Source organism: Bombina bombina, chromosome 3 (assembly GCF_027579735.1).
Source record: "Bombina bombina isolate aBomBom1 chromosome 3, aBomBom1.pri, whole genome shotgun sequence".
Classification (NCBI taxonomy): domain Eukaryota; kingdom Metazoa; phylum Chordata; class Amphibia; order Anura; family Bombinatoridae; genus Bombina; species Bombina bombina.
Genome location: NC_069501.1, coordinates 1,099,246,909 through 1,099,391,087, shown reverse-complemented (window position 1 = coordinate 1,099,391,087; position 144,179 = coordinate 1,099,246,909). Strand labels below are relative to the sequence as shown.

At 39.7% G+C, this 144,179-nt stretch overlaps 1 protein-coding gene and 1 long non-coding RNA gene across 3 annotated transcripts; one reads left to right on the top strand and one right to left on the bottom strand.

Moving 5' to 3' along the window:
- Nucleotides 1-35,245: 35,245 nt before the first annotated feature.
- CCDC169 (coiled-coil domain containing 169) lies at nucleotides 35,246-102,042 on the bottom strand. 2 transcript variants are annotated; one of them, XM_053708442.1, is made up of 8 exons: nucleotides 101,907-102,042; nucleotides 90,118-90,200; nucleotides 87,198-87,308; nucleotides 78,414-78,454; nucleotides 77,076-77,174; nucleotides 71,869-71,922; nucleotides 36,284-36,360; nucleotides 35,246-35,861 (listed from the first exon to the last, which is right to left on the bottom strand). In XM_053708442.1, the coding sequence occupies exons 1-8, from the start codon at nucleotides 101,987-101,989 to the stop codon at nucleotides 35,762-35,764; spliced, it is 648 nt and encodes a 215-aa protein (XP_053564417.1). In that variant the 5' UTR covers nucleotides 101,990-102,042; the 3' UTR covers nucleotides 35,246-35,761. The 2 variants fall into 2 exon arrangements, with proteins under 2 accessions (XP_053564417.1, XP_053564418.1); XM_053708443.1 differs by lacking the exon at nucleotides 87,198-87,308.
- Nucleotides 102,043-102,567: 525 nt separating this feature from the next.
- Nucleotides 102,568-110,344, top strand: LOC128652093 (uncharacterized). The gene is made up of 3 exons (XR_008401264.1): nucleotides 102,568-102,677; nucleotides 105,402-105,499; nucleotides 110,147-110,344. It is a non-coding gene; the product is annotated as an uncharacterized LOC128652093 (long non-coding RNA).
- The last annotated feature ends 33,835 nt before the right edge of the window (nucleotides 110,345-144,179 follow it).

Sequence of the window (144,179 nt, the reverse complement as noted above, 5' to 3'; positions counted from 1 at the left end):
ATTGTAGCAAAGTGTCATTTCTTCAGTGTTGTCACATGAAAAGATATAATAAAATATTTAAAAAATGTGAGGGGTGTACTCACGTTTGTTAGATACTGTATGTATACATATGTATTTATGTGTTTATATGTGTATATAAGTCTGTAAATACATATATACACATATACATACATAAATATATATGTACAAATATATACATATTTACAGTATATATATATATATACAGGGAGTGCAGAATTATTAGGCAAATGAGTATTTTGACCACATCATCCTCTTTATGCATGTTGTGTTACTCCAAGCTGTATAGGCTCGAAAGCCTACTACCAATTAAGCATATTAGGTGATGTGCATCTCTGTAATGAGAAGGTGTGTGGTCTAATGACATCAACACCCTATATCAGGTGTGCATAATTATTAGGCAACTGCCTTATCTTTGGCAAAATGGGTCAAAAGAAGGACTTGACAGGCTCAGAAAAGTAAAAAATAGTGAGATATCTTGCAGAGGGATGCAGCACTCTTAAAATTGCAAAGCTTCTGAAGCGTGATCATCGAACAATCAAGCGTTTCATTCAAAATAGTCAACAGGGTCGCAAGAAGCATGTGGAAAAACCAAGGCGCAAAATAACTGCCCATGAACTGAGAAAAGTCAAGCGTGCAGCTGCCAAGATGCCACTTGCCACCAGTTTGGCCATATTTCAGAGCTGCAACATCACTGGAGTGCCCAAAAGCACAAGGTGTGCAATACTCAGAGACATGGCCAAGGTAAGAAAGGCTGAAAGACGACCACCACTGAACAAGACACACAAGCTGAAACGTCAAGACTGGGCCAAGAAATATCTCAAGACTGATTTTTCTAAGGTTTTATGGACTAATGAAATGAGAGTGAGTCTTGATGGGCCAGATGGATGGGCCCGTGGCTGGATTGGTAAAGGGCAGAGAGCTCCAGTCCGACTCAGAAGCCAGCAAGGTGGAGGTGGAGTACTGGTTTGGGCTGGTATCATCAAAGATGAGCTTGTGGGGCCTTTTCGGGTTGAGGATGGAGTCAAGCTCAACTCCCAGTCCTACTGCCAGTTTCTGGAAGACACCTTCTTCAAGCAGTGGTACAGGAAGAAGTCTGCATCCTTCAAGAAAAACATGATTTTCATGCAGGACAATGCTCCATCACACGCGTCCAAGTACTCCACAGCGTGGCTGGCAAGAAAGGGTATAAAAGAAGAAAATCTAATGACATGGCCTCCTTGTTCACCTGATCTGAACCCCATTGAGAACCTGTGGTCCATCATCAAATGTGAGATTTACAAGGAGGGAAAACAGTACACCTCTCTGAACAGTGTCTGGGAGGCTGTGGTTGCTGCTGCACGCAATGTTGATGGTGAACAGATCAAAACACTGACAGAATCCATGGATGGCAGGCTTTTGAGTGTCCTTGCAAAGAAAGGTGGCTATATTGGTCACTGATTTGTTTTTGTTTTGTTTTTGAATGTCAGAAATGTATATTTGTGAATGTTGAGATGTTATATTGGTTTCACTGGTAAAAATAAATAATTGAAATGGGTATATATTTGTTTTTTGTTAAGTTGCCTAATAATTATGCACAGTAATATTCGCCTGCACACACAGATATCCCCCTAAAATAGCTATAACTAAAAACAAACTAAAAACTACTTCCAAAACTATTCAGCTTTGATATTAATTAGTTTTTTGGGTTCATTGAGAACATGGTTGTTGTTCAATAATAAAATTAATCCTCAAAAATACAACTTGCCTAATAATTCTGCACTCCCTGTATATATATATATATATATATATATATATATATATATATATATATATATATATATATATATATATATATATATATATATATATATATATATATATATATATAATAGTAGACAAAGTGCACTCCAAACCTCTGTAATCCAGCCTTGGGTGCAGCAAAAGTAATATCCAATCCTGCAGAAGAAAGCGCACTCCAAAGGACTTGTACAATAATTCACCTTTATTCTGTGAACGTTTTCGAGCTTAACAAGCTCGTCCTCAGACAGACAAAATATGGATGATATTTTGTCTGTCTGAGGACGAGCTTGTTAAGCTCGAAAACGTTCACAGAATAAAGGTGAATTATTGTACAAGTCCTTTGGAGTGTGCTTTCTTCTGCAGGATTATATATATATATATATATATATATATATATATATATATATATATATATATATATATATATATATATATATATATATACACAGTTGTAAGCAAAAGTTTAGGCACCTCTGACAATTTCCATGATTTTCATTTATTAATAATTGGGTGTTTGGATCAGCAATTTCATTTTGATCTATCAAATAACTGAAGCATACAGTAATATTTCAGTAGTGAAATGAGGTTTATTGGATTAACAGAAAATGTGCAATATGCATCAAAACGAAATTAGACAGGTGCATACATTTGGGCACCCGTGCCATTTTGTTGATTTGAATACCTGTAACTACCTAGCACTGATTAATTGGGACACACAATTGGTTTGGTGAGCCCATTAAGCCTTGAACTTTATAGACAGGTGCACCCAATCATGAGAAAAGGTATTTAAGGTGGCCAATTGCAAGTTGTTGTTCTTTTAGACTCTCCTCTGAAGACATGGGGGCCTCAAAACAACTCTCAAATGACCTGAAAACAAAGATTGTTCAACATTATGGTTTAGGGGAAGGCTACAAAAAGCTATCACAGAGATTTAAGTTGTCAGTGTCCACTGTGAGGAACATAGTTAGGAAATGGAAGACCACAGGCACAGTTCTTGTTAAGGCCAGATGTGGCAGGCCAAGTAAAATATTGGAGAGGCAAAGGCAAAGGATGGTGAGAACGGCCAAAAACAGCCCACAGACCACCTCCAAAGACCTACAAAATCATCTTGCTGAAGATGGTGTCACTGTGCATCATTCAACAATTCAGCACACTTTGCACAAGGTGAAGCTGTATGGGAGAGTGATGCGGAAGAAGCCTTTTATGCACACACGCCACAAACAGAGTCACTTGAGGTATGCAAACGCACATTTGGACAAGCCAGCTTAATTTTGGAAGAAGGTGCTGTGGACTGATGAAACAAAGATTAAGTTATTTGGTCATAACAAGGGGCGTTATGCATGACGGCAAAAGAACACAGCGTGCCAAGACAAACACTTGCTACCCACAGTAAAATTTGGTGGATGTTCCATCATGCTGTGGGGCTGTGTGGCCAGTGCTGGTACTGGGAATCTTGTTAAAGTTGAGGGTCGCATGGATTTCACTCTATATCAGCAGATATTTGAGAATAATGTTGAGGAATCAGTCACAAAGTTGAAGTTACGCCGGGGCTGGATATTTCAACAAGACAACGACCCAAAACACTGCTCAAAATCTACTCTGGCATTTATGCAGAGGAACAAGTACAATGTTCTAGAATGGCCATCCCAGTCCCCAGACCATTGAAAATCTGTGAGGTGATTTGAAGCGGGCTGTCCATGCTCGGCAACCATCAAACCTAACTGAACTGGAGATGTTTTGCAAGGAGGAATGGTCCAAAATACCTTCATCCAAAATCCAGACACTCATTACAGGCTATAGGAAGCGTTTAGAGGCTGTTATTTCTGCTAAAGGAGGCTCTACTAAATATTGATGCAATATTTCTGTTGGGGTGCCCAAATTTATGCACCTGTCTAATTTCGTTTTGATGCATATTGCACATTTTCAATTAATCCAATAAACCTTATTTCACTACTGAAATATTACTGTGTCCTTCAGTTATTTGATAGATCAAAATGAAATTGCTGATCCAAACACCCAATTATTTATAAATGAAAATCATGGAAATTGTCAGGGGTGCCTAAACTTTTGCATACGATTGTGTGTATATACTTTCCGGCCACTTTATTAGGTACACCTTGCTAGTACCGGGTTGGACCCCCTTTGGCCTTCAGCACTACCTTAATTCTACGATGAGAGCTGCTTAAATCGTATTGGCTAATTTGAACAACTGCTTAAATCCTATTGGTTGATTTGAACAGCCAAAAAGATTTAAGTAGCTCTCATCCTTTTGGCTGATTTTAAATTTTCAGCCAATAGGAGTGCAAGGTACCCCAATATAAAATGGGTACCTTGCATTCAATCTTCAGTGTGCGGTGGACAATCGCATGAAGAGGACCTTCACGTTGATTGTTTGAACGACCACCGTTCCTGCTGTTTTTTAATGGACAGCAAAAGAGCTGATTGTCCTTTTAAGGGCAATGCCCCTTTAGGGGCAATAGGTAGATTCTATTTTTTTAGAGTTAGGTCTTTTTTATTTTGGGGGTTGGGTGCGTGGGGGGTTTTACTGTTAGGGGTTAATTTGTATTTTTTAATGGAAAAGAGCTGATTTCTTCAGGGCAATGCCCTACAAAAGGCCCTTTTAAGCGCTATTGGTAGTTTAGTGTTAGGGGACTTAGTGATTAGATGAATACTTTGCGTTGTGGGGGGATGGCGGTTTAGGGGTTAATAGGCTAATTAGGTAGAGTGCGTTGTGTGGGGTTGGCAGGTTAGGGGTTAATAGTTTTAATAGGTAGTTTGCAATGTGGGTGGTTGGCAGGTTAGGGGTTAATAGTGTTAATAGGTAGATTGCGCTGTGGGGGGTTGGCGGATTAGGGGTTAATAGTGTTAAAAGGTAGATTGCATTGTGGGGGTTGGCGGATTAGGCGTTAATAGTGTAATTAGATACTTTGCATTGTGGGTAGGTGGCGGATTAGGGGTTAATAACTTTATTAGATACTTTGCGATGTTGGGAGTTGGCGGATTAGGGGTAAATACATTTATTAGTTATTGCGGTGGGGGGATGGCGGTTGAGAGGTACATATTGCACATGCGTTAGGTGTTTGTTAAGACTTCCAGGGAGTTACAGTGCTCATATACTCAGCGCAAGGCTTGCTGCGCCTGCCTATGTGTGGCGAAGTAAATCTCGCTGCGTAAGTTCTTGCGCTGAATATGTAATACCAACTTGTGATGCCGGTTCTATGTTAGTTTATGGGAGTAAAAACAGCAGCCAACATGTAAAATATACATGCCACATGTATGCAGCGCCGTATATGTGATCGCTACATCCATCTAAAAATAGCGAACGCCGGCATTTGCGGGCAATGCTGCATATGTGATTGGGCCCTAGGTGCCTTGCTTATACCAGTTTATAGTATTGATGGATATAAATATTTTCATTTAAATCCCTAAGTAATTAACAATTGTTTTTCAAAGATTGGATTGGAGAGGTGTCTTAATCATGACCAGGATTAAGGTGACTGTTTTTTACAATAGGATCATACATAATATGTATGGTTATATGAATGAATAGTAAAGCATTTGCCAACAAACCTATACTATTCCCTCCACTTATTCCCATTTGCAAAACAGTTCCATCATTTGACCCATACATGTAGCTAATAGCTGAAGGTGGATTGTAGCTTAAAGGGATAGTAAACCCCAAAATGTTCTTTTAGGATTCAGATAGAATATACAATTTTAAACAACTTTCCAATTTACTTCTATTATCAAATTTGCTTCATTCTCTTGTTATCCATTGCTGAAGGGACAGCATTGCACTACTGACAGGAAACTGAAAACATCTAGTAAGCCAATCACAAGAGACAAATGTGTGCAGGCAGCAATTAGCAGCAGCTCCCACTAGTGTATGATATGTGCATATTCATTTTTTTACAAGGGATACTAAGAGAACGAAGCACATTTAAAGATAGAAGTGAATTTAAAAGTGTCTTAAAATGACCTGCTCTATCTGAATCATGCAAGTTTAATTTTGACTTTCCTATCCCTTTAATCCTCTTTTCTTTAGTGCTGCAATACTAGTTATATGATGTTTACTTTGCATTTTAATTTGTGGAATTTCTGAAATTGGTTCAGGGTAGATGAAACAAATTTTCCAAAAAATACACTCACCTTTGCTTCTCTCTGTCCACCGCTTCTCAGTGTGACACAGCACATGTGACGTCACCAGCCTATGGCTGCAGCTTCATAATAAGATCCAAAGCTCAGGTCATGGAGGAATATACAGTGCTGGCCCAGCCCCCAATAAAAGTGCCTCTTCCTGTGTCACTCACATGGACACCGCTTGTCTTAGGCTGTGCCGTGAACTGTCTGCAATACACTTTTTGGGGGCAAAGAGACAGAGCCCCAGGCCCACATCAGTGCGGTGCCAGTTGGTGTATGTGGTATGAGGATGGACTATGTGGATAATCAGTAGGCGGCCCGGTATGCAAAATGTTCAGTCGGGGCCTGGTATCTAACATATAAATGTTACATAAAATTCTGAATTCCGAGAGGGGTGGTTTATTAACCTATTTTGAAATGTTGTATGTTTCTATCCTTGTCCAAAATCACTCCGCATTGCAAAAAATATTTTAAAAACTAAACAAAACAAAAAAACTGTCATCCTGTACAGAATTTCACAAAATATCACCCATTTTTACAAATATTTTGATTCTTAATGATATTATTAGCTTAGACATACATTGCTCTATGAGCCCTAACATCAACAGTACACATACATGAGGCAACTAGTTACTGCCAGGTCATCAGTCTTACTATAATGATCACTTCATAGCTATAGGGAATCATCAAACCTCACTCTTTCAAATGTGTGGTATTATGATATATTATTATAGTGAGAGGTAATAAAGACCTCTAAAAAGCATCAGAACCCCCAAAATATAACCAAACATGAGAGGTATTTGTCATTGTGACAATCAGCCGGATCCGGTGGGCACAGGACCACTCATTTGAAAGACCAGGATTGTTGTTTTTAAATAAGTGGTCTCAAGTTTAGGTGTAACATAGGGGATTGTTATTTCTATGGCAATCTCCTGCTATTTAAAGGGGCATAAGACCACTCATTTTATTTTTGGATAATCTCCTCTTTCATGTGAGGGGTATTGGGTTTATGTGTGTTATATGCTATCTTTAGGTGATGGGGGCACCTTAGCGGCCAATATCATCCATAGAATAAATACATTAGGCAGGCGATATATCATCAAAATGGAAATCACCTACTAATGACAGGGGTGTGAGAGCCCATAATGGAAAGAGGGGTTCCCCTTTTTTAAACTGGGGTCTCATACACCTTTCTGTTTCTCAAGGGGGGGAGGTGAGGGCTCTAAAATTACCCCCTCCCCCTCATTAAAGGGACACTAAACCAAATGTTTTCTTTCGGAATTCAGATAGAGCATGTAATTTTAAGCAACTTTCTAATTTACTCCTTTCGTTCTCTTGCTATCTATTGAAAAAGAAGGCATCTAAGCTATTTTTTTGGTTAGACTATGGACAGCAGTTGTTTATTGATGGGTGAATTTATCCACCAATCAGCAAGAACAACCTTGTTCACCAAAAATGGGCCGGCATCTAAACTTACATTCTTGCATTTCAAATAAATATATCAAAGGAATGAAGAAAATTTGATAATAGGAATAAATTAGAAAGTTGCTTAAAATTGCATGCTCTATCTGAATCACGAAAGAAAAAAAATTGGGTTCAGTGTCCCTTTAAATACAATATTTCTGTTAATTGGGGCAGGTGATTGCAATTACCATGGTGATCCCCTGAAAATTAGAGGGGGTGTGACCCCCTCATTTGAAAGAGGGGAATTCCCTCTTTCACATGAGTGGTCTAGTTAAAAAAATACATGGAGATAGGGGGCTCTTTAGTAGCCCCCTTTCCTCACCACTAGAAAGCACTTTGTTTCTAGTGGGGAAGGTCACCACCATTTTTAATGGTGATCAGCTGCATCAAGTAACCCCTCATTTAAAAGTGGGGGGTATTAACTTTCAAATGGGGGTCTCTTGTACTTCCTACCAAAACAGGGAGAAAGACAGGGACCTCCCCATCAAGTTCAATTGCATTTTTAATACTCTTGCAGGTATTCACCATTTTTATGGTTATCACCTGCAACTTACTGGGGAATTTGATCCCTCATTTTAAAGGGCATTTTCCGCTCTTTCAAATGAGGGGGTCACTTTGTCCCTCTAACCCAAACAGGAGGTGAGATAGGAGCTCAATTAGAGCCCCCCTCTGGTATTTTAAATGCTGCAGCAGGTAATTGTAATTTGTACGGTGATCACCTGCAACTTACAGGGGCAAGCCTCTCCTCATTTGAAAGGGCAGACTAGCTTTTCCTTGTCAGTGACCTGGGGGTATATATACTGGCTTCCAAAGCCTTCTTCTTCTGCCCCCTGGCTAGCTCTCTCACTGCCAACTTTTCCAGTTAGTCCCGCCCCTTGTGATATCACCACGTGCACCAGTAGTGACATCACAGGGCATACAGGGAAGAGACATGGATGGAGAAAGAATCTGCAGTCTCCTTTCTCCATTTGCAGTATGGGGTCCAGATCAGAAGGGGAACCCCCTGGATAATGAACCTGTGTTCCTCATCCGCACTGCAGGAGAGATGTACATGATATGGGTCATGAAATCCATTTTCTCTTTCTTTCATAATTCAGATAAAGCATTCAATTAAAAAAAACTTTCCAATTTACTCCTGCTATCAATTATACTTGTTATCCTTTGTTGAAAAGCATACGTGGGTAGGCTCAGGTGCCTATACCTACTATTTGATTTGCAGCATTTGCACATTACAGAATTTTTTTGTCCTCTTTAGGAAATGTTGGGCAAGCACACTTCTTCACAAGAACAAGAGGCAACGGTAAAGTCAAAATTAAACTCATGATTCTTATTATTTTAAACAACTTTACAGTTTACTTCTATTATATATTTTGCTTTGTTTTCTTGGAAATCTTTGTTGAAAAGCTTAGGCTCAGGAGCAACAAAGCACTACAGGGAGCTAGCTTTCGGTTGGTGGGTGCACATATATGACCCTTGTCATTGGCTAACTAGATATGTTCAGCTATCTCCCAGTAGTGCATTGCTGCTCCTTCAACAAAAGATACAAAGAGAATGAAGAAAATCTTATAATATAAGTAAATTGGAAAATTCTTTAAAATGAAATGCTTATTCTGGATTGTGAAAGAAAGAGTCAAAATGAAACTGTCATGATTCAGATGAAGCACGCATCCTCCAATTTACTGTTATATTCAAATTTGCTTTGTTCTCTTCTTATTCTTTTCTGAATCATAAACCTAGGTAGGCTGATAGGAGCTTAGGAGCATTCATGGGTCTTTAGCAGTCTATTGCAGCAGTATTTGCAACATGGTATAATATTGCAATAAACAATGTTGCAAACACTGCACGCTCCTGAGCTCACCCAGAATTACTCTTTAACAAAGGGTACCAAGAGAGCTAAGCAAAATTTATAAAAGAAGTAAACTTCAAAGTTGTTTAAAATTTCATACTCTATCCAGTCAATTAAGTTTCATTTTGGCTTTACTGTCCCTTTACATATTGCAAGAGAAGTTTAAAATGTCACGGCTATTGAAATTTTCCCTTTTGAAATGGAGCAACACTGACCACTGGCAAATTCTTGATAACCTCTCAGGTTATATGTTGCCAGTTCTGTCAGACAAGGAATAATCCTAACATAACACTAATCAGTGACATTTCAGTTGTAGATATTTTAACTCAGACATTTTAAAATGTCACAATTTTAAATTCAGCATCGTGACAGCAAAGTCTCAGTAGAATCCATGAAAATACATTATTTAATGTGTCATGAACATGAGAAGGAAATGCAAAAGCACAAAATGGTTTGATACAGAATTTTACATATTTTTCAAGAACAATGCTAAAAAAATAATAATTTCATACTTTATTATATTGCTGAGTAACAGCTATGTTAAAGTCTGGATAGTAAATGCCCTCTAGTGGTAACGTATTTTCTGTAGAACAACAAATATTGCTGCAATTACAATTAATTTATCTCAATAATGGCCGCATTTACATAGTTGGCGATAATAAATTATTGACGGCCATTAAGCATTAATTTTGTTTTTTAACGCTTACCTTTATTTGGCAGTTTACATAGTTAAAATTTTCTATTTATTGGCCTTGGTTTACTATTATCAGCCCTGAATCAATGTAAAGCGATAAACGATAATTTGCATTGCGTTTACACTGCACAGATTATTGTTTTACCACTGTTGAATTTTGTCTCACAAAAGGAAACTTTAAGAAACAAAGATCAGGCAAAAACGTGTGAAGAAAACAAAAATGACAAATATTGTGGTGTTTTAATTAATCCCTTTGTATAGTGTCAATTGAAAATAATAAACGTGTAAAATGTACCTTTTGTAATCCAAAACCATCCCGATAAGTGTTAAATATTCTGAATGTAATTTGTATTTTGGCATGATGTGTATACTGCCATGTTTGCTATTTTTTTTAATTTTTTAACTTAAAGTTGTACAAACGCTAGGACTATTCAAACACATAAAGAGGACTTTCATTCATGAAGTATAAGATACTTCATGTAGAAAGCTCCTTTATTTGTTTCAACCGATCTCCCCATGGGCGCCAAGCCGGATTTACCGCACGGCTATTGGCTAAGTGGTGAAAACGTCACCGCTTAGCAAAAACATTTTTAGCCGTGGGCTGCTGTAGCAGCTAAACACGGCGATCGGTTGAAACAAATAAAGGAGCTTTCTACATGAAGTATCTTATACTTCATGAATGAAAGTCCCCTTTATTTGTTTCAATAGTCAATCTTAGCATTTGTACAACGCTAGGATTGACTTTAACTTTAATATTTTAAAAGTATTTTGTAATTTAATTACAAAATATAACAAAAAAGTGTCTGAAACTGATCTCATCTTCTACAACAGGATGTTAACAGTTCTTATACTGTTAATTGTAAAATCGCTGTTTTTCAAATATCGCCAAAAGTTTAAAATTTCACTATATAGCACAATTGTCTTTGCTGGATTTCTATTATTTTAATAATATGGTGACACAATGATTAAGGTATTTTAAATTGCGGTTGTTAAAAACACAATTTTTGGGAATTTTGAGATTTTTAAAAACATGTGCAAAAGATCTTGGTCACCAACAACCTAGGTGGGAGGAAAACGGTTAAATCTTATTTAAAAAGACAAAGTGTACGTTACAATTACAAATAATGTGTGTATGAAATAAATAGATATATTTTTAAGAAAGGGATTGCTAAACGCCATTTCTAGATGTTTTCTGTAATGTCCAATACCGCACAGGCTATACATTACAGATGAATAAATGCAAACATGTTGAAAGGGCTGTTTTGCACTTATCACCTGACAAGTTATTCTGAAGCTGAAAAAACGTAATGCAAAAAAGTGTAAAACTAAAGCCAATGCAGGATTTTGTGAAGCAATATGGTTACCATTTTAGAACAGCTGATTATTAACAACTATGTAAACACATGATTTCTGACTGATGAGTACGATTGTCAGTATGGTTTTTTTAGCAATCACATTCACAAAATGTATTTGCTGATAATAAACCTCATGCACAAAATCCTTATCTTACAAAAACAACAAACAGCCATTTATTTTGTTAATCTCCGGAAATTGTATTGAAAAAAAAAATGGTTTATCGATTACATCATCGGTTGAAGGGCCTGCATTTTCAATTTTCCATTTTAGTAGTGTTTAGTTATGCTTATAAGTGACGTGTGTGCTGTGATGAGAGCGGGTGTGATGTCACGGGAAGTGGGGATGTGGAGGTTGAGAATGTTATATTCAGTTGCACAGCAATCAAGTTATATGTATGGCGTAGCCTGTTAACGTTTAACTCTGCAATAAAATTGTGTTGTATCCAGCTTACCATGTCCTGCATCTCATGACATAGTGTCAGAAGTACGTACCTGCACATCTGTTTCCTGATTAGTGACAATGTCGAAATTCCACCAGAGCCATTTATTTTCTTCAAGCCTGCAGCATGGCCCACATGGCAACAGTGGTTTGCACTCTTCAGGATCACTTCTAAACTGTACAAGGAGAGTGGTGAAGTACAATAATTTGATTTTGATATAGTTGATTTTTTAGGCAGAATCCATGATGGCCATTTGGGCATTTCAAAGTTCAAGGAAAGAGCAGCCATGGCGGTGTGGTGGCCCTGGATTAGTACAGACATCGCAGGATACATTTCAATATGTACCTTTTGCCGGGAACGCCGGCCTACTCAGAGGAGAGAACCCCTAATGTCTACCCACTGCCTGCATACCCCTGGCAGAAGATTGCCCCAGATCTGTGTGAACCTTAATGGAAAGAAATATCTAGTTGCTGTCGACTACTATTCCAGGTACTTTGATATCGCACCACTAAGTGACGTAACTAGTCTGGCAGTGAGTGATAATGGGATGCAGTTTGCTTCCATGGAGTTCAGTTCTTTCTGCAGTGAATACAATTTCTGTCATTCTACTTCAAGTCTGCATAACCCACAGGCCAATATAATGGCTAAGAGGGCAGTTCAAACCACCAAGTTTATTTTGAGGCAATCAGAACCCTATTTAGCTCTCCTAGCTTATAGGGCGACTCCTATTCAAGCCACAGATATAGCCCAGCACAGCTGATGTTAGGGTGACAAATCCGTACCACGCTGCCTTCCATGGGTGAATTCCCCGTCCCCCAAGAGGAGGTTCTAAGGAGGTATGAAGAGGCAAAGCGGGGCTACCGATTATTTTACGGCAGAAGACACTCTGTGTGGCCTTTGCCGGAGCAGAACACGGGCCAGACTGTCAGAGTTAAAATGGATGATGAAAAGAGGTGGAAGACACCGGCCACAGTAATAGGGCGCTCCCCAGAGTCAAGGTCATATGTAGACCTCAAAGAGGGGGGGGGGGGGGGTTTGTTGCCTGCCATAATAGGAGACATCTTAAGCAAGTACCTGAGGGGTTAGGAACTGAAGTTTTGAGACCACAGTCGGTGGGATCCCTAGTCATAAGAGGTGTACCTTTCCCACAACAAGATTCCAGTGGGGATACCTTATTGGACTCTCAATTACCTACCACAGCATTGGAAGACGGCTCTTGCAAAATGACATCAAGTGGAAGAGTCGTGACCAGAAAAATGGGCAGAATAATCCTATGGTCACTGTGGACTAGGGTAGTCTACCCCGATGTCCAAGTAAGAACTGTATTTTCATTTCATATATGTATTCTTTCATATATATTGTTGTCTGTTATACTCAGAAAAAAAAATTGTTTTGTTCTTTGAAAAGGGGGGAGATGTGATGAGAGCGGGTGTGACGTCATAGGAAGTACGGTGTACGGTGTAGCCTGTTAACTATTAACTCTGCAATAAAATTGCGTTGTATCCAGCTTAGTGAGTCTTGCATCTCATGACATGTGCAATTAACCTGTTGTGTGTTTTGTCTCTCTAATGGATCTGAACAGCGGCATACATGTTTGTTGTGCTATTGATTTCGCTAATTTTTATAAATGGTATATGGCATACACATATATATACTGTATATATATATATATATATATATATATATATTTATTTATTTTTTAATTGATTGAACATGAAATATTGGTATCTTTTTGGTGACATCATCCAATATCATGGAGTTAAAGAGATATGAAACCCAAACATTTTCTTTTGTGACTCCTATTCAAATCAGCCAATAGAATTTCAGTAGCTCTCATCCTATGTTAGGGATATTTCCTTTGTGGTATACCCCTTTAAGACCTTTCCCATAAAGTCCCACAACCCTCCTTGCTACCTTGTCAATTATTTCAGATGTGTAGCAACATTGTCGACTGATACACTGTTTCCTATACGCTGCTGACACACTTTGTGTCTATCACATTGGATCCCATTCACTGGGCTCGCTGAGCTGAAACCTCTACTTGTTTAACCTCCAACTTTATCAGGAGTAAGCATCCGGCACTCTACCTACCATTTGATACAGGGAGGTTCTCTATTACGCAGCCGCTTTCACTCCTCTCTGATTACCTCGGCAGTACCTTTCCACAAGCAGCAGGTTCCTTTTTGCTTGTTCCAGCATTCAACAACCCGGTCTCCTAAGAACTTGCTTTAAACTACCTCCTTGTATTTGCGGCAACATCCGCTACAATCATAGAGCTCCTGGTATACTTCACCTTCGCACTCAAGCTTCCGAGTTTCCACGCACCTGATTGGTGCTCAGGCACACACCTCCAATTCGACGTCACCACAGAATACATGCAGCGCTCTCAGTCTCCTGCACCCGCTGCACTGAACAGTTGTGTAAACAATACGGACAGCTTATGATAAAATCTCTTTATCCTTGAAGGGAGGTTAACATCAGTTTATTCAGGCCATCCTAATTATTCTGCCAGTTTGAACAGTTGATCTGAACCTCTCCTGTAACCAACCTAAAAGGAATAACCAAATAAGGAACCAAATCCTGCAGTTTTTCCCTCATAATCCTAAATTAGGTATTAAATCTGCAGTTGCGATCCTACTCAAATTCATAAGCTGCAGAGTTTCTGGCTGCATTACACTGGCTGCATTACATAATAATTGACCTTATAAAAAATGGATCCAGCAGACATACCTACTGTTGTATATAATTTAAGCCAAAGGGTGGATCAACTCACACAGGGTGTCAGAGAACTCCAAATCCAAACTGATACTCTAAGGGCTATGGTCAGGGATAACACTCCAGAACCACAAGTTTCTCTTCCTGATATTTTCTCTGGAGAGAGATCAACATTCAGACAGTTCCGGAATGCATGTAAATTATTGTTTCAGATGAGACCAAAGACCTATCATACAGAAAGGATGAAAGTGATGACCGTCATCTCTTTCCTAAGGGGGGAACCAAGGAAATGGGCTGATGTATTTTTTGAGAATGAAGACCCAATTCACGGTTCCCTTTCAGATTTCTTCTCTCAAATGGGGACTTTATATGAAGACTCCCATAAACAGCTATCCACTGAAACCAGTATGCGCTCACTTAAACAGGGCCGAATGGAGTGATATCTCCCTCTGCAACCAATACAGGCTAGGTTTAAGTGATCAGCTTAAGGATGAGCTAGCACGTACCGAACTCCCTAGGACCATGGAAGGCTTAATTGAACTCTCCATACAGGTAGACAGATGTCTGAGAGAGAGAGAGACGAGCCGAACGCTCACACCCTGAATTACTCCACAAATACTACCCTGCTCCAACTGCTACCTCCAGCTCTAAAGACACCCCAGTCCCCATGGACCTAGGGTTCATGAAGGGTCCTCTACAACCAGAAGAAAAGCTGCGCAGGAAGAGAGCTAACCTCTGTATGTACTGCGCATTCCCTGCACATGGCGTGAGAGATTGTCTGTCTTATTCTGCTTCGTCAGAAGAACAGTAAGTCACCCACGTTTTATAACTGTTTCACCAGTAAAATCTCTAATTCTGCTTACTGTATGATACCTTTCTCTTTGCAGTGGGATCCGTACTGAAGCGATTGTCGATTCTGGGGCTTATTCCAACTTCTTAGATGCTGCATTAGCTAAGAAAAATAAAATTCCATTATGTTTGAAAACTAATCCTGCGTCCATACGAGTCATTGATGGGTCATTAGTTAACACCGGTCTTATTACACACCAGTCAATTCCCATAAAAATTACAACAGAGACAGGACATGTTGAATATATTTCTTTTGACATAATACCTTCTCCTATGTTTCCCATTGTTCTAGGGCTCTCTTGGCTGCAACTACACCAACCGAAGATACATTGGGTACCCTTCAGATTACATTTGACTCCCCCTTCTGTCAGAATACCTGTCATCCATGCCAGAAAATCCTACAGGTAACTGAATTCACTTTTCCAGATGCCTATCAGGATTTCCAAGATGTCTTCAACAAAAAAGAAGCAGAGTCCTTACCTCCTCATCGCATTTATGATTGCCCTATTGAGTTGCTACCTGGGGCAACAATTCCCTATGGGCACATCTACCCGTTGTCAAAGCCTGAACTAGAACACCTAAAATCTTATATCGAAGACAACCTCAAGAAAGGCTTCATCAGGCCTTCAACCTCCCCAGATGGTGCTGGCATCTTCTTTGTCAAGAACAAAGACGATTCACTGAGACCAATCATTGACTATTGAGAACTGAACAAAAGGACTGTGAAAAACAGGTATCCGTTACCCTTGACACCCGAATTGGTCGAGCGTCTTAGCAAAGCAAAAATATACTCTAAATTAGACTTGAGGGGAGCCTACAATCTGGTCAGGATCCGTGAAGGCGATGAGTGGCTCACTGCCTTCAGAACTCGTTACGGATTATACAAATACATGGTAATGTTATTTGGGCTATGCAATGCCCCAGCCACGTTCCAACATTTCATAAACGACATCTTCAGAGATTTGTTGGACGTGTGCATGGTGGTTTATCTGGATGATATCCTTATCTACTCCGACAACTTGGAAGACCATCAGAAACATGTACGCTGGGTCCTTGGTCATTTACGAACACACCAACTCTACGCTAAGCCTGAGAAGTGTTTGTTCCATGTCTCAGAGATATCCTTCCTAGGATATCATATCTCATCTGCAGGTCTTAAGATGGAGGATGAAAAGGTGGATGGGATACAAAATTGCCCGATACCCACTTCCACAAAAGAGGTTCAACGCTTCCTGGGATTCGCCAATTTTTATTGAAAGTTTATCAGGGGGTTCTCTACTATTGCTAAACCCCTCAGTAACCTTACTGGCTCTCACTCCCCTTTCCTTTGGAATCCAAAGGCACAAGAAGCATTCAATATACTGAAGACCTCTTTTACAACAGCTCCCATCCTGCAATTTCCTAATCCAGCAATGCAATTCATCCTTAAGGTAGATGCCTCCAACTTCGCCTTATGCGCCATACTCTCTCAACGGAAGTCACCTTCAGATCCTATACACCCTGTTGCTTTCTTCTCAAGATTAATGACACCTCCCGAATTAAACTATTCGATAGGAGACAAAGAACTTCTAGTCATAAGGAAAATTTCGAACATTGGCGCCATCTACTCGAAGGTACGAAGATACCTATACTCATATATACAGATCATGGTAATCTAGAGTATCTCCAATCAAGCAAAACCCTCTCAGCTTACCAACTCTGATGGAGTCTGTACTTTACAAGGTTTAACTTCCACATCACATATCGCCCAGGGTCAAAAAACGGAAAGGCGGACGCCCTGTCCCGAAGGATCAACCAAACTTCAACTGAAAACCACCTGAGAACTATTCTCACTCCAGAACATTTCTGTGCCACATTAACCCCTCACAGGTTCCTACAAAAAACCCAACAGGAAGACCTCACTTTTCCTAAAACAAAGCTACAACAAAAGGTTGATTCCCTTTATTATCACAAGGACAAACTTTTTATACCCCCTCCACTTAGAGAAAAGTTGCTGTACAACCATCATGATGCACCTCTTGCCGGACATCCTGGTGTCCAAAGAACCTCAGAACACTGGTGGCCTAATATGGACCGTTCTGAAAAAACTATGTCACCACATGTGAAAATTGTACTATTCTAAAACCAGAAAAGACTCATCCTTATGGACTATTAAAACCACTACACATTTCAGATCGGCCATGGCAAACCATTGGGATGGACTACATAGTTGATCTACCTCTTTCCCGTAATTGTAATACCATACTAGTGGTTGTTGATCTCCTCATGAAGATGGCTCATTTCATCCCCTATCGGAAATTAACCACCTCCGCAGAAACCGCTCAGTTGTTTCATAGTAACACATAGTAAGGCTACATGGTCTCCCCTCCATCATCATTACTGACAGGGGATCTAGGTTTACGTCCAAGTTTTGGAAAGCATTGTGCAAGGTCCAGCACATTGACCAACGTTACAGTACAGCATTTCACCCCCAGACAAACGGGCAAACCGAAAGAGTCAACCAATGGTTGGAACAGTATATCAGATGTTACTGTTCCTTCCATTAGGATCAATGGTGCGACAACATACCAACAGCAGAATACGCATACAACTTGTATAATGCCTCCACTAAGTCAACCCCATTCTTCTCCAACTATGGGTATCACCCTACCTTCCACCTGCATCCACAGCTGAACACTACATCACCACAGGTTGATGAAACAAGCAACACCATAGCTGACTCATTTACCTTCCTGAAAGAAAACATCAAAGAAGCACAATTGAGGCAGAAGAAGTACTATGATACCAAAAGAACACCACCCACCTACTCTGTGGGCGACAAAGTTTGGCTCTCCACAAGACACTTGAAACTGAAAACACCCTCTAAGAAATTCTTCTTTTCATGTTATTAAGGTAGTGAACGAAAACGTTGTATCTTTAGATCTCTCACCTGAATATCGGATACACCCGACATTCCATGAGTCCTTGTTAAAACCTTACACACCTACCAGAGCAAAAGCAGATGATTCCCTCCATCCTCCTACTCTCATCAATGATGATATATATGAGATCAGCTTTATCCGTGATTCTAGGCTCCTTAAAGGACAGCTCCAATATTTGATCCGTTGGAAAGGTTTTGATCCCGAGGAAGATTCCTGGGAGCCTGTTTCCAACATCCATGCTTCACGTTTGCTTTCCGCTTTCCATCGTGCTAATCCGGACAGGTCGGGTCCTTTTGCTGCGGTGCAGCCCCTTTGACAGGGGGACATGTCAGGGATATTTCCTCTGTGGTATACCCCTTTAAGACCTTTCCCATAAAGTCCCACAATCCTCCTTGCTACCTTGTCAATTATTTCAGATGTGTAGCAACATTGTCGACTGATACACTGTTTCCTATACGCTGCTGACACACTTTGTGTCTATCACATTGGATCCCATTCACTGGGCTCGCTGAGCTGAAACCTCTACTTGTTTAACCTCTAGCTTTATCATGAGTAAGCATCCGGCACTCTACCTACCATTTGATACCGGGAGGTTCTCTATTACGCTGCCGCTTTCACTCCTCTCTGATTACCTCGGCAGTACCTTTCCATAAGCAGCAGGTTCCTTTTTGCTTGTTCCAGCATTCAACGACCCGGTCTCCTAAGAACTTGCTTTAAACTACCTCCTTGTATTTGTGGCAACATCCGCTACAATCATAGAGCTCCGGGTATACTTCACCTTCGCACTCAAGCTTCCGAGTTTCCACGCACCTGATTGGTGCTCAGACACACACCTCCATTTCGACATCACCACAGAATACACGCAGAGATCTCAGTCTCCTGCACCCGCTGCACTGAACAGTTGTGTAAACAATACGGACAGCTTATGATAAAATCTCTTTATCCTTGAAGGGAGGTTAACATCAGTTTATTCAGGCCATCCTAATTATTCTGCCAGTTTGAACAGGAGATCTGAACCTCTCCTGTAACCAACCTAACAGGAATAACCAAATAAGGAACCAAATCCTGCAAATTTTTCACTCATACTCCTAAGTTAGGTATTAAATCTGCAGTTGTGATCCTACTCAAATTCATAAGCTGCAGAGTTTCTGGCTGCATTACACTGGCTGCATTACATCCTATTGGCTGATTTGAACAGCCAATAGGATTTCAGTAGCTCTCATCCTTGTGGCTGATTTGAATTTCAAAAATCAAAACAGCTAATAGGAATGCAAGGGACACTATTTTGAAAAAGGCTCCCTTGCATTGAAGATCCAGTGTACGGCGGTGACCGCATGAAGAGGACGCTGTCTTCAAGGATGGACCTGCTCTGCGCCGCCTGTATGAAGATAGAAGATGCCGCCAGGATGAAGATAGAAGATGCCGCCTGGATGAAGATAGAAGATGCAGCCTGGATGGATGAAGACGTCTCCGCCTGGATGAAGACTTCTCACCACCTGGATGTCTGGACTTCAAAAACTGTAAGTGAATCGTCAGGGGTTAGTGTTTTTTTTAATTTTGTTTGGGTGGGATTTTTTTTTAGATTAGGGTTTGGGCTTTCTTAAAAGAGCTAAATGCCTTTTTCAGGGCAATGGGTAAATTAGGTTTTTTTATTTTGGGGGGTTGGTTGGGTGGTGGGTTTTACTGTTGAGCGGTCTTTGTATTTTTTTACAGGTAAAAGAGCAATGCCCTACAAAAGGCTCTTTTAAGGGCTATTGGTAGTTTATAGTAGGCTAGGGGTTTTTATTATTTTTTGGGGGGGGGTTATTTTTATAGGGCTATTAGATTAGGTGTAATTGTTTTTATTTTGGATAATTTAATTTGTTATTTTTTGTAATTTAGTATTTTATTTTTTAAATTTTAAAATTAATTTTTTTTAGTAGTGTTAGGTTTTTTAAATGTACAATTTAGTTATTTAATTGATAGTTAATTTAATTTTATTAGAATAGTTATTTTAGGTTAATTGTTAGTTTAAACTTAGTTTTTTTTTAATTTCACAGGTAAGTTTTTATTTATTTTAAGATAGGGATATTGTAATTTTAATATAAAGTTAGGCAGTGTTAGGTTTGGGGTTAATAGTTTAATTTAGTTTAATTTAGTTTTAGTAGCGGAATAGGGGTTAATAACTATTATTAGTGGCGGCGATGTCAGCAGATTAGGGGTTAAGTTTTAAATGGAAAAAATAGGCAGGCACAACTCCAGACCGTGAATGCTTTAAAAACAGTGAAGCACTTTAAGTTTTAAATAGTGTTTGCAATGTAGGAGTGCGGCGGAACAGGGGTTAATAGGTAGTTTATGGGTGTTAGGGTACTTTGTAACATTTTAGTTATGAGTTTTGTTGCGCAAAAGCCATAACTACTGCTCTCAGATAGCGGAACGGATCGTGTCGGTATAGGCTGTAACACAAGCATTTTAGCCTCATCGCACAACCTGTAATACCGGCGCTATGGAAATCCCACACAAAAACATTTTTTTGAGTGTGGGATTGACATTGCATTACAGGCTAAAATGCTTGCGGTACAGCTATACCGACAAGATTCATAATGGCTACTTTACGGATTTACGCTTAAAAGGCCATTTTTTACGCGTTAAAACCGTAATGCAAAACTCTAATCTAGGTGATAGTTAATAATGAAGAGGTCCACAATGTTAATTCAACATTGTGCTTAAAAAATTCTATAATTCATCATTAAAGAGACTACTTACAAAAAAGTGAAATTGAATGACTGTGATTCAACTGCTCACATGCTTTCCACTGGAAAAAAGGTGGTTTATTCAGTACAGGAATATCAATTTTTCAAAAAACTAAAAAAATCTATTACATTTTTAATACTGTTTTCTAAATTAAGCAAAGAATACATTTAGCGCATCTTGTCCCTTTAAACTAGTAAATTTGATATATATATACTGCTATACATGGGTGATATTTTGAAAGTGTAGAAATCCATCCATGCATCCGATCATAAGAGATTTTGAAATTCTTTAAAACATTGTTAATACAATTGGTACATCACTTAGAATTATCCTTCTGTCCTATTTACTCCTGCGATTTAATAAATGTGAAGGGAAAGATAAGGCATAAACAGAGAGACGTGATTGGGTACTGAAATGAAATTCTGAGAGAGGATAAAGGGATAGAGGACAGGAGCGGGGGAGGATAATGTTGTGCTATGGTTCCTTATCACACAGTCACACATATATTAATCTTAAACATAAGACAAGAGTATGAGAGATCCTCAGTTTATGAAGAATTGAGACACCTGCAGAATATTTTGCTCAGAGTAAAAAAAGAAAATGGTTTATGAAAAACGTACAGATTGTAATAGTAATAAGAGGATTCTGAAGGACGCCACCAATACTCATTGAGAGAATATGATCCTAAATATAGTGCACTGCTTTATCTAGTACAGGTCATCTAGATATCAGTTACACTGTTAGGTGACCTTATATGTGACATCCCTTATCTAGAGGATTTTGTCCTCAAGCAATGTAAAAGAACATTTAGATTATTATATATTTTTTTTTTACAGTGCCGCCAAATTCTGTAACTCAGAACAAGAGTAAGAGTACATGTGACACTAACTGATGGTAAAATAATCATATATAGATACATAAAACAGACAAAGAAATTTGTACAGATGGAGTGAGATTTGCTCCAAAAAGCTTACAATCTAGAATTGATTAGTGTGGTCTGGGAGTAGTAGACATGAATAAAAACCCAGCAGAGTAGTTCAGCTTGTCATACACAGTTGACTAATAAAAAGTTAGAATAAACAAAAACTGAATCTAGAGATTAACTAGAAGTAGTTTCTACCTGAGTATACATTTTGATTGGTGCTCTAAGTGTGCCTTGCATGAACGATAGATCAAAATGTCATTCAGATCTCTGTTACAAAACATTACAATGTAAATTATAAGGATAAACAGGACAAGTGAGCCATCTTTAATGAAGTATCCTTCTAAGGATGCTTTCCAAGTATGTTGTTACTGAGATGTATGAGTCAAGGCCTCTGTGGATACTCTACGTGATTTGGAGGGTAAGACAAGATAAGGACAAATCTAAATCGATACATGGGGAAATATTATAATTTCTTTCATACAAGTGGTGAGAGTCCATGATCCATTACTCCAGGGAATTACTCTTCCCTACTAACAGGAGGAGGCTAAGATTCCCAGGAGCTTTATAAAACCCCTCCCACCTAACAGGTACCTCAGTCTTGTCTTTGCCTCTGCTGGAGGTGGTCGAGGAATGAAGATGTACATTTGATTCTACAGAGAGAGGAGTTTTTAGTCTATGTTGAGGACCATTTTCCTTTTAGAGTAAAGTGTTTGTCAGAGGGATGTATATGAGGTATGGTTAGTGGCTTTTTTTCACCTCATGGATAATTGGTCGCAGGGACTTGTCTTTTGCTTCCTTCTATGGGTCTACAATGTACTCCAATTCCATAACCTCTGCTGATATGTTTCAGCACTGGTTTAGCTTTCTATTGATTTACTGGTAGTTAAGTGTCTGTTGTTAAGTATCATATGTTTATCTATATAACACTCTATAGCCTTATGAGGGTATCTGTATATTTATATGTACAGCCCTTGGGACAAAATTTATATATTATTTCCCTTTGTTATATTTTTTGCGCACATCACATTTTTTTGGGACGCTTACGGCTAGATTACGAGTTTTGCGGTATGAGTGAAAAAGCATCGTTATGGCTCTTTTTCACTACCGCTGGTATTACGAGTCTTGAAGGTATATCTGTCCCGCACACTTTTTTGGCCGTAAAGCAACGTAACTACTGCAGCTTTTAAAAAGTCCTTTTTCAATAGGACTTCCACAGCGTCGGTATTACGAGTTTGCCTGTCCGGCCAAAAAGTGAGCAGTACAGCCTATACCGTCAAGATCCATACCGTAAACTGAAAGTCAGTAGTTATGGGTTTTATGTTACAGAGCTGTAGCATAAAACTCATAACTAAAGTGCTAAAAAGTACACTAACACCCATAAACTACCTATTAACCCCTAAACCGAGGCCCTACCACATCGCAAACACTAAAATAAAATTATTAACCCCTAATCTGCCACTCCTGACATCGCCACCATTATAATAAACCACCGCACTCCTGCATCGTAAACACTAATGAAATATTATTAGCCCCTAATCTTATGTCCCTAACATCGCCGCAACTTACATTACTGTTATTAACCCCTAATCTGCTGCCCCTAACATCGCCACCACTATACTAAAGTTATAAACCCCAAAACCTAACCTTAAGTCTAACCCTAACACCCATGACTTTAATATAATTAAAATAAATCTAAATAAATAGTACTATCATTAACTAAATAATTCCTATTTAAAACTAAATACTTACCTGTAAATTAAAACCTAAGATAGCTACAATATAACTAATAGTTACATTGTATCTAGTTTATGTTTTATTTTTATTTCACAGGTAAGTTTTTATTTATTTTAACTAGGTAGACTAGTTAGTAAATAGTTATTAACTATTTACTAACTACCTAGCTAAAATAAATACAAATTTACCTGTAAAATAAAACCTAACCTGTCTTACACTAACACCTAACCTTACACTACAATTAAATAAATTACATTAATTAAATACAATTAACTAAATTACAAAAAACAAAACGAACACTAAATTACACAAAATAAAAATGAAATTATCAAATATTTAAACTAAATACACCTAATCTAATAGCCCTATCAAAATAAAAAAGCCCCCCAAAATAAAAAAAACCCTAGCCTACAATAAACTACCAATGGCCCTTAAAAGGGCCTTTTGCGGGGCATTGCCCCAAAGAAATCAGCTCTTTCACCTGTAAAAAAAAAATACAAACAACCCCCCAACAGTAAAACCCACCACCCACACAACCAACCCCCCCAAATAAAATCCTATCTAAAAAAACTAAGCTCCCCATTGCCCTGAAAAGGGCATTTGGATGGGCATTTCCCTTAAAAGGGCATTTAGCTCTTTTCTGCCCAAACCCTAATCTAAAAATAACCCCTGAAGATCCACCGGACATCCATCCTCAGCGAAGCCGGCAGAAGTCCTCATCCAAGCGGGCCGAAGTTTTCATCCAAGCCGGCAGAAGTCTTCATCCAGACGGCATCTTCTATCTTCATCCATCCGGCGCGGAGCGGCTCCATCTTCAACACATCCGGCGCGGAGCATCCTCTTCTTTCCACGACTAACGAAGAATAAAGGTTCCAAGATGGCGTCAATTGAATTCCGATTGGTTGATAGAATTCTATCAGCCAATCGGAATTAAAGGTGAAAAAATCTTATTGGCTGATGCAATCAGCCAATAGGATTGAGCTTCAATCCTATTGGCTGATCCAATCAGCCAATAGGATTGAGCTTGCATTCTATTGGCTGTTTCAATCAGCCAATAGAATGCGAGCTCAATCCTATTGGCTGATTGCATCAGCCAATAGGATTTTTTCACCTTTAATTTCGATTGGCTGATAGAATTCTATCAGCCAATTGGAATTCAAGGGACGCCATCTTGGATGACGTCCCTTAAAGGAACCTTCGTTCTTCGTTAGCCGAGGAAAGAAGAGGATACTCCACGCCGGATGTCTGAAGATGGATGATGGATGAAGATAGAAGATGCCGTTTGGATGAAGACTTCTGCCGGCTTGTAGAAGACTTCGGCCCACTTGGATGAAGACTTCTGCCGGCTTCGCTGAGGACTTCTGCCGCTTCGTTGAGGATGGATGTCCATTCTTCAAAAACTGTAAGTGGATCTTCGGGGGTTAGTGTTAGTTTTTTTTTTAAGGGTTTATTGGAAGGGTTTTATTTTTAGATTAGGGTTTGGGCAGAAAAAGAGCTAAATGTCCTTTTAAGGGCAATGCCCATCCAAATGCCCTTTTCAGGGCAATGGGGAGCTTAGGTTTTTTTAGATAGGATTTTATTTGGGGGGTTGGTTGTGTGGGTGGTGGGTGTTACTGTTGGGGGGTTGTTTGTATTTTTTTTACAGGTAAAAGAGCTGATTTCTTTGGGGCAATGCCCCGCAAAAGACCCTTTTAAGGGCCATTGGTAGTTTATTGTAGGCTAGGTTTTTTTTTATTTTGGGGGGCTTTTTTTTATTTTAATAGGGCTATTAGATTAGGTGTAATTAGTTTAAATATTTGATAATTTCTTTTTTATTTTGTGTAATTTAGTGTGTGTTTGTTTTCTGCAATTTAGTTAATTGTATTTAATGTAATTTATTTAATTGTAGTGTAAGGTTAGGTGTTAGTGTAACTCAGGTTAGGTTTTATTTTACAGGTAAATTTGTATTTATTTTAACTAGATAGTACATAGTTAATAACTATTTAGTAACTAGTCTACCTAGTTAAAATAAATACAAACTTACCTGTAAAATAAAAATAAAACCTACGATAGATACAATGTAACTATTAGTTATATTGTAGCTAGCTTAGGTTTTATTTTATAGGTATTTAGTTTTAAATAGGAATTATTTAGTTAATGATAGGAATTTTTAATTAGATTTATTTTAATTATATTAAAGTTAGGGGTGTTAGGGTTAGACTTAGGGTTAGGTTTAGGGGTTAATAACTTTAGTATAGTGGCGGTGACGTTGGGGGCGGAAGATTAGGGGTTAATAAGTAATGTAGGTGTCGGCGATGTCGGGGGCGGCAGATTAGGGGTGTTTAGACTTGGGGGTTTATGTTAGGTGTAAACAGAAATTTTCTTTCCCAATAGGAATCAATGGGGCAGCGTTACGGAGCTTTACGCTCCATTATTGCAGGTGTTAGGCTTTTTTTAAGCTGGCTCTCCCCATTGATGCTTATGGGGAAAAAAAGCAGCACTGATATTTGAGTGCGGTATGGAGCTCAATTTTGCTCAATGCTCACATATTGCCTGCTAACGCCGGGTTTATGAAAACCTGTAATAGCAGCGCTATAGGGAGGTGAGCGGTGGAAATAACTTGCAAGTTAGTCCTGAGCTGCTCTTACCGCATAACTTGTAATCTAGCCGTTAGTTTGTTAGTGCCCATGAGCATTCAGGATTGCATATGTCGGGGCTGGAGCATTAGTTTTTTTCCCGTGCATCGGCTTTTGGGTTAACGCACATCGGGTTAGTGCACATATGCACTCAGGTAAGCACACAACGGGTTTGGCATGCTTATTTCTCTTATAACATTTGAGTTTTCATGTGCATCTTCCTATTCAGCTGCATGTTATCTAGGCTTCGGATGTGGAGTTTACTTGTCCACTGCATAATTTTTCATTTTGGCTTAGCGTGCTTCGAGTTTGAAACTTTTATATAGCTTCTTTAGAAAGGGGTAAGTTTTCCACTCCTCAAGAGTTTATTAAGGGGTTATATTTTATGCTATTGTAGTTTAATGCTATAATGGAGCTTTCTGATTCTGTCCGCAAATCTACCTTAGAAGCCGAGTCCCCTTAACACTTTCCAACAAATATTAGGTGTGTTTATTGTAAAAAAGCTGATGTGTCTCCTCCATCTTATTTATCTGGCTCATGTTTAATTATGGTAATGATTTCAGATTAACCTAATGCTCCTTCTATGGGTATTACTGCCCCTTCTGTTTGTTCTTTATAGGGAAGTTCTACAGATTTTGCTCTGGGTGTGAAAAATCTCATCAAATCTGCAGTTTCTGAAGTGTTGGCAGCTCTCCCACCTTCAAGTAAGCGTAAAAAGTCAGTTCAGAATGTACCTTCTACTAGCGAGATGTCTCCTGAGGCCAAAATACTGTTGCTTCTTCAGAGGGTAAGGTTTCCTCTGATGATGAAGACTCCTCCTCTGATGTTGAACCTGATACATCCTCTTTTTTATTTAAAGTTGAACATATCCATTCTCTTTTGAAAGAGGTTTTACTTACTTTAGTGATTAAAGACTAATGTTGAAATGTGGGAAACTTGTCCCTAAGGTAGATGAAGCCATTTCCACTCTGGCTAAGCTTACTGCTATCCCTCTGGAAGACAGCATTTCTTTTTAAGAAGTTAGAATCCTTTCTTAGAAGGGCCTTTCTGCAAGCAGGGTATTTGCTTAGGCCTGCTATCTGTATTGCTGATGTAGCTCCTACTTCTGAAAGACTAGACAGCCAGTAAGAAGAACAGTGTTTTAATGATTCTGCCAAAGAGGATCTTTTGGGTTCACTCAAGAGTGCTAATTCCTTTATTTGTGATGCTGTATTTGATATTAAAATTAATGTCAAAAGCATGTCCTTGGCAGTTCTTTTTAGAAGAGCTTTATGGCTTAAGTCCAGGTCTGCTGATATGGTATATAAATCCTTTTGTCTCTTTTCAGGGAAAGACATAGTTTGGTTCTGACTTGGATGCTATCATTTCTACTGTTACTGGAAGTAAAGGGGCTTTCCTTCCTCAAGACAAGAAGTCCAAGGGGGAATCTAACGCTTCCAATCATTTTTCGTTCCTTTTGTCAGAACAAGGAACAAAAAGTCGATTCCTCTCAGAAATTACTAAAATACCTCTGGCCCAGTCTAGAGGCCTAGTGCTAATTGGAACAGGCCCAAGCAATCCAAAAAATCCATTCCTACTTCAAAGTCTGCATTACGATGCGGCCCAGACCCAGCAGTTTGGCTTCAGACAGTTCCAGATCCTTGGGTTATGAATATAGTTTCCCAGGGTTATCGAATAGGATTCATAAGGCCTCCAAGGGGAAGGTTTTTTTTTTGTCTGATGTTCCAAGGAATCCCTTAAAGGCCCAAGCCTTTTTTTCAGTCTGTTTCAGATCTGGAAACTATGGGAGTGATTGTTCCAGTTCCTTTGAAGGAACAGGGGACGGGATTTTATTCAAATTTCTTTATTGTCCCAAAGAAGAAAGCTACTTTAGACCAGTTCTAGATCTAAAAGCTCTGAACAAGTTTGTCAGAATTTCTACTTTCAAAATGGAAACTATTAGACTATTATGCCTTTTGTTTAGCAATCTCAGTTTATGTCCTCAATAGAATTAAAGGATGCTTATTGTCATGTTCCAACACACAGGAAACATTACCAGTTTCTGAGGTTTGCCTTTTTAGACAAGCATTTTCAGTTTGTTGCTATACCATTTGGTCTGGCTACAGATCCAATAATTTTCACAAAGTTTCTGGTTTCCTTATTGTCTGTGATCAGATCTCATGGTATTGCAGTGTTTCCTTACCTGGTCAACATCTTGGTTTAAGCTCCATCTTTTCATTTAGCATAATCTCACATCAACAGACTGTTGTTTTTTCAATAACATGGATGTAAGATCACATTTCTAAAGCATTCTTGCTCTTGCCTCAGACAAGGGCTACTTTTCTGGGGTGTCAAATATATTTAGTCTCCATGAGTCTTTCTCTAACAAAGCAGTGAAGGCAAAAATTGGTGTTAGCCTGTCTGAACCTTCAGTCTCTCTCTTTTCCCTCTGTTGTTCTTTGTATGAAAGTACTGCAGGGATCATACTCAGCTATCTCAAAAGATTTTTCTTGATCACAGTACAAGTCAGTCTCTGACTTGGTGGCAAGATCTTCAGTTCATTTTTTTAGGGGGCTTCTTTTGCTTGCTCTACCTGGACTGATCTCTACAGATGCAAGTATTTAAGGTTGTGGAGCTGTTTGGGGGTCTCTGAGAGCACAAGGGGTCTGGGCTCCTCGGGAGGTGAAATTGCCAATAAATGTTCTAGAACTCTATTTTTAGAGCTCTTCAAACTTGGCCTCTGTTGAAAAGGGAGTCTTATCTCCATTTTTCAATCAGACAATATCACAGCAGTGGCGTATGTCAGTCATCAGAAGGGAAACACAGTTCCCTAGCCATGGGAGAAGTGTCTCAAATTCTCTCATGGGTAGAAGTCAATTCCTATCTAGTCTCTGAAGCTCATATTTCAGGAGTGAAAAACTAGGAAGCAGACTCACTCGTCAGTGAATGGTCTCTTCACCAGGATGTGTTTAATCAATTTGCTGATCTAGTAGCTCATTGATCATTTAAACTTGCTTATCTGTTTCCTCCTCTGGTACTCCTTCCCAGAGTGATTTCCAAGATAAGGCTAGAGAAATCAACAGTAATCCTTATTGCTTCATCTTGGTCTCGCAAATTTGGTTCAGATGTCCAGTTGCCCTTCTTGGCCACTTCATCCTTCTGTCTTCTGTGACTGTCCTTCGGTCTTCTGTGATTAGAAGGATTTATAATAAGGTCTAAAAGGCTTTTATTGCTTGGTGTATAGGTCATGGTTTTTCCTAGCATTCATTAAGAAATCCTAGAATTCTGCCTGTTCTTACAGGAGGATTTGGATAAGGGCATATCTGCCAGCTCTTTGAAGTAGTAGATTTCTGATCTTTCGGTATTGCTTCATAGGAAGATTGCTGATCTTACTGACATTCATGGATTTGTTCAGGCTTTGGCACAAATTAAACCTGTGATCAAGCCAATTTCTTCTCCCTGAAGTCTAAACTTTGTCTTAAAGTTTTGCAGGCACCTCCTTTTGAGCATATGCATAAAGTGGATATTAAGCTTCTTTCTTGGAAGGTTTTGTTCCTTTTGGCAATCTTTTCTGCTAGAAGAGTTTCTGAATTATCTGCTTTTTCTTTTGACCCTCCTTATCTTATCCTTCATCCGGAAAAGGCAGTCTTAAAGGGACACAAGTCGTGATTCAGATAGAGCAGCAATTTTAAACAACTTTCCAATTTACTACCATTAACAATATGCCAATAGTCTTTTTATATTTACACTTTTTGAGTCACCAGCTCCTACTGAGCATGTGCACAAATTCACAGCCTATACATATATGCATTTGTGATTGGCTGATGGCTGTCACATGATACAGGGGGAATGGAAATAGACATAACTTGTAAATGTGTCAGAAAAAAATGTGCTACTTACTTAAAGTTCAGACTAAGTGCTATTGCATTGTCTTTTTATCATGCATTTGTTGATTATGCAAATCTACTGTATTTACTGGTCATTTAAGAACTAAGTTTGATTTCTTGCCTAAGGTTGTGTCTTCATAAAATATCAGTAGGGAAATTGTTGTCCCTTCTTTGTGTCCTAATCCCAATAATGCTTCAGAGAGTTCTTTGCATTAGTTGGATGTTGTTGATTGGAACAGCCAATAGAATGCAAGCTCAATCCTATTGTCTGATTGGATCAGCCAATAGGATTTTTTCACCTTTAATTCCGATTGGCTGATAGAATTCTATCAGCCAATCGGAATTCAAGGGACGCCATCATTCTGCAAGAAGACGTTGATTGAAGAGGATGCTCCGCGCCGGATGTCTTGAAGATGGACCCACTCCACACCGGATGGATGAAGATAGAAGATGCCGTTTGGATGAAGACTTCTGCCCGTCTGGAGGACCACTTCTGCCGGCTTAAATGAAGACTTCTCCCGGCTTCGTTGAGCACTTCTTGCCTCTTGGATGAAGATTTCTCCCGGCTTCGCTGACGATGGATGTCCGGTCTTCAAAACTGTAAGTGGATCTTCAGGGGTTAGTGTTAGGATTTTATAAGGGTTTATTGGGTGGGTTTTATTTTCAGATTAGGGTTTGGGCACTTGAAAAAGAGCTAAATGCCCTTTTAAGGGCAATGCCCATCCATATGCCCTTTTCAGGGCAATGGGGAGCTTAGGTTTTTTTAGTTAGGATTTTATTTGGGGGGTTGGTTGTGTGGGTGGTGGGTTTTACTGTTGGGGGTTGTTTGTATTTTATTTTTTACAGGTAAAAGAGCTGATTTCTTTGGGGCAATGCCCCGCAAAAGGCCCTTTTAAGGGCTATTGGTAGTTTAGTTTAGGGGTTTTTTTTATTTTGGGGGGGGGGCTTTTTATTTTGATAGGGCTATTTGATTAGGTTTAATTAGTTTAAATATCTGATAATTTCTTTTTTTATTTTGTGTAATTTAGTGTTTGTTTGTTTTTGTAATTTAGGTAATTGTATTTAATTTAGGTAATTGGTTTAATTGTGCAGAAATGTGTGTAGCAAACAAAAAGATGTTAACAAAGAATATGCTCAACACAATGTACTAAAAACAATACTCTCCTTGTTAAATAAAGTGACCGCTGCCCTTCCTCAGTCTCTCCCCAAGGACTGTATAAGCAATAGACAAAACGAAATGGATGGCGCTGGTCTTGCAGAATGTTAAGTTTCTGATAATAGATAGAAATGGACTTGATGTGCAAGTTAAAATTTGTTGCAATAATGTGCAATATACTCACTCCTTAAGTAACGTGAGTCCTGCTTCTATGATATATCCCTCTGTAATATGTCCCTCTCCAAAGGCAACAACAGGGAGGTTTTCAACAAAGGGCTGGAAAAGGATTGGAACCTCATCAGCAGTAAAATGAAACTTTAAATTGAAGAAACAAATAGTAACTTACTTATCCAAAATAGCAAGTCCGGCTCGTCACAGCAAAATGATTGCCAAGTAGTAAGATAAAAAATGTTTTATTGTAGCTCTACGCGTTTCAACGCTTAAGCGTCTTTTTCAAGAGCAATAAAAGACAATAAAAACAAGTAACAGTACAAATACAAACTGTTACTTGTTTTTATTGTCTTTTATTGCTCTTGAAAAAGACGCTTAAGCGTTGAAACGCGTAGAGCTACAATAAAACATTTTTTATCTTACTACTTGGCAATCATTTTGCTGTGACGAGCCGGACTTGCTATTTTGGATAAGTAAGTTACTATTTGTTTCTTCAATTTAAAGTTTCATTTTACTGCTGATGAGGTTCCAATCCTTTTCCAGCCCTTTGTTGAAAACCTCCCTGTTGTTGCCTTTGGAGAGGGACATATTACAGAGGGATATATCATAGAAGCAGGACTCACGTTACTTAAGGAGTGAGTATATTGCACATTATTGCAACAAATTTTAACTTGCACATCAAGTCCATTTCTATCTATTATCAGAAACTTAACATTCTGCAAGACCAGCGCCATCCATTTCGTTTTGTCAATTGGTTTAATTGTAGTGTAATGTTAGGTGTTAGTGTAACTCAGGTTAGTTTTTATTTTAGCTAGGTAGTTAGTAAATAGTTAATAACTATTTAGTAACTAGTCTACCTAGTTAAAAGAAATACAAACTTACCTGTGAAATAAAAATAAAACCTAAGCTAGATACAATGTAACTATTAGTTATATTGTAGCTATCTTAGGGTTTATTTTACATGTAAGTATTTAGTTTTAAATAGGAATAATTTAGGTAATGATAGTAGGTTTTATTTAGATTTATATTTAAGTTAGGGGGTGTTAGGGTTAGACTTAGGTTTAGGGGTTAATACATTTAGTATAGTGGCAGCCACGTTGGGGGCGGCAGATTAGGGATTAATAAATGTAGGTAGGTGGTGGCGATGTTAGGGAAAGCAGATTAGGGGTTAATATTATTTAACTAGTGTTTGTGATGCGGGAGTGCGGCAGTTTAGGGGTTAATGTTTATTATAGTGGCAGTGATGTACGGAGCGGCAGATTAGGGGTTAATACATTTATTTTGGTGTTTTCTATGTGGGAGGGCCTCAGTTTAGGGGTTAATAGGTAGTTTATGGGTGTTAGTATACTATGTAACACTTTAGTTAAGAGTTTTATGTTACAGCTTTGTAGCGTAAAACTCATAACTACGGACTTTCAGTTTACGGTATCGATCTTGGCGGTATAGGGTGTACCGCTCACTTTTTGGCCTCCCAGGCAGACTCGTAATACCGGCGCTATGGAAGTCCCATTGAAAAAGGACTTTTTGAAAGCTGCGGTAATTACGTTGCGTTACGGACAAAAAAGTGTGCGGTGCCCCTAAACCTGCAAGACTCGTAATACCAGCGGTAGTGAAAAAGCAGCGTTATGAGCCTTAACGCTGCTTTTTCACCCATACCGCAAAACTCGTAATCTAGCCGTGTGTTTCTTGGTGAACTACAATGTTTAACTTTCATTTATTTTATTTAACCTTAATTTACTGTCAAAAAAGAGTGTTTGCATTTGAATTAAAGGACCATTAAACTAAACTAAACATTTCATCTCCCTTACACTTTTTAACATTACAATATACATTCATAATTTATTTTGCTTGCTTTTGTTACAAAATACCTCTGAAAGTTGCACTTTCATTGTCTGTATAGCATCAGTCTTGAGGAAGGTCCTGTTTAGGACCGAAACGCGTAGACAAAAACGCTGATATAACGGCTCAGGTTCATCCTATACTGATTAGCTTAATACTTATTTTCAATGAGATTAGTAGCGTTATTGCACTATGTATTTTATTTCTTATAGGAGACCATCATATACTGTTTAGAAGATCTACCATCATTTATTTGAGGATCAACACCAATAAGGATTTTGAGGATAATCGTAATCAGGATAATTACTAATTTAGGATAATCACATAAAATACTTTATCTTTCACCACTAAAGTTTGGATTACAAATACAATATATTTTTTCATACATCATTTTATTATTATTATATTATACTATTTTTTTTCACTTAGTTCTTTTTTCATTTTACTAGGTGTACACCTATTCCAATTTGCTCACAAATATCCCATACATTTATTTCTTGGGATATTTTGATTCATTCATATATACTTTTTATATTTTTATTTTTTATATATTTCTTATGAATTTTTATATATTCCACACATTGGACACTGACACATATGTTTGGATTTTTTCTTTCATCGCTTGGGTCTTTTCATTTGGATATTTGATCTGATATTGACTTTGTTTTTGACTTTTATCACCATTGACTTTTATCACCATTGACTTCCACTTAGTGATTTTATTTCAGGACACATGTATGTAACCATTTTGGTCTTATAAGGAGCCTGCGCTACTTCTCATCTCCCCCCAAAGGACCGTTATAGGATATATAGCCACAACCTGTACAGATACCACATTGCCCAGGAATAGGGTATACAGTTAAAGCCTGTATAGATTCGGTACATTCTATTGTATAGATATTGTTCATTCTATTGTATCTCCATCTGTATCTGATCTCCATTTTCTGTATTTTATTTTTGCATTTTTTAATCATTAATTATGATATAGAAGGTCAATTTCAACCTATTTTTTAACCTTTGCTTGCATATTAATAAAAACGTATTAATTCAATTTGGTTCAAAACCTTATAGATCCCATCTTTAGCTTACTAGCCCCCTCTTAGGAGCTATTATTAGCGCTCTTCCATAGCTTATACTTAGAGACAAATGTTACTCAGTCATACTTACAGAGTCATAATAGTTGAAAAATAACATGCTCTAAATTGTCAGAATATGTCATTTTAAGACTAGCGACCGTACACTACAATATTCTGTGGGATCCCCAATCAGCAGCGATAGTCACATAAGGTTCACTCAGCAGGCAACCAATGTGCATTATAAACATAGGAGAAAAGTGACTACATGCATTCATTGAAAATATCTTTTATTATAAAATAGTACCCATTTACTAGAACCTATTTAAAGGGACATAAAACAGGTTGAGATCTGTGCATATCCTAAAAGGGCTAATTAATTAAAAATAGTTTGCATTAAAAAATGTAAAAATTGCTGGCAAGTATTTTAAAATAATTTTCAAAAATAAGCAAAATGAATTACATAGCTAAGCTGCCTGGAGCAGCCAAACTCCACCCCTCTTATAAGTGTTTTGACACAGGCATTGTATTTCAACTGAGTTCACAGCTTCTATGCATGCTCCAGCAGATAATCCCTATGCACTTTTGCATTCTACCATGACAACAATAGATATAGATAGAGCCATAGAAGTAAATGTGTGGGGGGAGTTAGAGCTCTACAATTCAGAAACTAAAAAGTGTTAATGGCGAGGCAGTGCAGTATAAATTTGCAGGTAAAGTAACTAAAGTATATATTATATTTTGTCTCTTTCCCAACTTGTTTTATGTCCCTTTAAATAAGCAACTGGTCTGTACCTATTTGGTACTACACATGAGTATCCACATAAATAGCGTTTAAACTAGAAATGATAGAAAACTGTAGAAATATTCTCAAATGCAAGTAAAAATAAATTCCAAAACACCCACAAACATTATACAAAAAATATTATATTTATAAAATCCAAGTCAAACTGATATTGTAATATATATTTATGCCTCCAGAAAATAACAAAACAAATAATTGAGCCTATAGGTGATGAATCCAAAATGGTTTGATTAAAGAATCTAACCACAACAATCAGACAACTATCAAATGGCAAAAATATATATCTATTGGAGTGAAAAAATATTACTATAGTTTACTAATCAGGAAAGAGTTACTAGTTCATTCAACGTTAAAGATTCAATGTTAAAGCCACATATTGTACTTGCCCACTGCAATTTATTACTCATCTGGGGCTAGTGGACAGCTCCGTATAAAAATAAATAATATATAATTGGGGTGAAAAAATATCACAATAGTTTACTAATCAAGGGTTAAAAATTACAAGCCAAGTGGTAAAAGTTACTAGTCCACTCAATGTTAAAGACAGAAACAAGTCAAATGGATAGATAAATATTATATATAACTTCAGTGCTACATATTACTGTGATGTTCCATTTCATTTAATGCTTTATTTTTGGAAGATGATTATCTTTTGTTGATTTCTTCACAGGTTCTTTCTTTTTAGTTCCTTTTTTCTGGTTTGCAGCCGTGTAGAGCCCACTAAAAATGCAAATATGTTGATTAAAAAATATTATTAGAAATTTGTACATGATTTATACTTTATAGCCTTGAACGGCTTGGCAATTTGACATTTCAATTAAGTCTTTGTAACTCCACCCCCTTCCTTTACATATACCCGCCTTCCTGAGATAACATTAAATGGACTTCCAAGGACTTAAATAGAAATGTAAATGTGTTTAGTTAAGTTTGTAGGCAGTGACAGAACTAGGAAGAAGTGCAATGAAAAAAGTAATAGTTTAGCAATGGAGAGATGTGCGCTTAGAAGCACCAGAGTTGTAAATCTGTCAAATATTCCAATTCTAACATGAGGCTACAAAATAGCAGAGCTCTTGATCTGCCTTTCTTCTTGTGCTATAAATGAAACAACTTAAATAAAACTTGCAACATAAAAAACACCTTACTTAAGCACTTGCTTTTCCCTTGTGGCATTTGCTGGATCAATTTGCTGTTTCTTCCCAGCTTCTTGTGCGGCTGTAGTCTGCAATTAAAATTAAAACAGACAAGATTACTGTCGGCTCCACAGAGACCCAACACGCAAAAGCTCACTCAAAATATTTTATGATTAGGAAAGTTCAAAAAAAGAACAGCTATCTATCCAATAAATAATACTAATAATACTAAAAATAGAGGAAATGATACATTTCTTAATAGGAAATGACTAGACCTTGTTGATCTATCGTGATAGATAGACAGACTATATCGCCAAAAATCCCTTCTAATTATTTAATTCAGGCGTATTAGCCACACCTTTTGCTAACTGGTGCATAAAACCCAGCACACAGCCATGAAATCTCCATAGACAAACACTGGCAGAACAAAAGGCTCAGTGACTTTAAACATAGCACTGACACAGGATGCCACATGTTAGTTCCTGAAATGTGTGCCCTATTAGATCTGCTCTTTGTCTGCACACACACACTCACACACACTCACACACACACTCACACATATTTGATCCCTTCCCAGTGAAAAACCTTGTGATATAGCATATCATTTTAAAACACTGTTTAAATATTTATGTTAATATATATATTATGAGTATAATATGTTATTTGAATATGTTTTACATCTGTTTTGTTATAGTTTTCTTGTAACCTTAACACTGTACTTCAGGTCACCCAGTCGCACGCAACATTTAACTCACAACATGTAATACATGTGTTTGTTGGCATGCAGAGGAGAGCTCTAAAAGCAGATGTCACTTGGGCTCTTTAAAACCGAGAAAGGCCGAATTGTCCCAATAGGTAAGCTATGCACATATTTCAACATTCAAAAAACATGAATGATTAAATAGTTTACATTTATTAGAAACAGCTTATATTATAGAGGGAGTTCAGCTGAGCCCTCTATCAAAGGACACACAGCGGATATCTTGCCCAGAACTATGGGCTGCAGGTGGACGAGTCACAGGCGCCCTCTGATATGATGGATAGATGGGGAGGCAGTCTAACCATACTTCAGCCTGCGAGATCATTTTATATCTGCAATATGGCATATATTATATACTGGTGTAACTGCACGATATCCCTAAATTGAACTAATGTGAAAATGTATGTGTTGGTATCTGCATAACAAGAGGGCTGCTGCATCAAGAGTGATTCCCATTACTACGGGTTTAACCCCTTAATGACCAGACCATTTTTCAATTTTCTTACCCTTAATGACAAAGGCTATTTTTACATTTCTGCTGTGTTTGTGTTTAGCTGTAATTTTCCTCTTACACATTTACTGTACCCACACATATTATATACCGTTTTTCTCGCCATTAAATGGACTTTCTAAAGATACCATTATTTTCATCATATCTTATAATTTCCTATAAAAAAATATAAAATATGAGGAAAAAATTGAAAAAAAAACACACTTTTTCTAACTTTGACCCCCAAAATCTGTTACACATCTAAAACCACCAAAAAACACCTTCGCTAAATAGTTTCTAAATTTTGTCCTGAGTTTAGAAATACCCAATGTTTACATGTTCTTTGCTTTTTTTGCAATTTATAGGGCCATAAATACAAGTAGCACTTTGCTATTTCCAAACCCCTTTTTTTCAAAATTAGCGCTAGTTACATTGGAACCCTGAAATCTGTCAGGAAAACCTGAATATCCCTTGACATGTATATATTTTTTTTTAGAAGACAACCCAAAGTATTGATCTAGGCCCATTTTGGTATATTTCATGCCACCATTTCACCGCCAAATGTCATCAAATAAAAAAAAAAGTTCACTTTTTCACAAATTTTGTCACAAACTTTAGGTTTCCCACTGAAATTATTTACAAACAGCTTCTGCAATTAAGGCACAAATGGTTGTAAATGCTTCTTTGGGATCCCCTTTGTTCAGAAATAGCAGACTTATATGGCTTTGGGGTTGCTTTTTGGTAATTATAAGGCCGCTAAATGCTGCTGCGCACCACACGTAAATTATGCCCAGCAGTGAAGGGGTTAATTAGGTAGGTTGTAGGGAGCTTGCATGGTTAATTTTAGCTTAAGGGTAGTGTTAGTGTAGTAGACAACCCCAAGTATTGATCTAGGCCCATTTTGATATATTTTATGCCACTATTTCACCGCCAAATGCGAGCAAACAATTAAAAAAAAATTCATTTTTCACAATTTTAGGTTTCTCACTGAAAGTATTTACAAACAGCTTGTGCTATTATGGCACAAATTGTTGTAAAAGCTTCTTCAGATCCCCTTTGTTCAGAAATAGCAGACATATATGGCTTTGGCATTGCTTTTTGGTAATTAGAAGGCCGCTAAATGCTGCTGCGCACCACACGTAAATTATGCCCAGCAGTGAAGGGGTTAATTAGGTAGGTTGTAGGGAGCTTGCAGGGTTAATTTTAGCTTTAGGGTAGAGATCAGCCTCCCACCTGACACATCCCACCCCCTGATCCCTCCCAAACAGCTCTCTTCCCTCCCCCACCCCACAATTGTCCCCGCCATCTTAAGTACTGGCAGAAAGTCTGCCAGTACTAAATAAAAGGAGTTTTTCTTTTTTTTTAATAAAAAAAAATAAAATGTTTTAGCTGTGATGGACCCCTGCCTTAGCCCCAACCTCCATGATCCCCCCCCAGCTCTCTAACACTCTCCCCTACCTATTTGCCGCCATCTTGGGTACTGGCAGCTGTCTGCCAGTACCCAATTTGCCCCCAAAAACAAAAGTATCTTTTTCTCTTTTTGCAATTATTAATATTTTCTGTAGTGTAGCAGCCCCCCACAATACCCCAACCCCCTCCCCCTCCCAGATCCTTATATATTTATATTTTTAAAATCTTTTTCCCCCCCTCTTCCCTCCTCATTGGTGTCAGTGGCCAGCTAATCGCGCGCACGCGCGCCCCCGCACGCTCCCAGCACCCGGCGTGCACGTTGCACTTACAGGAACCGGATGCCGGGTAGCGATGGGCCGCCCACCCGCCTCCCTGTTATGCTCCCACCCACCAACGAACCGGCACCATCGCTACCGGTGCAGAGAGGGCCACAGAGTGGCTCTCTCTGCATCGGAGTCTTCTAAAAAGGTATTGCAGGATGCCTCACTGCAATACCCTGAGAGCTGCTGGAAGCGATTGCGATCGCTTCCAGCACTCTTAGACAACTGACGTACCAGGTACGTCTATTGTCATTAACTGGTTGTTAATGCATGACGTACCTGGTACGTCAGTTGTCATTAAGGGGTTAAGAAAACAACCGTAGCTGCATATAATATTAGCTAGGAGTTGAGATGGATAAGTTTGTTTTTTTTTTTACTGGATTACAATAATAAATCTATCTTGCAAGCATATGCTGCTACCAAGATTAAATGAGTGGGGTATCCGGAGTAATACGGTGGACTTTCATTAGAAGAGATTTTAAACTTGGTACTAGCAAATAATATTTTAACATTTTGTATTGTTCTTTTGCTAATATAATTGTTAATAGCTGTAGATGTACAGTATCTGTTTTCACTGTGAAGTAGTTAATTGAGATATTATTGGTTATGACTAGTGTGCTATATATGGGAAACTACTGATCCCTAGGGAGCATTTTTTTCTTCTTTATATATACTAGTTGATAAGCCTGCCCAGAGGGCAGTCAATGTGTTAAACATGCAACCACCCAAGCTGCAAAAAATAAAAAAGTAAAAATACAGAAAAAAATAAACAAAGCTATCCAAAATAATAAAATTAAACCAAAACTAATACCCCTATAAAATAAAAAATCCCCCCAAAATAAAAACACCCCCTAATCTAATACTAAACTACCAATAGCCCTTAAAAGGGCTTTTTGTAGGATATTGCCCTAAACAAATCAGCTCTTTTACATTAAAAATAAACAAAGTCCCCCTAACAGTAAACCCCCTAAAGGGGCATTTGTATGGGCATTGCCCTTAAAAGGGAATTTGGATCTTTTTAAAATTGCCCAATGAACCCTAATCTAAAAAAACCAAAAAAATGTTTTAAAAAAACTAACACTAAAGCCCTAAATAGATCCTCACGGTTTTAAAAGTCTGGCGGAGGTCTTCTTCCAGTCGGGTCCATCATCTTCATCCACAGCGAAGGTGGCGCGGAGCTGAGGTCCGGAGCGATTTTCCCAGATGTTGCGATCCTTGGCGGTGGTCATCTGTGGCGGCGGCGGCGGTGCTGCATCCAGGTGAATTATTTTGGCTGCGAGCACAGCCCACATTACTTTGAGGATGCGTGCGCAACTGCCGAGGGCGACGGACACTTACAAACACGATTATAGTATAGATATATATAATTTCTGTCAGATATTGATTAAGAGCTAAGCTGAGGGTACGCAAATAGTAATAGAGTTCTTCATGTAGTTCTGTTATACTATTAACAATAATTCTAACACCTAGCAGAATGAGCATGTGAAAGTGTAGGGCTAGTTAAAAACGTTTCAGGGGAAAACATTTGGATGCACATTATTGAGCACCCTGCACTATTGATTGAGCCCCAATTGTAATCTAGCCCATTATTTCTACTGAGCAAATCAAAGTTCAGTATAACAAAGAAAAAACAACAACAACAACAAACACAGCGGCCTCTCAGTATACATTTAATTCTACTAACAGATAAGGCCCCCCAAAAATGACAAAATATCCATGGGCACGCTGAAAAGTAGAATCTCACTAGACACCAAAGTAAAAGAGTAATTCTATAAACTCAAGATCCACTCAATATGAAGTCAGTATATGGCCATCTTTTACTGCTATGCGAAGTACAAATAAACAGAACACCGTATAACCAGCTGATGGAGATGCTAAAATGTATTTATAAAAAAAAATCTTAAAATATATATTTGGGCAAGCATGAATAAAGTGTTTAGCAATACGTAATGAAACAACTATAAAATGTATTGTCATGATTTATTTTACCCCCTATTCATAGAAATTGCTCAATTTTCAGAGCTAAATTATAATTCTCAAAACTTGAAATGCCCCAAGGCTGCCTTCTCAAGGCTAATTCTGCTACATATTTGTCCCTGGCAAGTAAAAGAAATGTATACAATACGGATAGGTACTTCCCTCTGTTCAGAACCGCAGCCTTCCAACAGTCTCTCTCAAGGCTGTAAAATCGATGTGTGGCAAATAGAGGCGCTTGTTCTTAGGGGTCTTCAAAGGATTCCTTTGTTTTTAATGATTCTCCCAAAAGAGTTGTGTCTGTATCTGTGTTCAAAGAATATCACATTGGCGTAGTTTTTCTAGGCACCTTGGTACATAAGTGCAGTATACTCACAGAATAATATCAGATAAACGGCTCCACAGGTGGTTTCACAACAACGGTCAGGAAAGAATAAAGCTGAATCTTTGAATAAAATATGGTTGTTTATTTGGCTCAACACATTTCAACGGCTTTACCGTCTTTTTCAAGAGCTGTTTTCATGACGCTTGCAAAAAGTCATATTGAAAAAGACGGTAAAGCCGTTGAAACGCATTGAGCCAAATAAACAACCATATTTTATTCAAAGATTCAGCTTTATTCTTTCCTGACCGTTGTTGTGAAATCACCTGTGGAGCCGTTTATCTGATATTATTCTGTGAGTATACTGCACTTATGTACCAATCTGCCTAGAAACACTACGCCAATGTGATATTCTTTGAACACAGATACAGACACAACTCTTTTGGGAGAATTGTGAAGCACAGAAAGGAATCCTTTGAAGACCCCTAAGAACCAGCGCCTCTATTTGCCATACACATAATTGTCCCTACTTGGCTTTAACAACCGCAAAACAGTGTACTTTATAGTACTAACTTGATGATTGTGACTAGAATGGTAAGGCAAATTGTGGGTGGAGTTTGGCAATTGAAAAAAATTGTAGTAAAAAGGATGTTAATTTGTTTTTAAAACGTTAAGACTTAGTTGATGTGTTTATTCTATAGCAACACACCAGGAATGTCTTGTAATTACAAGGTGGTTACTGTCCCTTTAACTTATGATAATAAAGCTGCAACACAGGAACAACTTATGGCCTCAGTAAATGACCAGATGTAAAGTTATATAGAATTCATACTTTACTTTAGCCCCAAAAAAAGGATTTAACTCCAGCCAGCGACCTGCACAAATATATAAACATCAACACTGACAAATCTGGGGGCAGTGCATGATTAGAGTAGACCAATAGATTAACTAGGAAACTAGTGTAGTGCTCCAGATGGCTACCTAGGTATATCTTCAACACGAAATGTCATGGGAACAAAGCAAATCTGATAATAGAAGGAAGTAAACTGATTTTTTTTTTAAATGTATGCTCTGTCTGGATTTCATATCCCTTTAAGAGGGTTACAGAGGGTCAACTCCAAGAGAGGCGTAGTACTTATATTCCCTCTAGCTCAGTTATAGTTAGTGGATTTTGTGAGGAAACTAATTAGCTGTTCATTTTATATTTTTGTACATCTCCATTCAACTGTTTTTTTTTTTTTTTTTTTTTTTGCCATAAATAGAACTAACTGAGCAAAAAGAATAGGAGTAAAACTAGTAAAATAATATTATAACTTAGTCTAGTAATGTAAAGCTAATATTAGTTATTGATTGATTTTACATCTGACTGAAATAATGACTGTAAATGTATCTTTAATATAACAAAAGCTTCACAACTGCATATTCAGCTGCTTTGTTTCAAAACATCCAATAACTCCTTAACAATTTCTAAATGGGTTCTTAATATTAACATGTCATTTATGGCTGACATTCTAACAACATTTTTGAAATAATGCTAAAATTATATTGAATTATCTTAAACATTTCAGTTTGCAAAATGCACTGTGAAAGTCAAAAGCGAAATGCTTAAAAGCAAACTGATTAGTGTAATTGTAAATCGGCGTATGCAAGCAACAGCAGAACATAATAATTAGCAAAATGACTTTTGCTATACAAATGGTCGCATTTTGTTTGTTTCTATTAAAAGGAAGCAGATAACTTATATTTACTAGGTTCAGTATTTTTAGGTTCAACCGCTATCAACTTTCTCCAATACTAAGAGATGAGATTTAGGTAGAATTTATCTTGAAATAATACAGTTTCCAGCCTACAATACATTTATTGACCAGTTTGATAGATTATGAGAAACTAAACATTTTCCTGGAGGGCAGCTTGGTAAAAAGGTAGTGTGAGTAGATAAGAAGGACAAAGGCAATTTCATGGGGGCAAGGGGCATAAAGGACTGTGGAAATGGACAGTCATAGTACTGAAGTATTAAAGGGATATAACATTATCTGCTTCAAAATACTTTTACTTTATATACTGACTAAATAATCTTATTCAAAAGTCTTGCATTCATCTTCTGGAAACTGCCAACAGACACTGCGGCATTCAGCATAATCCCATTGCCTGCACCCTTTCATGGGCTAAACTTGTGTCTCAAGACTGGATGCAGGCAAGCACCTTGCCAATCCATGACTTGTACCCAAGTACTGATACAGAAGACAATAGAAAAACATAATTTATGTAAGACCTTACCTGATAAATTCATTTCTTTCATTTTGGCAAGAGTCCATGAGCTAGTGACGTATGGGATATACAATCCTACCAGGAGGGGCAAAGTTTCCCAAACCTCAAAATGCCTATAAATATACCCCCACCACACCCACAATTCAGTTTAATGAATAGCCAAGAAGTGGGGTGATAAGAAAGGAGCAAAAAGCATCAACAAGTAATTGGAATAATTGTGCTTTATACAAAAAAAATGATAACCACCATAAAAAGGGTGGGTCTCATGGACTCTTATGAAAGAAATTAATTTATCAGGTAAATTCTTACATAAATTATGTTTTCTTTCATGTAAATGGCAAGAGTCCATGAGCTAGTGACGTATGGGATAGCAAATACCTAAGATGTGGAACTCCACGCAAGAGTCACTAGAGAGGGAGGGATAAAAAACATAATTTATACTTACCTGATAAATTTATTTCTCTTGTAGTGTATCCAGTCCACGGATCATCCATTACTTATGGGATATTCTCCTTCCCAACAGGAAGTTGCAAGAGATCACCCATAGCAGAGTTGCTATATAGCCCCTCCCCTAACTGCCATATCCAGTCATTCGACCGAAAACATGCAGAGAAAGGAAAAACCATAGGGTGCAGTGGTGACTGTAGTTTAAATGAAAAAATTACCTGCCTTAAAATGACAGGGCGGGCCGTGGACTGGATACACTACAAGAGAAATAAATTTATCAGGTAAGTATAAATTATGTTTTCTCTTGTTAAGTGTATCCAGTCCACGGATCATCCATTACTTATGGGATACCAATACCAAAGCTAAAGTACACGGATGATGGGAGGGACAAGGCAGGTACTTAAACGGAAGTTACCGCTGCCTATAAAAACCCTTTCTCCCAAAAATAGCCTCCGAAGAAGCAAAGAATCAAATTTGTTAAATTTGAAAAAGTATAAAATATACTGAGCCACAAAAGGGCGCGGATGGATGAAGAACACAACAGAAATTTAGAAACTCTATCAGAATCCCTAGGAGGGAAACCCTTGAGATTGGGGATAGAGAACTCTTCCTGTTCACTTTTCCACCCCTGCGATCTCAGAAATGCCAGTACTACGTCCGTATGAGACTTGGCAACTTGGATGTTTGACGCCTGTATCAGGATGTCGTCTAAATAAGGGGCCACTTCTATGCCCCGCGGCCTAAGAACCGCCAAAGCGACCCCAGAACCTCTATAAAGATTCTTGGGGCTGTAGTTAACCCTAAAGGAAAGAACTACAAAACTGGTAATGCCTGTTTAAAAGGGCAACCTGAAAAACCGATGCTAATCTTTCTGCATCGTAATGTGAGGATAAGCATCCTTCAAATCCATTGTAGCCCTCTAGTGACTCTCCTGGATCATAGTTAAGATGGTACGAATAGTTTCCAACTTAAATGATGGAATTCTGAGGAATTTGTTTAAGATCTTTAAATCGAAAATAGATTTGAAGGTTCCCTCTCCTTGGGAACCACAAACAGATTTGAGTAAAAACTCTATCCCTGTTCCTCCCCTGGAACTGGATGAGTCTCGTACACAGTGTAAGAATGCCTCTTTCTTTATCTGGTTTGCAGATAACTGTGAAAGGTGAAATCTCCCCTTCTTTGGGGGAAGTTTTGAAATCCAGAAGATATCTCTGGGATATAATTTCCAATGCCCAGGGATCCTGGGCCTCTCTCTCACGTCCACGCCTGAGCGAAAGATGAAAGTCTGCCCCCTACAGGGTCCGTTACCGGATAGGGAGTCGTTCTACCTGCTGTCTTAGAGGTAGCAGCAGGCTCCTTGGCATGCTTATCTTTGTTCCAGGTCTGGTTTACACCAGACCGTCCTGGAGTTTCGAAAATTAGACTTTTTTGTTCCTGAGGAAGGGCATTAACTTTTCCTCCAGTGATATTAGTAATAATCTCCTTCAAACCAGGCCCGAATAGGGTCTGCCCCTTGAAAGGGAGTTAAGTAGCTTATTTATTAAAGTCACGACAGCTGACCATAATATAAGCCCTAGCGCTGTGCGCGCCAGCATAGTAAAAACAGAATTCTTAGCCGTTAGTTTAGTCAAAAGAAAACAAGGCATCAGAAAAAAAAGGAATTGGCTAGCTTAAGTGCTCTAAGCTTGTCAAGTATTCATTCAATGGAGTTGCTACCTGTAAAGCCTCAACCAGAGACTCAAACCAGAACGCAGCAGCAGCAGTGACAAAAGCAATGCATGCAAGGGGCTACAGGATAAAACCTTGTTGAATAAACATTTTCTAAAAAAGCACAACTGTCCTCGACAGGGCTAGTGATACGCTTAGCTAGAGTAGAAACTCTTCTCTCCACCTTAGGGACCGTCTGCCATAAGTTCCCGTGTGGTGGCATCTGTTAGAAACAGTTTTCTAAAGATAGGAGGGGAAGAGAACGGCACACCTGGTCTATCCCATTCCTTATTAATAATTTCTGTAAACCTCTTTAGGTATTGAAAGAAACATCAGTACACACCGGCACTGTATAGTATCTATTCAGTCTACACAATTTCTAGCACTGTAATTGTAAACCAGTCATTCAGAGCTGCTAAAACCTCCCTGAGCAACAAGTGGAGGATCTTAAGCATAAATTTTAAATATAGAAATATCGGAATCAGGTTAAATCATCTCCCCTGAATCACAAATATGACCCACTGCATATAGTGAGGCAGTAACAGACATGGTTCTTGACGCATCTGTATGCTCTGTATCTATCCCCAGAGCTATCTCACTTTCCTTTAATTTCAGGTAGTCTGACTAATACCGCTTCCAGAGTATTATTCATAACCTTCGCCATGTCTTGTAAAGTAAACGCTATAAGCGCCCTTGATGTACTAGGCGCCATTTGAGCGTGAATCCCTGGAGCGGGAGTCGAAGAGTCTGACACGTGGGGAGAGTTAGACGGCATAACTTCCCCCTCGACAGAAACCTCTGATAAAATAAACGCTATGGGCGCCCTTGAACCACTTGGCGCCATTTGAGCGCGAGTCCCTAAAGCGGGAGTCAAAGGGTCTGACACGTGGGGAGAGTTAGTCGGAATAACTTCCTCCTCGACAGAATCCTCTGGTGATAATGTTATTAAAGACAAAAAAATGATCTTTATTGTTTAACATGAAATCAGTAAATCTGGTACACATTCTAAAATGGGGTTCCACCATGGCTTTTAAACATAATGAACACAGAGCTTCCTCTATGTCAGACATGTTAGAACAGACTAATAATGAGACTAGTAAGCTTGGAAAACACTTTAAATCAAGTTAACAAGCAAATATAAAAAACGTTACTGTGTCTTTAAGAGAAACAAATTTTGTCAGCATTTGAAAAACATTGTAAAAAGGCAGTAAATCAAACGAAATTTTTACAGTATATGTAATAAGTTCACAGAGCATTGCACCCACTTGCAAATGGATGATTAACCCCTTAATGCAAAAAAACAGATAAAAAAAAACGACATAGACGTTTTTTAACAGGTACAACAAAACTGACACAGCTGAGCTGTGGATTACCTTCCCTATAAACGATTTTGGAAGTCTTTTTAGCCCTTTAGAGATGTCCTGTAGTATTCAAAGGACTGCTGAGGGAATCTGGATGATTCATTTTGTAAATTTAACTGTGCAAAAAAGCTCTAAATTAGATCCCTCCCACTCATATTACAACAGTGGGAAACCTCAGTTAACTGTTGCTATGCAGAAATTAAGCCAGCCATGTGGAAAAATTATGCCCCAATAAACCTTATCACCAATGTACCTCAAAAAAACGATTAAACATGCCAGCAAACAACCTTCTTTTAAAGAGTATGTATCTCTATTAATAAGCCTGTCTTGCTTTCCCTGCATTAAGGCTTAAATTAGATTATTTCAGTATCAGCAGCATTTTCATAGTCAATTCCATTCCTTAGAAAATTACTTTACTGCACATACATTAATAAGCCTGCTAACAGTCGCTTTCACTGCATTAAGGCTTTACTTATATTAATTTGATAACAACAACATTTTCTTAGTCAATACCATTCCTTAGAAAATAGTTTTACTGCACATACATTAATAAGCCTGCTAACAGTCGCTTTCACTGCATTAAGGCTTTACTTACATTAACTTGGTAATAGCAGCATTTTCTTAGTCAATTCCATTCCTTAGAAAAGTATTTTACTGCACATACCTCATTTGCAGGAAAACCCGCACGCTGTCCCCCATCTGAAGTTTACCTCACTCCTCAGAATGTGTGAGAAAACAGCCAGTGGATCTTAGTTACTTCTGCTAAGATCATAGAAAAACGCAGGCAGATTCTTCTTCCAAATACTGCCTGAGAGAAAAACAGCACACTCCGGTGCCATTTAAAAATAACAAACTTTTGATTGAAGAAATAAATTAAGTATAAAACACCACTCCTCTCGCGGACCTCCTATGTTGAGACTTGCAAGAGAATGACTGGATATGGCAGTTAGGGGAGGGGCTATATAGCAACTCTGCTATGGGTGATCTCTTGCAACTTCCTGTTGGGAAGGAGAATATCCCATAAGTAATGGATGATCCGTGGACTGGATACACTTAACAAGAGAAATAAAGACAGCCAATTCCGCTGAAAAATTAATCCACAACCCAAATCAAAAAGTTTTAATCTTTACAATGAAAAAAACTGAAATTATAAGCAGAAGAATCCAACTGAAACAGCTGTCTGAAGTACTTTTCTACCAAAAACTGCTTCTGAAGAAGAAAAATCATCAAAATGGTAGAATTTAGTAAAAGTATGCAAAGAAGACCAAGTTGCTGCTTTGCAAATCTGATCAGCAGAAGCTTCATTCTTAAAAGCCCAGGAAGTGGAAACTGACCTAGTAGAATGAGCCATAATCCTCTGAGGCGGGGATTTACCCAACTCCAAATAAGCATGATGAATCAAAAGCTTTAACCAAGATGCCAAAGAAATGGCAGAAGCCTTCTGACCTTTCCTAGAACCAGAAAAGATAACAAATAGACTAGAAGTCTTCCTGAAATCTTTAGTAGCTTCAACATAATATTTCAAAGCTCTTACCACATCCAAAGAATGTAAAGATCTCTCCAGAGAATTCTTAGGATTAGGACACAAAGAAGGGACAACAATTTCTCTAATAATGTTGTTAGAGTTCACAACTTTAGGTAAAAATGTAAACGAAGACCGCAAAACCGCCTTATCCTGATGAAAAATCAGAAAAGGAGACTCACAAGAAAGAGCAGATAATTCAGAAACTCTTCTAGCAGAAGAGATGGCCAAAAGGAACAACACTTTCCAAGAAAGTAATTTAATGTCCAGAGAATGCATAGGCTCAAACAGAGGAGCCTGTTAAGCCTTCAAAACCAAATTAAGACTCCAAGGAGGAGAGATTGATTTAATGACAGGCCTGATACGAACCAAAGCCTGTACAAAACAATGAATATCAGGAAGATTAGCAATTTTTCTGTGGAACAGAACAGAAAGAGCAGAGATTTGTCCTTTCAGGGAACTTGCAGACAAATCCTTATCTAAACCATCCTGAAGAAACTGTAAATTTCTAGGAATTCTAAAAGAATGCCAAGAGAATTTATGAGAAGAGCACCATGAAATGTAAGTCTTCCAAACTCGATAATAAATCTTTCTAGAGAGAACTCACTCTTGGAAGAAGAACTAGAGGCGGAAAAATATAAGCAGGTTGATAACTCCAAGGAAGTGTCAACGCATCCACTGCTTCCGCCTGAGGATCCCTGGACCTGGACAGATACCTGGGAAGTTTCCTGTTTAGATGAGAAGCCATCAGATCTATTTCTGGAAGCCCCCACATCTGAACAATCTGAAAAAACACATCTGGGTGAAGAGACCACTCTCCCGGATTTAAAGTCTGACGACTGAGATAATCCGCTTCCCAATTGTCTATACCTGGGATATGGACCGGAGAAATTAGACAGGAGCTGGATTCCGCCCAAGCAAGTATCCGAGATACTTCTTTCATAGCTTGAGGACTGTGAGTCCCACCCTGATGACTGACATACGCCACGTTTGTGACATTGTCTGTCTGAAAACAAATAAACGGTTCTCTCTTCAGTAGAGGCCAAAACTGAAGAGCTCTGAGAATCACACAGAGTTCCAAAATATTGATTGGCAATCTCGCCTGTTGAGATTTCCAAACCCCCTGCGCTGTCAGAGATCCCCAGACAGCTCCCCAACCTGAAAGTCTCGCATCTGTTGTGATCACAGTCCAGGTTGGACGAACAAAAGAGGCCCCTTGAACTAAATGATGGTGATCTAACCACCAAGTCAGAGATAGTTGAACATTGGGATTTACGGATATTAATTGTGATATCTTCGTATAATCCCTGCACCATTGGTTCAGCATACAAAGTTGAAGAGGTCTCATGTGAAAACGAGCAAAGGGGATCGCGTCCAATGATGCAGTCATGAGACCTAAAACCTCCATGCACATAGCTACTGAAGGGAATGACTGAGACTGAAGGTGCCGACAGGCTGCAACCAATTTCAAACGTCTCTTGTCTGTTTGAGACAGAGTCATAGACACTGAATCTATCTGGAAACCTAAAAAGGTTACCCTTGTCTGAGGAATCAAAGAACTTTTTGGTAAATTGATCCTCCAACCATGTCTTTGAAGAAACAACACTAGTTGATTCGTGTGAGATTCTGCAGAACGTAAAGACTGAGCAAGTACCAAGATATCGTCCAAATAAGGAAACACCGCAATACCCCGCTCTCTGAGAGTAGGGCACCGAGAACCTTTGAAAAAAAGGAAGAGCAACAAATTGGTAATGCTTGTCTAGAAAAGAGAATCTCAGGAACTGATAGTGATCTGGATGAATCGGAAAAACATAATTTATGCTTACCTGATAAATTTATTTCTCTTGTGGTGTATCCAGTCCACGGATCATCCATTACTTGTGGGATATTCTCATTCCCAACAGGAAGTTGCAAGAGGATCACCCACAGCAGAGCTGTTATATAGCTCCTCCCCTAACTGCCATATCATTCGACCGAAAACAAGCAGAGAAAGGAGAAACCATAGGGTGCAGTGGTGACTGTAGTTTAAATTTAAAAATTACTTGCCTTAAAATGACAGGGCGGGCCATGGACTGGATACACCACAAGAGAAATAAATTTATAAGGTAAGCATAAATTATGTTTTCTCTTGTAAGGTGTATCCAGTCCACGGATCATCCATTACTTGTAGGATACCAATACCAAAGCTAAAGTACACGGATGAAGGGAGGGACAAGGCAGGTACCACTGCCTGTAAAACCTTTCTCCCAAAAATAGCCTCCGAAGAAGCAAAAGTATCAAATTTGTAGAATTTTGAAAAAGTATGAAGCGAAGACCAAGTCGCCGCCTTGCAAATCTGTTCAACAGAAGCCTCATTTTTAAAGGCCCATGTGGAAGCCACAGCTCTAGTAGAATGAACTGTAATCCTTTCAGGAGGCTGCTGGCCAGCAGTCTCATAAGATAAGTGGATTATGCTTCTTAGCCAAAAAGAAAGAGAGGTTGCCGAAGCCTTTTGGCCTCTCCTCTGTCCAGAGTAGACAACAAACAAAGCAGATGTTTGACGAAAATCTTTAGTAGCTTGTAAGTAAAACTTTAAAGCACGAACCACGTCCAGATTGTGTAATAGACGCTCCTTCTTTGAAGAAGGATTAGGACACAAAGCTGGAACAATAATCTCTTGACTGATATTCTTATTAGATACCACCTTAGGTAAAAACCCAGGTTTGGTACGCAGGACTACCTTATCCGCATGGAAGATCAGATAAGGAGAATCACATTGTAAAGCAGATAACTCGGAGACTCTACGAGCCGAGGAAATTGCTACCAAAAAAAGAACTTTCCAAGATAAGAGTTTGATATCTATGGAATGAAGAGGTTCAAACGGAACTCCTTGAAGAACTTTAAGAACCAGATTTAAGCTCCATGGCGGAGCAACAGGTTTAAACACAGGCTTGATTCTAACTAAAGCCTGACAAAATGCCTGAACGTCTGGAACATCTTCCAGACGCTTGTGCAAAAGAATAGACAGGGCAGAAATCTGTCCCTTTAAGGAACTAGCTGACAATCCTTTTTCCAAACCTTCTTGGAGAAAGGATAATATCCTGGGAATCCTGACCTTACTCCATGAGTAACCCTTGGATTCACACCAATAAAGATATTTACGCCATATCTTATGGTAGATTTTCCTGGTGACAGGCTTTCATGCCTGTATTAAGGTATAAATGACTGACTCGGAGAAGCCACGCTTTGATAAAATCAAGCGTTCAATCTCCAGGCAGTCAGTCTCAGAGAAATTAGATTTGGATGATTGAAAGGACCTTGTAGTAGAGGGTCCTGTCTTAATGGCAGAGTCCAAGGTGGAAAGGATGACATGTCCACCAGATCTGCATACCAGGTCCTGCATGGCCACGCAGGCGCAATCAAGATCACTGATGCTCTCTTCTGCTTGATCTTGGCAATCAGTCGAGGGAGCAGAGGAAACGGTGGAAACACATAAGCCAGGTTGAAAGACCAAGGTGCTGCTAGAGCATCAATCAGCGTTGCCTTGGGATCCCTGGACCTGGATCCGTAACAAGGAAGTTTGGCTTTCTGGCGAGACGCCATGAGATCCAGTTCTGGTTTGCCCCAACTATGAATCAATTGTGCAAACACCTCCGGATGGAGTTCCCACTCCCCCGGATGAAAAGTTTGACGACTTAGAAAATCCGCCTCCCAGTTCTCTACACCTGGGATATGGAGGCAAGAGTGAATCTCTGCCCAGCGAATTATCTTTGAGACTTCTAACATCGCTAGGGAACTCCTTGTTACCCCTTGATGGTTGATGTAAGCCACAGTCGTGATGTTGTCCGACTGAAATCTGATGAACCCCAGAGTTGCTAACTGAGGCCAAGCCTGAAGAGCATTGAATATCGCTCTCAGTTCCAGAATATTTATTGGAAGGAGTGTCTCCTCCTGAGTCCACGATCCCTGAGCCTTCAGGGAGTTCCAGACTGCACCCCAACCTAGAAGGCTGGCATCTGTCGTTACAATTGTCCAATCTGGCCTGCGAAAGGTCATACCTTTGGACAGATGGACCCGAGATAGCCACCAGAGAATAGAATCCCTGGTCTCTTGATCCAGATTTAGTAGAGGGGACAAATCTGTGTAATCCCCATTCCACTGACTGAGCATGCAGAGTTGCAGCGGTCTGAGATGTAGGCGTGCAAACGGCACTATGTCCATTGCCACTACCATTAAGCCACCGAAGGGCGAGGAATGGAATGAAGAACACGGCAGGAATTTAGAAGTTTTGATAACCTGGACTCCATCAGGTAAATTTTCATTTCTACAGAATCTATCAGAGTCCCTAGGAAGGAAACTCTTGTGAGGGGGGATAGAGAACTCTTTTCCTCGTTCACTTTCCACCCATGCCACCTCAGAAATGCCAGTACTATGTCCTTATGAGACTTGGCAATTTGGAAGTTTGACGCCTGTATCAGGATGCCGTCTAAATAAGGGGCCACTGCTATGCCCCGCGGCCTTAGGACCGCCAGAAGTGACCCCAGAACCTTCGTAAAAATTCTTGGGGCTGTAGCTAATCAAAAGGGAAGAGCTACAAACTGGTAATGCCTGTCTAGAAAGGTAAACCTGAGAAACCGATGATGATCTTTGTGAATCGGAATGTGAAGATAAGCATCCTTTAAATCCACTGTAGTCATATATTGACCCTCCTGGATCATAGGTAGGATGGTACGAATAGTTTCCATCTTGAATGATGGAACTCTGAGGAATTTGTTTAAGATCTTTAGATCCAAAATTGGTCTGAAGGTTCCCTCTTTTTTGGGAACCACAAACAGATTTGAGTAAAATCCCTGTCCCTGTTCCTCCTTTGGAACTGGATGGATCACTCCCATAACTAGGAGGTCTTGTACACAGTGTAAGAAACATAATTTATGCTTACCTGATAAATTCCTTTCTTCTGTAGTGTGATCAGTCCACGGGTCATCATTACTTCTGGGATATTAACTCCTCCCCAACAGGAAGTGCAAGAGGATTCACCCAGCAGAGCTGCATATAGCTCCTCCCCTCTACGTCACTCCCAGTCATTCGACCAAGGACCAACGAGAAAGGAAAAGCCAAGGGTGAAGTGGTGACTGGAGTATAAATTAAAAAATATTACCTGCCTTAGAACAGGGCGGGCCGTGGACTGATCACACTACAGAAGAAAGGAATTTATCAGGTAAGCATAAATTATGTTTTCTTCTGTTAAGTGTGATCAGTCCACGGGTCATCATTACTTCTGGGATACCTATACCAAAGCAAAAGTACACGGATGACGGGAGGGATAGGCAGGCTCTTTATACAGAAGGAACCACTGCCTGAAGAACCTTTCTCCCAAAAATAGCCTCCGATGAAGCAAAAGTGTCAAATTTGTAAAATTTGGAAAAAGTATGAAGCGAAGACCAAGTTGCAGCCTTGCAAATCTGTTCAACAGAGGCCTCATTCTTAAAGGCCCAAGTAGAAGCCACAGCTCTAGTGGAATGAGCTGTAATCCTTTCAGGAGGCTGCTGTCCAGCAGTCTCATAAGCTAAACGAATTATGCTACGAAGCCAAAAAGAAAGAGAGGTAGCAGAAGCTTTTTGACCTCTCCTCTGCCCAGAGTAAACGACCAACAGAGAAGACGTTTGTCGAAATTCCTTAGTTGCCTGTAAGTCAAATTTTAGAGCACGGACTACATCCAGGTTGTGCAGTAGACGTTCCTTCTTCGAAGAAGGATTTGGGCATAAAGAAGGAACAACAATCTCTTGATTGATATTCCTGTTAGTAACTACCTTAGGTAAGAACCCAGGTTTAGTACGCAGAACTACCTTATCCGAATGAAAAATCAAATAAGGAGAATCACAATGTAAGGCTGATAACTCAGAGACTCTTCGAGCCGAGGAAATAGCCATTAAAAATAGAACTTTCCAAGATAACAACTTTATATCAATGGAATGAAGGGGTTCAAATGGAACGCCCTGTAAAACATTAAGAACAAGGTTTAAACTCCATGGTGGAGCAACCGTTTTAAACACAGGCTTAATCTTGGCCAAAGCCTGACAAAAAGCCTGGACGTCAGGAATTTCTGACAGACGTTTGTGTAACAGAATGGACAGAGCTGAGATCTGTCCCTTTAATGAACTAGCGGATAAACCCTTTTCTAAACCTTCTTGTAGAAAAGATAATATCCTAGGAATCCTAACCTTACTCCAAGAGTAACCTTTGGATTCACACCAATATAGGTATTTACGCCATATCTTATGGTAAATCTTTCTGGTAACAGGTTTCCTAGCCTGTATTAAGGTATCAATAACTGACTCAGAAAACCCACGTCTTGATAAAATCAAGCGTTCAATTTCCAAGCAGTCAGCTTCAGAGAAGTTAGACTTTGATGTTTGAAGGGACCCTGAATCAGAAGGTCCTGTTTCAGAGGTAGAGACCAAGGTGGACAGGATGACATGTCCACCAGATCTGCATACCAAGTCCTGCGTGGCCACGCAGGTGCTATTAGAATCACTGATGCTCTCTCTTGTTTGATTCTGGCAATCAATCGAGGAAGCATCGGGAAGGGTGGAAACACGTAAGCCATCCTGAAGTCCCAAGGTGCTGTCAGGGCATCTATCAGGACTGCTTCTGGATCCCTGGATCTGGACCCGTAACGAGGAAGCTTGGCGCTCTGTCGAGACGCCATGAGATCTATCTCCGGTTTGCCCCAACGTCGAAGTATTTGGGCAAAGACCTCCGGATGAAGTTTCCACTCCCCTGGATGAAAAGTCTGACGACTTAAGAAATCCGCCTCCCAGTTCTCCACTCCCGGGATGTGGATTGCTGACAGGTGGCAAGAGTGAGACTCTGCCCAGCGAATTATCTTTGATACTTCCATCATAGCTAGGGAGCTTCGTGTCCCTCCCTGATGGTTGATGTAAGCTACAGTCGTGATGTTGTCCGACTGAAACCTGATGAAACCCCGCGTTGTCAACTGGGGCCAAGCCAGGAGGGCATTGAGAACTGCTCTCAATTCCAGAATGTTTATTGGTAGGAGACTCTCCTCCTGACTCCATTGTCCCTGAGCTTTCAGAGAATTCCAGACGGCACCCCAACCTAGAAGGCTGGCGTCTGTTGTTACAATTGTCCAGTCTGGTCTGCTGAATGGCATCCCCCTGGACAGATGTGGCCGAGAAAGCCACCAAAGAAGAGAATTTCTGGTCTCTTGATCCAGATTCAGAGAAGGGGATAAGTCTGAGTAATCCCCATTCCACTGACTTAGCATGCACAGTTGCAGTGGTCTGAGGTGTAGGCGAGCAAAGGGTACTATGTCCATTGCCGCTACCATTAAGCCAATTACCTCCATGCATTGAGCCACTGACGGGTGTTGAATGGAATGAAGGGTGCGGCAAGCACTTTGAAGTCTTGTTAACCTGTCCTCTGTCAGGTAAATCTTCATTTTTACAGAATCTATAAGAGTCCCCAGGAAGGGAACTCTTGTGAGTGGAACGAGTGAACTTTTCTTTTCGTTCACCTTCCATCCATGTGACCTTAGAAATGCCAGTACTAACTCTGTATGAGATTTGGCAGTTTGAAAGCTTGAAGCTTGTATCAGTATGTCGTCTAGGTACGGAGCTACTGAAATTCCTCGCGGTCTTAGTACCGCCAGAAGAGTGCCCAGAACCTTTGTGAAGATTCTTGGAGCCGTAGCCAATCCGAATGGAAGAGCTACAAATTGGTAATGCCTGTCTAGAAAGGCAAACCTTAGATACCGGTAATGATTTCTGTGAATCGGTATGTGAAGGTAAGCATCCTTTAAATCCACTGTGGTCATGTACTGACCCTCTTGGATCATGGGCAAAATTGTTCGAATAGTTTCCATCTTGAACGATGGAACTCTTAGAAATTTGTTTAGGATCTTTAAGTCCAGGATTGGTCTGAAAGTTCCCTCTTTTTTGGGAACCACAAACAGATTTGAGTAAAACCCCTGTCCCTGTTCCGATCGTGGAACTGGGTGGATTACTCCCATTAACAAGAGCTCTTGTACGCAGCGTAGAAACGCCTCTTTCTTTGTCTGGATTGTTGACAACCTTGACAGATGAAATCTCTCTCTTGGAGGAGAGGATTTGAAGTCCAGAAGGTATCCCTGAGATATTATTTCTAGCGCCCAGGGATCCTGGACATCTCTTGCCCAAGCCTGGGCGAAGAGAGAAAGCCTGCCCCCCACTAGATCCGATCCCGGATCGGGGGCCCTCAATTCATGACGTTTTAGGGGCAGCAGTAGGTTTCCTGGTCTGCTTGCCCTTGTTCCAGGACTGGTTAGGTTTCCAGCCTTGTCTGTAGCGAGCAACAGCTCCTTCCTGTTTTGGTGCAGAGGAAGTTGATGCTGCTCCTGCTTTGAAATTACGAAAGGAACGAAAATTAGACTGTCTAGTCTTAGTTTTGGCTTTGTCCTGAGGCAGGGCATGGCCTTTACCTCCTGTAATGTCAGCGATAATCTCTTTCAACCCGGGCCCGAATAAGGTCTGCCCTTTGAAAGGTATATTAAGCAATTTAGACTTAGAAGTAACATCAGCTGACCAGGATTTTAGCCACAGCGCCCTGCGTGCCTGAATGGCGAATCCTGAATTCTTCGCCGTAAGTTTAGTTAGATGTACTACGGCCTCCGAAATGAATGAATTAGCTAGTTTAAGGACTCTAAGCCTGTCCTTAATGTCGTCCAGAGTAGCTGAACTAATGTTCTCTTCCAGAGACTCAATCCAGAACGCCGCTGCAGCCGTGATCGGCGCAATGCATGCAAGGGGTTGCAATATAAAACCTTGTTGAACAAACATTTTCTTAAGGTAACCCTCTAATTTTTTATCCATTGGATCTGAAAAGGCACAGCTATCCTCCACCGGGATAGTGGTACGCTTAGCTAAAGTAGAAACTGCTCCCTCTACCTTAGGGACCGTTTGCCATAAGTCCCGTGTGGTGGCGTCTATTGGAAACATTTTTCTAAATATCGGAGGGGGTGAGAACGGCACACCGGGTCTATCCCACTCCTTAGAAACAATTTCAGTAATTCTCTTAGGTATAGGAAAAACCTCAGTACTCGTCGGTACCGCAAAATATTTATCCAACCTACACATTTTCTCTGGTATTGCAACTGTGTTACAATCATTCAGAGCCGCTAACACCTCCCCTAGTAATACACGGAGGTTTTCCAGTTTAAATTTAAAATTTGAAATATCTGAATCCAGTCTGTTTGGATCAGAACCGTCACCCACAGAATGAAGTTCTCCGTCCTCATGTTCTGCAACCTGTGACGCAGTATCTGACATGGCCCTAATATTATCAGCGCACTCTGTTCTCACCCCAGAGTGATCACGCTTACCCCTTAGTTCTGGTAATTTAGCCAAAACTTCAGTCATAACAGAAGCCATATCCTGTAATGTGATTTGTAATGGCCGGCCAGATGTACTCGGCGCTACAATATCACGCACCTCCCGAGCGGGAGATGCAGGTACTGGCACGTGAGGCGAGTTAGTCGGCATAACTCTCCCCTCGTTGTTTGGTGAAATTTGTTCAATTTGTACAGATTGACTTTTATTTAAAATAGCATCAATACAGTTAGTACATAAATTTCTATTGGGCTCCACTTTGGCATTGCAACAAATGACACAGATATCATCCTCTGAATCAGACATGTTTAACACACTAGCAAATAAACTTGCAACTTGGAATACAATTCAATTAAAAACGTACTGTGCCTTTAAGAAGCACAGAAAATCTATGACAGTTGAAAATTAATAAATTGAAACAGTTATAGCCTCAATCCTTGTAAACAACACAACTTTAGCAAAGGTTTAATCCCATTAACAAAGATAACAATTTCTGAAAGCAGGAAACAAATTACAGAATAAAAGTTTTTATTTCAGTCAAACTATAATTCTCACAGCTCTGCTGAGAGAAATTACCTCCCTCAAAATAAGTTTGAAGACCCCTGAGTTCTGTAGAGATGAACCGGATCATGCAGGAAATACAATGAGCTGCTGACTGAAATAACTGATGCATAGAAAAAGGCGCCAAAACCGCCCCTCCCCCTCACACACAGCAGTGAGGGAGAACAGAAACTGACAGAAAAAAACAGATTTAAGCAACTGCCAAGTGGAAAAATGGTGCCCAAACATTTATTCACTCAGTACCTCAGCAAATGAAAACGATTTTACATTCCAGCAAAAACGTTAAACATAATTTCTAGTTATTAAACAGCTTTATGTACTTCTTACAGTGTAATTCTCTGAAGTGTAAAGTATACATACATGACATTATATCGGTATGGCAGGATTTTCTCATCAATTCCATTGTCAGAAAATAAAAGCTGCTACATACCTCTATGCAGATTCATCTGCCCGCTGTCCCCTGATCTGAAGATTACCTCTCCTCAGATGGCCGAGAAACAGCAATATGATCTCAACTACTCCGGCTAAAATCATAGCAAAAACTCTGGTAGATTCTTCTTCAAACTCTGCCAGAGAGGTAATAACACACTCCGGTGCTATTTTAAAATAACAAACTTTTGATTGAAGATATAAAACTAAGTATAATCACCATAGCCCTCTCACACCTCCTATCTAGTCGTTGGGTGCAAGAGAATGACTGGGAGTGACGTAGAGGGGAGGAGCTATATGCAGCTCTGCTGGGTGAATCCTCTTGCACTTCCTGTTGGGGAGGAGTTAATATCCCAGAAGTAATGATGACCCGTGGACTGATCACACTTAACAGAAGAAATGCCTCTCTCTTTATCTGGTTTGCAGATAATTGTGAAAGGTGAAATCTCCCTTTTGGGGGGGAAGCTTTGAAGTCCAGAAGATATCCATGGGATATAATTTCCAACGTTACTAGATCCGTTACCGGATAGGGGGCCGTTCCTTCATGCTGTCTTAGAGGCAGCAGCAGGCTTTTTGGCCTGCCTACCTTTGTTCCAGGTCTGGTTAGGTCTCCAGACCGTCTTGGACTGAGCAAAAGTTCCCTCTTGTTTTGCATTAGAGGAAGTTGATGCCGCACTTGCCTTGAAGTTTCGAAAGGCACGAAAATTAGACTGTTTGGCCCTTGATTTGGACCTATCCTGAGGAAGGGCATGACCTTTTCCTCCAGTGATATCAGCAATAATCTCCTTCAAACCAGGCCCGAATAGGGTCTGCCCCTTGAAGGGAATGTTAAGCAGCTTAGACTTTGAAGTAACGTCAGCTGACCATGATTTAAGCCATAGCGCCCTGCGCGCCTGGATAGCAAAACCAGAATTCTTAGCCGTTAGTTTAGTCAAATGAACAATGGCATCAGAAACAAAAGAATTGGCTAGCTTAAGTGCTCTAAGCTTGTCAAGTATGTCATCCAATGGAGTCGCTACCTGTAAAGCCTCTTCCAGAGACTAAAACCAGAACGCCGCAGCAGCAGTGACAGGAGCAATGCATGCAAGGGGCTGTAGGATAAAACCTTGTTGAATAAACATTTTCTTAAGGTAACCCTCTAACTTTTTATCCATTGGATCTAAGAAAGCACAACTGTCCTCAACAGGGATAGTAGTACGCTTTGCTAGAGTAGAAACTGCTCCCTCCACCTTAGGGACTGTCTGCCATAAGTCCCGTGTGGTGACGTCTATTGGAAACATTTTCCTAAAAATAGGAGGGGGAGAGAACGGCACACCTGGTCTATCCCATTCCTAAGTAATAATTTCTGTAAACCTTTTAGGTATTGGAAAAACATCAGTGCACACCGGCACTGCATAGTATTTATCCAGTATACACAATTTCTCTGGTACTGCAATTGTATCACAGTCATTCAGAGCAGCTAAAACCTCCCTGAGCAACACACGGAGGTGTTCAAGCTTAAATTTAAATGTAGAAATATCAGAATCAGGTTGCATCATCTTCCCTGAGTCAGAAACATCACCCACAGAGAGAAGCTCTCCTTCCTCAGCTTCTGCATATTGTGAGGCAGTATCAGACATGGCTCTTGCTCTGTATTTCGTCTAACTCCAGAGCTATCTCGCTTTCCTCTAAATTCAGGTAGTCTGGCTAATACCGCTGACAGTAAAGTAAACGCTATGGGCGCCCTAGATGTACTTGGCACCATTTGAGCGTGAGTCCCTTGAGCGGGAGTCAAAGGATCTGACACGTGGGGAGAGTTAGTCGGCATAACTTCCCCCTCGTCAGATTCCTCTGGTGATAAATTTTTTAAAGACAGAATATGATCTTTATTGCTTAAAGTGAAATCAGTACATTTGGCACACATTCTAAGAGGGGGTTCCACCATGGCTTTTAAACATAATGAACAAGGAGTTTCCTCTATGTCAGACATGTTTACACAGACTAGCAATGAGACCAGCAAGCTTGGAAAACACTTTAAATCAAGTTAACAAGCAAATATAAAAACGGTACTGTGCCTTTAAGAGAAACACATTTTGTCAGAATTTGAAAAACAGTGAAAAAAGGCAGTAAATCAAACGAAATTTTTACAGTGTGTATAATAAGCTAACAGAGCATTGCACCCACTTGCAAATGGATGATTAACCCCTTAGTTCAAAAAACGGATCAAAAAAACGATATAGACGTTTTTTAACAGTCACAACAAACTGCCACAGCTCTGCTGTGGCCCTACCTTCCCCAATAAACGACTTTGGAAAGCCTATGAGTCCTTTAGAGAAGTCCTATAGCATTCAGGGCACTCCTGAGGGAAGCTGGATGTTTCAGTCTGTAATTTTAACTGCGCAATAAAGCGCTAAATTAGGCCCCTCCCACTCATGCTACAACAGTGGAAAGCCTCAGGAAACTGTTTCTAGGCAAATTAAACCAGCCATGTGGAAAAACTTAGGCCCCAATAAAGTTTTATCACCAAAGCATACATAAAAACGCTTAAACATACCAGCAAACGTTTTATATTGCAAATTTATAAGAGTATTACCTCTGAAAGTAAGCATGATACCAGTCGCTATTAAATCACTGTATCCAGGCTTACCTTACATAAATCCAGTATCGGCAGCATTTTCTAGCATTTACATCTCTAGAAAAAAAATTTAACTGCCCATACCTCATAGCAGGATAACCTGCACATCATTCTCCCGCTGAAGTTACCTCTCTCCTCAGTCATATGTGAGAACAGCAATGGATCTTAGTTACAACCTGCTAAGATCATAGAAAACACAGGCAGATTCTTCTGCTAATTACTGCCTGGGATAAAATAGTACAACTCCGGTACCATTTAAAAATAACAAACTTTTGATTGAAGAAAAAACTAACTATATTTCACCACTTCTCTCTTACTACCTCCATGCTTGTTGAGAGTTGCAAGAGAATGACTGGATATGGCAGTTAGGGGAGGAGCTATATAACAGCTCTGCTGTGGGTGATCCTCTTGCAACTTCCTGTTGGGAATGAGAATATCCCACAAGTAATGGATGATCCGTGGACTGGATACACCTTACAAGAGAAATGAAGATATGCATCCTGTAAGTCTATTGTGGACATATAATGCCCTTGCTGAACAAAAGGCAGAATAGTCCTTATAGTCACCATCTTGAATGTTGGTATTCTTACATAACGATTCAAAATTTTTATATCCTAACATCCTTGAAAAATCTCAGTCTGCCCCCTACCAGCTGAGCTGGAATGAGGGCCGCACCTTCATGCGGACTTGGGGGCTGATTTAGATCTTTTAAATGGCTTGGATTTATTCCAGACTGAAGAAGGCTTCCAATTGGAAACCGTTCCCTTAGGGGAAGGATCAGGTTTCTGTTCCTTATTTTGTCAAAAGGAACGAAAACGGTTAGCAGCCTTAAATTTACCCTTAGATTTTTTATCCTGAGGCAAAAAAGCTCCCTTCCCCCCAATGACAGTTGAAATAATCGAATCCAACTGAGAACGAAATAATTTATTACCATGGAAAGAGAGAGATAGCAACGTTGATTTAGAAGTCATATCAGCATTCCAAGATTTAAGCCATAAAGCTCTTCTAGCTAATATAGCTAAAGACATATATCTAACATCAATTCTAATTATATAAAAAATGGCATCACAAATGAAATTATTAGCATGTTGAATTAACTTAACAATGCTATACACATTATGGTCTGGTACTTGTTGCGCTAAGGTTTCCAACCAAAAAGTTGAAGCAGCTGCAACATCAGCCAAAGAAATAGCAGGCCTAAGAAGATGACCTGAACATAAATAAGCCTTCCTTAGATAAGATTCAAGTTTCCTATCTAAAAGATCTTTAAAAGAAGTACTATCTGGCGTAGGAATAGTAGTACGCTTTGCAAGAGTAGAGATGGCCCCATCAACTTTGGGGATCTTTTCCCAAAACTCCAATCTATCAGTTGGCAAAGGATACAGTTTCTTAAACCTTGAAGAAGGAGTAAAAGAAGTACCCAGTCTATTCCATTTCCTAGAAATCACATCTGAAATAGCATCAGGAACTGGAAAAACCTCAGGAATAACTACATGAGGTTTAAAAACCGAATTTAAACGTTTACTAGTTTTAATATCAAGAGGACTAGTCTCCTCCATATCTAATGCAATCAACACCTCTTTTAATAAGGAACGAATATACTCCATTTTAAATAAGTATTAAGATTTGTCAGTGTCAATATCTGAGGCAGAATCTTCTGAACCAGATAGATCCTCATCAGAGATAGATAAATCAGAATGTTGTCGGTCATTTAAAAATTCATAAATTTTAAGAGAAGTTTTAAAAGACCTTTTACGTTTATTAGAAGGCGGTATGACAGACAAAGCCTTCTGAATGGAATTAGAAACAAATTCTCTCATATTAACAGGAATATCCTGAGCATTAGATGTTGAAGGACCAGCAACAGGTAATGGACTACTACTAATGGAAATATTGTCTGCATGTAAAGGTTTGTGACAACTATCACAAACTACACCCGGAGGAACAGTTACCACAAGTTTACAACAAATGCACTTAGCTTTGGTAGAACCGACATCAGGCAGCAGGATTCCAGTAGTAGATTCTGAGACAGGGTCAGTTTGAGACACCTTGCAATATGTAAAAGAAAAAATAACATATAAAGCAAAATTATCAATTTCCTTATATGACAGTTTCAGGAATGGGATAGAAATGCAAACAAAATAAGCCTCTGGAAACCAGAAGCAAAAAGAAATGAAGTCTTAAATAATGTCAAAAATTTGGCGCCAAGTATGAAGCCCACAACTGACAAAATATTTTTTGGTGCCAAAAACGTCTGCAACAAACACGAGCGTCATAGATGACGCAACTATGTGAAAAAACTCGGCGCCAACTAAGACGTCCAGAAATGACAAAATAACGTCAACAAATGTAATTCTCGCTCCAAAAAAGTCTGACGCCAAGAATGACGCAATAAATTATAGCATTTTGCGCTCCCGCAAGCCTAACAGCCCGCAATTTAGAAAAGAGAGTCAATTTGAAAACTTCAGGTAAGAATATATATATATATATATATATATATATATATATATATATATATATATATATATATATATATATATATATATATATATATATGCATTTCCCAGATATGAAACTGACAGTCTGCAAAAAGGAAATATACTGATAAACCTGAATCATGGCAAATATAAGTATAAACATATATTTAGAACTTTAAATATAAAGTGCCAAACCATAGCTGAGAGTGTCTTAAATAAAAGAAACATACTTACCAAAAGATACTCATCTACATAAAGTAGATAGCCAAACCAGTACTGAAACGAGAATCAGCAGAGGTAATGGTATATAAGAGTATATCGTCGATCTGAAAAGGGAGGTAAGAGATGAATCTCTACGACCGATAACAGAGAACCTATGAAATAGATCCCCGTTAGGATGACCATTGTATTCAATAGGTAATACTCCGTTCACATCCCTCTGTCATTCACTGCACTCTGAGAGGAACCGGGCTTTAAAAAGCTGAGAAGCACATATCAACGTAGAAATCTAGCACAAACTTACTTCACTACCTCCATAGGAGGCAAAGTTTGTAAAACTGAATTGTGGGTGTGGTGGGGGGTGTATTTATAGGCATTTTGAGGTTTGGGAAACTTTGCCCCTCCTGGTAGGATTGTATATCCCATACGTCACTAGCTCATGGACTCTTGCCAATTATATGAAAGAAAGGACAAAATAAACTGTACCTTCTTCATTTTCCAGGAGAGCAAAACAGGAATAAATAAAGCAATTTTCCATTGGCTTAAAAAAGAAGAAACTTGTATGTTCTTTAGAGGTTGCTGCAGAGGACAAAGGGAGTATAAAAGAGAGCAGTGGACAGGGGGCATGAGGGGTATAGAAGGAGACAAACAGCCCTAAATGATGGTTGGGAGTAAATTAGACAGTGTGATGGGACATAAGGACACATTTACTGAGCTGTCCTTACAGATCATATCTGAGTATAAAAAGGACAATGTGCTTGTGTATGGTCAGTGAGCATGTCCTGCTTTTTTTATGAGGTGGGATGTTTTGTTTTAGGGAACTACTATATAAATCTATAAGTTGTCTTAAATAATGCTGTAAACAATCATTTAGTTTAAGGTAAATATACATAAACTGTACAGGCATTATCCTCTCTCTTCTCATACTTCTCAACTGGCTATCCCAATTTCTGTTTTTTAGCTCTCCCTCCTCTTATCTGAGTATCATAACCCTTTTCCCTTTTAGTGCACTCGGCACTTTGGCCTCTGTTTTTTTCATCCTTAGCAACAACAAATTAAAAAATAAAAATAAAAAAAACAATCAAGCAATTGCCTTAGCCTTGAGAAGTATAATATGTAAAGGTGCAATACTCATTTTTAAAATCACATTATGGTTTTATTTTGTAAGGAACGAATAGCTCACATATAGTGTCTCTTTACAATCTTTAACATTTCATGAAATCTAAGAGGCATACAAGTTACGTTATGGGCTACTGGTAGGTCACTTCTTTTTATTGCTGAACTCCAAGAAGGATCAATATTACAGCTGTTGAGCACCCTACAACATCATCCAAACTGCACACTCAGTCTACTTGACTTCCATTGTCTATATACAGAAACTAAAAAAGATAGAGCATGTAATTTTAAAGTGCCATAAAACATCTGTGCATTTACTAAAAGGGCCAATTAAGTAAAAAATAGTTTGGATAAAAACAAAATTTATGCTTAGCTGATAAATTTCTTTCTTTCCGGATATGGAGGGTCCACATCATTCAATTACTGGTGGGAATATCACTCCTGGCCAGCAGGAGGAGGCAAAGAACACCACAGCAAAGCTGTTAAGTGTCACTCCCCCTACCCATAATCCCCAGTCATTCGACAAAATGGAAATGGAAAAAGAATAACACAAAGTTGTATAGGTGCCTGAGGTTTAGTAAAAAATAACTGTCTTAATAAAAGGGTGGGGTAATGGACTCTCCATATCCGGAAAGAAAGAAATGTTATCATGTAAGCATAAATTTAGTTTTCTTTCCTAAGATATGGAGAGTCCACAACGTCATTCAATTACTAGTGGGAACCAATACCCAAGCTAGAGGACACAGAATGAACAGGGAGGGAGAACAAGACAGGCAGACCTAAACAGAAGGCACCATCGCTTGAAGAACCTTTCACCCAAAAGAGGCCTCAGCCGAGGCAAAAGTATCAAATTTGGAAAAAGTATGCAGAGAGGACCAAGTTGCAGCCTTGCAAAGCTGTTCCACAGAAGCTTCATCTTTGAAAGCCCTAGTGGAATGAGCTGAAATTCTCTCTGGAGGCTGCTGTCCAGCAGTCTCATAAGCAAAACAAATCATACTTCTCAACCAGAGGGAAAGAGAAGTAGAAGTACCTTTCTGACCCTTACGCTTTCCTGAGAAACAAACAAACAAACAAGACTGGCGAAAATCCTTAAGTCGCCTGTATGTAGAATTTTACAGCATGCACAACATCCAAGTTGTGCAACAGACGTTCTTTATGAGAAGAAGGATTGGGACAGAGAGAAGGAACAACAATTTCCTGATTAATATTTCTATCCAAAACCACTTTAGGAAGAAACCCCAATTTAGTACGAAGAACTGCCTTATCCACATGAGAGATAAGGTAAGGCGAATCACACTGCAAAGCCAAGAGTTCTGTAACTCTCAGAGCAGAAGAGATAGCAATAAGAAACAAAACCTTCCAAGATAGCAACTTAATATCTATGGAATGCATTGGCTCAAACGGAGCCTGCTGCAAAACTTTAAGAACAAGATTAAGGCTCCAAGGAGGAGCAACAGGTTTAAACACAGGCCTGATTCTGACCAGGGCCTGAGAAAAAGATTGAACATCTGGCATATCCACCAGACGCTTGTGTAACAAAATAGATAATGCAGAAATCTGACCTTTCAGACAACCCTTTCTCCAGACCTTCCTGGAGTAAAGACAAAATTCTAGGAATCCTGACCCTACTCCAAGAGTAGCCCTTAGATTCAAACCAATAAAGGTATTTTTCGCCATACCTTATGGTAAATTTTTCGAGTAACAGGCTTACGAGCCTGAATTATGGTCTAATAACAGGCAAGACTTTGTTAACGCAAATTTTTTTGGCGCAAAGACGCAAGAAATGACGTGACTCGTGTCACAACAAACACAACCTCCGCGCCAGAAATATTTGCGCCAAGAATGCATTTTGCGTCATCGCAAGACTAATTTGCCCATGAAAATTTGAAAAAACAAGTCCGAAGTTAAAACTAGCTGGAACTCGAGGTAAGAAAAAAATTACAAAATTTCTCCCAAAAACATAATTTCCATGCTGAAACTGTTAGACTGCAAAGGGAAATAAACACAGACCTGACTCATGGCAAATATATGCAATATATATTAAAACTTTAAAATATAAAGTGCCAAACATAGCTGAGAGTGTCTTCAAAAATAATATATACTTACCTGAAGACACCCATCCACATATAGCAGACAGGAAAACCAGTACTGAAACATATCAGCAGAGGTAATGGTAGAGGAGTATAATGTCGATCTATAAAGGGAGGTAGCAGATGAATCCCCACAACCGAATTTACAGAGAGCCTTAGAATAGATTTCCCATAGTTGAAAACAAGGCATCATCAGGCAATACTCCCTTCACATCCCTCAGACAAACACTGTACTTTGAGATGAATTGGGCTTCAAAATGCTTAGAAGCACCTTTCACAGAAGAAATCAAGCACAACTTGCTCCACCATCCTCCATTGAAGGCAAAGTTTGTAAACCTAAGATATGAGTGAGGTGGGAGGTGTATTTATAGGCATTTTGAGGTTTGGGAAACCTTGCCCCCTCCTAGTAGGAATGTATATCCCATACGTCATTAGCTCATGGACTCTTGCTACTTACATGAAAGAAAGGCGAATCTCAGGAATTTGTGATGATCCCTGTTGATGGGAACATGAAGATACACGTCCTTTAGGTCTATGATCATCATGAACTGACCCACTTGGACCCAAGTAAGAATGGAACGAATGGTTTCCATTTTGAAGAACGGTACCCTGAGAAACTTGTTGAGGTACTTTAGGTCTAAAATGGGTCGAAAAGTACCATCTTTTTTGGGAACCACAAACACATTTGAATCGAATCCTAGACCCTGTTCCCTTACTGGAACAATCACTCCCAGGGAGGAAAGGTCCTGAACGCAGTTCAAGAATGCCTCTCTTTTTACCTGGTCTGCAGATAATCTTGAGAGGTGGAATCTGCCCCTGAGAGGGAATGTTTTGAATTCTATTTTGTAACCCCGAGATACTATGTCCACAGCCCAAGGATCGGGGACATCTCATCTCCACGCTTGACAAAACAGGGAAAGTCTGCCCCCCACTTGATCCAATCCCGGACCGGGGGCCGACCCTTCATGCTGACTTAGACTCAGCGGAGGGTTTCTTTGATTGCTTCCCCTTATTCCAAGACTGATTGGGCTTCCAAGAAGACTTGGACTGGTCCTGCTTGGAAGAGGGAGGGGAAGATTTTTGACCTTTGAAGTTACAAAAGGAACGAAAATTACTTAGACGTCCTTTGAGTCTGTTCTTCTTGTATCGCGGTAGAAAAGACCCTTTTCCACACTTAATATCAGAAATGATTTGTGCCAGACCAGGTCCGAACAAGGTCTTCACCTTGTAAGGAAGCGCCAAAAGCTTGGACTTAGAGGTAACATCAGCTGACCAAGATTTTAGCCACAAAGCCCAGCGGGCTAGGACAGTAAAGTCAGACATCTTGGCTCCCAGTCTAATAACTTGCATGTTAGCATCAGAAATAAAGGAATTGGCTAGTTTGAGAGCCTTAATCCTATCTTGTATCTCCTCCAATGGAGTCTCTACTAAAATTGATTCAGACAAGGCATCGCACCAATAAGATGCCGCTCTTGCTACTGTGGCAATACAAACTGCAGGATGCTATTGAAGACTTTGATGAACATCTTCTTCAAATAAGCTTCCAGCTTTTTGTTCAAGGGATCCTTAAAGGAGCAGCTATCCTCTATAAGGATCGTAGTTCTCTTAGCCAGAGTAGAAATATCCTTCTACTTTAGGCACCATGCACCAAAAATCTTTAATGAAGTCAGCAACAGGAAACATCTTTTTAAATACGGGAGACGGGGAGAAAGGAATCCCTGGCTTCTCCCATTCCTGTGAAAAATTCTCCGTCACACGTTCTGGGACAGGAAAAACTTCCACAGAGGAAGGAACATCATAGAATTTTTTAAGTTTACTAGACTTCTTAGGGTTGACAACGACAGAAGTATGGGAGTGGTCCAAAGTAGCCAATACCTCATTTAGCAGTACACGAAGATGTTCAATCTTAAATCTGAAATGTACTTCTTCAGTATTAGATGAAGGAATAATACTGTCCGAATCTGAGATTTCACTCTCAGAGGCTACCGGTGTATCCTCCTCATCAGACTTATGAGGGAGGGCAACCTGGGTAGCAGTAGGTGGAACAGAAACCTTACTATCTGAATTTCTAATTTTCCTCTTGCTTTTTCCCAGCACAGGAAAAGCAGATAATACCGCAGAAGATACCTGTGCAGCAAAATCTGCAGGCAAATAAACTCCTCCAGGAGGCTGAGAGGAACTGCAGGGCACTGTATGTGACGCCATAGAGGCTTGGGACGTTTGAGGAGAAAGCTGTGGCATTGCCTGAACAGCATCATCCTGAGACACATTAGGCTCAGAGGGTAACAATGTATCTTTAAATTGAAGTGTTCTAGCTAAGCATGCAGCACAGAATTGCATAGGCAAAACAATGTGTGCCTCTAAGCATAACAAGCATTTGTCAAAAAACACAGTATTGGTCCATGTACATAATACTAAATAAAAAATTCCCCAAATTGTAGAAATTTTTTAAACACACTGTCACTTTAAGCATTTTTAATACTACAATTTGGCTGCCAGAAGTCTCTAAAACGATTGTATAGTAGATCGAACCCAAAGAGACTAAAAATATCCAACAGCAGAGAGGTCACATGTCCGGCAGAGAGAAGAAACTATGCAGCAAGTAAAAGGCGTGCATTTCCCTCTGCCTACAACATAAGACGCAAGTAGATGCAGCTGGTTTCAAACTTAAGCAGTCTGTCAGTTAGCCTGTTCTAGCTAAGCAAGCAAAGAAAACCAACTGCCAAATTTTAAGTTTATACATAAATCCCTGTATAAAACATAAGCCACACACATACTAATAAAGTATTTCAACAAAATTAGCCCAAAGAGGAAAAACGTCCCAATAAAGGCCTAGTCTCAACATACATAATGTACCTGCCCACTGCCAAAGAAAATCCTGTATAAAGGATTTAAAAATGTCCCCATCTACTGCATATGACATATTCTTCTGAAGTGCAAGTCTCCAAGACCAAGTAGACAAAAGCACTTACTTGCAGTCTAGCTGTCCGGCAGGAAGACAGCTCACAAGACGTGAAAGGACACATACTTCTTACAGAGAGCTGTAGAAAAAGAAAGAACAGAGTAACCAACTCTGGCTTTCTGTACCATGGGCAGCAATGTGTTAGGAAACAAACCAAGGACTACCTACAACTTCCTAACTGCTTAAAAGTCACCACTACTCTACTGAAGAGATTGACATGGACTTAGCTAAACCCAAATCCTTGCTTGCAGGAAAAAGTACCCGAAAAAGGAATGAATTTCTTCAGACATCAAACTTCACCTCCTCCATTGACAGAGGCAAAGAGAATGACTGGGGATTATGGGGAGTGACACTTAACAGCTTTGCTGTGGTGCTTGTTGCCTCCTCCTGCTGGCCAGGAGTGATATTCCCACTAGTAATTGAATGATGTTGTGGACTCTCCATATCTTAGGAAAGAAAATTGTTTAAAAATTGCTGGCAAGTATTTTAAAATAATTTTCAAAAATAAGCAAAATAAGTTACATAGACATGCTGGCGGGAGTAGTCTGATCCACCACCCCCTTTATCAGTGTTTAGCATCAGAAACACAGGCATTGTATATTAACTTAGTTCACAGCAGCTTATTTGCTTCTAGGCATGCTCCAGCAGATAATCACTGTGCACTTCTGCATTCTACCAAAGCAATGGTAGATACAGATACAGCCATAGAAGGAATTGTGTGGGGGAAGTTAGAGCTGTACAATTCATAAACTTAAAAGAAAGGGTTAATGGCGAGGCATTGCAGTATAAATTTGCAGGTAAAGTAATTAAAGTACATATTATATTTGGTCTCTATCCCAACTTGTTTTATGTCCCTTTAAGCATTTTAAATGTAGCCACCAATCAGCAAGCACTACCCAGGTGCTGAACGAAAAATGGGCAGGCTTCTAAGCTTACATTCCTGCTTTTTCAAATAAAGATAGCAAGAGAATGAAGAACATTTGATAAGAGGAGTAAATTAGAAAGTTGATTAAAATTGCATGCTCTATCTGAGCCATGAAAGAAAAAAAATTGGGTTTTGTGTCCCTTTAAGTTAGATTTGTCTTCATGACAAATAGTTTTGTAGCCACAATCACATAATAAAGACATATAGATTTTAAGTAAATATCACCATGTTATATAACATGTTATTTTATATACATACCTGAGCAATTTCAGTTACATATATTCTTCTTTCATCATTGACCTTATAGTATGCCTAAAATGCAAACCAGTTAGTTAGAGTTAAACAGTAGTAATTTATATGCACTTTAATTCTTATATGCTTTTGTATATGTTTCACAATACTATTAAGCATTTCAGAAAAATTTAAACTGGGGTACAGTTAAAATCCAGTCCAATTGCAGTTCACTAACATACATTTCATGGAATGGTTAATTAAAATAAATATATTTCAATAAATTATGTGAGACTACTGACACACTCTAAAATAAATGCTGAATTAGACTGGATGATTAGCCAGTACAGTCATTCCAAAGTTGCATCTACAGAGTTATAAAAAACTAAGGACTGATTTGATTAGTTAGCTGTTTCTAGTGACGACACCTGTGTATCTGTTTGGTATATTTATACAGACATTAGTACAGTGTGCTTGGAATATCCTTTAGTTTATCATGTTTTATATAAATATGCTATTTAGTTATAAAATACTAGGTATAGTAATGTGTCAATAAGACAAAATAAAAGTTCAAAGGTGATATACAAAATAGATACTTAGGGCTCCATGTACTAAGAGGCGGGCGGACAACTTCTCAACTTGCGAAGCTGTCCGCCCACCTTTGGTACATACGGGCAGCGGATCTGTTCATCCACTGGCCCGTATGTATCATTACACACTCAATCGCAGTGTGTAATGCATGCTCCTTCATTCGTGTGACCAATCGCACAACTGAAGAGGCTGTCAATAACCAAGAGCGAGCTCTCAGTGATTTTCCCTCGCCACCTCAGAGGTGGTGTAGGGTGTAAGAAGCAGCGGTCTAATGACTGCTGCTTCTTACATTGCGGGAAGCAGGCTCGCATATGCGAACCTGCCCCGCAAGGGTTTCGGAAGCAGCTCTCGCTGCTTCGTACATGGAGCTCTTAGTTTTCAAAAACTGTAAAAAAAGTCCCAGATGCTGTTCTGTGTGGCAAGTTCCCAAGTTCCTCAAAAAAAAAAAGAGAATAGAGAACATAATCTGATACTGTAATAAAAGAACTTTATTCCAAACAGGTAAGTTGTACTCACAAAATGGGAGCTACGATAGCTCCAAGATCAAAACATAAACCCCCGGGAAAAAGCAGGAGCTCTCCAGTAAAATGTATTGCATTCCAGATTATTCAATAAAACATCAATATAGAATACGCACTAATGTAACTAAGGGCTACATTTTGGAAGCAAGCATCATGGAAAAAGATCAATCCGGTAAGTAATGAACAGATTTAATTAACCCCACAATGTTACAACTACTCTTGTAGAAAGAGCTATGACTTAGGAGTTGAATTTCTTGCCACCAAGTAAGCATTGCAAATAATTTAAGACAAGAATCCAGTGCTACCTTAGTAGCCCTCTGTTCTTTACTATAACAGTTGTTCCTTAGATTTAGAAGGATTTGGACACAATGAAGGTATAACAATTTCTTGATTGATATTTTCTGTAGAAACTGCCTTAGGAAGGAAATCATATTTGATACAAAGTACAGCCTTATCCTTCTGAATAATTAAAAATGGAGAGTCACAAGACAGTGCTGACAATTTAGAAACTCTCCTTGCAAAAGAAGAGTTTGTTAACAGGAAAAAGTACTTTCCAAGACAACAGTTTGATGTCAATGGAATGCATTGGTTCAAATGGAGGACCTTGTAAAGTGGAAAAAATAGATTCAAATTCCATGGTGGAGAAATAGGTTTTACAACTGGCCTAAATCAAACTAATACCTGGATAAAAGTCTGAACATCAGAAAGTTTAGCCAACTTCCTATCAAAAAGAATATTTAAAGCAGAAAACTAGTGGACAAACCCTTGTCAAAGCCATCCTTTAAAAAGTGAAGGATTCTAGAAATTTTAAAGGAATACTAAGAAAACTGTTTAAAAGAGCACCACACAAAACAGGCCTTCCGAATCTGAGAAACCTCTATGTCTCAAAACTAGATGTTCAACCTCCACGCCATTAAATTTAGAGATTTGAGATCCTGATGGGAAAGAGGACCTTGCGACAACAGCTAGCCATAGCCATGGTGGCTATTATATTTATATGACCTTCTAAAAAATCTCATTCTTCAAAACTTTCATAATCTATTTATATATCTCTATCTATTTATCAATCCGTCTGTCTATATATTCGCAAAAGGTATACTGGAGATTAAATGTATATAAAAATATAACATAGTGTAGCCCTTATAATTATTATAAATAGTATAATGTGAAGCATTTTTTTAAAAGAATTAAAAGTTTGCATTTTGCTATTTATACTTACCTTTATAATGCTCATTGTCAAGGGGACAACATATGCTCATTGTCATTGGGGATGAATCTTGCATGTGCTGTAATCTTGGAATAGAGCAAAGCAGTGCATGATACTGTGCACTGCTTGGATCGGGTGTCATGTGGCTAGCAACGTCACGCATGACGTCACTGCCCATCAGCACGTATACGCTTGTGATTCCCCTTACAATGGAAAAATAAGAGGTTAATGGGGTTTCCACAGTTAAATCTTTATTGAATCTTATTAAGGATTTTATGTCTAGCTCACGTTGTTTTATGTCCCTTAGAGTACTTTTAGAAATGACTGCCCTATAATTTCCTGAACTTATTTACGTCTAAGTAACATCTCCTGAATGGAGAGGCTGAGGTGGGGGGCTACCACGGAAGAGAAGCCAGTTTACCTCAGAGAAAGCTTGAAAGCCATTTTGGAGTGTAATAAAATTAAATAATGTGCACCAAGCATAATAAGTAATTTTCCCTCATAAATACATGCTCCCCTGCTTAACCAGAGTTTCCTCTATTGATCAGCTAACTGCACTGAGCAGATAGATGTGTGTGTGCTGAGTAAAGTCATTTACCTTACACAGCACCCCTCCACGTGCTTACCAGGCATGTCACATCCTTGTCAATGCAGCAGTATCCAGTAGAGAGCCCATCCAGTGCAGGTATAGAGTACCACAGAGGATTGCAGTAGGAAATACCTGTGTTCCTCAGGGGGAGGCTAAGGACGAGTCCCCACAAGGCCTGTGGGTAGTTATGGCTGAAGTCCCATAGGGAAATACATGTGCACATAAAAGGGTATTCATATGTCCCTGTATCATTCAGCTGCTGTGAAGTTTATCTTCTGTCTTCTATGCGAATAATAATTTCCAGGGTCTCTTGGTTTCACATTGGTCTCAGCTCCCAAATTTAAATCCAAAATCAAGTTGCCAGAACAACCTCTATTTTCAACCAACTCCTACAAGGCCAAGAACAAAACTAAAAGAGACATGGGAGGTGGGAGAGATTTTAAAGCACTGATATGGGTTCTTGACCTCCTCCTAGTGGTGGGAAATATATCCCATATGTTATGGAGGACTGTGGACCATCATCATTTTACAGAAGAAAAATTGTATTGTTAAGGTGCATCAAAAATCATAACATAAAATTCTCTAAAAAAAATTAAAAAAATTATGTAATTTACACAGGAATAAATTGTATTAAATATGCACAGCATAATTGTTATTTGAGTATACTAGATGAGAAAAAACACATAGAAATGTGTACTTATAAGTTCAAAATAAAAAGTATAATTGATGTTTTTTCGTAAAATGGGCAGAACCTAGGCGTAAATGAAATTATCTCTCAAATTCCAGCATAATTCTGTAAACATTTTCGCCCTACCGATTTCACAGTTTTCTCTCACAATCTAAAAGGTGGCGAACTTTTATGAGAATACTCAAACGCTAATAACAAAAATAACTTTTTAAGGTACAGTGCACTGAAAAATCATAATTTGATTTGTATTAGGCATAATATTAAAGTTTAAACATACGCCGGGTTCTCCCTGTATACTTTATCCTCCATTGTGCACTTTTACTTAGCAGAGAGCTCTAATTATTTCTATGGGAGACACCTCGCCACTCATAGGGACAGCCCCTTTTTTAATAGAATTCCATGAGGGTTGCCCTTGCGAGTTTTGGAGTGGAAAAACATGTCTAAACCAGCAAATGTTTTAAAATTGGCCACTCAGAGAGAAAAATTGAAAATTAACGTTATCTCTCCTAACCCACAATGGAGGTGTAATTCCTTCTGCTGGCTATGTTTACACAGCTTCTCTATAGCCAATGCTAGAAACTTTCAGTATAGGTAGGATGCCACAGGCAAAAAAATAGCTATTTCAAATGTTGATATAAAGATATATATTTGTAAACAATTTAATTAACTACAGCAGGTAAAATTGATCATTAGGAACAAATTAAAGGGGAGAACAAAATGAGGGTACTTCCTTTAACTTGAGAATGAAACTATTGTCAGTGTTATAATATTTTGTAGCAGTTGAAAATTAGCTGCAGAGAAAAAAAATGTTAAGCTTTTAAAATGTTTTTGAATTTTGAATAAATTTGTTTCTTATGCTCTTGGTCTAACTTCCCATAATTACTGTATATGGTAAAAATGTAATAATAAAAAATGCATTGCTCAAAAGAATAATCAGCTTTGCAGGCTGGGAAAGGCTAGGGGCATGGTTCACAAAATTCCTGAGAAACATCATGAATTGCAGTGCAGCCCTGTATTTAATTTTTCTCTTTCATTCTGGCTGCACTTTGTTAAGGAAAACTTAAACAGCACAGCCAGAGCACAGTGCTGTTTGAAGAGAACAGCCTGATGTGGAGTAGAGCTCCAAAGCAAGAGCACTAACATTTCCTGTATGCGTCCCGTTCTTTCTGCAAACATTCTGCATTTTCTGCAATGACATCTCAGATCACAGCATTGTTCTGCTTTGGGGGGGGTTCTAACCAGTAATATGTGAAAGTGGCATAAGAACCTTAAAATTCCTGCTGCAAATACCACTACTTATATGACCGAGCATTCTACTGGCATTGCTTGCTGCAATACTACATGGTTTATTACATTTCAAATCACCCAAAATAGTAATTCCCAAGTCCTGTTCCTCTTTAGTAATAGTAAAGTGTCATTGAATTAACATTTGAAGTTTTATTCCCTAAATACAATTTTGCACGTTGTGACGATGAACCATTGTTGTATCCTCAGCAGTCACAGGACATGAAAAAAAAAAAGTGAAACCACTTAGTTTTCTTGCTACAGTTTTAGCATTTCTAACTATTTATTTTCCAATGTTGTAGAAAAACCAACATATACAATTTATAAATACATTTAAAAACAAACAATGAAAACCTTTGTTTCTTGTTGTATTCGATGTTCAAATTCCTTTAGTTGATTCTCTAAACTAATCTTTTCTTCTTCAAGATGTTTAAAGAATTGATTTAAAGCCCCCTGAAAGAAAACACATGGTCAGAAATGCTACAATTTTTTTTTTAAAATATTAAAATTACATAAGGAAAAAAGAATTGATTTCACCAGTGTAAATGAAAGGAACATATTTAAATGATTCTGAAAATAAAATTATAAGACAACTTATAAAAGACTATGATTACGGCCCCTCATGTACTAAAGGTTGAGCGGACAACTTCTTAAATCGAGAAGTTGTCCGCTCGCCTTCACTACATATGGGCAGGTGACTAAAAAGGATCTGATGCCCGTATGTATCATTACACACTCAACTGAACGTGTAAAGCCCGCCCTTTCTCTCGCGCGACCAATCACGTGAGAGAAGTGACTGTCAATCACTAAGCGAGCGCTCTGTGATTTCTCCTCGCCAATTCAGAGGTTGCGTAGAGTGTAAGAAGCAGGATTCTAATGACCGTTGTTTTTTAAATTGTGGGAAGCAGGCTCACATATGCAAAACTGCCCGCAAGCTTTCGCTACTTAGTACATGGAGCCCTTAGAGACTATGACATTTCTGATTGATAATTATTGCAGAAGACTGATTGCACTGTTAAATGGGAGTAAACCATATTCCATGGCAGGCCGATGATGTAATGACAGTTGTCTTCATACATTGAAACTAGGGATAACAGAGCCACTTACGCTTTTGAAAAAGCTCAGGCGAAACGCGCGTCAGCCGTTTGCCTGTCTGTGTCTCTCTGGACAAGGGACAAGAAAATTATTTGTGGTTAATACTTTTAATCTAGCTAACCGTATATATTAATAGTCTATGCACTGAACAGTACGCTACTATTTTTCATAATAATTGTGAAGAGTTTTTCAGTGACATAACGATAAACCCATTCCTGATTACACCCGGTTGTGGTGGCTCACAAAATCATAGACAGTAATATAGCAGGGACCTTTTGTAGTCGCTGAATACACAATGGGCCTCTTTACCCAGTAATGTCTAAATTGTATCCATACGGCCCCTAGTAAGTAACTCATTTTTTAACTCTAGATACATATTGTATCTTTCTCCAGGTTAACAAACAGTGATATATGGAAATATTTTTTCCTTTTTAATTGTTTTTATCATAGTATCTTGTAAATACATTCCCACTTTTTATAATTAGTTTACTAAAAGTGCCTATGGGAATATTTTTTTCTTTTTTCACATTAATGAAAACTGTAGGTTTCCCAACATTTGTAATTTATTTGAAAAACCAAAATATGAATATTACTTACTATGGGCATGTGATCAAAAGAGCGAATTGAAGCTAGACGATCTATTGCAAAACAAAAATAAATAGTTTACTAAATATTTAAATGAAAGCAAAATAAATGTGTAAAGAGATCATTCTCATAGTTTAAATAACAGTGTAAACAAGGTCATGGTCTTCAATATAAAATTTAGAATGTTACTTGAGGGGTGTATGTCTGTTTAACACTTAGAAGGCAGTGAGGGCTACAATAACTATATGACATCTAAGGGCTTAACCCAAACCCAGACTGAAAATAGTGTAGGTTGATTGTAGGGATAGAACAATATTGTCATTGTCAGTCAGCAGTGACATTTGCACGTGCAACAGTTTAGCTGTGGTAAACCTGTAGGCACTATTGCCTGGCACCCACCAACATCAGTCAAACGGACATAAAAAGACATTTTTTATCTTGGTAATACATTTGAAAATGCCCTCTCTTAGATGCAACCATTTGTTTTTAGTAAAATAGATGTTCCTGTACTAATGAAAACAAAATATTGTTTATTTTTTTCTGCTTGTTAGAAATGTCACTGTCCACAAATAAAGCAGCAGGAGTTGTTTATCAGCCTGTCCCTAAGATTAATTTGTACACAGACACTTCCCATTTACACCAAAGCCAAAATTAACAGCTTTAGTTAAAATATTATAGCTTGTTTATTTGAGTTTGTCGGACTAGTTTCTCAGTTTGTTGAAACTTTATATTACGTGAACAAATGTATTTAAAAGTAACAGTAAATACAGTAGATTTGTATAATAAACAAATTAATGATAAAAAGACAATGCTATAGCACTTAGTCCGAACTTCAAACGAGTAGTAGATGTTTTTCTGACAAATTTTAAAGTTATGCCTATTTCTACTCCCCATGTATCACATGACAGCCATCAGCCAATCATAAGTGCATATAGTATATTCTGTGAATCCTTGCACATGCTCAGTAGGAGGAAGTAAATTAGAAATTTGTTTAAAATTGCATGCTCCATCTGGATCATGAAAGTTTAATTTTGACTTGAATGTCCCTTTAAAATTGGGCTGTAGGTGGGCAACCTCAGTGACTAGAAAAGCTGTTTTGAGGTAAATTTACAAAGAATATGCTGAGTGATTAAGTGTTGAAAAAGGTAGATTTCACAATCTCTTAACATTGAAAATATTGACCCAAAGCTACAAAAAAAGCTGCCACAATAATCCTTATGAAGTTTTGCATGCAGATAGATTTGTCTATGAGCTGTTGAAAAAAAAGACAGTGGTTGCTGAGGTGTAAAGGTTAACATTTGATTATTTTTATATATTTCAAACATCCTCAATAAAGGCACAAAGCTGATAGAATTATGACATGCTCAGCAGCAGTTTTTAAGGATGGCAGTGAGTGTCTGTAGCACTGTACTGTAGCATGTATTTATATCTGTATTGTCAGGTTAACACTACACACATACAACACACAAACACATTTTTAGAAGTCACATTGTTTCACTCCCCATTTTAGAGAAGGGTGGGGCAGGGATCACATGATGATGTGTGTGTATGAGCCCCTCTACTGTCTGTGAGGGGAAACTAAAACAGCCATGATGCTGTACTGTAACAGTGACATCAACTAAAATTTTCTTAGCCAAGAAAAACTAAAATGTATGCTTAGGTGATAAATGTATTTCTTTCTTGACACGGTGAGTCGACGGGATCATCAATTACTGTTGGGAAAACCACTCCTGGCCAGCAGGAGGAGGCAAAGAGCACCACAGCAAAGCTGTTAAGTATCACTTCCCTGCCCACAAACCCCAGTCATTCGACCGAAGGAAAGGAGAGAAAGGAAATAACACAAGGTGCAGAGGTGCCTAAGGTTAAAATAACAAAAAAACTGTCTGGAAAACAGGGAGGGCCGTGGACTCACCGTGTCAAAAAATAAATAAATTTACCAGGTAACCATAAATTTTGTTTTCTTTCTAATGACACGGTGAGTCCACGGATCATCAATTACTGTTGGGAATCAATACCCAAGCTAGAAGACACAGATGATAAGGGAGGGACAAGACAGGTAACCTTAACAGAAGGCACCACTGCTTGCAGAACCTTTCTCCCAAAAGAAAACTCAGCCGTTGCAAAAGTATCCCATTTAGAAAAAGTGTACAAAAAAAGACTAAGTTGCAGCCTTACAGCTCTGTTTAACAGAGGCCTCAGAAGAAGACACTGCCCTGGCGGAATGAGCTGTAATTCTCCCAGGAGGCTGCTGTCCAGCAGTCTCATATGCCAAACAAATAATACTTCTCAATTTAGAGAGAAAAAGAAGTGGCCGTAGCTTTCTGACCCTTACTTTTCCCAGAAAAGCATACAAACAAGGCAGAAGACTGACAAAAGTCCTTTGTAGTCGGCAATAAAACTTAAGAGCACGCACAACGTCTAAGTTGTATAACAAACGTCCTTTATGAGAAGAAGGATTAGTAAAAAGGGAGAAGGAACAACAATTTCGTGATTAATATTTCTGTCCGAAACAACCTAGGAAGAAAACCAAACTTGGTACGGGGAAATTGCCTTATCTGCATGAAATATGAGATAAGGAGAATCACACTGAAAAGCAGAGAGTTCAGAAACTCTCTGAGCAGAAGAGATAGCAGTAAGAAACAAAACAAACCAGGATAGTACCTTAATATTTATGGAATGCATAGGCTCAAAAAACTTTAAGAACAAGGCTAAGACTCCAAGTTGGAGCAACAGATTAAACACAGGCCTGATTCTGACCAGGGCCTGACAAAAGGATTGAACATACGGCATGTCCGCCAGACGCTTGTGTAGTAGAATGGAAAGAGCAGAAATCTGACCCTTGAGGGTACTGACAGATAACCCCTTCTTAAGGCCATCCTGGAGAAAAGGTAAAATCCTTAAGATCCTGACCTTACTCCAAAATTACCCTTTAGACTCACACCAATAGAGATATTTATGCCATATCTTAAAGGTAAACCTTACTAGAGACAGGCTATGAACCTGAACCAAGGTCTCTATCCACGCTTAGCTAAAATTGAGCGTCCAAACTCCAAGCAGTCAGCTTCAGAGAAACGAGATCCTATGATGAAGGAAAGAACCCTGAAGCAGAGAATCCTTCCTCAGCTGAAATCTCCATGGAGGAAGAGAGGACAACTCTTCTAGATCTGCATACCGGATCCAGCAAGGCCATGCAGGAGCTATTAGAATCACCAGCATTCTCTCCTGCTTGAGTGCATCTATCAGAAGGCTTGAAAATCCTTCAACCTCAACCTGAACTTAGGTAGCTTGGTGTTCTGAAGAGACGCCATCAGCTCCAATACCGGTAAACCCCATTTGGTTTTGAACCTGGAGAACACTTCCGGATGGAGTTCCCACTCCCTGGGATGAAAAGTCTGACTGTTCAAAAAATCTGCTTCCCAATGTACACTCCTGGACAGAGGATGGCAGACAATGATTGAAAGCCCACTGAACAATTCAGACACCTTCAACCAGGCTAAGACACTCCCAGTGCCTCCCTGGTGGTTGATGTAAATCATTGAGGGGATATTGTCCAACAGGAACCCAGCTAAGGACAACTGAGGCCAAGCCATCAGACCATTGTAAATCGCTCTCAACTCCAAGATGATAAAGAGGAGCGCAGACACTTACGATTCATAATCCCTGTGCCTAAAGGCAAGACCAGCTCAGTAGGGTGGCATCCATGGACACATCGCCCAGGAATCTCTCTAAAAGCATGCGTCCTGAGACAGATACTGCTGAGAAACTACTACGGGAGAGAATCTCTTGTCGATTGATCTAGATCTATCCTCTGAGACAGCTCATATGTTCTCCGTTCTATGGAAAATAGCAAAGGGATTGAAGTCCAATATAACATTAGACCAATTCCTCCATATTACGTCACTGAAAAATGAAGAAAAATCAACTGCAGCCAGATCCAAACTCCCACCCTGCAGGTTGCAAGAATGGTTATTTACCAGAGCACAAGAGCTCGCAGTTAGCCGGACAGTAAACTGCTGAGAAAGGAGATGGAAATCTTCTCCTAAACAGAGAAACTATAGGGGCTCTCCAGATTAATTTACCATCCATGAGAAAGAAATTGGACAAGATCTTCATGAAAAGGATTCAGCTCAAGAAGGATGACCCTGAATCATAAATTGTCCAGAAGAGCACCCTGCAATACTACAAGACCTAAACGTCTTTCTAGGAAGACAAGCCTCAGAAACTTGAGAAGATCCAAAATAATGGGAGCAAAAATACACATCCCTCAGGTCTATGTTCAATATGAACAGGCCCTCTTGAACCAAAGAAGAATGAATACTATTTGAAGGTCGGAACCTGAGAAAGATAAATACCTATATTCCGTTCCCAGACTGAGAATGGAGCTATCACTTCTAGAGAGGAAGGTCCTGAAACCAATTCAAAGAAAGGCTCTCTACAAAAATCTGTCCCTGGGGGGAATCTTAAATTGTACTTTAACAGACAAGACTGATCCTTTAGTCTTACTCTGTAGGCGAATGGTAGAAAAATCTTTTTCCACCCTTAAAGGGACAGTCAAGTCCAAAAAAAAAAAAAACGCTCATGATTCAGATAGAACATGTAATTTTAAACAACTTTCCAATTTACTTTTACCACCAATTTTGCTTTGTTCTCTTGGTATTCTTAGTTGAAAGCTAAACCTAGGAAGGCTCATATGATAATTGCTAAGCCCTTGAAGGCCGCCTCTTGTCACATGCTTTTCACAACAGGGGAGAGCTAGTTCATGTAAGCTATATAGATAACATTGTGATCACGCCCGTGACTTGTGGCAGACACTGCACTAATTGGCTAAAATGAAAGTCAATAGATAATAAATAAAATGTCATGTGATCAGGGGGCTGTCAGAAGATGCTTAGATACAAGTTAATCACAGAGGTAAAAAGTATATTAATATAACTGTGTTGGTTATGCAAAACTAGGGAGTGGGTAATAAAGGGATTATCTATCTTTTTAAACAACAAATATGGTGTTGACTGTCCCTTTAAGTCAGAGGAAAACTCTGCCAGACCAAGACCAAACAAGGTCCAATCCTTAAAAGGAAAAATCAGAAGCATTGATTAGGAGGAACATAAAATATTGAACCTGCAACTACAGGACTAAAAAGCCTAAGCTGTACCATTACCAGGTAGGCTTCTCAGCAGACCAGGAGTCAGCCACGATGCCCGGTGGCTGGTACAGGAAGTTTATAAGACAAGGCTTTGTATGGTACTCATTTTTATCGACCTCGAAAGGATAAAGGGCTGAGTCGGCCCTGCCGGGATTTGAACCTGTGACCTTGGATCTTTTAAACAGGCATTTTTGTAGTCTGGCAATTACCAACTGAACTACCTCACCGGCCTCTAATTGAACAGTTAACGCTCCAGCTTCTATTTCTCCAATTACTAACCAGGCCTGTTTAGCTTCCGAGATCAAACGAGATCGGGCGCACTCAGGGTGATGTGGCCATAGGCCCATGGAAGGAGCAACTACCATCCCTAGGGATCGAAGTTCTCTGAGTCATAGTAGAACAACAGAGAAAGATTGAACTTCTAATGGCTGCCCACAACAGGGCATCGATGTAGTCCAAGTAACTAACACCTCCTTTAGCTTAGACGAGGCGTAAGCATACATCTAAAGATGATTATTATTATTATCGGTTATTTGTAGAGCGCCAACAGATTCCGCAGCGCTATTAACAAAGGCGGAGTACAACAAAATAATTATAGGGATCAAATGGGTAGAGGGCCCTGCCAAGAGTTGCACTGTTGTAGTCAGCTCTTGAGAAGGTGATCAACAAACAGCTGGATTCTTAGGCTTACATGCTAAGGGGGTTCAGGGGATAGCAATGGAGGAGAGGAACTTGTATAAAGAAAAGTTAGTGTAGGGTGTATGCATCTCTGAACAGTAGAGTCTTTAGGGAGCACTTGAAGCTTTTAAAACTAGAAGAGTATTGTGGAGCGAGGCAGAGAGTTCCACAAGATGGGAGCCAGTCTGGAGAAGTCCTGTAAACGGGAGTGTGATGAGGTGACAAGAGAGGAGGAGAGTAGGAGGTCGTGAGCAGAGCGAAGGGGACGGGAGGGAGAGTATCTGGAGACAAGGTCTGAGATATAGGGGGAGCAGTGTAGTTGAGGGCTTTGTATGTCAGAATGAGAATTTTGTGTTTGATCCTAGAGGCAAGAGGAAGCCAGTGAAGAGATTGGCAAAGAGGTGCAGCAGATGAAGAGCGACGTGTAAGGAAGATGAGTCTGGCAGAGGCATTCATTATGGATTGTAAAGGAGCTAGGCGGTAGGTGGGGAGACCAGAGAGGACAGAGTTGCAGTAATCGAGGCTGTAGAGAATGAGACAGTGGATTAAAATCTTAGTTGTGTCTTGTGTAAAGAAGTGTCTAATTTTAGAGATGTTTTTAAGGTGGAAGCGGCAGGCTTTAGCCAATGACTGAATGTGAGGAGTGAAAGAAAGATCTGAGTCAAAGATCCGAGACATTGGGCATGCGGGGTAGGGGTAATGATGGAGTTGTCGACAGTTATAGAGAGATTGGGGGTGGAGAGTTTAGAAGAAGGGGGGGAATAAGGAGCTCAGTTTTGGAGAGATTTAGCTTGAGGTAGTGAGAGGACATCCAGTTGGAGATGTGAGAAAGACAGTTAGTGACACGGGTTAGCAAGGAAGGAGAAAGGTCTGGTGCAGAGAAGTAGATTTGGGTGTCATCTGCATACAAATGATATTGTAAACCGTGGGACTTTATTAGGGAACCTAGTGATGACGTGTAGATTGAGAAGAGAAGGGGACCGAGGACAGAGCCTTGCGGTACTCCGACAGAAAGTGGTGACGGGGCAGAGGAGGCCCCAGAGAAGGCTACACTAAAGGTACGGTTTGACAGGTAGGAAGAGAGCCACGAGAGGGCTATGTCACATATGCCGACGGATTGCAGGGTTTGGAGCAAGAGAGGGTGGTCAACAGTGTCAAAGGCTGCGGACAGATCAAGGAGGATAAGCAGAGAGAAGTGGCCTTTTGATTTTGCTCTAAGTAGGTCGTTGGTAACCTTAACAATTGCTGTCTCTGTGGAGTGATGGGGACGAAATCCAGATTGCACTTCAGCAGCAGATGAAGGAATTATACTGTCCGAGTCTTTCACCTAGCTACCGGCGAATCCCTCACCAGACCAGGATTCTTCCACAAAGAATCCTAGAATTTTTTCCCAGATTCTTTAAGATTGACGACAGGTGTTTAAGATTAAATCTTAAACCAGCTGAAGATACTATTGATGTCTCTAATAAAATGAAAAGACACTGAAAAACACCTAAATCAATATTCCTTGCCCCAACATTGAGCGCAATTGAAGAGGGCAGACACGCTAATCTATCCAAAGACAAGGGAGGCTCTAAAAAAAAAAAAAAAAACTGCAATGGCGTCTAATAAAGAATTAAGCGCCCAGGTACGCTTATTACTGCGCTTGAAAAAGCTACATAAGCTTAATCGGAATGAATAAAAATTAGTTATAGGGGTCATTAACCCCATAGGAGCCTCTAACATGATACGTATGAGCCCAAATATAAATACAGGAGATTCTATATTAACCCATAGTCTCCTGTCACCATAAAGTGCCTGTATACTGCCTCAAATATCCTTCTAAAAAGGATATATATGTCCCATATAAGTTGCAGAAAAGAAGCTACTTTCAACCCTTTTTACTGCCAGTCTTCCAGCCCCAGAAGAAGAAAAGGCACATACCTGCATTCTAGCAATCCGGCAGGACGACGACTCACAAAGCATGAGAGGATGCCACTCTTCCCAGAGACCTGTGGAAAAAAAGAATGAACAGAGTAAGCCTACTCTGGTATTCTGACATAGGGCAGCAATCTGTTAGGAAAACGCAGCAAAGCCCACTTTACAAGTTCCTAACTGCTTTAAAGCTACCACAGCCCAAAGCCACTGAGTACTCCTTGCCAATACCCCAGGTACACCCAGGGGTACATGTACTGCAGGTTGAGAAACAAGGTTGTAAAGAATATATTTCTATTTTAGTTTGATACGTTTTTTGCCACTGAAATTTTAACATGTTTATATTAAAGTGATGGTAAACTCTCCCCTTTTTAAAATCAGATCCAGAACGTACTTTTATTTTTCTGTGAACAGGTTAAATTGCTGTCCAATCAATGCTCTAGCTATAACAAAAGTGCCATATGGGGAGAGCACTGATTGGAGAACAATTCAAACATTTAGCTGACAGAAAAAAATTGACTTTTGAAGTGGGCAACGGAGCGCAGGGTATTTGAATGTTATATCTACATTAAAAGTAAGTTATAGCGCATACAACTGATGAATGAAACTCCATTTAAAATATTACTAACATCTGATTTTAAAAAGGGGAGAGTTTACTATCACTATAAGTCCTCTTTCATATATTAACACCCCCTTATGTCACTCGGGAATAGCTCAGGTTCTCAGGAAGTGAGTAGCTGTTGGCAAAGCTATGCTAGTAAACCCCTTAATGGCCGTGAGCCGTACAGGGTGCATTGGTCGTTAAGAGATTAAAGTACCTTTAAGAATATTTTGCAGTATTTTTTTTTTTAGTTAAATGTTTAATCAACTTAGGAGTTGTACTACACATACTTTAAAGATCATTATCTATTCTAATATATTGAAATTTTCAAAACCATCATAAGGAATATGATATTTCTATTGGAATATTCCTCATGTCTAGCTCAACATTTCTTTATTCTATCTAATAAACAATTGATAAAAAGGTAAATAAAAAGCATTAGCATATCAAATGTTGTCACCTGTTGGGTCACCACGAATCTGTTCTGATTTTTCTTGAACAATACGAATTTGCCTTTCTAACTGTTTATTTAGTTCCACTTGGGTTTCATATCTGGTTTTCCATTCATTACCTGTTACGTCATTAAAATTAAAATATTACTAACATTAAAAAGTAAATACATACATATACACCCACACGCACACATACAGGCATATATACAGTATCTCACAAAAGTGAGTACACCCCTCACATTTTTGTAAATATTTTATTACATCTTTTCATGTGACAACACTGACGAAATTACACTTTGCTACAATGTAAAGTAGTGAGTGTACAGCCTGTATAACAGTGTAAATTTGCTGTCCCCTCAAAATAACTAAACACACTCATTAATGTCTAAACTGTACTGCGACATACTGAAGCAGAGCATGATCTCCTCCCTTTGGAGACTGGGCCGCAGGGCAGTATTCCAACATGATAACGACCCCAAACTCACCTCCAAGACGACCACTGCCTTGCTAAAAAAAGCTGAGGGTAACGGTGATGGACTGGCCAAGCATGTCTCCAGACCTAAACCCTATTGAGCATCTGTGGGGCATCCTCAAACGGAAGGTGGGGGAGCGCAAGGCCTCTAACATCCACCAGCTCCGTGATGTCATGGAGGAGTGGAAGAGGACTCCAGTGGCAACCTGTGAAGCTCTGGTGAACTCCATGCCCAAGGGGGTTAAGACAGTGCTGGAAAATAATGGTGGCCACACAAAATATTGACACTTTGTGCCCAATTTGAACATTTCCACTTAGGGTGTACTCACTTTTGTTGCCAATGGTTTAGACATTAATGGCTTTGTGTTGAATTATTTTGAGGGGACAGCAAATTTACACTGTTATACAGGCTGTACACTCACTACTTTACATTGTAGCAAAGTGTCATTTCTTCAGTGTTGTCACATGAAAAGATATAATAAAATATTTACAAAAACGTGAGCGTGTACTCACTTTTGTGAGATACTGTACATAGTATATACCCAAAAGTAAGTTATCACGCATATATGTGCTTGTTGGCCACACCAAAACATTGGGCATAACAGCCAGAAGTCTTCTGGAAAGGCTTTCCACAAGACTTTAGACTGTGTCTGTTGGAATGTATGCACATGCACACCCCTAAGCTTCTATCAGCTTACCTAGGTCTATTCTTCAACAGAGCACACAAAGAGAACAAAGCATATTTGATTATTGTAAATTATAAAAGTAAATTGGACAGATGTTTAAAATGTTATGCTCTGTTTTAAAATGTTATGCTCTGCCATTTAGGATTAGCTGTAAATGAGTATGATCACTGATCTAAGCAATCACTGTGTAGTATGCAGCTGGGTAAGGCAGTGTGTGGTATTTTGCAGCATATCTAAGTTACAGAAAGTGACTTTTGGCCACTCTAGGGAGTATGGAACAAGCACAATTATTACACAAAAAAAGGAATTTTACAGTAAAATCAAGAAAATATATAATTAAAGGGACAGTCAACACCAGAATTTTTGTTGTTTTAAAAGATAGATAATCCCTTTATTACCCATTCCCCAGTTTTGCAAAACCAACACAGTTATAATAATACACTTTTTACCTCTGTGATTAACTTGTATCTAAGCATCTTCTGACAAACCCCTGATCACATGACATTTTATTTATTATCTATTGACTTTCATTTTAGCCAATTAGTGCAGTGTCTGCCACAATCCACGGGCGTGCTCACAATGTTATCTATAGGGTTTACCTGAACTAGCTCTCCCCTGCTGTGAAAAGCAAATACAAAGCATGTGATTAGAGGTGGCCTTCAAGGGCTTAGAAATTAGCATATGAGCCTACCTAGGTTTAGCTTTCAACTAAGAATACCAAAAGAACAAAGCAAAATTGTTGATAAAAGTAAATTGGAAAGTTGTTTAAAATTACATGCCCTATTTGAAACATGAAAGTTTTTTTGGACTTGACTGTCCCTTTAATGAACATTGCAATTGTGCTTTGTATTATTTAAATTAATTAATTTATAGGGAATTCCATTTTGAGTTTACTGTCCCTTTAGTAACCCTGTATTTATTATCTATGTGATCCCACTGCTTATATAAAAACTTCCCTGCATCCTATAACACCATGTAAACTTTTATTGTTACCACAAGGAGCCAGATTTAACAAAATCCGGTGGACAGGGGCGTACCAGCATCTCGTCTAGCAGGCTGCAATATGCTGCCCATATTTATCATTGCACATTACGTCTAGTATGCAACACTGCCCCTTACGCACAGCCAATCATGCGCGAGCAAGGGCTGTCTATCACCCCGGCTGGAAAAGTCTGGGGAGATTGAAATACGCCACATAACAGGTGGCGAAGAGGCCTAAGAAGCAGCGATCTGATGACCGCTGCATCTTAACTCTCGGCTGCAAGTTCAATTATGCAAACATGCAGCCGGAACATTTGATAAATCTGGGCCAAGGTATACACATAACAAATTAATTAAAGAGACATAAAACAAGTTGGGAAAGAGACAAAATATAATAATATGTACTTTAATTACTTTACCTGCAAATGTATACTGCAGTGCTTCGCCATTAACCCTTTCTTTTAAGTTTCCAAATTGTACAGCTCTAACTCCCCCCACACAATTCCCTCTATGGCTGTATCTATAGCCACCTGTGATTTGGTGGAATGCAAGACTTTAACACTCATTATCTGCTGGAGCATACCTAGAAGCAAATTAGCTGCTGTGAATGTTTATAATTTTAGCCAGTGGGAAACAAGTAAACAAAGCAGCCCATTAATAACATTCTAAATAGAAATAAGATTATTTTACTATCAATGCAAAATACTGGGGAAATATCAGCTAAATGCTGTTAGTATTTTTTGGCACTACCACATCTTAAAGTGAGTGGAGAAGAAGTGTTTTACGTACCTTCATCTTCAATACTGTTAAGTCTTTTTTCCAGTTCTGCTACCGTACTCCTCAATTCAAATGTTGATATCTGCAACATTTCTCTAAGTACAAAATAAAAACAATTGTTTTTTTTTTCTGAACACGTATATACACATATCACTGCAGTTTACTAGCCAGGGGATAAATGTGACTTGCCCCACTAACCCAGAGGAGAAAAGTTACTAATCTATTCAGTGTTAAACATAGAGAAAACTACATTTTTCTATTTAACTGCTGCAATTTCTTACTCGTTTGGGACTAGTGGAAGTTTTAAGGTGTGTGTGTGTGTGTGTGATATATATATATATATATATATATATATATATATATATATATATATATATATATATATTTTTAATCCCACAATCGCACCCCCTGCCCCCGCACAGCCAATCACGCGCGGGCAGGAGCTGTCAATCTCCTCGGTCGGACTCGACCGCAGAGATTGAATTTCGCCACCTTAGAGGTGGCGAAGAGGTTAAGGAAGCGGCAGTCTGGTGATCGCTGCTTGATAAATTACAGCGAGCAAGTTCTTGTGAGAACTTGCAGCCGTAGGGCTTTGGTAAATCGAGCCCTTAGAGGTGGAGAAGAGGTTAGGAAGCAGCAATCTGATGACTGTAACTTGATAAATGCTTACTGCAGGTTCTCTTGTGAGAACCTGCAGTCAGAGGGGAGGGGGGGGGTGAACGGCTTGATCAATCAAACCCTGTTTTAAATGTCTTATTATATTGGCTGTTGAGATGTACTATTTGCGTTACTTATTACATGGTGGTGCTGCAATATGGTATTAATGGTTCCAGACACAACATATTGTGGTTATGCTGTATGTCCCTATAGATAACATTTAGCAGTGTCTTATCTATTTGCATTCAGCTGTTTATTACTCCTGTAGCAATATACTAGCAGAGATCTACCTGTTTGGCTTTGGAGTGGTTCCCTATAATTACTAGTTTGTGTATCTCTTTGTTGTCATTGCTTATATTTCAGTGTTTCTATACAATTGTTTGTCAGTACATATCCATGTCTTGGTCAAGTAGGAACTATACTAACTACATATGGATCTATCTTGGCCAGTAAATAATATTGTCATTTGAACCAGCTATGTACAGTCACCTGCTTAGATCTTACAATGTACAGACAGAATATTTGGAAACAACTGAGACATTGCAAAACCGAGTTATTTAGAAAAAGATGACAATAGTCATTTTACTAGATAAAAACATTAGGGGATTCTGTAGTGCATTGTGTACAGGGAAAATCAGCCTTTAAACCCCATATTCAGCTTTGCTACAAATGGTTAGTCATGTAATGTAAAATAAGGCCTTAATAGTTTATTACTTTTTTTTTAGTAATTCTCCTAGCCTGGCTACAACAGAAACTGTTTTTAGTTACTTACTAAGCCCTAAATTGTATTACAGTTGTAAACCTTAGTACCTTTTAGAAACAACAAAAATATTCACACACATTTCTTGTTACCAGGTGGTGGAACCAATAACAGGCGAAGAGGCAAATACATGTGAAATATAGCAGATGTTGCAGCAGAAATAACATGTGTATGTAGTTACATATGCTACATTTCTCCAGATATAGTAACTGGCAGGTGCCGCCCACTCCATCACATTTTTTTTCCTTTGGGTGGGTAGCGCTAGTAAGTGCTGGTTTCTACCCTAATAAAATGATCAGCAGACAGCTGTAATCTATGAAAAGAAAAGACAGAAGCGCCACATGGCCCAATATTGTTTGATCCAGAATAAATAGATCTTAAGGTGATGAGTAAACTCACGTTTAGTAGAGCACCTCAGTTAGTGCTAGATATACGGTCTGGGATCTATTTGGTCACCCAGAAGACCAACTTCCTGCACAGGAGCTGATGTCTGTATAGGCAGAAGGAAAACACAGGTGCCAATATGGCCTAGTATTGCTGGTGCAAAGGTGTCAATACAAGCAAAGAGATGAATAATACTCACAAAGTGTAAAGCACCTCTCGTGGTGCTATAGAGGCATGAAGGGGTCAATTCAGTCACCCAACAGACTTGTAGCCAGACATCCAAATGGATCCAGAGGTGCAAAAGGATCCCACAATTGATCCAGAAAAGGAATTATTCCTCAGGAAAAGGATAAAAGATATATATCCCAAAGAAAGATGCAGCAAGTGTTCAAAATATTAAAAAGTGACTTTAATAAAATTGTAAAAATAACAGGCAACGCGTTTCTCAGCCAATGGCTGTTTCATCAGGCTTCATAAAATGTTTACTGAACACTTGCTAGATATACCCTAAACCTAAATTAATTGATATTAAACAGGTGGTAGTGGGATGGGTCCACTTAATTAGTAATATGATCCCAACCAATCAGTTGCTACCATATAGAACACACATTAAAATATAAACATAAACAGTGTACAATATAATATACAATGCATAATACAGATTTCATACATTCCTAGTTAACATTATTCATGCTACATTTTGTTTAGTCAAATATACTTAAAAAAACTTTAAAAAAATTATTATACCTTATTTTTTAGAAAATAATAATAATGAAGCACACATTAAAACATACAGCATAATGTCAACCATACACAGTATGGGAGGCAATGCTTAATAGCAATTTTTGTATATATATATTTTTCTAGTTGGTATTACATTTGATTTTAAGCTGTCATTTCACTAAACTTATAAAGGTCATACCTTGTTATGAGTGACATGTTGTATAAAGGCAAATTAATTTCAGATGACATGTGTGATTGGGAACAGACAGAGCACAGCAATTCCAATACTAGTGAACGTTAAGTTCTTTTGAAGAAATAAGTAGATGTCTCAATCAGTTATTGTCTCATAGTTTCAGGTTCTGTGTAATTTAAATTCGCCGCTAACTAAGTCGGCGTCAACAGGCGCTCAATGCGCATGACAAGCTACAGTCAGATGTGGCCCAATCGCTGCATACGCTCAAGAGTAGGCGTTGGCGATGTCTACATTCCTCCTCTGCGCTGAGTGCGCATGCCCGGCCTCAATGTTTCTGTCAAGTAAGGATCGCACAGTAGCGATCCTGATCCAGATACGTGGCACTGGCTGATAGGATTATGATGATAAGGGGCGTGAGGTGTATCGCAACCATAGTACATCCTTCTAATCAGTAATATGTGGAGCCAATATTGCACCAATAAAGGGGCCAGATAAAGAAATTAACTAAGGCGAGTACCAGAATTATCTAGTAGAGAGAGAAGAACTCTTGTTACACCAATAAAGGGGACAAAAAAAAGAGCGTAGTGAAGGCAAACCACTAAAATTATCTGGTGGGGAGATAAGCATTACTGCCAATTCATACTAATAGTGTCATATGAATTACAACAGTGGGGCATAAATCACCCAAGTCTGCAGTTAAACACTACAACTACATAGGTTTCTAACACTGATTGGATATATAAATTGGGATGGATCAAGTGATATACTAAAGTAAAATGTTGAATTCCAATAATAATAGTAGATAAATGTATACAATGTGCATAACATTCATATATAACTGCTACTGAATCTAATCGCAGTTAAATGTCTGAGTGCATCCAGATGGAAAGTATAAGATGTACCACTTCAAAAACAGAGATAATATTAATAGATACCAATAAATGGTCAAAATCATATGTTTAAAATAAATTAATGTGATAGATATGATAGCTATTATTATAATATCAGATCCAGTCAAAGTTAGCACACTGGTCTATAATAGGTTAATATAATGTTACCTAAGGTGTCTAAATATGATGGATTGTTGTAATAGTTCGATCTATAAACAGCTCATATATAAATATATGATAGAGGGAGGAAAATCCTACCAATCTATAAAGGACATCTCTAATATGACATGATGTTCACAACAAAGACAAGTAATAATAACTAGTTGGTTGTATTATTCCATCAAATGAGTGATCTGAGAAAAGAAACTAATACCAATCTCTAAAGGACATATCTAGTAAGACATGGTGTTCACAACTGAATATGGACACATGATGATAAATAGCTGGTTATATTATTCCAACGTGGGCCTATAGCAACAAATGTCTCATGAACTCATGGGTTATAGATTTGGTGCATCTACAAGTGTGTACATATATGCAACCATATTGTGTGTGCATATAAATATATACATACACCCACCCACACCCACATATATACGCAAGATGGTTAGACATGTATATATATGGTCAAAAGACCAATTTGTCAGTTTCAAAAGTGTAGCCAGTTCTTATCTCTAAAGAAAATGACTTATATTCATAAATCAAATGCTGCCAAATCCACACATTCATTGAGGCCTTCTGGGGCCAACGTGTGTAATTTGTGGATCCAGTAAGTCTCTCTGCGTCGTAGAGTGAGCATAGCATTGTGGCTATTTCGGGATATTTGTTCTATAGGAAGTATAGAGAGTGTTTTAGCACTACCTTTGTGTGCATAAGCACAATGTCTGGAGAGGCTGTGTTTCAAGAATTTCCTTTTGATGTTATAAGTGTGTTCGCCCCAGTGGTGTTCTATGGCCGGTATATTGACGATTTGATTTTCATATTTAAGGGCTCATATGAAGAGGCTTTAGTATATTCATCATCTCTGAATGACAACGAATTTGGTCTAACTTTTACTAGTAACATCCAGTCCTCCAAGATAGAGTATCTAGATCTCTTATTATCTTTCTCAGAAGTTGGAACCATTATATCTGAAACCTTTTTTAAAAAGGTAGATTGTAACAGCTTTTTGGATTACAACAGTAACCATTACCATAGTTGGAAAAAGAATGTACCATACGGACAGTTCCGACGCATCAGGCGGAACTGCAGTACAATTGAAAGCTATATAGTACAATCCAAAGTATTAAAGGATAGGTTCCTAGAGAAGGGTTATCCTTTGGATCTGATACTTAAGGGCTATCTCAGAGCCTTAGAAGACGATAGAAACAAATACTTAGTACAAGACAAAAAGAAAAATAACAAAAAATCTGTTACCACACAACAATCTAAGGACATGCTAGAAATACCACTATTCGTAACTGGTTATAGTAACCAATTTAGACAAATCAAGCAAATAATCCATAAACATTGGCCTATCATTTGTAATGATCCATATCTTAAGGAATACACTTCCAGAAAACCGAGGGTAGTATTTAGAAGGGCGCCCACGCTTAAGAACAAACTGGCTCCCAGTAAAGTGGTGAGGGATAAGGTAGGCAATCACAACTATAACACAGGAACTAACAGGACCTTTTTGGGTAATTTTTTACCAAGACATGGAATATTCAAATGTCTAAAATCGAGGTGTAACATGTGCAAAGTCGTGAAAAGTGGAACAAACACATTTTCTTCCAACCAGACAGGAGAACAATTTAAAATCACAAAGAGGATGTCATGTGAGTCCACCTATGTTGTCTATCTTGTCAGTTGTGTGTGTGGGGTCCAATATGTAGGACGCACCGGACGCACCATCAAAAAACGATGGGGCGAACACACTTATAACATCAAAAGGAAATTCTTGAAACACAGCCTCTCCAGACATTGTGCTTATGCACACAAAGGTAGTGCTAAAACACTCTCTATACTTCCTATAGAACAAATATCCCGAAATAGCCACAATGCTATGCTCACTCTACGACGCAGAGAGACTTACTGGATCCACAAATTACACACGTTGGCCCCAGAAGGCCTCAATGAATGTGTGGATTTGGCAGCATTTGATTTATGAATATAAGTCATTTTCTTTAGAGATAAGAACTGGCTACACTTTTGAAACTGACAAATTGGTCTTTTGACCATATATATACATGTCTAACCATCTTGCGTATATATGTGGGTGTGGGTGGGTGTATGTATATATTTATATGCACACACAATATGGTTGCATATATGTACACACTTGTAGATGCACCAAATCTATAACCCATGAGTTCATGAGACATTTGTTGCTATAGGCCCACGTTGGAATAATATAACCAGCTATTTATCATCATGTGTCCATATTCAGTTGTGAACACCATGTCTTACTAGATATGTCCTTTAGAGATTGGTATTAGTTTCTTTTCTCAGATCACTCATTTGATGGAATAATACAACCAACTAGTTATTATTACTTGTCTTTGTTGTGAACATCATGTCATATTAGAGATGTCCTTTATAGATTGGTAGGATTTTCCTCCCTCTATCATATATTTATATATGAGCTGTTTATAGATCGAACTATTACAACAATCCATCATATTTAGACACCTTAGGTAACATTATATTAACCTATTATAGACCAGTGTGCTAACTTTGACTGGATCTGATATTATAATAATAGCTATCATATCTATCACATTAATTTATTTTAAACATATGATTTTGACCATTTATTGGTATCTATTAATATTATCTCTGTTTTTGAAGTGGTACATCTTATACTTTCCATCTGGATGCACTCAGACATTTAACTGCGATTAGATTCAGTAGCAGTTATATATGAATGTTATGCACATTGTATACATTTATCTACTATTATTATTGGAATTCAACATTTTACTTTAGTATATCACTTGATCCATCCCAATTTATATATCCAATCAGTGTTAGAAACCTATGTAGTTGTAGTGTTTAACTGCAGACTTGGGTGATTTATGCCCCACTGTTGTAATTCATATGACACTATTAGTATGAATTGGCAGTAATGCTTATCTCCCCACCAGATAATTTTAGTGGTTTGCCTTCACTACGCTCTTTTTTTGTCCCCTTTATTGGTGTAACAAGAGTTCTTCTCTCTCTACTAGATAATTCTGGTACTCGCCTTAGTTAATTTCTTTATCTGGCCCCTTTATTGGTGCAATATTGGCTCCACATATTACTGATTAGAAGGATGTACTATGGTTGCGATACACCTCACGCCCCTTATCATCATAATCCTATCAGCCAGTGCCACGTATCTGGATCAGGATCGCTACTGTGCGATCCTTACTTGACAGAAACATTGAGGCCGGGCATGCGCACTCAGCGCAGAGGAGGAATGTAGACATCGCCAACGCCTACTCTTGAGCGTATGCAGCGATTGGGCCACATCTGACTGTAGCTTGTCATGCGCATTGAGCGCCTGTGGACGCCGACTTAGTTAGCGGCGAATTTAAATTACACAGAACCTGAAACTATGAGACAATAACTGATTGAGACATCTACTTATTTCTTCAAAAGAACTTAACGTTCACTAGTATTGGAATTGCTGTGCTCTGTCTGTTCCCAATCACACATGTCATCTGAAATTAATTTGCCTTTATACAACATGTCACTCATAACAAGGTATGACCTTTATAAGTTTAGTGAAATGACAGCTTAAAATCAAATGTAATACCAACTAGAAAAATATATATATACAAAAATTGCTATTAAGCATTGCCTCCCATACTGTGTATGGTTGACATTATGCTGTATGTTTTAATGTGTGCTTCATTATTATTATTTTCTAAAAAATAAGGTATAATAATTTTTTTAAAGTTTTTTTAAGTATATTTGACTAAACAAAATGTAGCATGAATAATGTTAACTAGGAATGTATGAAATCTGTATTATGCATTGTATATTATATTGTACACTGTTTATGTTTATATTTTAATGTGTGTTCTATATGGTAGCAACTGATTGGTTGGGATCATATTACTAATTAAGTGGACCCATCCCACTACCACCTGTTTAATATCAATTAATTTAGGTTTAGGGTATATCTAGCAAGTGTTCAGTAAACATTTTATGAAGCCTGATGAAACAGCCATTGGCTGAGAAACGCGTTGCCTGTTATTTTTACAATTTTATTAAAGTCACTTTTTAATATTTTGAACACTTGCTGCATCTTTCTTTGGGATATATATCTTTTATCCTTTTCCTGAGGAATAATTCCTTTTCTGGATCAATTGTGGGATCCTTTTGCACCTCTGGATCCATTTGGATGTCTGGCTACAAGTCTGTTGGGTGACTGAATTGACCCCTTCATGCCTCTATAGCACCACGAGAGGTGCTTTACACTTTGTGAGTATTATTCATCTCTTTGCTTGTATTGACACCTTTGCACCAGCAATACTAGGCCATATTGGCACCTGTGTTTTCCTTCTGCCTATACAGACATCAGCTCCTGTGCAGGAAGTTGGTCTTCTGGGTGACCAAATAGATCCCAGACCGTATATCTAGCACTAACTGAGGTGCTCTACTAAACGTGAGTTTACTCATCACCTTAAGATCTATTTATTCTGGATCAAACAATATTGGGCCATGTGGCGCTTCTGTCTTTTCTTTTCATAGATTGCTGCTCCTGGATCCTGGCCTGGATCATCACAGATAGCTGCCTCCCATCCCAATAGAGACTTTTACTTTATTATCACTGTGTTTGTTTTGATTGTTTATTACTTTTACCCTGTATCACATTGCTATCGATTAACACTGTATAACATTGCACATTGTATGATTTATCACTTTAAAACCACATTGACACTGGTTTCCACAGTATATCACCTTGATTTATCACTTTAGTACTTATTAATATTAATCTAACATTTAGATACATAAGTATAGAATTATTTGGTCACATCTTCTCTCCTACACTTAGGGCGCCCCCTCTTTTTCTTTTTCTTTTTTAAGCAGACAGCTGTGCAGGCCCTGGCCCACTGCGATAAGACAAGCGAGCTAGCTGATCATCAACTTAGTGGTACCAGCCCTGGGGGAGGTCAGTTGGAGCCATTATCATGTGCGCAAAGCTGCTTACTGGTACCAAAACCAAATGTGTATTTGTGCAGTCAAAAGCCTAAGCCTTAAAGTTTAATTGGCCTGATCTGAGTTTGGTTTTGGCACCACTAAGCAGCTTTGTGCACATGATAAGGGCTCTCACTGACCTCCCCAGGGCTGGGTCTATAACAATAGGCAGCAGGCTAACAGGACTATCCAACTGCAGGGAGCAAACGTTACCATTTAAACACTGTGCAGCAGCCAATGCCACCTCTCCTGTAGCAAGTCTGACACTTGATTAGCTCAGCTTGAAACTATTTGTTTTTCAGCATTGCAGTGGATGTAAGCACGGACATGAGTGAAGTTACTGTGTGATTGAGTTAGGTTCCCAAATGATTAATTTACAGAAGAAATGCTGCGTTTACTGCCACTCCTTGTTCAAACTAGAGGAGAGGACATTCGGAATGCATTGCTTATATTTTTGGAGAAAAAAAAACAACTTAGTTGATCAGTATGTACTGACAGAGTTCCCAGCATGCAAGGGAAAGAGAAGGGACTTATAGGTCTTATGAGGAAAAGAGAAGAGATAACAAACTTTGCAACTTTTCATTGCATCAAACACCAACAAATGGCAAAATGATATGCAACAGTTTTGGCAGTTGCTTGAGGACTATGAGACAGAGTATGGTGATGCATAATGAGGCAAGATGGTTATATTGCAGCAAAATTCTTGAACACTTTTGAGTCTACTTCCCAAAATATGTGAATTCCTTGACAGCAAGGGTAAAACGAGCCAGAATTAGAAGACCCAGAATGGATTATATAGTTGGCCCTTTTGACTGATATCACATCACCTGAACACACTAAACTTGGTGCTCCAAGGAAGAGATAATCTCCCAGGTAACATATTACATGCAATAAAAGCATTCAAGAACAAAATAACCACACTATATATACCTGACAAAGATTCTGTTCACTCGCCAAGATTGCGAGCTGTTACAACAAATGACCCATCACTACAGCAACACTTTAGCCTCAGGGAATTTGTCATTTGTTGGAAGAGCTGAGGTGGGGATTTGAATACAGATTCAGAGATGTCATGGATTACGCTGAGATTTCCAGCTTTATTGACAACCCCTTTCATGTGCCTGTGTCCTCACTGACTCCAATTTTAATACAACTCTTCTAAATGTGCTGCTCTCGAAAGTGAAATTGTTGAATTGCAGGCATAGGACATACTCAAAGCAGAACTTGGAGCAGGAGTGGGCCACTTCTGGAATGTAGTTTCTGAAATGGACTTTCCCACCTTGAAGCCATTTGTAAAAAAAAATAATGTCATTTTTTTTGTGACCATGTATACTTGTGAATCAATATTCTCTGGATTGCAAGCCACAAATACAACATAAAGACAGTTAAAGGGACAGTCTAGTCCAAAATAAACTTTCATGATTCAGAGAATGTAATTTTAAACAATTTTCCAATTTACTTTTATCACCAATTTTGCTTTGTTCTCTTGGTATTCTTAGTTAAAAGATAAACCTAGGAGGTTCATATGCTAATTTCTAAGCCCTTGAAGTCCGCCTCTTCTCTCAGGGCATTTTGACAGTTTTTCACCACTAGAGTGTGTTAGTTCATGTGTGTCATATAGATAACACTGTGTTCATGCACGTGAAGTTCCAGTGAGCCAGTTTTGATTGTCTAAAATTGATGTCTGTCTAAAGAACTAAAATAAGGGGGCAGTTTGCAGAGGCTTAGATACAGGATAATCACTGAGGTAAAAAGTGTATTTATATAACTGTTAGTTGTGCAAAATTAGGGTATGGGTAATAAAGGGATTATCTATCTTTTTAAACAATGCAAATTCTGGTGTAGACTGTCCCTTTAAAGAGATGAATGCATTCTTCCACTCACCTCAGTATTAAAGGGTCATTAAAGCCATGTTTTTTACTTTGCATATAAAAAAAATGTGTTTTAATTTGTATTAGTTGTCTCTTCTATCTTAAAATGACAACCCCAACAAAGTAGAGCATGTCATATTTCATCTATAATGGCCCTTTAATTTATACAAAATCTCCAAATAACCCCTCTGATTGCCAGCTCACACTCTAGCATGACATGCCCTGTACATGATGCACCCAGTCTACAGAATCCCCTAATGTTTATGTCTTGCAACGTCTCAGGTTTTTCCAACTATTTTATCTGAACATTGTAAGATCTAAGCAGGTGACTGTACATAGCTGGATTCAAATGACAATATTAGTTACAGGCCAAGATAGATCCATATGTAGTTAGTATAGAGTTCCTACTTGATCCAAGACATGGATATGTACTGACAAACAATTGTTTAGAAACACGGAAATATAAGCAATGACTACAAAGTGATACACAAACTAGTAATTATAGGGAACCACTCCAAAGCCAAACAAGTAGATCTCTGCTACTATATTGCTAGAGGAGAAATGAACAGCTGAATGCAAAGAGATAAGACACTGCTAAGTGTTATCTATGACAATGCAAAAAATAACCACAATATGTTGTGTCTGGAACCATTAATACAATATTGCAGCACTGCCATGCAAAAAGTAAAGCAAATAGTATATCTCAAAAGGCAATAAGACATCTAATACATTTACATCTATATGACAAGGACACATGGAACATAAATCTGGCAAAACTGGTCAGGATGACTATCCCCCTAGAGTTTACTCTGACAAGAAGCAGTCTTTAGGTTGTTTATAACTAGCTAAATTATATATAAAATAAATGTCCCTCTATCCTATTTCAGTGATTCTAGATATATTAGGAAATATGACATTTCCAAAAACACACGGCTTTTAACTATCCTTGACATTCTCTATCCATTTCAAGGATTCTAGCTAAATTAGATAACATTTCCATACACCATGTATGACTTCCTGTGTATCCTGCTATATTTGATATTATTAGCAAAACATTTTCTACAATAAATATACTATGTTGAAAACATCACTGAATCTGGGGGAGTCTCAGCATACACTCAGACAGGCAGTAAATAAGTTCTTGACGCTTCCCTTACTTCATCTGTCTCTCAACCTGCAGCTCTTCGGTGAGCCGCTGAGTGTTTGATGGAGCCGTGACCCACTCAGCTCCTTCTTCCATCCTGCAGCCTCTTAGCTAGCTACGCCATCTTCTGTTTACTAGTATTTCCATAGCTACAGGTTAAGGTCACATGACCTGCTCTATTGCACTGCGGCTGCGCAGTATGTTAGGCGATCCAACCTACTCAAAAGGCTTAACTCCGTCGCTGCCAAAAAGCTACCGTGCTGCTTCTGCTTCCTGGTGTGCGAGTGCGAGACTGAGGGGCCCATTTATCAAAGGGCTTGCGGACCTGATCCGACACTGCGGATCAGGTCCGCAAGACCTCGCTAAATGCGGAGAGCAATACGCTCTCCACATTTAACATTGCACCAGCAGCTCACAAGAGCTGCTGGTGCAACGCCGCCCCCTGCTGACTCGCGGCCAATCGGCCGCCAGCAGGGAGCTGTCAATCAACCCGATCGTATTCGATCGGGTTGATTTCCGGCGGTTCCTGTCCGCCTGCTCAGAGCAGGCGGACAGGGTTATGAAGCAGCGGTCTTTAGACCGCTGCTTCATAACTTGTGTTTCTGGCGAGTCTGAAGACTCGCCAGAAACACGGCCCTTCAAGCTCCATACGGAGCTTGATAAATGGGCCTGTTAAACATTAGTGGGTTAAGTTGTGTAAACGTCACTGCTTGATGAGCGAGCGGGTTCTATGAAATGGAGACCGACCTCGGTGCTGTGTATAGTGGGATGGCAGCCGCCCTAGGTACGATGCTTCTTATTGCAGTGCAGAAGCCGTATATTGCATTACTCGCACATACTGTTGTATTCTGTTTCTAGATTACCTCGATTAAATATTTCTGAATTTCAAACATACGGTTAGTTTGATTCCAGCTGAATTGCTTGTCAAACATTCCCATAACTAAAAAGGCTGGGAGAGGAAAATTAAATAATGTATATTTTAATATTTAATAATAGATAATAAAACATTTATCTACAATATTTGTTATCGACTTTATTATATTAAATGTTGCAGAAAAAAACGAATACTAGTAATAAAACTCAGTGTTGATAATTTGTAAATCCCACAACCACAAGGCAGTATATAAGAAACGTATTACCAATGAGTTAAAGGGTAATGAAACCCAACCTTTTTTCTTATTTTTCATGATTCGAATAGAGCATGTGATTTTAAATTTCCCAAATTACTTATTTTATCCAATTTGCTTCATTTTCTTGGTATTCTTTTTTGAAGGACCAGCTTTGCACTATTTGGGAGCTAACACAAGACCTCTGGTGAACCAATGAAAAAAGGCATTTTTGTGCAGCCACCAATCAGCAGCTAACTCCCAGTAATGCATTGCTACTCCCCAGTAGTGATGTTGCGAACCTAAAAATTTGGGTTCGCGAACGGCGAACGCGAAGTTCCGCAAAAGTTCGCGAACCGGGCGAACCGCCATAGACTTCAATAGGCAGGCGAATTTTAAAACCCACAGGGACTCTTTCTGGCCACAATAGTGATGGAAAAGTTGTTTCAAGGGGACTAACACCTGGACTGTGGCATGCCGGAGGGGGATCCATGGCAAAACTCCCATGGAAAATTACATAGTTGATGCAGAGTCTGGTTTTAATCCATAAAGGGCATAAATCACCTAACATTCCTAAATTGTTTGGAATAACGTGCTTTAAAACATCAGGTATGATGTTGTATCGATCAGGTAGTGTAAGGGTTACGCCGCTTCACAGTGCGCAGTGTAGGTGATATACCTGCCCTGTGACCATGCTTTGCAGACTAGGTATCAGTGGTCAGATGGACCCTTGCCCCAACACTGTGTGCCAGACATGCCATTATAGCAGACTTATATGGCTTTGGCGTTGCTTTTTGGTAATTAGAAGGCTGCTAAATGCCACTGGGAGGTGGGAGGGTCTGGGAGGGAGGGTCTGCTGCTGATTGGCTGTAATGTGTCTTCTGACTGTGAGGTAGAGGGTCAAAGTTTACTCAATGATAAAGAATAGGGGGCGGATCGAACATCGCATATGTTCGCCTGCCGCGGCGAACGCGAACATGCTATGTTCGCCGGGAACTATTTGCGACATCACTACTCCCCAGCAATTGATATATTAGAAGCAAATTGGAAAGTTGTTTAAAATCACATGTTCTGTCTGAATCATGAAAGAAAATTTAGAAGCCAGTAAAAATAAATTATATTTTATTGGTTTTAAACCAATTTCCTACGTTTACAATTTATTTAACGCTTTCAAAAGGATACACAGTCAAGGTTGCAATCCTGGAAAACCCTCATTGCCCTCATGTGCCAGTGTTTAGAGCATACATGTTTGTGTGTCTGCTTCTCATTTGCTCTCCAGCTGTATCCTTAACTGAAATGGCACAGGAACACAACTTTGACTTTGTATTTAAACCCCTTTGCAGTGTTTAAAAACAAAAATATTTTTTTAAATAGTTTATTCAATTTTTATGAAATGTCATGGCAAAGTTTAAAGTGATTGTAAAGTGTAATGAATAAATGCCCGGTATTCAAAAATAATTTTAAAAACAGGGGCACTTTAATCCATTAAACTTTACAATGAAGCATCTTTTTTAAAAATACTTGCCTTTTGGTTTATGGGAAACAGACTGGTGATGCTCCGCCTGCTTCCATTACTGTAGTTAGCATATCAATGTTAAATCCAGCTTCCTCCGATCGTTGCATGGCCCCTTTGGCGTCAAGCTCGTGAAGCACGCAACGGTTGGAGGAAGCTGGATTTGTCATTGTTATGCTAACTATAGCAGGAGATGCGAGCAGAGGATCACTGTTCTGTATAAAAAAGACGCTTCATTGTAAAGTTTAATCAATTAAAGTTCCCCTGTTTTTAAGATTATTTTTTAATACCGGGCATGCCCGGTTTTTAAAAATTTGATTAAAAACAGGGGCACTTTAATTCATCAAAATTTACGTTTCACTCGTGTTGTGAAATAAAAACTTACCTTTAATCTTGACAGCAGCTCCAGCTTCCTCCACCTGTCGCAAAGCCTCTTCCTGGGTCTAAAATGAGGAATCCAGCTTCCGCCAATCACGGCATTGAATCAGACACTGATTCCCCTGGGGGGGGGGGAGCCGTGATTGGAGGATGACCTATCCATCATTTCTGACATCAGAAATGGCTTGCGACGACCGGAGGAAGCTGGAGCTGCTGTCAAGATTAAAAGGTAGTGAAATGTAAATTTATGAATTAAAGTGCCCCTGTTTTTAATCGAATTTTTAAAAACTGGGCACTTTAGCATCAAAATTTAAATTCTCTTTAAGAGAATATTTTAAGCATTACACAATCTTGCATAAAGATTCTTTCATAAGTGCCAAATAAATGAGATATGGCCTTTTATTTTACAATAACTAGGAACTCATTGTTTTGGAACATATTTTTAGATAACTGTACTTACCCCAAAGACACTAGCATGAACACACCAACAAACTGTTTGTTTTCTTTGCAGAGAAAGTAACAAATGAAGCAGCTATTTTGGCTGAGCATCAAAAACAAGCACAAGAACACAATGTAGTCCTAAAAAAATTAAATACAAGTTTTAATCAGGTAAGTTATGTCTATATAACCAAAAGGGTGTTTTTTTAATAATTTAAAGCCTTTGGTTGCCATAGAAAACAATACTGTTATGCTGGCAAAGGCTTAGTGGTCGACCTTTTATGATTATGTCTGTTACAAGAATGCAAGTTACTGAAAGGGTCATTTACTTTGGTAAATTATTATACAAATTGTAAATTAGTTTAAAAAGACAAATATTGGGGGCGTGACTAAGCCGAGGCCAAGATAAGATGCATAATTTTTTAGCTCCGATCTCTCTCTGAATACTTGGAGGTTTTTCCCTAACCGTACACATAGACTTAGATTTTGTATATTGGATTATTTGGTTGGGAATCACTGCTGCATCAAAAGACACAATTTTCATGAAAAAGGATTGAGTAGAAGCTGAGTTAACCAAGCTGGAGAGCTGCGGCCTACCTCACGATAACATCTATCCCCCCCCGGTTCCAGGTTTAACCGGGTAAAGCAGTGTTCATCTGCTACGTAAAGCTTGTGGAGGGGACGCTATCAACTTGCTAATTTATCTATTCTCACATGGAGGAAGATATGTATTTGCAGATACAGGCTCTTTTGCAAGATCTGGATTTCCAGATCTGCCATAATTTTGAAGACCTCACGCACACAATACGCTTGTTGAGAGAAGAGAAATATGGTTACATATCTAAATGTGGAGCCGGTGTACATAAGGATCTATTCACAGCTACACCAATTGCCAAAGTGAACTACAACTCTTTTGCGGATCTAAGACCGACAGCCGTGGAAACATTGACCCGGGGACATACTCCCGTTCAGGAGGAGATTATAACTTACAGCTCTGTACTGGGACGTGAAGCTTCCACTTACATTGATGACCCATGTGCGGTGCCTGGTGTGGTTGAAACCCGTGATGGCGCGGCCGGCCTCCGGGTACGCGAGTGGAAGCCTACGGGCGGAGCTATGTACAACCCAGATCAACGGCTCACACAAAGAGGGGCTTGGAACCATGGATTGTATCGCAGGTCGGTACCTTTCACGAATCCCAGACTACATACCCATCTGCAGGTAACAAGACCTCGAGCACTATGTGAGCGGTGTGCCCCGGGCATTGAGACTCCTCGTGTGGGGTTGGAACTTTTCTTCCGATATTCTATCACAACGGAACCACTGCCCAAGAGAGGTGTAGGCTGAATAGATCCGACCTTAGAGCAAGGGGACTACAAAGCTGTTGGCCTTTGAACTATTCTGGACTTACCACTGTTATTGGGGTTCAGCGACATGTCTAGGATTTATTTAATATTGTGGTAAATTTGTGTTACAGTTAGATTTAACGTTAATCATAATGTTGATGTTGGGTTCTACAAGCATTAACTACAAGTTAAGTCCATTACTTATACCCTTTGCGAATACATCCAGACTCTTATATGGCCAATAGCTAATACTGTCTTTTCAACACACGTTAGTTACTACCGGATAATATCTTAATTATTTCAGTCCCTTCAGTCATGTAAGCTAATCTCCTTCACACTGGTTATATTTACTATATATTTCTCATGAGACCCCGGAGTCATATTAGAGGTTTATTTGTTCACTTGCCTGCACTACCATATGCTATACAGCTTCTTACTGCTCTACATATATTAAATCACAATGCCTCATTGTATAAAGCCATATGTCTTATCTGCAGCTATTGGAATTATACCATAATGAAGGCGCTTTCTTATATCTATTTTGTAATGTGGAAGCATACATCTGAGCTAGACTTGCTCCTACACAGCCTATAAGCCCTTATCATAGTTATATGATATTAAAGGATTGTTCCTCCCCTATTTCTATGCCATTATTCTAAGCATTCCAGGTTAAATTATCTTTCTAATAGGCAGTTTATTACATGATAATAAAGTACTGTACCTCTCATATTATATGCCATTATTCTAAATATTCCAGTATAAATTATCCTCCTAATAGGCAGTTTATTCATGTAAAGAGGTACATCAGTAATTCTGAAAATATACAAAAACTTTAAGGTATCAAATTGGTGTACCATTCTTGCATTAGTAATGGCTATTGTAGTACTCATACATGTTATGATATATAATACAAGTTCATATACTGTCTGAGATGTTGCCTTGGAATTCAGGTGAACTATTTCTGAAGTGTATTGTATATAGAAGATTGTTTTTGTCTTTCTTTTTTTTTTTTTTTTTTGTTATAGAGATGGCGCACCTATTGTACTGACATATATCTTGTTCTGCTAAATACCTTAAATAAAAAAACTTTGATTTAAAAAAAAAAAAGACAAATATTTGGAATATAGTAATGAATCATTTTTAGGGGCATATCAATCTTAATGTGGTAATTAAAGTGATGGTAAAGGTTAACATAGTCAAATGAACATTTCACTTATTCGTAATTCACCGTTAAACAAGTTTTGTTTAGTTTTTTATTTAAATTGATCTGCAAAGCTTTTTTTTTTTTTTCATTTAATAAATTATAGTAATTTTTTTTTGGCTTGTGCTCATTTACACTTCCTGTTTAGCAGGGGCTGGGTGTGCACATTCATTCCCAGGTATAGAATGGGTGGTACTGCTCTATACATCACACTACAACAAGAATTAGGAAGGGGTTTGAGGTAGAATGAGTCTCCAGAAGGATTCTTTTTCAATTAATGTTAGCTTTTCTCGAGATTACAAGCATTATGATATATTTTTTGCATATATTTTATTGTGCTGCATTGCCAAAGTTAAAGGGACAGTCAACTCCAACATTTTTATTGTTTAAAAAGATAGATAATCCTTTTTATTGCCCATTCCCCAGTTTTACACAGCCAACATAGTTATATTAATATACTTTTTACCTCTGTGATTACCTTGTACCTAAGCATCTTCTGACAGCCCCCTGATCACATTACTTTTTATTTATTATCTATTGACTTGCATTTTAGCCAATTAGTGCTGTGTTGTGCACAACTTCACGGGTGCGAGCACAATGTTATCTATATGGCCCACATGAACTTGCAGTCTTTTGTTGTGAAAAGCAAATAAAAAAGCATGTGATAGGAGACCGTCTGTAGTGGCTTAGAAACAGGCAGGAATTTATAGGTTTAAATGTTATAAAGCATATTAATATAACAATGTCAGTTGTGCAAAGCTGGGGAATGGGTAGTAAAGGCATTATATATCTTTTTAAACAATAACAATTTTGATGTTGACTGTCCCTTTAAAGGGACATAAAACCCAAATGTTTCCTTCAAGGTTCAGATAGTACATACAATTTTAAACAACTTTCAGTTTACTTTTATTATCAAAATTTTCTTTATTTTCTTGTTATCCTTTAATGAAAAGCAGGAGAGTAAGTTGAGGAGTGTGCACGTGTCTGCAATACTATATGGCAGCAGTTTTACAACAATGTTATACATTAGCAAGAGCACTAGATGGCAGCAGTTTTACAACAATGTTATACATTAGCAAGAGCACTAGATGGCAGCAGTTTTACAACAATGTTATACATTTGCAAGAGCACTAGATGGCAGCAGTTTTACAACAATGTTATACATTAGCAAGAGCACTAGATGGCAGCACTATTTCCTGTAATGTTGTTCTCCAGACATGTGCATGCTACCTACCTAGATATCTCTTCAACTGAATCACAAAGGGTTTCATTTCCCTTTAAATATATAGTGTTCTTACTCATTTGTTTACATAGATGACAGCCTCATTTAGAAAATGAATTCTTTACGATCACTTTAAAGCATTGGAGATGCATGTAGTAAATTGAATGAGAGAGGAAATGAATCAGACTTTCATTGAATAGCAAATATCTGAACATTTTAGAAGGGACATTATCATTGGCTCCTGCAACATGTTTTTTACAGCAGTTGGAAAAAGGTTGCATGGCTTGTGCAGAAGTTTTTAAAAAAAAAAGATGTTCATAAAACCTTGAAAGAACATTAACTTTGATGACTGAAAGCCTGTTTTTTAAAAATACTATTAAAAACGGGCACTTTCATTCATCAAAGTTTACAAAGCAGCCGTTTTGATTAAAAACTTACCTTTTTTTCTTTTCACAGCCAGAGCAGCTTCCCACTCCTGGAGATCCTCTCTTCACACGTCAGCAAGGACTGATCTGGCTTCCTCCAATCACGGCTTTCCCCCCAGGGTAGTCATTGCCTGAGGCCATGCTGTGATTGGAGGAAGCTGGATTAGTCATTGATGACGTGTGAAGAGAGGATTTCCAGGAGGGGAAGCTGCTCTGGCTGTGAAAAGAAAAAAAGGTAAGTTTTTAATCAAAACGGCTGCTTTCTAAACTTTGATGAATGAAAGTGCCCCTGTTTTTAATAGTATTTTTAAAAAACGGGCTTTCATTCACCAAAGTTTACCTTCATTTTGAACTCAAAATTCTTGAAGGGATATGAAACCCAACATTTTCTTTTGTGATTCAGACAGAGCATGCAGTTTAAAAATAAATAAATTCCAATTTACTTATCAAATTTGCTTAGTTCTCATGGTATTATTTGAAGAGATTATTTATTTGTTTCCAGGGGCTGCATTTCATATACGTTATTTCATACAGTATATAAGGCGGAAGGGTGCCGAACTATTGATCATTTGTTAACGCTTTTTGTTTTTCCTCTGTAATAGATCAGGCTTTTTTGTTTTACAGGTTCAGTCAAGGCTTGAACGTGTGGCAGCTGTGAAACCCAGTTTCAGCAAATTGCACTTATAAAGAAATATTACTAATGTACTGGTGTGACTTCATCCTATATTTAAAAATAAAACATTTTATTCTGGAGATGGCAAATATTTTTGTAACGGTTTATGCTATTAGACCATTAAACTGACATTTCAACAATGCATACAATGTTTCATTATTGCAAGTGAAAAATTATTGCAATATACATTCATTATTTATTTTGCTACCTTTTGCTGTAAAATACATCTAAAAAATGTACTTGTTTTACTTTCTCTCAGGGAGGTTTGGGTTAATACTTTTAGGCAATTTATCCAAGCTTTTGTTTACTTCACCCTCCCCCTAAAATTCTCAGCAGTCACATGTTTGTAAAAGGTGGATTATCGGTTTTGCATTAACAATCATTATAGGAGGTTTATTTTTTGCAATAGTAACTAAGTTGAATCAGTGCTAAACCACCTTAAAGAATCAGTCAATACTGCAGGATATTAACAGAAATGTGTACACAATGTAAAATTAAAACTGTAGAGAGGCACCTGTATAATATCCATTTTATAATCCCTGAGAATGATAGTTTTAAAATTATTATGGCTTTCCTCGTCCTCCCAGATCACATGGGTGCTATTGGCTAATGAAAACTGCATATACGTATATGCAGCTTTCCGGCTCCACGCATGCCCTATAGGAATCGGTGACGTTGTCACCGGCAATCCAGGACTGTGCATCTGTGGGGGAGCAGTGCCCATCTAGGCAGAAAAGCGCCTGCATGCAGGAGGACAAGTGTACATCTGTGGATAATGGATAGTTGAGACAGTCTCGCTTCAAATAGTAAGACAAAAAATCCTTATCACCAGTAAGCAAGTGTTTCCACCAGACGTTACTTTCTCTGCTCCTCTGGAGGACTACCCTCTCGTCAGCTGTAGGACGCTGTTATTAGCCACTTGGTTTGGAATCCGCTTACTCCCTTCAAGATATGGTGATGAGGATTTCTTGTCTATCTGGAGAGAGACTGTCTCACCTATCCGTTATCCACACAGTGATATGGAATGTGCAATATTGAAAGATTGAACTATTAATATTTGATACCTGGTTTAATAAATATTAATTGATTAATATGAACATTATGATTGTTTTATTGATTGGTAACCTTTTTTTTTTTAGTGTTTTTTAACATTGACACTTGAAAGGATCCCTCTATTTCTTGCTGAGGACAGGTTACAGCGCAAGTGACAAAAAGTGTTTTTCTGACAGCAATATCAGCATCAAGCACCTTCAAAATAATATGTAGAGCTGCCAAGTGTGCTGTCCTTTTTTATAGCTTGCATGCCCGGAGCTGCAATGGAATGCAGACGCAAGTGTGTACAAGCAAGTTCACATCTGCATTGCATATTAAAATGTCTGCAATGTGATTGGATTACAGAAAATGTAAATCACGTTGTGGTTATACCTACAAAAGTGGTTGGACGTCTTGGGAGCTGCCGGAACTCAATGAAGGAATACATTAATCTGTATAAAATAAGGTCAATCTGTTATTTTTAAAAAATATATCTGAGGTTAACTTGTAATTTACTTTTTCATTAGTGCCTTTTGTATGTATTTGAAAAAATTACTCTTTACTGATCCTTTAAAAGGAAAACAGAATTCTCTGTATATAGGAGCACTCACACACAGTCTCCTCTGTATAGAATTTCTCCATGAAACGGCACAATGGAGCGTGGGCGGGGACAAACCCCCAGGTAGATCCGGTGCACAGGCTGCTACAAGGCATTTTCTGCTATTCACACCAAAATCAAAAGTCAACATAGATCCAGGAATAGTAGTGCGCTATGCAGGTTATACAAACCACACCTCACTGAAAAAAGCCAAACGCTTTATTTCCGTACTTAAAGGGACACTGAACCCAAATTTTTTCTTTTGTAATTCAGAAAGAGCATGCAGTTTTAAGCAACTTTCTAATTTACTCCTATTATCAATTTTTCTTCATTCTCTTGCTATCATTATTTGAAAAAGAAGGCATCTAAGCTTTTTTTGGTTTCAGTACTCTGGACAGCACTTTTTTATTAGTGGATGAATTTATCCACCAATCAGCAAGGACAACCCAGGTTGTTCACCAAAAATGGGCCGGCATCTAAACTTACATTCTTGCATTTCAAATAAAGATACCAAGAGAATGAAGAAAATTTGATAATAGGAGTAAATTAGAAAGTTGCTTAAAATTTTATGCTCAATCTGAATAACGAAAGAAATTTTTTGGGTACAGTGTCCCTTTAAATCAAAGCGGTCAGCACATCTAAAAATCAACAGGTGAAATGGACAGGTTCACATTCAGAAGCGTTTCGTGCGCATGCACACTTGTTCACTGCTCACCTGTGAAGCCGTCCATAGTCCTGTTTAAAGAGACATACATAAATTCATCATCTGTTGCAAGAACATACTACCTATATATTAAATGCCTACTTCATTCATTTACATCATTATTGCTACAAAGAGAATATATTTGACAAGAGCATATTTAAAGTGAATTTGAAGCAATATTTAAAGTGAATATTGCATATAACTTAACTTCTAAAAAGACATATGAGGTAATTTGAAACACAAATTAAGGAAAGGCAATCCTAACTTGACAGCTAGTATTAAAGGGCCAAAATACCCAAATGTTTAAACACTTGAAAGTGATGCAGCATAGCTGTAAAAAGCGGACTAGAAAATATCTCCTGAACATCTCTATGTAAAAAAGAAAGATATTTTACCTAAAAAGTTCCTCAGTAGCCACCTCCCATTGTAAAGGATTTCTAAGCAGCATTTTGGTATGTATGTCCTAGGACAGCTGAAGGGATGAGCCTCGTGCACTCTCATATTATTTCACCAATCGGGTAAAGGAAGCTTACTATGAAATCTCATGAGAGTTAAGTCAAATCTCATGAGATCACAGTAAGAGTTCATGACCTCAGCACTGCTGATGCTGATTGGCTGCAGTTCATTTCTTATTTTTTTTATATTTTTACCTGCAGCTGGGAGCAGCTGAGTATAACTTTTTACACAGAACTTTCTCTGCTGAGCTGAGGAGATTGTGAGTATTATGTCCCTTTAAGCACACTGCTTACAAGCTCTTAGTACCTTAATTCAGTCTTGTTATTTATGCTTGTTAAAGGGATATTCCAGCCAAAATTGGAAACCAAATGAGTGTATTTTGGTATTGAACAGAAGAAATTTTGTAATATACATGCATTAGCAAAAATGCTTCTAATCAAAGCTATAGCTGTTTCAAATGTGTATTTAAGTATGCACCAAGCACCAGCATTTTAAACACAGCACTTGCTCAGAGAGCCTAAGGTGCTTGTACCTTCTGGTAATGACTCAATTTGTTAATTGCTTACATGATACAAGCCCCACTGATGATCTACACAGCAGCATTGTTTAAAATATGGGTGCAGTGACAATATATAGCTATGCTTCACGTGCAGAGACAAAACAGTGATAACTTTTACTAGAAGCATTTTTGCCAATACTTGTATATTGCAAATACTGTATGTTTCTATTCAAAGATATAATAAATCTATGTACTTAAAATTTTGACTGGAATGTCCCTTTAATAGTAAAGGATAATCAGAATGTACATCTGAATTGTAAATAAAGCCAAGTAAATTCAAACAGATCAATGTCCCTTCTCATATTCAATCCTTGAGGATTGCTTGTTTGTAAAGTAAACATCCAGAAAACCTCTTTTATTTAGCAACATCTCTCTGTCTCCACCCCTTTTCCATCTTACTACATGATCTATGCCTTGTACTTTAAGAGCAGAAGTGTCAGAGTTATGTATTTGTTTAAAGTGTCTTGATACTGGAGTATCTGACTCATCCTCTATGGATCTAAGGTGTTCCAAAAACCTTTCTTTCAGGGGTCTTTTAGTTTTCCCTGTATATTATATCTGGCAAATTTGTCAAGTTAAGGTATACAACATGTGTTGTAGCACAGTTGATAAAAAAGTTGATTTTTTGTTGAGTTGTACTGGATATGAACCTGCCCCCCTCTGATACAAAATTTCGGATTTTGCAGATCGGTCTTCTACATTTATAGAAGCCTTTTATTTATTTTTTTTAGCTCTCATATCTGAAGCCAGTGTCTTTCCCTTCCTGGGAATGAAATCACATCCTTTCTGTACTATATACTCTTTGATGATTCTACATATTTTATTATACTCTCTAGATTGTACGTAGTTATAAATTTGGGCTTTTTGTTCCTTGTGCACTTATATTTCAGTAATTGTTCCCTGGGTATTTGGTCAACACTTTTCTTTATTAGGACCAGGGACAATTCTTAAGCTCTGTATTTTGACCTCCGTTTATACTCCGGGGAGGAATTTCATTACCCTGTTTATACTCCGGGGAGGAGTTTCTTTCTTTACCTTGTTTATACTCCGGACAGGAGTTTTCTATGCCCACTAATCACATGTCCTGGGAGCTGGACCAGGATTCTATCAAAAAGAATGTTACTTCCTTGTTTTGTATAACATGAACAGCACTTCATTTATTGTATATTGATGATATCAATTAAATATAACAAAAAAGCTCTACAAATAACTGATAATAAGCTCATGCTCACTGAGCTAGATAAACTTACAATTTGAGAGGTTATGCAAAGGGGAAAGTGGCACCATTGCTTCAAAATATGCTTAGTATATATAAGCATTTAAGAGTTGCGTACAAAAGCTTGTTCCAAATCATAAAACCGTTGTGAGTGCTGTTGCAGTTCTGCTAACTCAAGGCAGACTACATATATCTATGTATATATTAATTTGTACAGCAGCAACTTATGTTGCAGCACTGGGAACATTAGGTGAATATTGACCTGGTAAAAATGTTCAAAAGACAAATATGAAAAAGATGAAGCATGAGAGAATTCTGAGTTAAGAAATCAGAGAGTTAGATTAGTTTATGTAGTGTAAGGGTTAAAGCTAAAAAGCTCAAATTTAGGAAAGTCTAGTGGAGCGAAGCAGAGAATCCCACAGAATATGTGTAGTTCTAGGAAAGTTTTGTAGACTGAAATGGAAAGAGGTATGAGGAAAAAGGCAAAGAGGTAGGTCTTGAGCGGAGCAAAAAGACATTGGGACAACATTTGCAGACTAGTCAGAACTATGGGAAGATAGTGTTATTGGTGGATTGCAGAACGGATGGACTGAGCCTGGCTAGTCAGAAAGGATAGTTATAAATAAATCATAGACAGCGTGAACCTGGGTTTGTGAGGTGTTAGACTTCACTATAGGTGACTAGTGATGTTGCAAATAGTTTCCCGGCGAACATAGCTTGTTTGCGTTCGCTGCGGCGGGCGAACATATGCGATGTTCGATCCGCCCCTTATTCGTCATCATTGAGTAAACGTTGACCCTGTATCTCACAGTCTGCAGACACATTTCAGCCAATCAGCAGCAGACACTCCCTCCCAGACCCTCCCAGCTCCTGTGCAGCAGCCATTTTAGATTCATTCTGATCCTGCATTCTTAGTGAGAGGAGGGATAGTGTAGCTGCTGCTGATTTTATAGAATTAAAGGACTCGTCTGATCTCTGCTTTTTAGGGCTAGAACATCCTTTTTTTTTTTTTTTTTGCCTGTGTAATTTTGACTGTGAAAAATCAGTCTGCTTCTGTAAATCTAATAGCAGTTGCCTGCCTGCCTGCCAGCATGTGTGCCAGGCCCACTTGCCAACTAGTGCCACCACTCATATCTGTTGTAACAGTATTGTAAAAATTTTTTAAAAAAAACTTTTTTGACTGTGAAACATCAGTCTGCTAGTGTAATCTAATTGCAGTTGCCTGCCTGCCAGTGTGTCTGCCAGGCCCACTTGCTAAGTGCCACCACTCATATCTGTTGTAACAGTATTGTAAAAAATTTTTAAAAAAACGTTTTTGACTGTGAAACATCAGTCTGCTAGTGTAATCTAATTGCAGTTGCCTGCCTGCCAGCGTGTGTGCCAGGCCCACTTGCCAACTAGTGCCACCACCACTCATATCTGTTGTAACAGTATTGTAAATTTAAAAAAAAAAAACCTTTTTTACTGTGAAGCATCAGTCTGCTAGTGTAATCTAATTGCAGTTGCCTGCCTGCCAGCGTGTGTTCCAAGCCCACTTGCCAACAAGTGCCACCACTCATCTGTTGTAACAGTAGTGTAAATATTTTTAAAAAAAACTTTTTTGACTGTGAAACATCAGTCTGCTAGTGTAATCTAATAGCAGTTTCCTGCCTACCAGCGTGTGTGCCAGGCCCACTTGCTAAGTGCCACCACTCATATCTGTTGTAACAGTAGTGTAAACTTTTTAAAAAAAATATTTTTTGACTGTGAAACATCAGTCTGCTAGTGTAATCTAATAGCAGTTGCCTGCCTGCCAGCGTGTGTGCCAGGCCCACTTGCCAACTAGTGCCACCACTCATATCTGTAGTAATAGTAGTGTAAATTTTGTAAAAAAAAAAAAACTTTTTGACTGTGAAACATCAGTCTGCTAGTGTAATCTAATTGCCTGCCTGCCAGCGTGTGTGCAAGGCTCACAGCGTATACGGTGCCCACTTGCCCAGTGCCACCACTCATATCTTGTTTAATAGTAGTGTAAGTGTACATTTAAAAAAATAAAAACTTTTTGGACTGTGAAACATCAGTCTGCTTTTTTGTGTCAGGCTCACAGCGTATACTGTGCCCACTTGCCCAGTGCTACCACTCATATCTTGTTTAATAGTAGTGTAAGTGTACATTTAAAAAAAAAAATGACAGGCAGAGGCAGGCCACCCTGCAGGTGCCGTCGTGGTGCTGTGATTCCCTTTGGCCGTAGAATAATGCCCAGTGTTCAGAGGCCACGTCCCATGAACTCGAAAAGTTCTAAGGAGGACATAGTTGACTTTTTAACACAGGACACCCAATCTTCTATAGCTTCCGCTCCGAACCTTGACGCACCATCCTCCTCCAGCTTATCTTCGGGCACCTCTCAAGTTACCACCACTCGCCCGCCTGCCGCCACCACCAACAATAGCACCACAGCCGCTTCACTTGATGTGTCAGAGGAGTTTTTTACACATCAGTTGGAAGAAATGAGCGATGCGCAACCATCATTGACAGAGGATGTAGATAACAGTGATATGTCTCAGTCAGGCAGCATTACAGACATGGACGTATGGTGTGATGATGATGATGTTGTACCCGCTGCTGCTTCCTTTGTTGATTGGTCAGATACAAGTGAAGCGGTTGATGATGACGATGCGTCCGTGGATGTCACGTGGGTGCCCGCTGGAAGAGAAGAAGAACAGGGGGAAAGTTCAGATGGGGAGACAGAGAGGAGGAGACGAGTTGGAAGCAGGGGGAGGTCGTCGCAAGGAGCTAGTGGCACAGTCAGACAGCATGCATCGGCACCCTGGGTCAGCCAGACAGCACGCCAATCAACGCATGCTGTTGCCACCACCAGAATGCTGTCATCGCAGAGCTCAGCAGTGTGGCATTTTTTTTGTATGTCTGCCTCTGACAACAGCGATGCCATTTACAACCTGTGCCAAAAGAAACTGAGTCGTGGGAAGTCCAACACCCACCTAGGTACAACTGCTTTGCGAAGGCACATGGTCGCACATCACAAACGCCTATGGGATCAACACATGAGTAGAAGCAGCACACAAACTTAAAGCCGCCATCCTCCTCCTGGTCCAGCATCTTCAGCCACGTCAACCACTGCTGTCCTCCTTGCCCCCTCCCAACCATCCGCCACTCCGTCTCTCTTCCGGAGCAGTTCCTGCTCATCTGCCCACAGTCAGGTGTCTGTCAAGGACATGTTTGAGCGTAAGAAGCCAATGTCACAAAGTCACCCCCCTGCCCGGTGTCTGACAGCTGGCTTGTCTGAACTCTTAGCCCGCCAGCTTTTACCATACAAGCTGGTGGAGTCTGAGGTGTTCAAAAAATTTGTAGCTATTGGGACACCGCAGTGGAAGGTACCCAGCCGAAATTTCTTTTCACAAAAGGCAATCCCCAAGCTGTACTCAATTGTGCGAAAGGAAGTAATGGCATGTCTGGCACACATTATTGGGGCAAGGGTCCATCTGACCACTGATAGCTGGTCTGCAAAGCATGGTCAGGGCAGGTATATCACCTACACTGCGCATTGGGTAAACCTGCTGACGGCTGCCAACCATGAAATGCGTGGCTCTGCAGATGAGGAGTTGGTGACACCGCCACAACTTGCAGGCAGGCCTGCTGCCACCTCCTCTACTCCTCCTACTCCATCCTCTTCCATAACCTCCTCGGCTGAGTCCTCTTCTGCTGCTGCTGCTTCTTGCTCCACATCAACGGCACCCCCCCAGCTCCGCAGGTACTATTCCACATCCCGGATACGGCAGTGTCACGCCATCTTGGGGTTGACTTGCCTTAAAGCAGAGAGTCACACCGGACCAGCACTCCTGTCCGCCCTGAACGCACAGGTGGAGATCGGCAAAGTGGTTTCTGACAACAGAAGTAATTTGGTGGCGGCATTGAAATTGGGCAAGTTGACACATGTGCCGTGCATGGCACATGTGTGTAATCTGATCGTACAACGCTTTGTGCATAAGTACCCAGGCTTACAGGACGTCCTGAAGCAGGCCAGGAAGGTGTGTGGCCATTTGAGGCGTTCCTACACGGCCATGGTGCACTTTTCCGATATCCAGCAGCCGAACAACATCCCAGTGAATCGCTTGATTTGCGACAGCCCGACACGTTGGAATTCAACACTCCTATTGTTCGACCGCCTGCTCCAACAAGAAAAAGCCGTTAACGAGTATTTGTATGACCGGGGTGTTAGGACAGCCTCTGTGGAGCTGGCAATTTTTTTGCCACGTTACTGGGCGGTCATGCGCAATGCCTGTAGGCTCATGCATCCTTTTGAGGAGGTGATAAACCTAGTCAGTAGCACCGAAGGCACCATCAGCGATATCATACCATTTGTTTTCTTCCTGGAACGTGCCCTGCGAAGAGTGCTGGATCAAGCTGTAGATGAGCGTGAAGAGGAAGAGTTGTGGTCACCATCACCACCAGAAACTGCCTTATCAGCATCGCTTGCTGGACCAGCGGCAACGCTGGAAGAGGATTGTGAGGAAGAGGAGTCAGAGGAGGAATGTGGCTTTGAGGAGGAGGAGGAGGAAGACCAACCACAACAGGCATCCCAGGGTGCTCGTTGTCACCTATCTGGTACCAGTGGTGTTGTACATGGCTGGGGGGAAGAAGTTACCTTCAGTGACATCACTGAGGACGAGGAACGGGACATGACTAGCTCGGCATCCAACCTTGTGCAAATGGGGTCTTTCATTCTGTCGTGCCTGTTGAGGGACCCTCGTATAAAAAAAGCTGAAGGAGAACGACCTGTACTGGGTGTCCACGCTACTAGACCCCCGGTATAAGCATAAAGTGCCCGAAATGTTACTTAATTACAACAAATCGGAAAGGATTCAGCATTTCCAAAATAAATTAAAAAGTATGCTTTACAGCACAACGTGAATCTAACAGGGGAAGAGCTGAAGGTAATCCTCCGACTCCCACGACCACGCCAGCAGGGACAGGACGCTTTACAGACGTGTTGTTGATGGAGGACATGCAGAGCTTTTTAACTCCTATGCATAGCCACAGCCCTTCGGGGTCCACCCTCAGAGAACGACTCGACCGACAAGTAGCAGACTACCTCGCCTTAACTGCACATCTCGACACTCTGAGGAGCGATGAACCCCTTGACTACTGGGTGTGCAGGCTTGACCTGTGGCCTAAGCTATCCCAATTTGCCATAGAACTTCTGGCCTGCCCCGCTTCAAGAGTCCTGTCAGAAAGGACCTTCAGTGCAGCAGGAGGTATTGTCACTGAGAAGAGAGGTCGCCTAGGTCAAAAAAGTCTAGATTACCTCACCTTTATTAAGATGAATGAGGGATGGATCCCGAAGGGACTGACATTGGGCAATACATTTGAGTAAAAAAGGCCTGATGACATGAGCTGCCTTGGGCTAAAAATGGTCCACACGCTGCTGTTTTTTATCTTCAAATGCCGGATGACTTGCGTGACTTATCCGCCACCAACTAGGGTTCAAGCCGCAATGTTTTAGGGCACTTTCTGTCTGGGAAACAGTTTTTCTGGCCGCTGCTACAATACCTAATTTTTCAGGCATGTGTACATACCAATTTTTTCTGGCATCTGGTGCTGCACTGTGGCTTCAAAAACAAAAACAAAAAAATACACTTAACAGGATTAAACTGATAGGAATAGTACTACTTAACACACCACTCCTATCTGGTGGCACATTAGATTGCACGCGCAGTGCCCCAAATTTGAAGTAGGAGGACCGACCAAGCATCTTTTTCCATCTCCCGGTTCCTAAAATCCATGCCATATACACATCCCCTGATAGGGGACACCGCAGTGGAAGGTACCTGGCCGAAATGTCTTTGCACAAAAGGCAATCCCCAACCTGTACTCGATTGTGCAAAAGGAAGTAACCTTACCAATGGTCCCAGAACGCACGTCTTGTAATTCTCTGTCTGGGAAATTATATATCTATCAAATCTATCTATTTATCTATCAAATCTATCTAACTATCAATCGTATCTATCAAATGTATATTGCATCTATTGATCTATGTAATCTATGTATCTATCTATCAAATCTATCTATCTCGTGGCCGGACTGTTTTGTGACAGCCACTGGTGTTTCGGCCAAATGTTCGTCGGCTAAAAGTCCGGCCACGATTGCACGCGCAGTGCCCCAAATTTGAAGTAGGAGGAACGACCAAGCATCTTTTTCCATGTCCCGGTTCCTAAAATCCATGCCACATACACTTCCCCTGGCGCCGCAACTGCCTCTGGGAACCTTACCATGGGTCCCAGACCGCACGTCTTGTAATTCTCTGTCTGGGAAATTATTTATCTATCAAATCTATTTATCTATCAAATCTATCTAACTATCAATCGTATCTATCAAATGTATATTGCATCTATTGATCTATGTAATCTATGTATTTATCTATCAAATCTATCTATCTCGTGGCCGGACGGTTTTGTGACAGCCACTTGTGTTTCAGACAAATGTCCGTCGGCTAAAAGTCCGGCCACGATTGCACGCGCAGTGCCCCAAATTTGAAGTAGGAGGACCGACCAAGCATCTTTTTCCATCTCCCGGTTCCTAAAATCCATGCCATATACACCTCCCCCGATAGGGGGAGTAACAGGTATTAAACTGATCAGAATAGTAATACTTAACACACCACTCATATCTGGTGCCATAGTAGATTGCACGCGCAGTGCCCCAAATTTGAAGTAGGAGGACCGACCAAGCATCTTTTCTCCAACATAGGTGTGTCCGGTCCACGGCGTCATCCTTACTTGTGGGATATTCTCTTCCCCAACAGGAAATGGCAAAGAGTCCCAGCAAAGCTGGTCACATGATCCCTCCTAGGCTCCGCCCACCCCAGTCATTCTCTTTGCCGTTGCACAGGCAACATCTCCACGGAGATGGTTAAGAGTTTTTTGGTGTTTAAATGTAGTTTTTATTCTTCAATCAAGTGTTTGTTATTTTAAAATAGTGCTGGTATGTACTATTTACTCTGAAACAGAAAAAAGATGAAGATTTCTGTTTGTAAGAGGAAGATGATTTTAGCAGAAGTTACTAAAATCGATTGCTGTTTCCACACAGGACTGTTGAGATGAAGTAACTTCAGTTGGGGGAAACAGTTGGCAGACTTTTCTGCTTAAGGTATGACTGGCCATATTTCTAACAAGACTATGTAATGCTGGAAGGCTGTCATTTCCCCTTATGGGGACCGGTAAGCCATTTTCTTAGTTAAATAAAAGAATAAAGGGCTTCATAAGGGCTTAAAAAACTGGTAGACATTTTTCTGGGCTAAAACGATTGCTTTGCTAGGCATATTTTGCAGATTCTAACTATTAATGGTTATTATAATCTTGGGGATTGTTTAGAAAAACGGCAGGCACTGTGTTGGACACCTTTTTCAGATGGGGGCCTTTTCTAGTTATAGACAGAGCCTCTTTTTCGCGCCACTAATGCGCAGTTGTTTTTGAGAGCAAGGCATGCAGATGCATGTGTGAGGAGCTAAGAATCGCTGAAAAAGCTTATAGAAGGCATCATTTGGTATCGTATTCCCCTCTGGGCTTGGTTGGGTCTCAGCAAAGCATATAGCTGGGACTGTATAGGGGTTAAATGTAAAAACGGCTCCGGTTCCATTAATTTAAGGGTTAAAGCTCTGAAATTTGGTGTGCAATACTTTTAATGCTTTAAGACACTGGTGAAATTTTGGTGAATTTTGAACAATTCCTTCATACTTTTTCACATATTCAGTAATAAAGTGTTTTCAGTTTGAAATTTAAAGTGACAGTAATGGTTTTATTTTAAAACGTTTTTTGTGCTTTGTTGACAAGTTTAAGCCTGTTTAACATATCTGTACCATCAGATAAGCTATGTTCTATATGTATGAAAGCCAAGGTGTCTCCCCATTTAAATTTATGTGATAATTGTGCCATAGTGTCCAAACAAAGTAGGGACAGCAATGCCACAGATAATGATATTGCCCAAGATGATTCCTCAAATGAGGGGAGTAAACATGATACTACATCATCCCCTTCTGTGTCTACACCAGTTTTGCCCACACAAGAGGCCCCTAGTACATCTAGTGCGCCAATTCTTATTACCATGCAACAATTAACGGCTGTAATGGATAACTCTATAGCAAACATTTTATCCAAAATGCCTACTTATCAGAGAAAGCGCGATTGCTCTGTTTTAAACACTGTAGAGCAAGAGGACGCTGATGATAACTGTTCTGACATACCCTCACACCAATCTGAAGGGGCCATGAGGGAGGTTTTGTCTGAGGGAGAAATTTCAGATTCAGGAAAAATTTCTCAACAAGCTGAACCTGATGTTGAGACATTTAAATTTAAATTAGAACATCTCCGCGCACTGCTTAAGGAGGTATTATCTACTCTGGATGATTGTGACAATTTGGTCATTCCAGAGAAATTATGTAAGATGGACAAGTTCCTAGAGGTTCCGGTGCCCCCCGACACTTTTCCTATACCCAAGCGGGTGGCGGACATAGTAATTAAAGAGTGGGAAAGGCCCGGCATACCTTTTGTCCCCCCCCCTATATTTAAGAAATTATTTCCTATAGTCGACCCCAGAAAGGACTTATGGCAGACAGTCCCCAAGGTCGAGGGGGCGGTTTCTACTCTAAAGAAACGCACTACTATTCCTATCGAAGATAGTTGTGCTTTAAAAGATCCTATGGATTAAAAATTAGAGGGTTTGCTTAAAAAGATTTTTGTTCAGCAAGGTTACCTTCTACAACCAATTTCATGCATTGTTCCTGTCACTACGGCAGCGTGTTTCTGGTTTGAGGAACTAGAAAAGTCACTCAATAAAGAATCTTCGTATGAGGAGGTTATGGACAGAGTTCAAGCACTTAAATTGGCTAACTCTTTTATTTTAGATGCCGCTTTGCAATTAGCTAGATTAGCGGCGAAAAATTCAGGGTTTGCTATCGTGGCGCGCAGAGCGCTTTGGCTAAAGTCTTGGTCAGCGGATGTGTCTTCCAAGACAAAATTGCTTAACATCCCTTTCAAGGGTAAAACATTATTTGGACCTGATTTGAAAGAGATTATTTCAGACATCACTGGGGGAAAGGGCCACGCCCTCCCACAGGATAGGTCTTTTAAGGTTAAAAATAAGCCTAATTTTCGTCCCTTTCGCAGAAACGGACCAGCCTCTAATTCTACATCCTCTAAGCAAGAGGGTAATACTTCACAACCCAAACCAGCCTGGAGACCAATGCAAGGCTGGAACAAGGGTAAGCAGGCCAAGAAGCCTACCACTGCTACCAAAACAGCATGAAGGGATGGCCCCCGATCCGGGACCGGATCTGGTGGGGGGCAGACTTTCTCTCTTTGCTCAGGCTTGGGCAAGAGATGTTCAGGATCCTTGGGCGCTAGAAATAGTTTCTCAAGGTTATCTCCTGGAATTCAAGGAACTACCCCCAAGGGGAAGGTTCCACAGGTCTCAATTATCTTCAAACCAAATAAAAAGACAGGCATTCTTACATTGTGTAGAAGACCTGTTAAAGATGGGAGTGATTCATCCAGTTCCAATAAGAGAACAAGGGATGGGTTTTTATTCCAACCTGTTCATAGTTCCCAAAAAAGAGGGAACATTCAGACCAATTTTGGATCTCAAGATCCTAAACAAATTTCTCAAGGTTCCATCGTTCAAAATGGAAACTATTCGAACGATCCTACCTACTATCCAGGAAAATCAATTTATGACTACCGTGGATTTAAAGGATGCGTACCTACATATTTCTATCCACAAGGAACATCATCAGTTCCTAAGGTTCGCTTTTCTGGACAAGCATTACCAGTTTGTGGCACTTCCATTCGGATTAGCCACTGCTCCAAGGATTTTCACAAAGGTACTAGGGTCCCTTCTAGCGGTTCTAAGACCAAGGGGCATTGCAATAGTACCTTACTTGGACGACATCCTGATTCAAGCGTCGTCTCTGTCAAAAGCAAAGGCTCATACGGACATCGTCCAAGCCTTTCTCAGATCTCACGGATGGAAGGTGAACAAAGAAAAAAGTTCTCTGTCCCCGTCAACAAGAGTTCCCTTCTTGGGAACAATAATAGATTCCTTAGAAATGAGGATTTTTCTGACAGAGGTCAGAAAATCAAAAATTCTAAGCTCTTGTCAAGTACTTCATTCTGTTCTTCGTCCTTCCATAGCGCAGTGCATGGAAGTAATAGGATTGATGGTTGCAGCAATGGACATAGTTCCTTTTGCACGAATTCATCTAAGACCATTACAACTGTGCATGCTCAGACAGTGGAATGGGGATTATACAGACTTGTCTCCGACGATTCAAGTAGATCAAAAGACCAGAGATTCACTCCGTTGGTGGCTGACCCTGGACAATCTGTCACAGGGAATGAGCTTCCGCAGACCAGAGTGGGTCATTGTCACGACCGACGCCAGTCTGGTGGGCTGGGGCGCGGTCTGGGAACCCCTGAAAGCTCAGGGTCTATGGTCTCGGGAAGAACCTCTTCTCCCGATAAACATTCTGGAACTGAGAGCGATATTCAATGCTCTCAAAGCTTGGCCTCAACTAGCAACGGCCAAATTCATAAGGTTTCAATCAGACAACATGACGACTGTTGCATATATCAATCATCAGGGGGGAACAAGGAGTTCCCTGGCGATGGAAGAAGTGACCAAAATAATTCAATGGGCGGAGGATCACTCCTGCCACTTGTCTGCAATCCACATCCCAGGAGTGGAAAATTGGGAAGCGGATTTTCTGAGTCGTCAGACATTCCATCCGGGGGAGTGGGAACTCCATCCGGAAATCTTTGCCCAAATAACTCAATTATGGGGCATTCCAGACAGGGATCTGATGGCGTCTCGTCAGAACTTCAAGGTTCCTTGCTATGGGTCCAGATCCAGGGATCCCAAGGCGACTCTAGTAGATGCACTAGTAGCACCTTGGACCTTCAACCTAGCTTATGTATTCCCACCGTTTCCTCTCATTCCCAGGCTGGTAGCCAGGATCAATCAGGAGAGGGCTTCGGTGATCTTGATAGCTCCTGCGTGGCCACGCAGGACTTGGTATGCAGACCTGGTGAATATGTCATCGGCTCCACCATGGAAGCTACCTTTGAGACAGGACCTTCTTGTTCAAGGTCCATTCGATCATCCGAATCTGGTTTCCCTCCAACTGACGGCTTGGAGATTGAACGCTTGATTTTATCAAAGCGTGGGTTTTCAGATTCTGTAATAGATACTCTGATTCAGGCTAGAAAGCCTGTAACTAGAAAAATTTACCATAAAATATGGAAAAAATATATCTGTTGGTGTGAATCTAAAGGATTCCCATGGAACAAGATAAAAATTCCTAAGATTCTATCCTTTCTACAAGAAGGTTTGGAGAAAGGATTATCTGCAAGTTCTCTGAAGGGACAGATCTCTGCTTTATCTGTTTTACTTCACAAAAGGCTGGCAGCTGTGCCAGATGTTCAAGCATTTGTTCAGGCTCTGGTTAGAATCAAGCCTGTTTACAGACCTTTGACTCCTCCCTGGAGTCTAAATCTAGTTCTTTCAGTTCTTCAAGGGGTTCCGTTTGAACCCTTATATTCCGTAGATATTAAGTTATTATCTTGGAAAGTTTTGTTTTTGGTTGCTATTTCTTCTGCTAGAAGAGTTTCAGAGTTATCTGCTCTGCAGTGTTCTCCGCCCTATCTGGTGTTCCATGCAGATAAGGTGGTTTTGCGTACTAAGCCTGGTTTTCTTCCGAAAGTTGTTTCCAACAAAAATATTAACCAGGAGATAGTTGTACCTTCTTTGTGTCCGAATCCAGTTTCAAAGAAGGAACGTTTGTTACACAATTTGGACGTAGTCCGTGCTCTAAAATTCTATTTAGAGGCTACTAAAGATTTCAGACAAACATCTTCCTTGTTTGTTGTTTATTCTGGTAAAAGGAGAGGTCAAAAAGCGACTTCTACTTCTCTTTCCTTTTGGCTTAAAAGCATTATCCGATTGGCTTATGAGACTGCCGGACGGCAGCCTCCTGAAAGAATCACAGCTCACTCCACTAGGGCTGTGGCTTCCACATGGGCCTTCAAGAACGAGGCTTCTGTTGACCAGATATGTAAGGCAGCGACTTGGTCTTCACTGCACACTTTTGCCAAATTTTACAAATTTGATACTTTTGCTTCTTCGAAGGCTATTTTTGGGAGAAAGGTTTTGCAATCTGTGGTGCCTTCCGTTTAGGTGACCTGATTTGCTCCCTCCCTTCATCCGTGTCCTAAAGCTTTGGTATTGGTTCCCACAAGTAAGGATGACGCCGTGGACCGGACACACCTATGTTGGAGAAAACAGAATTTATGCTTACCTGATAAATTACTTTCTCCAACGGTGTGTCCGGTCCACGGCCCGCCCTGTTTTTTTTAATCAGGTCTGATGATTTATTTTCTCTAACTACAGTCACCACGGTATCATATGATTTCTCCTATATATATTTCCTCCTGTCCGTCGGTCGAATGACTGGGGTGGGCGGAGCCTAGGAGGGATCATGTGACCACGCTGGGACTCTTTGCCATTTCCTGTTGGGGAAGAGAATATCCCACAAGTAAGGATGACGCCGTGGACCGGACACACCGTTGGAGAAAGTAATTTATCAGGTAAGCATAAATTCTGTTTTTCCATCTCCCGGTTCCTAAAATCCATGCCATATACACCTTCCCCGATAGGGGTAGTAACAGGTATTAAACTGATCAGAATAGTACTACTTAACACACCACTCATATCTGGTGCCACAGTAGATTGCACACACAGTGCCCCAAATTTGAAGTAGGAGGACCGACCAAGCATCTTTTTCCATCTCCCGGTTCCTAAAATCCATGCCATATATACGTCCCCTGGCGCCGCAACTGCCTCTGGGAACCTTGCCATGGGTCCGAGACAGCACGTCTTGTAATTCTCTGTCTGGGAAATTATATATCTATCAAATCTATCTATTTATCTATCAAATCTATCTAACTATCAATCGTATCTATCAAATATATATTGCATCTATTGATCTATGTAATCTATGTATCCATCTATCTATCTCATGGTTGTGCATATGGACTGTTTGCGGTTGTTTGCAGTGCGTTACACGGGGAGTTTGGTCTGTCACTGTGAAGCGGGCGTAACCCTTACACTACCTGATCGATACAACATCATACCTGATGTTTTAAAGCACGTTATTCCAAACAATTTAGGAATGTTAGGTGATTTATGCCCTTTATGGCTTAAAACCAGACTCTGCATCAACTATGTAATTTTCCGTGGGAGTTTTGCCATGGATTCCCCTCCGGCATGCCACAGTCCAGGTGTTAGTCCCCTTGAAACAACTTTTCCATCACTATTGTGGCCAGAAAGAGTCCCTGTTGATTTTAAAGTTCGCCTGCCTATTGAAGTCATTGGCGGTTCACCGGTTCGCGAACAGTTGCGGAAGTTCGAGTCCGCCGTTCGCGAATCGAAATTTTTAGGTACGCGACATCACTAAGATGAGTTGTAAGGAATGAATGTCTCAAAAATAAAAATGTATCGGAAGCTAAGGGAGGGAGAAAGATCAGAATCTGCTAGATCAGGATACACTAAGGTACAGTTAGTGATTTAGAAGGAAGAGCACTGACAGCTGAAAAAAGGGGGTTTAACAGGATAGAAGGCTTCAGATATATAAACAGAAAAAAGAAATGGCCTTTAGATTTGTCTAGACACAAACCTATTAAAGTCTGATTTATACATTGCACTGAAGCCAAAAGGTGTAAAAGAGCTTGTGCACGCTATCCAGTCAGTGTGAAGTATGATAACCATGGCAGTGCCAAAAAGGGTCAAAAATTATCTGCCAGCAATTTGTCATTAAAATTTGTCATGCAGAGGGGCGGAGCCTAGCCATGATCTGATATGGCCGCATTCTAGAATTGCTCTGTAGTCCCCTGTGTCTTTCACCCATAATCTAATGGTCCTATCATCACTTTTACCCTCTACATGAATGGGTAACACAGCCCTAGTTCCCAGGACTCCAAAAATATAACTTCTAGGCGTGGAGGGAGTGCGCTGACTGAGGGCTGCACGAAGTGGACACTGGACCTGCACCGCACATGCAAGCTCCTATTAACCCATCTGTCAGCCTCACACGCAAGTAACTGCTGGACTACCTGCCATAAGCTTTTGCTGGGCTGACCGCCGCCTCCCGGGACCTTGCTGGCAGCCACGCTGAACCCCCGACATAACCGCATTCCGGCACGGGCTTCTAGGGCGGAAAGGCCGCGATCACGTGGCCACTGGATATAGCTGACAGTTTGTGCCGCAAGCCCCCGGTGCTAGCTGCTGGGACATAACAGACACAGAGCCGATCAGCCAGAGGCCCTGACCCACCAACAGCCTGGAAGAACCCCACCAAAGATCGGCGGACAACGTAAGGGCCCGGATCAGGCCTTCTGGTATATAACCCACATGGAGGCTGAGGGAGGGTAGTGCGGCTGATAGAACTGCTGCTAATTTGGGAGCCGACACTGACCTGCGGGCCTCTCCATGTTTACTCATATAAACTGCAGTGGTGGAAGTATAGGGGGATAACCGACCACAGACCTGACCAACTGTCCATATAAGGGGCTGATAGTGGCAGACTGAGCCCTAATTGTGTTTGCAGCAGATGCCCTCACTGCTGTCCAGGCCCCTAAGCGCTTGGCAAGTAAATGCTCAGGCCTGGTTGGGAACGTTAAAAACAAAGCACACAATTAATACAGCTTAATTTACCAAAGAGCTGTAATCTTTCATCATTTTCAAAACCTTTGACCAGTGCTTGATATGGCCAGTAAAAGAAATCCTAAGCCCCCCAGAAGCACTCAGTCCTCCAGTATAGAGAGTTACCTGATTTCCTCAGATTCAGCTCTCCCACCTAATAAACTGACATCAGAATCACAGTCAAACTCCCCTCAGTTACAGGAGGACAGACCCTGCTCACAATCCCTCAACTACCTTACTAAGGAGGACATCACACACCTATCTTCCAAGGAAGATATTAAAAATGCAATGCAAGACTTTAAAAACATGTTTGGGGAGCTCAAAAGGGACATAGTGGCAGTAAAGCATTGTGTTACTCTGGTTGAAGAAAAACAAGAATCATTAAGTTCTGACATGCAGCAACAAACTAGCCTTTTACAAGAGCAGGAAGGCACAGTCCTATCTCTCATGGATCGTATAGAAGACCTTGAGAAGAGGAGCAACCTCCGCCTGCGGGGTGTCCCCGAATCAATAGACCCTCCAGCATTACTGTCTTACATTCAGGAGTTTATTAGATTCCTCAAAAATTATGAGATGGCACTGGATGTACAGTTGGAACGTGCACAAAGGGCCCTACGTCCCATACCACCTAGTAGGGCCCCACCCAGAGATGTCATTTTGAAATTTCTTTCTTTTAGAGATAAGGAGGAAGCCTTAAAGCACACCAGAGCAAGGCATCCAATCACATTCAAGGGCTCAGAGATCCAGGTATACTCGGATTTATGCCCCACAACTTTACAAAAACGCAGAGACCTGAGACATGTCACATCAGCCCTAAAGGAAAACAGGATCCCATATAGATGGGGGTTTCCCACTTGCCTAATTGCCACGAAAAATAACACCTCTCATGTCCTTAGGAGTCCTGAGGATCTCCCAGCGTTCAGCCAGGCCCTAGGTCTGGGGATTATCCCACATCGCCCTGAAGAAGCTGCCCATCGAGCCCCTGGTGAAGCGGCTCACAGAGAAAATCCACTTAGTCTTGGCTGACAGCTTGGGACCTACAAATATTTATTGTTCTGGTTCCTGTTATGAGGCCTAAACAGACTGTTCACTGGCCCCCTGTGTGGAACAAAGTTCAATATCCCTCTGGAATTCACTGGGATAATAGGTTTCACATAAGTTTATTGATGACTGACCCATTCACAGGTTTGAAGTTACATTGTGTGTAAATGTTTATTAACTCACATTTTTGCACTGATATGCCCTGATATTAATGCTTGAATAGATAATGCACCTTAGCTCAGACTGAAGAGAAACACTTGAAACTATAGCTCGGTCTGTTCGGTGGTAGGAGGGTCTCTCCTCCCCCTTTTTTTTTTTTTTTTCCTGCACCCTCATATCCCTTTGCAGGAAGTCATATGCTTTATGTAAAATTGATACCGTCTGATCCAGATATAGGATTAATGCTTACTGTTTTAGAATGACATGATAAATTGAAATGCAACAGGATTATATGTTTTACTTAACATATTTGAGGTTTACTCCATTCTCAGGTTTAAGGTTTTATAGCGCCTGGAAGACCAGTTAACCTATGCTCATGTTTTTTCATACCAGGTAGCCCACACCTGACCAAGGGCTGCGCCTCAATATGAGGCTCAGAGCTAGACCTGTTACTATTACCCCCCCCCCCTTTTTTTTTTTGCACCCTCATATCCCTTGGCAGAATGCTGTATGTTTTATGTAGAATTGATAACGTCTGATCCAGATATAGGATTAATGTTTACTGTTTCATAATGATATGTTAAATTGTATTCATGTACTGTTATACCACATTGTCTTTGCTTGGTTCTAGGAAACACATTGGCTCAGGGTTCAGAGCTCAACCTGACCTTAACACTATGCCCGCTGAGTGGCAGGGTTCTTTTTATGCATCTAGCATTACATAATACCCAAACTACACGTTATCTTTATGGTCAGAGAGATATTAGTATGGACAAGAGTCAGGACCTCTCATACCGAACCCTACTGGCGTTTCGGCTTGTACATTCATTGTGCAGGAGCAGTAACACTTAACCACAGCCGGGCAAGCTTAGTGGAGAAGGGTTTAGTCGGGCTATAACGTTTATATAACCAATATTAGTAGTAAGGTACATGGGAATATATATAGGACACCCAGCTTGACTTTAAGAACCTATTAGATTAATAAGTTATATGTTCACTGTTTATGTTTTTTATTTATGTGAAAGACACAGGGACAACTACCCCTCAGTTGTTAAAGTAGTAGTTACAGTTTTTTCTTTTCTAAAAAGGAGGAGAGGAGGAGGAGGGAGAGGGAATAAACAGACTTGGTGGTGTTTGGTTTTCTGATCAAGGTTATACTGCTTAATATAAAATACGCAATACCAATACACTGCTAGAATTGTCTTCTCAGTGACGGCACTCTCTTCTTTTCTCCTGGTTCCTCTGATCTCTGATTCCCTATTTCCCTTCTTTTTCATCTTGTCCTCTTTTTCTTCTCTTTCCCTCCTGCCCCCCCTCTCTCCCCCCCTTTTTTTTCCTCTTCTCTCCCTCTCCCCCCCTTGCACACACTCATCACCCCAAACCCCTGGACTCACTGTTCAATTTGCACGGTAAAAATGGCGAGCCAGTTTTCTAGAATCAGGCCTCACCCGATAGAACTCATAACCATTAATGCAAAGGGAATCAATAGCCCTTCCAAACGCTCTATAGTGCTAAAAGATATGCAGAGGCTGGGGGGGAGTATAATCTTCTTGCAGGAAACGCACTTTGCATTAAATCACGAACCAAAATGGTATAATCGATTCTACCCTGTTGCTCATTTTGCTTCTGGCCCAAAAAAAAAGAACGGGGTGGGAATCCTTTTTAGCGCGGGTACACCTTTCCAACTAACACAAAGCTATGCAGATCCGGAGGGTAGATTCATGGTACTCACGGGCTCATTGTTTGGTAGGCCCATTACACTGGCCAATGTATATTGCCCCAACACCTCCCAGCACCTCTTTCTCCAGAGGGTTACCCGGAAACTTCTCAAAATGCAGTCTGGAGTTTTGTTCTTAGGAGGGGACTTTAATGCACCCCTTAACCCCATTCTTGACACCTCCAACAGCCTCTCCAGCACCGCTCATAAAACGCTTAAGCGTATGGCTATCTCACTGGCAGAACTAGCGATCCATGATATATGGCGCACACACCACCCATCTGATCAAAATTATACATTTTACTCTCATAAAATATTCCAGAATAGATTATCTATTCACAGACACCACAGGCCTGATTGTCACTAAGTCTAGCAAAATCCACACGATTACTTGGTCTGATCACGCACCGGTGGGTTGCTCCATCCAGTGGCCAAGAAAAGAGCGCTACAACAATCTGTTATTACAAGTAGAAAAAGCAGAGCAGTTTCACAAAAAAACACCCGAAAGATGACCCGGGGTTGGAACAGTTGATACTGGCCAGGAAAAACCTGCTGCAATTTCTGCAGGAGGATTACCAGAAACAGGCCCTTATCTTACGACAGCTTTATTTTGAACAGGGCGACAAGCCTGGAAAGCTGCTCGCTAGAGCGATTAATAGGAAAAATCTAAAGGCTTATGTTCACCATATGTTCAACATGGATGGTGGGTCTGCAGCGGATGCTAATTCTATAGCAGAGATCTTTAGGAACTATTATGATTCCCTTTATAATCTGAAAAGATCGGCCCACGATGGGGATGCCCTGCTCTCACTGCAACAGGCAGAGGAAGAAACGCGTGTTTACCTTGAGTCCGCTGACCTCCCGACGATCACGGAGGAGGACAAAAATCTCTTAGACTCCCCGATTACAAGGGAAGAGGTACAGAAAGCAATTAAAGATCTTCCATCGGGCAAAAGCCCAGGACCTGATGGTTTTGGACTAAGATATTATAAAAAGTATGCTGAGATTCTTGTACCTGAACTGACAAATTTATTTGCCTCCCTGTCTAGCACGCCTAAGCTTCCTAGATCCATGCTTGAAGCTTATATAGCAGTCATCCCCAAACCTGGGAAGCCTGCTGACAGACCCGAGAATTTCAGACCAATATCTCTGCTAAATTCGGACGTGAAGATTCTTGCAAAAATCATAGCTGCACGTTTGAACAGGCTACTCCCTGATTTGATCTCTGCTGATCAGGTGGGCTTCATACCGGCCCGAGAGGCTAGAGACAATACTCTCAAAATACAACAGATGATAATGTACGCACACATGCACAGGCTGTCGCTTTCTCTGGTCACTACTGATGCAGAGAAGGCTTTTGATCGGGTTAGTTGGACGTTTATCCGATTGACTTTGGAGAAGTTTAGATTCGGCCCGGGCATTATAAACACCATAATGTCATTATACTCTGCCCCGAATGCTTGTGTGAGGGTGAACGGTACTCTCTCAGATACTTTCATGATTAACAATGGGACGAGACAGGGGTGTCCCCTTTCACCCCTTCTTTTTGCTCTTACCATTGAGGTATTGGTATTAGATTAGACATAACCCGTCGGTAAAAGGGCTTTTAATTGGCAAGATCGAACATAAATTGTCGATGTATGCCGACGATATCCTCTTAACGCTCTCAGACTCCGCGACATCCTTGAAAGGGGCACTTTTGGATATCAAAGCTTACGGAGCTGTTTCGAATTTCCTACTGAATCCCTCGAAATCCGAAATTATAAATATCACGGAGCACCCGGATTGCTTTGCTGCTTCCACGGCGGGATGCCTGTTAAAGGTGGCCAAGCAGAGTATAAAATACTTGGGCATCACTATCACACCCAGCGCTCCTGAAATAGTCGACCTAAATTATAAACGAATGTGCGACGAAATCCTAAGAGATCTGTCTAATTGGAAAAAGAAAACAATCTCCTGGCTGGGTCATATAGGAGTAGTTAAAATAAATCTACTGCCAATAATACTTTACATTATGCAGACAGTCCCGTCAGTCGTGGCCTCTCATTATCTCCAATGTCTTCAATCGGGTATTGAGGCATATATATGGAATGGGATAAGACCTAGAGTTAGGAGATCCACATTGTACATACCTAGAGACAGAGGTGGACTCGGAGTCCCACTCCTGAGAGAATACCAAACCGCCATTTTTCTCCAGAGGGTGGTGGAATGGAGTCGTAATTCTTGTAACAAACTCTGGATCCAAATTGACAATGAGATCCTGCAGAGAGGAAATGTGGGGGCCCTGGCCTGGATAGCAGCTGAAAAATCGCCTGGTTTCTGTCGCTCAGTATCCAATGATTTCTGACACCCTAAATATCTGGGATAAGGTGCTGAGTGGGGATACATACATCTCAACTCCTATCTCACCAAACATACCTATACGGGAAAACCCTGATTTGGGGTTGGAGCTCCCAAAACGCGTTGAGGGAGAAACTTATACTTTAGCTGAGACAGCTTTCTCTAATATTCTCCAACATAATAAAATTAAAGCCCAAGCTGATCTGGTCAAATGGGACCGGACCATCTTTGCATCCTGGTTCAGAGTGGCTCAAGTCACTCACTACCTTGACACTTGTAAAAATCGCGGGGCACTGACAAGACACAGAACACCCTTCGAACTATTGTACACTGTACAGCAGACACCAGTTCATTTAATCTCTCATATATATCGACTCTTACTGAGCAAAGGAGGAACTGTCCTCCCAGCATTTGCCTCTGCATGGCAAACGGAACTTGGACTGGAAATATCCACTAAGGACTGGTTAAAGATCTTTGGGAAGACAAAAAAAGCATCTATTTCAGCACGTATCCAGGAAACGCACTATAAGCTAATAAGTAGATGGTACTTGACGCCCCAAAGATTGCAAAAGATTTACCCTAACACAAGTGGGGGTTGCTGGAGGAGTTGTGGAGGGGAGGGGTCTCTCCTCCACATATGGTGGACATGTCCACATATACAGCCTTTCTGGGAGGAGGTGCTGGGGGAAATGAGCAAAGTCCTAAGGATCATTATCCCTCCTAAGCCAACATATCTGATATATCATGAGTTACCTAAAATCCTTGGAGTAGACAAACATCTACTTTTCATGTTATTGCTAAACGGTGCCAAAGGGCTTATCCCAGCGCATTGGAGAAGTCCTCAGATTCCAACAGTTATGGAGTGGAAACATAGAGTGGGGGACCTACTTAGACTGGAGCGTTACCATTTTCTTAAAACTGGAAGAATAGCTACACATGAGATGATGACACTGACATGGGAGGGAAAGGGATTTTGATTCTCTTACATCATAAGTGACCCTGGCCTATCCTCCCACTCCTCCTCGTGTGGAGATCTTTCACTAGAATCAACCCGGCTACCAAAATAAATGAATGGCCCGAGCGGCTGCCTACTTCCATATTGTATAAACAATCAGAGCACAAGCTGCACAACTAGTCACATTTGCTTTAAAGAAAGCTAAACAGTCAAGACACACATGTTCTAATGTAAAATTAAAGTAGAAACAAGGAAACCTACAAAAGATATAAAAAAAAAATCACCATTGTAAAAGAAAGATAAATATGGGGAATATATCCATCCTGCAATTTGCGATCAAGTGCGGACATGTTCACAACTTGTGAATCCTGTCCACTCACAAATTGATAAATCTTGCCCACGGTGTTGCTTGAGTTTTATACATAGTGCTGTGAACGTATTGTTTGCTCATTTTCTTCTGCTATGATGTCACTCTGTCTTTGCTACTGTTGGGATTCAGTAAAGAATTAAATGCAAAATATGACGCCTCCTGTCTTGCAATAAAAAATGTTTTTTCTTACTGCTGGTACTGAAATAATGTATTTTTTCTCCTTTATATGTTTAGAAGTTGTTTACTGCAGAGTTCCTTACTTTTAAATATATCAATTGCACATATGTTTAATACTGATCATCGCTTTAGGGGGAAAAAAATAAAACGTGCAATTTATATAATTGAATTTGGCATACCACTAGGTTTTCTCTTTTAAAATGTCCCCTAGAAAGTTTAAGGGATACAAAGGTCAAAAAGTAAATGTAAATGGGTGCATTTTTCTAAATAAAAGCATTTTCGCAATATACTTCCATTAGCAACAATGGCTCTAGTAAAAGATGTTACTGTTTTTCAGCAGCATACACATATATGCTGTGAGGGCCTTGGCACCAGGATTTAAACACCTTGCCTGCTTCGAGAAGAGCCAAATGCTGCTACAGATGGCTAGTGCACATCTCTACTCAATACTGATTGTTTTTTTTTCTTTCAAATACTATTTTTTTTGTCACATAGAATTATAATTACCATATCACTTTAATATAATTGAGCGCTCTTTTCTTAACCACCTTAATTCCTCATTCCTTTTTCACATATATTCCATTCTTTTATGACCTTTTTCTCTAAAACTTGCCTACATGGAGTAAAATATTTAACTCAAGGAGTATGTTAGGTATGTTAGAATTTGAATATTTAAGAGGATAGAACAGATTCTATTGGCTCATACAAACTCAACCTAAATACACATAAATCATAAAGGTGGACGGATGGTCTCTATATCAATCTATCCTACATGTGTCTATCTAATGCCACCCAAAATCCACTATATACAATCAGTCACTTTATGTTGGAAACTTAATTTAAACATCACGTATGCTAACAGTTTGTTCCTAAATAGAGATTAAAAGAAAAAAAAAGAAAGAAACCATCCCTCCAAAACCCTTCAATTTCATAGAAAACTACCCCAAGTTATGTCTCTGTTTAATCCCTTGGGTGTCAAAGTATTAAGTCTCCTGATCCACTGTGCTTCCTTTTTGAACAGAAGCATCTGTCTATCTCCCCCACGTCTTAATGGGGCTACCCCATGCACTATCTGAAAGCGGAGTTGACTTTATTGTGAGAAGCTAGAGTAAAGTGATGTTCCCCTGGGCATCCTCATCCAAATGGCCAATCGTGGCTTTATATTGGCGTATTCTATATTTTGCATATTGAGTCGTTTCGCCAACATATGCCAGGTCACATGGACATTTGATCACATAAATTTAGAAGTACAAGAAAATCGTCCTCTTATGGGAATCCGCTTACCAGAATGTGGATGTGTCACGACATTGCCCTGTTGCATAGAGTGGAATTGTTTCCCCTGTATGAATTGGGCACAATGCCACTCCATGCAACAGGGCAATGTCGTGACACATCCACATTCTGGTAAGTGGATTTCCATAAGAGGACAATTTCCTTATACTTCTAAATGCACGTTGTGACTTATCTGATAGTATTGTGCACCAGTTGACAATAGGATGCATACACAGGCACGAAGGAATACTGATTGTTGCATAAAGTTTGAAACATACAAAGAAAATTGTGGCATCCCTGGCTGTTGAATATATGGATGTATGCATCATGTACTTTGTAACAGATACGTATTTACAAGTTTACTAGTTATTGCATCATTTGGATACATTATCATCTTTGTATCTTTAGACTATAATTTGGTCTAATATATAGTTGACTATTGTATAGCTGATGACAGACATTCCCCCTAGGGACGCCTTGGGGGTTTCATTCTCTTTTTCTTTAATTTTGTATGCAGCTGAGTGAACGAATGAGGAAGGTCCTTTGTCCTTCAATAGTATACCTTGCTCCTACAATTGGATCACTGTATAATCTGAGTATGATATATTGTCATTGCAGCGCTGGGATTTTTGTTATTTTTGTATATTTGAAGAACACTTTGTTCATGACAGTTTGTTGTTCATTCAGTATGGTGCCATTTGGTGTGGCGACATTAGAACCCTTTTAGAATTTGTGGCAGAACTGAACAATTCCTCCAGATTCATCAAATTCAAATTGGCTTATAGTGAAACTAAAATAAAATGTTTGGATACTGTGGTCTATAAGGGGAGTGACAAGCTATCAGTGGATTTGTATAGGAAAAGTAATAATTGTAATAATATAATAGTGCTCAGCACCCATCTTTACTGATCATAGTCAGTTGTTGAGAATCAGGAGGATTGTATCTGATGAGACACTTGTTAAAGATAGATTAAATAAAATGGGCAAGTTGTTTCTTAATAGAGGATACCCTATGCATTTAATACAGGAAACAGTTATTGAATGATTCTCATAAACAAAAGACCAAGGAATGATTGGTGTTTGTGACACAATTCAACAGACATAGTTGTCAGGTTATGGATATAATCAGAAAACACTGGCATATTTTAAAATAATATAACCCTTCCACATTGGAATTTTAAGATAAACCCGTGTCATCACATAGGAGGGCTCCTTCTTTAAAGGACTCCTTAATAAGGACTGCTATTAGAACCACTAAAAGTCATAGGACAGGTTATATTACAACAAAAAACAAGGGGTGTTATCCATGCCCCAGCTGCTTTAATTGTAGTAATATGATTAAATGGCCTATTTTTTACATCCACACTCTTGCCGGGTGCAATGAGGGGCATTGTTGGGCGGGGTGTCGTGATGGGGGCATGACCAGACGGGCTGCCGTGATGGGGGCATGGCCAGAGACGGGCCATGAGAGAGAGCGCAAAGGGTTTGAAAAAAATAGCAGAAGAAGGGGGGAGAGAGAGCAGAAGATGGGGGAGAGAGAACAAAAGATGGGGGAGAGAGAACAAAAGATGGGGGAGAGAACAAAAGATGGGGGATAGAGAACAAAAGATGGGGGGAGAGAGAACAAAAGATGGGGGGAGAGAGAACAAAAGATGGGGAGAGAGAGCAGAAGATGGGGGGGAGAGAGAACAAAAGATGGGGGGAGAGAGAACAAAAGATGGGGGGAGAGAGAACAAAAGATGGGGGGAGAGAGAACAAAAGATGGGGGGAGAGAGAACAAAAGATGGGGGAGAGAGAACAAAAAATGGGGGAGAGAGAACAAAAGATGGGGGAGAGAGAACAAAAGATGGGGGGAGAGAGAACAAAAGATGGGGGGAGAGAGAACAAAAGATGGGGGGAGAGAGAACAAAAGATGGGGGGAGAGAGAACAAAAGATGGGGGAAGAGAGAACAAAAGATGGGGGAGAGAGAACAAAAGATGGGGGGAGAGAGAACAAAAGATGGGGAGAGAGAACAAAAGATGGGGGGAGAGAGAACAAAAGATGGGGGAGAGAGAACAAAAGAGGGGGGAGAGAGCAAAAGATGGAGGGAGAGAGCAAAAGATGGAGGGAGAGAGCAAAAGATGGGGGAGAGAGAGCCAAAGATGGGGGGAGAGAGCAAAAGATGGGGGGAGAGAGCAAAAGATGGGGGAGAGAGAGCCAAAGATTGGGGGGGAGAGCAAAAGATGGGGGGAGAGAGAGACAAAGAGGGGGGGAAGAGAGACAAAGAGGGGGGGAAGAGAGCCAAAGATGGGGGGAGAGAGAGCCAAAGAGGGGAGAAGAGAGCAAAAGAGGGGGGAGAGAGCAAAAGATGGGGGGAGAGAGCAAAAGATGGGGGGAGAGAGAGCAAAAGATGGGGAGAGAGAGAGCCAAAGAGGGGGGCGGGAGAGAGAGACAAAGAGGGGGGGGAGAGCCAAAGAGGGGGGGAGGGAGAGCCAAAGAGAGGGGGGGGGGAGAGCCAAAGAGAGGGGGGGGAGAGAGAGCCAAAGAGAAGGGGGGAGAGAGCCAAAGAGAAGGGGGGAGAGAGCCAAAGAGAAGGGGGAGAGAGAACAAAAGAGAGGGGGGAGAGAGAACAAAAGAGAGGGGGAGAGAGAACAAAAGAGAGGGGGGAGAGAGCCAAGGAGAGGGGGGAGAGAGCCAAAGAGAGGGGGGGAAGAGAGCCAAAGAGAGGGGGGAGAGAGCCAAAGTGGGGGAGAGAGAGCAAAAGAGGGGGGCAAAAGAGGGGGGAGAGAGAGCAAAAGAGGGAGGAGAGAGAGCCAAAGAGATGGGGGAGAGAGAGCCAAAGAGATGGGGAGAGATAACCAAGGAGAGGGTAGGGGAGAAAGCCAAGGAGAGGGGGGGGGAGAGCCAAGGAGAGAGGGGGGAGAGAGCCAAAGAGATGGGGGAGAGAGAGCCAAGGAGAGGGGGGAGAGAGAACAAAAGAGAGGGGGGAGAGAGAACAAAAGAGAGGGGGGAGAGAGAACAAAAGAGAGGGGGGAGAGAGAGCAAGAGAGAGGGGGGAGAGAGAGAGGGGGGGAGAGAGCAAGAGAGAGGGGGGAGAGAGAGAGGGGGGAGAGAGCAAGAGAGAGGGTGGAGAGAGAGCAAGAGAGAGGAGGGGGAGAGAGAGCAAGAGAGAGGGGGGAGAGCAAGAGAGAGGGGGAAGAGAGAGAGCAAGAGAGAGGGGGGAGAGATAGCAAGAGAGAGGGGGGGAGACAGGGGGAGAGAGAGAGCAAGAGAGGGGGGAGAGAGAGCAAAAGAGAGGGGAGTGAGAGCAAAAGAGAGGGGAGTGAGAGAGAGCAAAAGAGAGGGGGGAGAGAGAGCAAAAGAGAGGGGGGGGGAGAGAGAGCAAGGGGTGGGACCGCTGTACTGCAAAAAATGGCCCGTGTACACGGGCTTTAGTACTAGTTTAGAATAATTTCTTAAATTTCAGGGATTCAGTAGTAATTATGGATAATATGAAGTTTTATTCCTTTATCGGTATAAGTATGTATTGTATTTTAGATGAGGATGTATTGTACACCTGTTAAACTGTTTGGTATAAACAGTGGTATGGGTAACACTTTTTCATGTTCACATGATTAAGGAATTGTTCCCGAAAACGTTATGGAAGTGCTTTTTCTCTGTGCTACTAAAGAACTTTTAATGTTTGACAAGTGCTGCTGCTTTTACATTGCTAGGATTGTCTAGAGTAACTCCCTCCTGGTAGCTTGTGCGGTTGGATATTAGGGAGAACATATGGGAGCATTAGCGATTCTCTCAGTACATTTTTCTGCTGAATAAATTTACAAGGAAGTAACATGGTCACCTTTTCTAAATTCTACTACTTTGATATTTTTTGCTTCTTTTGAAGTGGCCTTTTTAGTTGGTGCATACTATCCAGCCAATGTGCAGTATGCTTTTTTCAAAACTTTTCCCCCATCCTACATTACTTGTTGACTCCACAGCTTGGGTTTTAGTTCACAGGAGTAATGGATTGTGGACTCTCACCACCTTATAAAATAAAATGTATGCTTCTCTGATAAATTAATGTTTTTATGGTGGTGAGAGTCCACAAGCCCTGACCATTTTTAATAATTAAGGTTTTTTTTGTCCTTATTTGCACCTCATTTTCCCTGCTTGGTCCATTTGTACCTTTTTTTTCCTACATTTCCTTGCTTGGCTTTACATCAGACTGGCACACCAGGAGGGATGAAGTCACTGCTCTTGGAAGCTTTGGCGATCTTTGCCCAGGATTAATGTATCGTGGATTGTGGACTCTTGCCACTATGAAAGAAATTAATTTATCAGGTAAGCATACATTTTTTGAACAAGAGTCCTACTTTCTACATGTCCTGTTTGTTTTGATATTTATTTATTTTTCTCTTTGTTTTATGAGATTCTCATTTAAAGGGACAGTCTACACCAGAATATTTATTTTTTTAAAAGATAGATAATCCCTTTATTACTCATTCCCTATTTTTGCATAACCAACACAGTTATATTAATACACTCTTTACCTTTGTGATTACCTTGTATCTAAGCTTCTGCAAACTGCCCCCTTATTTCAGTTCTTTTGACAGACTTGCATTTTAGTCAATCAGTGCTGACTCCTAGGTAACTCCACGTGCGTGAGCACAGTGTTATCTATATGGAACACATGAACTAACACCCTCTAGTGGTGAAAAACTGTCAAAATGCGATGAGATAAGAGGCGGCCTTGAAGGGCTTAGAAATTAGCATATGAACCTCCTAGGTTTAGCTTTCAACTAAGAATACCAAGAAAACAAAGCAAAATTAGTAATAGAAGTAAATTGTAAAATTGTTTAAAATTACATGCCCTATCTAAATAATGAAAGTTTGTTTTGGACTAGACTGTCCCTTTAAAAAAAAATGGACATTTATTCTTATGTGGGTTTGTTCATGTTAATAATTGATTTACTGTTTCCAGAAAAGTATTTTGGAGGATTTGTTTATTAGCTATTTTGTAACGTGAAAGTCAAGTTGTTGATCATGTCTTATGGATAGAATGGTTAATAAGATCTAACTATAATAGCAGCCTCCAACGATTTTACGCAATTTCTCTCCATGTAGATGAATTTTTGGTCATTGAACCCTTATATTCTTCAAAAGAATATAAATGTAGACTTTCACCAAAGAAATATTAGAAATATTTCAATAGAATATTAATCAAATTTAAAGAAAGCATTAGAAATACTTTTACATTAAAAGCATGTTAAATTAAATTTTTCAAATGTTGCAAAACATTCGCCCATCCCTAGTTAGCACACGTATTGCATGTAGTGATGTTGCGAACATAAAATTTTTGGTTCGCAAACGGCGAACGCGAACTTTCGCAAAAGTTCGCGAACGGGCGAACCGCCATAGACTTCAATAGGCAGGCGAATTTTAAAACCCACAGGGACTCTTTCTGGCCACAATAGTGATGGAAAGTTGTTTCAAGGGGACTAACACCTGGACTGTGGCATGCCGGAGGGGGATCCATGGCAAAACTCCCATGGAAAATTACATAGTTGATGCAGAGTCTGGTTTTAATCCATAAAGGGCATAAATCACCTAACATTCCTAAATTGTTTGGAATAACGTGCTTTAAAACATCAGGTATGATGTTGTATCGATCAGGTAGTGTAAGGGTTACGCCCGCTTCACATTGACAGACCAAACTCCCGCAGCAAGTACTACATCTAAATTTTTTCTAAATTTTGTCCTGAGTTTTGAAATACCCAATGTTAACATGTTCTTTGCTTTTTTTTGCAAGTTATAGGGAAATAAATACAAGAAGCACTTTGCTATTTCAAAACCACTTTTTTTCAAAATGAGCGCTAGTTACATTGAAACCCTGATATCTGTCAGGAATACCTTAATATCCCTTGACATGTATATATTTTTTTTTTAGAAGACATGCCAAAGTATTGATCTAGGCCCATTTTGGTATATTTCATGCCACCATTTCACCACCAAATGCGATCAAATAAAAAAAAATTGTTCACTTTTTCACAAACTTTAGGTTTCTCACAGAAATTATTTACAAACAACTTATGCAATTATGGCATAAATGGTTGTAAATGCTTCTCTGGGATCCCCTTTGTTCAGAAATAGCAGACTTATATGGCTTTGGCGTTGCTTTTTGGTAATTAGAAGGCTGCTAAATGCCACTGCGCACCACACGTGTTTTATGCCCAGCAGTGAAGGGGTTAATTAGGGATTATGTAGGGAGCTTTTAGAGTTAATTTTAGCTTAAGTGTAGTGTAGTAGACAACCCAAAGTATTGATCTAGGCCCATTTTGGTATATTTCATGCCACCATTTCACCACCAAATGCAATCAAATAAAAAAAAATTGTTCACTTTTTCACAAACTTTTGGTTTCTCACAGAAATTATTTACAAACAACTTATGCAATTATGGCATAAATGGTTGTAAATGCTTCTCTGGGATCCCCTTTGTTCAGAAATACAAGACTTATATGGCTTTGGCATTGCTTTTTGGTAATTAGAAGGCTGCTAAATGCCACTGCGCACCACACGTGTTTTATGCCCAGCAGTGAAGGGGTTAATTAGGGAGCATGTAGGGACCTTGTAGAGTTAATTTTAGCTTAAGTGTAATGTAGTAGACAACCCAAAGTATTGATCT

Coding starts and splice junctions, on each gene's coding strand:
- CCDC169 (XM_053708442.1), bottom strand. CDS start 101,989: ATGGAAGAAGGAGCTGAGTGGGTCACGGCTCCATCAAACACTCAGCGG. Junction 77,175..78,413: donor CTTTTGATCACATGCCCATA/GTAAGTAATATT, acceptor GTTTTCTTTCAG/GGGGCTTTAAATCAATTCTT. Junction 35,862..36,283: donor AGGGAAAAGCAAGTGCTTAA/GTAAGGTGTTTT, acceptor TTGCATTTTTAG/TGGGCTCTACACGGCTGCAA.